This window comes from Equus asinus, chromosome X (genome assembly GCF_041296235.1).
Source record: "Equus asinus isolate D_3611 breed Donkey chromosome X, EquAss-T2T_v2, whole genome shotgun sequence".
Lineage (NCBI taxonomy): Eukaryota > Metazoa > Chordata > Mammalia > Perissodactyla > Equidae > Equus > Equus asinus.
In genome coordinates, this window is record NC_091820.1 from 64692418 (window position 1) to 64806719 (window position 114302).

A 114302-nucleotide genomic window follows, 5' to 3' on the forward strand; every position below is an offset into this window, starting at 1 on the left:
AAAAAAACTACATAGAGCTAGGTGAAAATAAAAATAAACATATCAAAACATAGAACATGCAGTTAAAGCAGTACTGAGAGGAATTCGTAGCACTGAATGCTTATAATAAACAAGAAGAGAGATCTCAAATCAATAATCTAAGCTCTTCAAGAAACTAGAAAGAGCAAGATAAACCCAAAGCATGCACAAGGAATGAAATAATAAAGATTATGCAATATGTCAATGAAATTGAAAATAGGAAATCATTAGAGAAAAATCAATGAAATAAAAAACTGATTCTTTAAAAAATCAATAAAATTGATAAACCTCTAGCAAGACTGTCAAAAATAATAATAGAAAGGACACAAATGACCAATATCAGGAATAAAATGGGATATGACTATAGATCCTTCAGCTACTGAAAGGGTAGTAAGGGAAGACTATGAACAAGTCCATCTTCATAAATTGCAAAAGTTAGAAGAAATAGACCAGTTTCTTGAAGACCACAAACTACAAAGCCTTAACCAAGATGAAACAGCCTTTTCTACCAAATATTTAAAAAATAATTAACATCAATTCTACACAATTTCTTCCAACAATTCAAAGAAGGAACACTTCCCAACTAACTTATGAGACTGATATTATGTTGCTACCCCAAACAGATAAAGATAGTACAAAACAAGAAAACTACAGACAAATATCTCATGAACTTAGATGCAAAAATCCTCAATAAAATATCAGCAAACTGAATCCAACAAGATATAAAAGGAATTACATACCATGGCGGACTGTGCTTTATTCCACGTATGCAAGGCTGGTTCAACATTTGAAAATCAAAGTGATCCACCACATCAACAGGCTAAAAAAGAAAAATCGTATGATCATATCAACATACCCAGCAGACACATTTGTCAAAATTCAGCACTTATGTATTACAAAAACTCTCAGCCAGCTAGCAGTAGAGGGAAACTACCTCAATTTGATAAGGAACATCTATAAAAGTCCTTGCACTAACATTATTTTTATTGGTAAAAGACTGAATGTTTTCCCCCTGTGATTGGGAAGGGTGCCTGATTTTACCGTTCTTTCTCAATATTTTACAGGAAGTTCTGGCCAGCACACTAAGGCAAGAAAAGGAAATGAAAGGTACACAGATTGGAAAGGAAGGAATAAAACTGCCCTATTTGTAGATGACATAATTGTCTACATAGAAAATCCACTGATGTCTACAACTAATCAGTGAGTTCAGCAAAATTGGAAGATACAAGATCAGCACACAAAAATCAATTGCGTTTCTATATACTAACAATGAACATGTGGAAACCAAAATTAAAAGCACAATACAATTAATAACTATTGTAAAGAAATGAAATATTTAGGTATATACTTAACAGAGTATGTACAGGTTTTGTATGCTTAAAATTACAATATACTGATGAAAGAAATCAAAGAAGACCTAAATAAATGGAGAGGCATAACCATGCTCATGGAATGGAAAACTCAATATAGTAAAGATGTCAATTCTCCCCAAATTGATCTATATATTTAATGCAATTCATATTAAAATTTCGAGGTTTTTGTAAACATAGACAAGCTTATTCTAAAATTGAAATGGAAATGCACAGGCCCTAGAATAGCTAAAACAAATTTGGAAAAAGAAGAATCACTCCTGCAATTTTAAGGGTTATTATATCTCCACAGTAATTAAAACTGTGATATTGGGGGCTGGCCCCGTGGCCGAGTGGTTAAGTTCTCGCAGGTGGCCCAGTGTTTCATTGGTTCGAATCCTGGGTGCGGACATGGCACCGCTCATCAAGCCATGCTGAGGCGGCGTCCCGCATGCCACAGCTAGAAGGACCCACAACAAAGAATATACAACTATGTACTGGGGGGCTTTGGCAAGAAAGAGGAAAAAAATAAAATCTTAAAAAAAAACCAATGTGATATTGGCAGAGGAGTAGGCATAAAGATCAATGGATATAGATAACTGATTGTTGACAAAGGTTCAAAAGCAAGTCAATAAAAAAAGGATAGTCTTTTCAACAAATGGTGCTGGAACAACTGACTATCCATAAGCTATAAAATGAAACTTGATCCTAACCACACACCTTGTTTAAAAACTTAGCTCACAGTGGATCATGGATTTAAATGTAAAACATAAATCTATAAAATTTTTAGGAAAAAAATTAGAAGAATATCTTCAAGATCTTGGACTAGACAAAAAGTTCTTGTATGATCCATACAAGCGTAATGCATAACCGAAAAATTTAATGAATCATGCCTCATCAAAATTACAGAATTTTGCTCTGTGAAAGATGCTGTGAAGAGGATGAAATGACATGCTACAAATGGGGAAAATATATTTGCAAATCACATATCTGATGAAGGTCGATTATATATAAATAACCCTCAAAACTTAACAAAAAAATAAAACCATGACCCATTTGACAATTAAGAACAGTTAGAAAGTGGGCAAAGACATGAACAGTCATTTCATCAGAGAATATCCAGATGGCAAATAAGCACAAGAAAAGATGTTTAATATTATTATACGTTATATACACATATAATATATACATTATATATATTAATATATATAATATTGTATAATATACAATAATAATATATAAATATATTTAATATTATTAGGCATCAGAAAAATGCAAAGTAAACTACAAGGAGACATCAATACACACCTATAAGAAAAGCTAAAATAAAAGCTAGTGACACCAGCAAATTTTGGTAAGAATGTAGAAAAACTAGATTGCTCAGGCATTCCTGGTAGGAGTGTAAAATGGTACAGTCCCTCTGGAATACAGTTTGGCCATTTCTTATAAAAGTAAATGTGCAATTAACCTAAAACTGAACAATTGCTCTCCAGGGCATTTTACCCCCCAAAGTTAAAACTTATGTTAATGCATAACCCTGCACAGGAATGCTCATAGCGGCTTTATTCATACTAGCTGAAAACTGTAAAAACTCTGGTGTCCTTCAACATATTAATAGTTAAACTGTAGAACAACATTCCAGTATTTGGTTAAATATTACTTTCTCAGGGAGACTTTCCCTGATGATCGCATTTTAAGACTAGACTCCCTATCCCGTTTCCTCGCTTTATTTATCTCCATAGCACTTATTACTTTTTAATCTTCTATTTAATTTAATTTACTTTTTGATTTGTTTATTTTCTGTTTTCCACACTAGAATGTAAGCCTCATAGAGCAAATATTTTTGTCTATTTTGCTCACCACTGTATCCCAAGTGTCTATTTCATAGCAAGTCCTCAGTAATTACTTATTCAATAAGTGAATAAACAGGGTATCTCCCCTGCATTTTGTTCAGAGATGACCTCTCAGTAGATTCATTTCCTTTTGGGCATTCTGGCTGTCAGTGTGACTGATAAAGCAGGCATGCCTGAAAAATCTGTGATCATTGATATTGTCAGTAGGCAAAGATGAAGCTAATAGTTAGGGATGCTCCAGATGATAGTTCAGTTATGGGTCTAGACCAATTGAGCTCAAGGACCAATATCAGTATGAGTAGCCCCATGTAATTCCTTACCTTAGTAAGTTCTAATGGATGATAGGTCTCTCCTAGTAGCAGATGCCCATTACATGTTCCCACTAAATCTGGCAGAAGCTTAGAGTAAGTCTGGGCACGTAGGCTATGAATGAGTTCCCCAATGCCCTGAAATCTGTCATATGTGTCTATAGGCAGGTTATTATATAGGCAGCCAAGATTGCCTTGACTTAAGGTAAAGCTAGAGGGAAAAAACTTGGCTGATTTTTGTCATTATTGGATAGTTGCAGTATTTCTTGCTGGTGGGCCTGGCCTGCATACATAAAGTGGCCAACTTTTCTGCAATAAAGTATTTCATGCTGGTGCATTTACTCCATCATGGCTGGTGCCAAACTGAACCAGGATGGCTAGGAGATGGATCTAAATGTCCAGGTAGCCTTTCAACTATACACACAGTTCCAGGTTGCCAGTCTTGGCTTTCTAAATCAGTTGTTCTCATAAAAGTGTAGAAAGCCTTTCCTAGAATGTCACGTTTAGGACAACTTCATTCCATAGCATACCCTTTCCAACAACTGGAACTCTTGCACTGTCTGCCTCCTGCTCTGGAAGTATTGGCATCTCTTCATGAGCAGGAAGTCACATACCATCCAGAGCGCTAATACTAATCCAACATAAGTATGGCATAGGGAATGACTTTTTTGAACCTGCAGAATGACCCATTTCTGTATCTTCTCCATCAGCAGGATATCTAAAATGTTCTGCCTTGCTCAGAAGTGTGAGGCCTGAGTGTCCATGGAGTTAAGTAAAGAATTTCATCACCTGGCCCAGATAAGGTTAACTATTCTCAAAAGGTATTAAATGTTTGGGCAGTTATGCAGATGTGGTGCCCTGCTATGTAGGAGTAAGACATTTGATTATAAAGCCAATAGTTCTGTAATTGTTTTCCTCCAAAAAATTAATGAAAAGACTGCAGGATTGCTGCCAGCTCATCTATGCCCATATGTGTAGTGATTCTGGAGCTATGGGTTTTATAATATGACACACTTAGGCTGTGGAGAGTCCAGTAGAAATGCTCCACACAGGGTCTTGGGTAATAGGATGAATCAAGGGTGATCTTAGCCAAAGGGAGAATTCAAATAGTAGTCAAGGTGATAAGCAAAGATTCTAGGATAATTTTGCTCTCTTGGTTACTATTTAACTCACCTGTGAAATTCTATCAGTTTTTTAATAGTTTAAAAAGGATATTTGTGATGAAAGCACAACTCAACATATGAATTAAAAAGTGACACTTTTCCTTTGCTTTAAAACATATCCCTACACAATATTCATTTCTGAAATTTGAAATGTAGATATAATTTATTGGTGTACTTTGATGTTATTGTTTGCCATTCAGATATGCCTTATGCAAACTAAACCTTGAGAGAATGTAGGGGGACCATTGAAATTAATATTTCCAGATATGAAGACAATGCAATTACCAGAAAAATGCTTAATATTGCCCATTTTTATGCATAATATTATTAGGTAAAGAGGGCCAATTCAAATTGTATTTACAATATGATCTCAACTCTTAATCTTATACCACCCTTAATAAGAATATCTTAACAGCTTTAGGACTTGTTGGTTGCTTCTAGATTGAGGAACATTTGTGATTTATTGAAGGGCATCATTCTAGATGCAATATCAATAGAAATTTCATAAAGTTCACTATCAGTATCTTAGGAAGACCATGTGGTAATGTCCAGAAGCATACAACTTGTGTGCAGAGTGTCTGAGCTGACATCTTCAACTAATCATTCTGTACCATGGGCTCCTAGTTCAGTCTACAACTTTGGTGTCTTTCACAGAGTGCCTTACACAAGGCTATGTGTAACCATCTGCTAGCCATTTGTATCTGATGAGTTATATCCAATTGCCAATGGGTGGCTATAATGTTTCCATGGTGGAGAACCTCTTGGGGTTAAATGGTCTCTGTTACCCTGTATTGTTCAGGCTTGCATGACAATGTGTCCATACAGAGATTCTGGTTACCTATTACATGCATATTTTGTACTTGAATTGCCATCAGAACAGTGCCTAATGCATCAGACGAGCTGTCCCTTCTGATTGGTCTGATTTTTCCAAAATGTAATGACTGACCCCTTGGACACGTGATGATGAGTGCCCTCAGGGTGATCTCTCTAAATGAAAAGAAGTCTTCAAGTAGCCACATGTAGAAGTTCTGGCCAATGGTTCTGGCCCTAGCCAATGGTCAGCATCAACTGCCAGATATGTGAATGAATGAGTCTTCAAATGGTCCCATTTCCCAGTCTTTGAGTATTCCCAGCTGAGGCCTTAGGAATTTTGAACAAAAACAAGACAGCCTTGTGTCCTTTACAAATTTATAACCCAAAGAATCTGTAAGCATAATAACCTGGTTCTTGTTTTGTGCTTGTAAGTTTGGGATGATTGTTACTCAGAAAGAGTTAACTGGAATAGAAGTTGGTACCTGTAAGTGGAGTGCTGCTATAACAAAACCCAAAATTTATGACATTGGCTTTAGGACCAAGCAGCAGATGAAAGATGGAAAGGCCTTGAAGAGAGTAGTGGAAAAAATGTACAGAAAATGTACAGCTGAAGGAAAGGAAGCCCTTGTTATGTAGTAGCAGAAAATCAGCAATGCTGATGGTAACATGTAAAATAGGACATATACATGATACATCTGATGATCTACATGTATATAGAGATATACAGGCAAAATATTGAAAGTGTCTCCTTCCTTCTTTTCACTGAATATGATAACATGTGGAAGGAGAGATGTGAGGTAAAGAATTAACTTTTATTATAAAAAATCCAGGACTTGTTAGATTTGGAAATAGAAATAGAAAACTGTTTCTCTTTCCCAGCCTCTCTAGTCAATGATTCTCAAATAAGAACGGGCTTTAGGCCGAAGATCAAAACCAGATTGGTGTTGTAAAATCTTTTGTTAAAACCTCAAAAAGATGTAAAGCAATTCCTCCTAGAATTTTTCAGACAAAGGCCTTCAATGGATCTTAAGGACATATCTTACAGATCCTTTTTGCTAAACAATAAGGACTCTAAGAACTTTAAGGTAATTATCCCATAGTAGTTTCACAGGGAGCCAAAGCTAGAGAAATCTCTTTTGGTTATGGCTTTTATCTAATGGAGTGGATTATAAATTAGTACACAGAAAGCCCAAATGTTGTTCAGGGACTTGTATTACCTTGGACTTAGAGGGATAGAGATAATACAAAATGGAGGCCTTCGGACTCCCAGACTACTGTAAGAGGAAGCAGACTGAGAAAACTACTCAGCTGCAAACATGAGCTATTTTTTTATGAAACAAGGAAAAATGACTCAGAGGGTGGAACCAAGTGACCAGAGGGTAGAGTGAGGAATGATAGAGAGCAACTTCCAAGCTGTAGGACAAAAACAGTAAGTGACATCATGTCCATACCTAGATTTCAGAATTGCTGTGGACCAGTGATTTCTGCATTCTTTCCATTCCCCCTCCTCTCATTTTCATCAAAGTGTCAATAGTGGTTATGCTAGGCTTGCCCCTACAATTGTATGTTGGGTATGTGAAGCAGATAACGTGTAACTTTAGTTTGCATATCTTCAAGTTAAGAGAAACTCAAGGAACTGTACCCAAAGAACCAAATCTGGCGATCTTTATTTATACCTGGATCTTATTTAGAGAATGAGATCTGGTAGTTAAACTGCTGTTACAATGGGATTAGATTTGGAGGAGGGGATCAGTACATTTTGTATGTGGGAATGATGTTAATTGTTGTAATAGTGGGAAGATTGTGACAGATTGTATTTTCCAAAGTTGACTACAACAATATCTCCCATATCACATGGTTTTCTTAAAATATGACTTTGACATTTCTTCCATCGAGGTCTGAGGTCTCTGTTCCCTCCCATTCAGTGTGAGTGGGCTTGTAACTATGGCACAAGCTATGCTGTGTGACTTCCAAGGCTAGAACATAAAAGGTGATAGAGCTTCTATTTTGTGACTCTAGGGACACTTGCTCTTGGAACCCAGCCATCATGCTATGATGAAGTCTAAGCAGCTACATGAAGAGGTCACATGTTCCAGCTGACAGTCCCAGCTGAAATCAGAGCTGACAATCAGCATGAATTGCCAAACGTGGGAGTGAGTGAGACTTCAGATGATGTTAGCCCTCAGTTTTTGAATCTTCCCAGCTGAGACCCCAGACACTATGGAGCAGAGAAAATCCATCCCTAATGTGTCCTTTCCAAATGCCTAACCCACAGAATCTGTGTGCATAATAAATCAGTTGTTGCATGCCATTTAGTTTGGGTGCTTTGTTATATAGCAATAGTAACTGGAACAGGGCCTGATAGCCAGCACTCTTCATTCCTAAACCAGGTTTTAGCCAAACAAGTAGAATGTTTTACTAGACAGGTCTGGCTGAGGAATACCATCTCCAGACTATTGAAGACGTATTTTTAAAATATTAGCCTGGAAATACTGCAACTATGGAAAACTATTTACTACTTAGACTAGAAGTTTGTCACAGAGGTATATCTGTGTAATATATTAAATGCATCAAACAGCTCAGTCTTCTTCAACCTTTCTACCTTCCTAACACACATGAGGGATGAATCCCTTTCTTATAAGAAATAGAGCCTCACTATAGCCATGACTTTTAGGTACAAGGATAAGAGGTATGTATTATAATCTACACGGGGCAGGAAGACGGAATGTAAAATTTCAAAAAGCCCCTCACCTCTGAAGATTCTTATCAGTTCTCCATTTACAATTCCAGGATTGGTACAATAATAAGCTCCTGAGACCTGGGACAGGATACTATGCAGGTTTCCATTCCTTAGTAGCCAGGGGCATTGAAAGGACAAAGGAAATCATTAGGAACTGAAATTATAAATTTTATAAGTATCCTTGGGTTGCCAGATGAAACCCTGGAGTTTCATATTTGTTTAAAAGTGGCTCTTTGGTTGGTATAAAATTTCTGGGATGCACAAAAGCAGATAGAGGCCTCACACAACTAATATATTTTAAGGAGAAGCAGAAAAACTTTCATTAAGTGTTACTGGGCTCTTTCTATCAGTGGTTCCTCTCCCCTACAATAACAGGGCTATTTCAAAAGTGCTGAGAAAGTCTAAAGTTTTATCATCAGATTTTAGTTGAATGCATTTCTTGTGTGGTCTGAGTCACATCAATTTGTTTTCTGGTGGGAGAAAACTCAGTCCAAGATAACAAGAGCAAAGATACAGAATCAGAAAGATGATTGAGTTCACCTCTCTTACCTCTAATTCTTCCTTTCCTGATGCATGCTGGCATTTTCAAACCAGGCCTACCCCTTTACCCTTACTCCCTCCAATACTGTGTAGCTATGTTGTCCCATCTTTGTTATATTTTGTCAGTCTCGGAACTGAGATTTCTTTGTCCACTTATCTTTACTTGGATTTATAATGTTATTTCATTATGAATGCCTCTCATTCCTTTTTATGTGACATTCTTTCTCCTTCCTTTTGTCCAAGGTCAATGCCTCTCTGATTTCTGGATTTCTCTATTATCTATTTCACTTGTTCAAAGCAACCAGAAAATTTGTAAGAAAGCTAAAGTCACTTGCAACACTGAAAGAAGATGCTGGAGTGGGAGAAAAGGGAGGATAGGGTGGCATGTAGGATTTCTTTCTAATATTGAAGGTGGGGGATTAAGGTTCTCAGAGAACCAGAGGCTTTATAGCAGGGAAGACTCCTAGAACCTCTGTTTCATTATAAAGTAATGCTCCCCTATTGTCTGGAATTTTGTTTATTGATTTATCCAAATTCCCACAGTAATTTCTGGCATATAAAAGGTGCTTAATATAAAATTGTGTCAAATGATTAAATGCAATTCGCCTTCTGTCTGGGAGATAGTCTGATATTGTGGAAAGATCATTCGCTCTGAATTGATCTTTATCTGACATCAAATGTTGGAGTTACCTAAGAGTTCACTTATGGACTACTTTCTCTTCTAAATTTATATTCTTTCCTTAGTTGTTACCATCCACTCCCATGGCTTCAATTACCATCTGTAGGCTGATGATGCCCACATTTATGTTTCTACCTCCAATTCCATAATTCAATTGCCTACTTGACATCTCTGCTTGAACGACCCACAGGCACCTGAAACTCATCATATTTAAAAGTGAACTCATTGTCTTTCCCCTATATCAGCCATTGAGAAGAGTTGAATCAACCCTGTTGTGGTGTGCATGGCATTCATTCAGCCTAATTTCAGCCTTTTTAAATCCCAGAATATTATTTCCAGCAGCAGACTGATGATATATCCTTAACAAAACTCTGCTTACCTGTCATATACACACTAGCTCACCAGAATTAGAAACAAATAAAATCAAAAACAACTCTCAATCTCTATTTCTTCCTCTTGGCTATCATCCTTGAAAATTCCAAGTTTAAAATCTGAGTTAACTTAATTTTGATGATTTCAGTTTAAGAGGATACTTCAGAGAAAACCAAAAGTTTCTGCCATGTCACAGTACCTAATGGAAAGGTGATGGATTACATGAACTACATAGAAGTATTCGTGGTTCTAAATGACAGCATTGCTGTGAAGAATATGGATGCTGGCTACTTAAAGTCCCAAGCCATCTGAGTATAGCCAATTTGAAAAGATCCCTAGAAAAGTACTAGTTCTGTGATAATGCTCTTCAAGAGGGACTCACACAAAAAAAATTCAGAGAAGTTTAAGCAAAGGCTCATACGTTCTTGGTCTTAGCCAGCCCAACTGCATGACCAACAAGATCCCAAATAGTCATTTCTGTATCATTACTGGCACTGACTCTTAGGATACTATATCCTGCTTTGGTCTTTACTGTCTCCAACCTCTTGCTTGTCTTGGAGAAGGGATTGAATAACACTTTCAGATTAGATGTTACGGGGCATAAATTGGTGGTAGATATGCTATGTCAGGTATTCAACCTATAGGAAATAGAAACTATCCTCACGGAGAAAATTAGGTATATTTTGAATTCCCAGAGTACCTAGTACTCTGTTTTAGCAAACACATCTGAAAATTTGTGCCTGCCTCCAGACAATATCTGTAGTAGCTGTCAGCTATGTTATCCTACATAAACCCTTACTGCCTCAATTTATGGGGTATAAGATAGATACAGAGTACCATGAACTAAGAGAAAAGGGACATCTAGGCCAAGGGAATTGGTGACTCTTCTGTAACAATGATTTTCAAATATTTTTTTAAATTTTCTTATTGAGGTTATGATAGTTTATAACATTGTAAAATTACAGTTGTACATTATTATTTGTCAGTCATCTTATAGGTATGCCCCCTCACCATTTGTGCACACTCTCCACCCCCCTTCTCCCTGGTAACCACCAATCTGTTCTCTTTGTCCGTGTGTTTATCTTCCACTTGTAAGTGGAATCATACAGAGTTTTTTTGACTACTATCCACAGAATGAAATAGATATTATGGCTCTGTCCACAAACATATATGCATACATACACACATGTGAACATATAAATGAAACAAAAGTTTCACAAAATTATTTTTCTAAATGCCATGTATGTTTATATTTCTTACTCCGTCCTATTTTACTTCATTTTCTAGAAATGCTGTTTGTGACCCACTGACTTGATTTCACTATTTAATGGGCTATGATCTGCAGTTCAAAAAATATTCTTCTAGGGTGACTAAGATTTTACTTTAAGAATTATGTAATTTGGAAATACTCAGTCAGGTATTATGCCAAGTTTTGCACTAGCCTGTGCAAGGGAAATAGAAACATCCTTTTTTTTACACATTTCATTTTTCTCAGAGGATATCAGCATATGTTTTTGAGAGCGTTAGCAATGATTGTGACTATTAAAGACCCTGGAACTAATTTAGACCTGGATTTTCTTTTGTTTTCTTTACCAAGGGTGATTGAAGACATTTAATCTATTGTGAAATTTCTGCATACTGCAAAAGATGTCCAAATTTGTCAGCCTTTCTGGAAACAATTCATAATGGCAAGCCCGTAGTGTTAATGAAGAAAGACGTCTTGTTTTTAAAACCAGATAGCAGATTCTTGGAAGCCAAATTCTTTCACCCATCATGCCCAAAATTGAAGGATTTTAATCATAATTGCTTAGATTTTATGGAAGAAATGGTTCTCTATACATAAGCTATAATGCAAAGTAGTGCAGGTGGTGGGCACACAAAAGTCCAGAACCACCCCATCATGACTCTCAGGAGATTCACAACCTAAGAGATTTGATTGGACTTTGCTGAAAACACCCAGAAATGGGGAGTGGGGGCAGAGCAAATGGTTGGAGCCAGCACATGACATTCTTAGCACTTGGCTATGAAGACTCTAAGAAAAACACCACTTTTTTTCCTTTCATTTTTGGATATTTAGCGGGAATCCTGACTGTCCACAGACCCTGTAACTTGGAGAGAGTGTTGAGAATGGAAATTCAGTAAGCCTGACTATCGTGTGGCTAGATAAAGTGAGAAACAATAGGAAATTCTTTGATGAAACATCACTGGAGCCCACAGCAGTAGTGTCAGTGCTTAAGTGTGGTGCCAGGGACTCCAAGATGGCTGATGAGTACTGTTATAGACTTTGGGCCTCCCTGTCCAGTATAAAATGAATGACAGATGAACACTTACACCCCATCTAGTGGGACTAAAGTTTGAGGTCACTACCTGTGTAAAAACAGTTGGCTGAAAATAGTGTGGATCTAATATGGGGGGGGGGGGTCTACGAATATGATTTACTGCCTACAGATGAATTAGGGAAAGATACTTTTTCTACATCTGTGAGCCCAGTGCTTGAGAACTAAGACAGGAGGATGAAGCATTTGTCCTTTGCCTAGGAAAAGTTTGTAGTTGACTGTGTCTGATATTCATGGGAAACAGAGAAGCTAGGGCAAAGAGTGAGTCAGAAGTGGTTGTCATCATAAGCAAGGGAGTCTGTATACCCATACCCATAGGCTTTCTAATGTAGCTTCCTCCAGAGAGGCCTCAGAAAGTTCCAGAAGGCATAAAGAACCTGGATGCCTACTTCTCTAGGGTAAAAGAGATCAGAGACAGAAAGGAAAATACTCATCTTGAAAAAGCAGAGGTGATTTGAAATCTGGATTATAACCTAGCTTTATTCTATCACCCTGGTTGTGCCAGGGGAGCATGTCAAAAAGTCCAGGGTTGTTTGGTATGTGAGAATATGAGGCTGTGAACAAAGCTTAGAGTGCCTAGATAAAAGATTACTTATTTTCCCATTCTTGCAATAATTGATCCTGAACGAAGATACATATTGTAGCATGTACTACAAAGTTTTTACCAGAAAGAGAAAGTTTTAGGGGGTTTCAGTATGCACCCAAGTTTTGTTCCACTTATGTTTTCCACATGTCTGTGCATACTTGGAGAATGGTAGAAAAGCAGTGCCAGGACCCTAGTTACCTGAAAGGCCAAAGAACCTCTTGGAAAGTAACTCATCCTCAAGGAAGAAAAAGTCATAGAACTCAAGATGAGTTCAAAGACAATGGGTCAGCCCCATTAGAGAGAGAGATTCCAATCACAGCACAGATATATATCACTCAGTTGGATTAGTCACTGACCCAGCTTGCTGACAAGGAATCACATTTCAGTCTTAGAGGAATACCAAACAAGAAAAAGAGTAGAAAATGTAATGAGTTATTTCACCTCATTACACAGCTATTTCACCTCAGTTGTGTCATTTTAATGACACATTAAGTGTTTAATCCTTATATTTAAGTATCAAGAGTGTTAACGTTAGCAACCTGAGATAGGAGATGACATCCTTGGTCCAGATATCCCTCCCAGCCAAGGGCAGTAGATATCAGCAATCTTAGTATAAAGATGTTCGAGAGTGCCAGCAGCAGTAAGAACCTTCAACAGCCATCAGTAATGAGCAGTGCTTTAACAGACAATGGATTCCAGAGCTTCTTTTTGCATAGGCAAGGACAGGAGGCATTACTACAGCAAGAAGAGGAAGAAAATGGGAGGCACCAAGTAGCAGCCAAGAGGACTGGTTCACATGGCATCTGAGAGATGTTCCACAAGGATTTTCAAACCTGTTTGTGATGCACTGGGGCCATCAGTAAGGTGAGGTAGAGCAGGCACTAGGTTTTTTGAAGCATGTGAGTTGATAATCATAGACATACTATCTGATGATTGTCAGAATAACTCTAATTTTACATCCATGATGATGTGGCCTGGGAAATGAAAGTCACTTACGGTTATATTACTTTTCTAATAAGAAAATAAATGCATAACAGAAAAAGAACTGAATATATTAAGAAAATGAAGCAAAATCACTTTGTCTAGTAATGTTAATGGCCTAATTTACAGGACTATAAGTGGACACACTGGGAGCATAAAGAGTAAAATCAATGATTCCTCAAACACTATCGATGAGTGATTATCAATGAGATATATCAGTGAAGAGTTGTATTAATTATCAATGAGAGATTATCAGCCAACTGGTAACATATATACTGAAAAATGCTAATATATCTCAAATCTATCTTAATTTTATTAAATATCACAATAAAACATCATAATTATATTGAGCATCCACTATGTGCCAGATGTCTTATATAAACTAGCTTTATCTTATTCAATCCTCACAAAGACTCTGCATGTTAGGTACTATTATGTAGATGAAAAAACTGAGACTCAGAGAGACTGTAACTTGGCCAAGATATACTACAAATACGTGGCGGAATTGGGATCTTGTTCTGATTGACTTCAATCCTGAAGTTTCTTCTGCTACAATATGCTGCCTTCCAAGAAGGTTGATTTTAAGAGATTGAAATGAGCATGTAAAAATATACAGCACTATCATAAGAACAGCACATTGTTATTATGACTCAGGGGAATCTGCTTTTATTTAAAATCTAATTTGTGTATTACACAGAACTTAAGTCTCATGTGGTGAACATTAAGTTATTGATAAAATGCATTTTGGAGATCTGCTTATGAGAAGATGGGATTTTATAAATGGACCAACCAATGGCAATGAAATTGCAGCTTTCATCACAGAAAAAATATTCACCTTAGGTGAGAGGTGTAATGAATGGCACTGAAGTAACACCCAAAAAGGTAACATTGATACAAATTTTCTTTTTTCACAAAGATAATTTATTTTCATTTTAAATAGAAACTTTTGAACCTTGAATTCTTATATGTCAGGTAGCAGGTCAGTTCTAGTTCTGTATAAACTTCAGGAGTTGGTGGAAATGTGAACAGAAATGTAATGGCATGATTTCCAGGCTTGACAACATAAGTTACTCAGTTTTGACTTACTTGTTAGTAGATGAGAGCCAAACAGGTTACATTTCTTTGTATATTTTTTATGTGACCTAGTTAGTCAACATAGAAATATTCAGAATTTTCTTGAGCTCAAGGTGTACACTTGAAATATTAAAACTTTTCAATGACTTCCTGTTATTCTCAGGATAAAAGACAAAATTGTCAATGGCCCTAGAAGGCCTGCATGGTCTGACATCTGCCTGTCTCTTCGCACTTCATCTCAAGTCACTGGAACCCTTGCTCACTACACTCCGGCCACAATGCTTCAGGGTCATTGTACATACTGTACTCAAATTATGATACATTACTGAAATTATTTTGTCCTCTCATTAGAAAATATTTCAAATATGACAATAAGTATATAAAATGAGAACTGATAAGTACGCTCACAAGGAACTATTTGAAGAATTCTAGATAATGCAATAAAATTTAGATTTATCAAAAGCAAATTACTTTTTATGAATCACATGTCCTGATAAAATTAAATATGTTGGGCAAAGCTAGATGTTATTTGTTTATTTAAATCCTATCTCTTTCTCCAAAGAATTTGAGAAGGCTCTAAAGCCAGTTTTAAAGAGCAACACTGCACTCTTCCGGTTCTCCTCTGTCTGCTCCTTAAATGTATACACATAATAGGGAGAAAAGCAGGGGGATGTAGAATAAAACAAACTTAAGAGACATAATCAAACGTGACGTGTGGATCTTACTGGATACTGATGAGAGAAAAAATTAAATTGTTGTAAAAAAATCTTTGAAGTAATCAGGAAAAATTTATTATAGCCTGGGTGTTGGATGGTAGTAAGAAATTACTGTTAATTTTTTTAGGTATGATAATGGCACGGTGGTTATATAGAAAAATAAGTCCTATCAGTTAGATATGCATACTGAAGTATTTGAGTGAACAGACATGCTATCTGGAATTTGCTTTAAAATATTCCCAAAAAAGCAAAGGAAAGAATAGATGCAAAGAAATTGTTGTAATGTACACTGAACACCCAGAATAAACTCCAAGTGTTGAAAGAAAATAAAGCTACAAAAGGATGAGCAGAAAACACAGGTGAATTTTTTTTACAATCGAGGGAAAGGGACGGCATTTTAAACTATGTTCAAGATCCAGATGCCAAAAAAAGATAGATAATGTCAACTACTTACAAAAAGCACTTTCACATGACAAAAAAAGTAAGCTTCATAAAAAAATTAAATGAATAATGAAAAACTGGAAAAATATTTGCATCTGACATTACAGATGAGAGCTAAACTTCCTAGTTTAGTAAGAAATCTTAGAAATTGATATGAAAAAGACAAGAAATCCAATAGAAAAAATGAAAACAAGACATGAATGCACAGTTCAGAGGAAAAGGAATGCAAATTCCCGATACATATAAAAAATGCTCAGTCTCACTCATAATAAGAGAAATATACATTAAACTAAACTGAGAGAGACTTTTCACTGATCAGCTTTGGGAAATAAGCATTCTCACATATTTTGATAGGACAATCCCTATAGAGGATGATTTGGTAATATTTATTGAAAATGCAAATTAATGTATCCTTTGACTTAGTAATCCTAAAGAGAATTTCTACAAATATATCTGCATATGTGTACAATGCCATTTATTGGTGTACTAACTGTAATAATAAAATGTTGGAAATAACCCAATTATCCATCACTAGAGAACTGGTTGAACAAATTATGGTACACCCATACAATGGAGTACTGTGGATCTGTTTAAAAAACAATGAGGAACCTCTCAATTCAAGGACTAGGATTCTGGGAAAATGGAAGCATAGGAGGACTCTGAACTCACCTCCTCCCACCAATACAACAAATCTACAAGTACCTGTGGAACAATTACCTCTAAGAGAGATCTGGAAACTGGATAAAAAGAATTCCCACAACAAGGGACAAAACCAATGGGTGAAAGAAGCATAAATGCACCTCTGCTGAGGGCAAACCCACATCTTAGCCACAGTGCTTCATGGTCAGGAGAAATTTTAAAGGTATGAAGCTTTTCCGAGAGAAGGGGATCTGAGTGGGAGATCCAAGCCACAGCAGACATCCCAGGCTTTGAATTCAGCACAACTGAGACAAATGCCCATAATACCCGGCTTTGTTGGCTTTAAAAACCAATGGGAAATACTCCCAGAAAAACTATCCAACTTCAGAAAAAGAAAAGCCTGCTCTTAAAGGGCCCATGCACAGAGTCACTCACTCCAGAAACGAGCACAAAAATATAAGAAAGAAAGTTGCGTAGTCCTTTGGTAAAAAAGGCTCACTTGCAAGGCCAGCCTGGCAGCATAGTGGTTAAGTTTGTGTTCTCCACTTCAGTGCCTGGGCTTCCTGGGTTCAGATCCAGGGTGTGGACCTACACACCACTCATCAAGCTATGCTGTGGTGGTGTCCCACATACAAAATAGAGGAAGATTGGCACAGATCTTAGCTCAGGGACAATATATCTCAACAAAAAAAAAAGAGACTCACTTGCTAAGCTTTCAGTGCACCTGAGAGAGTCAAGCAATGGCTGGGCCTACCTCCCCAAGGACTGAGACACTGGTGGCAGCTATTATTGTGATTAGTGCAGTTGTGCTAACACAGATCCTGGCAGATGCCACTGGATGTTTTCCTCTGGCCTATTAATGCAGGAGTTTCCTCTGCCCACTAGAGCACTGATTTAATGCAGCTCAGACAGGGCAGGAAGCCCACCATAGGAACTGGCCCTGCTCACCAGCAAGACCATGGGGAACTTGTAAGTCTGTGTAGGTGTGGTGTGTGGGACCTCTGTAGTAGGGTGAGTGGGTCCACCTTGATGGGGCAATGTGCTCAGGATGGGCCTCCATTGGTAGGATGTGTGGGGCCTCATGGGCAGTAGGGTGTGTCAGCCACAGCATACTTGTGCTACTGGCCATTTCAACCAGCAACACAAGAGATCTGCCCCACCTTGCAACACCTGAAATGATTCTGTGCTGTCATGCCTGAGGCCAGCCTCACTCATCTGAACTCCTGAGAGAGTTGACAACAGCCTCACAGGCCAGAGGCCGATAGCAGTTGTGAACCTCTAAGCCTAGCAACTAGCCACACTGGAGGCCTGACTTGCTAACAGAAAAAACAGCAGTAATTGTGTGCTATTAGACATCCCAGACAGCCATGTGGGGGCTTGAGGGCCCGATAAAATGACTAAAGTGACCACAGCAGCCACATGCAACTGAGCCTTACAATCAGCTGGCCAGGGGGCCAGCCTAGCCCACCCATGTATCTGCAGCAAGAGCAATGCCACCACAAAAGAAGGACACATATAGCCACACGGGGGACACTCCTGGAATACTTGGAATAGATGATAAGATGGAAATACACTGCTAGGCCCCATAAAGCATCTCTTACATAAGAAGGCACTTCCAAGGTTGGGAGATGTAGCTGATCTACCTAGTATATATATATAAGCAGAGAGAAGTAGGCAAAATGAGGAGACAAAAGAATATGCTCCAAATAAAGGAACAGGTCACATCTTTAGAAAAAGAACTAAATGAAACAGAGGTAAACACCATACCTGATAAAAAGGAAAAACTAATTGTCATAGGGATGCTCCCTGATCTTGGGAGAAAAATAGATGAACACAGTGAGAACTTGAACAAAGAATTAGAAAATATAAAAAAGAACCAATCAGAACAAAATAATACAATAATGGAAATGAAAAATTAATTAGAGGGAATTAATAGCAGAGTAGGTGACACAGAAGAATTGTTCAGTTATCTGGTTGAAAGAGTAAAGGAACACACCTAACTTGAGTAGTAAAAAGAAAAAAAATTTAAAGAGAATGAGGACCTCTGGGGAAACATCAAGCATACTAACAACCATATTATAGGTGTCCCAGAAGGAAAAGAGAGAGACAAAGGGGCAGAGAACCTATTTGAAGAAATAATAGCTGAAAAATTCCCTAACCTAGGGAAGGAAACAGACATCCAGGTACAGGAAGCACAGAGAGCACCAGACAAGATAAACCCAAAGAGGCCCACAGCAAGACACATTATAATTAAAATGTCAAGAATTAAAGACAAAGAGAGAATCCTAAAAGCTGCAAGAGAAAGGCAGCAAGTTACATACAAAGGAAACCCCATAAGGCTATCAGCTGACTTCTCAGCAGAAACCTTACAGGCTAGAAGGTAGTGGCATGATATATCCAAAGTGCTGAAAGGAAAAAATCTATGACTGAGAATACTCTACCTGGAAACATTATTATTCAGAATGGAGGGAGAGATAAAGAGTTTTCCAGATAAACAAAAACTACAGGAGTTTATCAACACTAAACAATCCTTACAAGAAATGCTAAAGGGGCTTCTTTAAGTGGAAAATAAAAGACCACAGATAGGAATAAGAAAATTATCAAGGAAAAAAATCAATGGTAAAGACAAATATACAGTAAAGGTAGCAGATCGACCACCTATAAAGCTAATATGAAGATCAAAAGAAAAAAGTACTAAAAATGTCTATCTCCATGATAAGAGGTTAAAGGATACATACACCAAAAAATAGGTTAAATATGATAACAAAAACATAAAATGTGGAGGGAGGGAAGTAAAAGTGTAGGGCTTTTAGTAAGAGGCCAAACTTAAGAGACCATCAACTTAATATAGATTGCTATTTACATAGGTTATTATATATGAATTTCATGGTAATCACAAACCAGAAACCTATGATAAATACACAAAATATTAAGAGAAAGGAAGCCAAACACAATACTAAAGAAAGCTATCATATCACAAGGGAAGAGAGCAAGAGAAGAAGAAAGGAACAGAGAAGAACTACTAAAACACCCAGAAAAAAGTAACAAAGTGGCAATAAGTACATACTTATCAATAGCTACTTTAAATGTGAATGGACTAAATGCTCCAATAAAAAGACATAGGGTGGCTGATTGGGTAAAGAAACAAGACCCATATAAATGCTGCATACAGCACACACACTTAGGCCCTAAAAACGCTCACAAACTGAAAGTGAAGGGATGGAAAAAGATACTCCATGCAAATGGCAATGGAAAGAAAGCTGGGGTAGCAATACTTACATCAGATGAAATAGACTTTAAAACAAAAACTGCAACAAAAGACAAAAAAGGGCACTACATAATGGTAAAGGGATCAATCCAACAAGAGGACATAACACTTCTTAATATCCACGTCCCCAACATAGGAGCACCTAAATATATCAAGCAATTATTAAAGACATAAAAGGTGAAAGAACAGTAGAACAATAATAGTAAGGGACTTTAACACTCCACTTACATTGATGGATAGATTGTTCAAATAAAAGATCAATAGGGAAATGTTGGCCTTAAATGACACATTAGACCAGATGGTCTTAGTAGATATGTACAGAACATTCCATCCAGAAATCATCAGAATACACATTCTTTCCAAATGCACATGGAACATTCTCCAGGATAGATCACATATTAGACCACAAAGCAAGTCTCAATAAACTTAAGAATATCAAAATAATACCAAGCAGTTTTTCTGACCACAATGCTATCAAACAAGAAATCAATTATTCGAAGAAAACTGGGAAAGCTATTAATATGTGGAGATTAAACAAATGCTACTGAAAACTATTCTGTCTATGATAAATTGAAGGAGAAATCAAAAAATACTTGGAGACAAATGAAAATGAAAATCTAACATGTCACAATTTATGGGATATGGCAAAAGCAGTACTAATAGGGAAGTTCATAGAAATACAGGCCTACCTTAGGAAACACGAAAAATCTCAAATAAACAATCTAATAGTACACCTAGAGGAATTAGACAAGAAGAAGAAACAAAACCCAAAATCAGGAGAAGGAAGAAAATAATAAAAATCAGAGTGGAAATAAATGAAATAGAGACTAAAAAAAAATTTAAAAATTCAATGTAACTAAAAAGGTGATTATTTGAAAACATACACAAAATTGAGAAACTTTTAGCTACACTCCAAGGGAAAAAAGAGAGAAGGTTCAAATAGATAAAATCAGAAATCAAAGAGGAGAAATTACAATGGACAGCATAGAAATACAAAGGATCATAAGAGAATACTATGAAATGCTATATGCCAACAAATTGGATAATCTAGAAGAAATGGATAATCTTAGAATCATAATACCTTCCACAGCTGAATTAAGGAGGGAAAGCTTCCTAGCTCATTCTATGAAGCCAACATTACCCTGATACCAAAACCAAACAAGGACAACAGACAAAAATATTACAGGCCAATATCACTGATGAACACTGATGCAAAAATCCTCACCAAAATACTAGCAAATCAAATACAAGAATACATTAAAAGGATCATACATCATCATCAAATGGGATTTATTCCAGGGATGCAGGGCTGGTTCAATTTCCATAAATCAATGAAAATGATACACCACATTAATAACATGAAGAAGAAAAATCACATGACCACCTCAGTAGATACAGAGAAAGTATTTGACAAGCTACAGCATCCATTTATGATAAAAGCTCTGAATAAAATGGGTATAGAAGTAAAGTACCTGAACATAGTAAACGCCTGATGTGACAAACCCACATTTAACATCAGATTTATTGGTGAAAATCAGAAAGGCACCCCTTTAAGAACAGGAACAAGACAAGGATGTCTGCTTTTGCCACTCTTATTTAACATAGTATTAGAAGATCTAGCCAGAGTAATCAGGCAAGAAAAAGACTTAAAGGCATCCAAATTGGAAAGGAAGAATTAAACCCATCACTATTCACAAATGACATGATTTTATATATAGAAAACCCTAAAGAATCCACAGAAAAACTATTATAAATAATAAAAGAATGTAGAAAAGTTATACAAAATCAACATACAAAAATCAGTTGTGTTTCTATACACTAACAATGGAATAGTAAAATGAGAAATTAAGAATACAATCCCATTTACAACCACAAGAAAAAAGAATAAAATACCTAGGAATAAATTTAACCAAAGAGGTGAAATATCTGTACACTGAAAACTATAAAACACTATTGAAAGAAATTGAAGATGACACAAAGAAATGGAAAGATATTCCATGTTCATAGATTGGAAGATTAACATAGTTAAAATGTCTATACTTCCTAAAGAAATCTACAGATTCAATGCAGTCCCTATCAAAGTCCCAGTGACACTTTTCGTGGAAATAGAACAAGAAATCCTAAAATTTATACGGAAGAGGAAAAGATCCTGAATAGCCAAAGGAATCCTGAGTAAAATGAATAAAGCTGGAGGTATCACACTCCCTGATTTCAAAATATACTGCAAAGCTCTAGTAAGCAAAACAGCATGGTACTGGCTGAAAAACAGGCAGACAGATTAATGGAACAGAACTGAGAGCCCAGAAATAAAACTACACATCTATGGACAGCTAATCTTCAACAAAGGAGCCAAGACTATACAATGGAGAAAGGAAAGTCTCTTCAATAAATGGTTTTGGGAAACTGGACAGCCGCGTGCAAAAGAATGAAAGTAGACAATTATCTTACACCATACACAAAAATTAACTCAAAATGGATTAAAGACTTGAATGTAAGACCCAAAACTGTAAAACTTCTAGAAGAAAACACCAGCAGTATGCTCTTTGACATCAATCTTAGCAGTATCTTCTTGAATACCATATCTCACAAGGCAAGGGAGACAAAAGAAAAAACAAACAATTGGACCACATCAAACTAAAAAGCTTCTGGACAGCAACAGAAACCATCAACAGAACAAAAAGGCAACCTAATAATTGGCAGAAGATATTTGCACATCATATATCTCATTAGGGTTTAATATCCAAAATATATAAAGAACTCATACAACTCAACACAAGCACACAACCCAATTGAAAAATGAGCAAAAGATCTGAACAGACATTTTTCCAAAGAATATATACAGATGGCCAACAGGCACATGAAAAAATGTTCAGCACTGCTAATTATTAGGGAAATGCAAATCAAAACTACAATGAGTTATCATCTCACACCCATCAGAATGGCTGTAATTAACAAGAGATGAAATAACACATATTGGAGAAAATGTGGAGAAAAGGGAGCCCTCATCCACCGCTGGCAGAAATGAAAATTGGCACAGCCACTATGGAAAACAGTATGGAGAGTCCTCAAAAAACTAAGAATAGAACTACCATATGATCTGGCTATACCACTTCTGGGTATTTATCCAAAGAACACAAAAACACAAATGTGAAAAGATATTTGCAATCCTATGTTCACTGCAGTATTATTCACAATAACCAAAACTGGGAAACAACCTAAATGCCCATCAATGGGTGAACTGATAAAGAAGATGTGGTATATATGCACAATGGAATACTACTCAGCCATGAAAAATATGAAATCTTGCCATTTGCAACAACATGGATGGACTTAGAGGGTATTATGCTAAGCAAAAGAAGTCAGATGGGGAAAGTCAAATACTGTATGATTTCACTCATAAGTGGAAGATAAAAACAACAGCAACAGAAAACAAACACTTAGATACAGAGATTAGATTGCTGGTTACCAGATGGGAAGCTGGGAGGGAGGAGGGTGAAAAGGGTGATAGTGCACATGTGTATGGTGATGGATGGTAATTAGTCTTTGGGTGGTGTACATGATGTAGTCTACACAGGATCAAAATATAATGATGTGTTCCTGAATCTTGTATAATATGATAAATCAATGTTACCTCAATTAAAAGAAAAATAAGCAATCTCTCTATATATACTGCTATGGGAAGATTTCTAGGATATATAGCTAACTGAAAAAAAAGGGAAAAAAAGGAAGAGAATCTATAGCATAATATTTTGGAATAAATAAAGTATAGAAATGATTATGTCATATATCTTCATTTTCTTGTATTTATATAGAGAAACACTGGAAGTATGCACAAGAACTAATAAAAGCAGTCACTTGTATGGGGCAGGGGAAGGTGGTGCAGGTGGGGACTAGATAGGATTGCAACTTCTCAATATAAACCTTGATTTATTGCTTTATTTTTGAATCATTTCAGTATATTACATGTTCAAAACAATATAAATAACATTTTAAAAGAAAAAAGTAACTCCTTAGCAAGCCTTCCTCATTTCATCCAAGAAGATTTAGTTTTCCCTTTACTCTGCTCCCACATCATTTTATATGAAATTTTCTGTAACACTCCTCAGTCAGTACCATAATTGTTGTTTCTTGTCAGAGCTATGAACTTTTATTTATTTATTTTTTTGGTGAGGAAGATTGGCTCTGAGCTAACATCTGTTGCTGATCTTCCTCTTTTTGCTTGAGGACGATTGTCCCTGAGCTAATGTCTGTGACAATCTTCCTCTATTTTGTGTGTGGGATGCTGCCACAGCATGGTTTGATGAGCAGTGTGTAAGTCCGTGCCAGGATCCAAATCCACAAACCCTGGGCCATGGAAGCAGAGCCCACAAACTCAACCACCATGCTATCAGAGGTTCAGCCCAGAGCTATGAACTTCTTAAGTGTAAGAGGTTTTTGGTTTTTTTTTTTTTTTGAGGAAGATTTGCCCTGAGCTAACTGCTGGCAATCCTCCTCTTTTTGCTGAGGAAGACTGGCCCTGAGTTAACATCCATGCCCATCTTCCTCTACTTTATATGTGGGACGCCTACCACAGCATGGCTTGCCAAGCGGTGCCGTGTCCACACCCAGGATCCGAACCAGTAAACCCCGGGCCCCCCAAGCGGGATGTGAGAACTTAATCACTGTGCCACTGGGCCAGCCCCAGTGTAAGAGATTTATGTTAATGCATCTCTGTCTCTTTCATGATGTGCACAATACCTGTCATGTGGTAGTTGCCCAGTAAACTGTCTTTCAAATGAATATAACCTTTTTAGGTCCACCTTGTCTTAATGAATCTCTTCCTATAAGATCTTGCTTTTGTCTCTTTTATTGTATTTATGACTATCTCATATTAGAACTATTTACTTAGACTTGTTTGTCTTTGTGAGATTGTAAACTCCTGGAGTATAGTGGGGATTCAATTAGGATGTTGAACTGAGAAAAGTTGAAAAATTAGAAATAATTTTTTCTGTAATTCCTAAGTTAACATATGATGTCAATATTATCACAATACTTAGTGATATATAGGATGATCACTTTCTAGCAAAGTAATAGAGTCTCATTAGTGGAAAATAAGAATCACATTTTAATTTTTTTATTTTAATTTTCTTTTGCTGAAGAAGACTCACCCTGAGTGAACATCTGAGCCAATCTTCTTCTATTTTCTATCTGAGTTGCCGCCTCAGCATGGCTGCCTACGAGTGGTGTAGGTGGGTGTCCAGAATGGAACTGGGCTGCCGAAGCGGAGCAGGCTGAATTTCACCACTAGGCCATGGGCCAGCCCCAAGAATCAAACTTAAAAAAAAATCTTTGTTCATTACACTGATGCACTGATCCATGGAAACCTCACACATCCTACAGTCAGTCATTTATTCAAGGTATGAACAATCTATCAAGCTGTTTTTAAAATCTTCTTTTGGTTTAGTTTCCAGAATGTCAAGGACATATTTTGAAAGACATTAATGGTATTTTGACAGACCTCTAGACTAGTAGGGGTAGAACAATATTAATAAATAGGAATCAATGTTCCAAGACTGATCAAGATATTTTCCTATAGCACATAAATTCTTTGGATGCATGAAAGTCCTTGACCCAGCTGAAATGTATTTATTTGTATATTCATTCATTCAGCAAATATTTTTTGAGCAACTACTATGCTAGGCATTCTGAAGTATTAAGATATAAATAAAATATGTTCTTTGTCCTCAGGGAGGCAGTATAGCACAGTGGTTAAGATCACATGAAATTAAATAAACCTATTTCTGAAATATTGCTTCTCTCTTTACTAGTTACATGACCTTGAACAAGTTACTGACACACTGTGCCTTAGTTTTATCTTCTGTCAAATGGGGACAATAATAGCTATTTACAGGATTATTACGAAGATTTAGATGAAATAACGTACATATAGTGCTGTAGGCAGTGCTTGGCACATAATAACCACTCCAAAAGTGTTTTTTTCCAGGCATGGGGAAACAACTTCCTAGAAGAGTAGTGAGGGTACTAGTGAATTAAATTGAGGGGTGATTATTAGTACTCTTAAGAAGAAGAATACGAGAAGTTCCATAAGACTGATGGTGAGAGAAAATCATGTTATTTATTTGAATGAAACTCTGGAATTCTAAGCTTCTAAAAGTATTAATAGGTACTTTGAAAAGGAAATAGTGATCACTAAAAGTCAGTATGGGTTCACTAAGAATATATTATGCTAGACCAATAGACCAGCGTTAACCTAAATGGCATCCCTCAGAACATTGAATGTTAAAAGGATGGTGGTGCAAAAAAAAAATCTTTTCTACGACCAAATAAATCTAGGAAACATGAGATTAATCAAAGTTAAGCATATGTCATCACATGCATTTACTGCACAACTGTTCAGAAGTGTATTCTGTGTTTCTAACAGGGTAGCATAGTATGCATCTTAACCAAACATGAGCACAGAACTATTTTGTGGGATGTGTGTGTGTGTGTGTGTGTGTGCATTACTTATCAACATTACCCCAAAATAATGTTTTATAAGATATAGTTTTGAAAATATCGTTCTCGTTTGTTTCTTCATAGAGTTACTAGAGTAGTAGAAAGGAGAATGAGCAGACATATTATATTTTAATTTTTAGAAAGCATTTGAAAAAATTCACTTTATTAGTGTAAGATAGAAAAACTTCTCCTAGATCAGTCATCTTTAAACATTTTGCTTGTGTAAGTCCTAAAAGAATTTTGAAAGCATATATATTCCTTCACATATTTTTAAGTTGAAATCAAACTTTTTTCATCATAATTTTTGTTATTTTTTAAAATTTTGCATCTCAGATGCACAGAATTGGCTTCATTATAAACATTTTCTAAGACATACTCTCTTCATTGGTCTCATACATGGACTACTTTTAGTTGTTTATTTAGTGAATTAGCTTCTATAATGTAATAAGCATTCTCGAACCCAAAACGCAAAACAAAACTTAGGCCTTGACAGTAATTTGACATACAACCATATTTTTCTTCCCGCCATTCCATTCCCTTGGGTCACCTACCCCAAATCCAGTTTACATTGTTCCCTGGCTTTCTGTTTTGTTTAGCTTTACTGCATTTAAATGCATTCCAAAGAGAAATATATATATATGTAATCTTATATATATATATAATTTCAGGTGTTTTCAGCTGGTTTTCACTTTATAAAAAAGGCTTCATGCTACATGTAATCTTCTGGAATTTAATATTTTCACTCAATGTTATGTTGCTAAGATTAATCCATATTTTTGTATTTCTCTGTAGTTTAATATTTTAAAAGTAACATTTTTTTAAGGAAGATTAGCCCTGAGTTAACATCTGCCACCAATCCTTCTCTTTTTGCTGAGGAAAATTGGCCCTGAGCTAACATCTGTGCCCATTTTCCTCTATTTTATATGTGGGATGCCTGCCACAGCATGGCTGATGAGCGTAGTAGGTCCATGCCTGGTCTGTGCCCAGGAGCCAAACCTGTGAACCTCGGGCTGCGGGAGCAGAGTGGACAAACACAACCACTATGCCACTGGGCCAGCCCCTAAAAAGTAACATTTTATTGAAGTATATTACACATAAAGCATATGTACCAAAAAAAGTGTGTAAATCATAGGTACAGCTTGATGAATTGAAATAAACACACCTGTGTAACTAGTGCCTATATCCTATATCAAGAAATAGATTGTTATTAGTTATCTGATACTTTATTTTAAATGATTTTTTTTTGTTGATGAGGAAGATTCGCCCTGAGCTAACATTCATTGGCAATCTTCCTCTTTTTTTCTTTTTTGCTTGAGGAAAATTAGCCCTGAGCTAACATCCGTGACAATCTTCCTCTATTTTGTGTGTGGCATGCCTCCACAGCATGGCTGATGAGCATAGTAGGTCCATGCCTGGGATCTGAACCAGCAAACCTGGGCCGCCGAAGCAGAGCGTGCAGAACTTTAACCATTCAGCAACAGGGCTGGCCCCTTTTAAATGATATATTTTTGAAAACCCATTTCCCAAGGGCGTTGCTAATTATCTTGGAATACCATTTTATTTATATATTGATATTGAAACCAGCTATCTTGCTAAGTAAATTCATGATTTAAAATAGTTTATAGATTTTTTGGATTTTCTATATACTTATATATGATTTATAAATAATGACATTTAAATTTTTTCCTTTCTAATCATCTTGCCTCTCTATTTCTTGTCTTATTGTATTGGCTAGAATCTTAGCACAAGATTGACTAGACGAGGAAATAGTGGGTATCTGTGTTTGATTCACACTCTCAGAGGAAAACAAACTCTAGTATTTTACCAGTAAGTATGGTATTTGCTGTAGGTTTTTGTACACATCTTTTATCAGATTAAAGAAGCTCCCTTTTATTCCTACTTTGGTATTCCTTTTAAATCATGAAGGGATGTTGAATTTATCAAATTACTTTTCTCCATCTATTTAGATCATCATATGATTTTTCTCCTTTATCCAGCTAATGAGGCGAATTACATTGATTGCTTTTCAAATACTGAGCCAATACTGAATTCTTAGAATAACCCAACTTGGTTATAAAGTATTATCCTTTTTATGTTCTTATGGATTTGGTTTGATACCATTTTGTTTAGCAACTTTTCTTCTGTTTTTCAACAGTGAGAATGGCCTATGGGTTTCTTTTCTTAAAATATACTTATCAGGCTTTGAAATGAATATGAAGCTAGCTTTGAAATGATTAGGAAATATGCCTTTTCTTCTCTTGTCTGGAGAAATATGAATAAAATTGCATTCTTTATTCTTTAATTTTTTTGGTGGAATTTGCCAGTGAAACCATTTGGACCTGTAGTTTACTTTGTGGAAAGGTTTTTAACTACATATACAATTTATATGTATTGTATATGTTTGTATGTATATATATATATTTAGTAGTTTTAGGACTATTGTTTTTAGTTTACTCAGTGTACATTTTAGTAAGTTGTGTTTTTCTAGGAATTTGACCATTTCATCTCATTTACTAGCTTAAAATTATTCATATATTTAAAATCTATTGGATATGTTGTGATGTTTCCTTTTCATTCCTGAGACAGGACATTGCAGGTTCTCTTTCACTCTCCCTCTCTCTTAATTCACTCTTTCTAAGGGTTTATTAACTTTGTTAGTTTTTATCAAAGAACCAGCTTTTGGCTTTGCTGCCTCTATTGTCTGTTTTATTTTATACTTCAGTAATTTCTGCTCTTACCTTTATTATATCCTTCCTTTTTCCTTTTATTTTCTTTGGGTTTAATTTAACATGCTTTCTTGAGTTGGGTGCTTAGTCAAAGACATTCAACTTTCTTCTTGGCTACAAATTTCCCTTTAAACATGGCTTTAGCTGCACACTACAAGTTTTAGCGTGTTGGTATTTTCATCATCATTCACTTTAAAATTTTCTAATTTCAATGATCATTTTTTCCTTTGATCCCTGGATTGTTTGGAAGTACATTGCTTAATTTCTCCAAAAATATGGAATCTTTTAGTTTTCTTTTTGTTATTGATTTCTAGTTTAATATATTCTCTATGACTTCAGTCCTTTGAAATTGATTGAGACTTAATGGTGCAACATATGTAAATTTTTGTAATATTTCGTGTGCACTTGAAAAGAACATATTCATTGGGTGCAATATTTTATTTATATCTATTAGGTCAAAGTTCTTAATTGTGTTTTTCAAGTCATGTATGCCTTGATACTGATTTTAGCCTACTTTTTCTATCAGTTACTGCAAGAAGTCTGTTAAAATATCCCACTGTAATTGTAGATTTGTCTACTTCTCCTTATAATTATGTCCTTTTTGTTTTACACATTTTAATGCTATGTGACTAGGTACATAGAAATTTAGAAAAGTTATATCTTCTCTGGTAAATTAAGTCTTTTTTCATGATGAAATTCTTTTTATACTTCTAGTAATTTTTTGCCTTAAAATCTACTTTGTCTCATGTTACTATAGCTATGCCAACTTTCTTTGTTAGTTTTTGCATTGTATATTTTTTCATGTTTATTTTCAGCCATTCTGTATATTTTGATTTAACATATGTGTCTTATAGATAGGATAAAGTTGGGTTTTATGCTTATCCAGTCTGACAGTCTTTATCTTTTAATTAGATGGGATACTCTATTTACATGCAATGTATTTCATATATATACATTTTGACATATTTAACTTATTACTACTAGATGTCTCACCTCTGTTCCTTTTTCCTCTCCAGTCTTTCCTTCTTTTAGATTAATTTTTAGTTATTCCATTTTAATACTCTATTAGCTTGTTTACATATAGATAGATATAAATAGATATAGATACATATAAATATATACTTTTACCACTGCCTAGATAATATAACAATCTTTGAACTACATTTATCCAATTTACATTATCATGTTCTCCTATCTTTTAATTGAACATATTTTAAACTCCTGAAGACACTATTATCATTGTTTTACATGGTCATTGTTCATTTCCAATTTACTCAAATAATTACCACTTTCACGACGCTTCATGCCAATTTGCATCTTTCAGCCTCCATCTGTAATCTTTTTTATTTTGCCTGAAATACATCCATTAGTATTTGAATTAGTTTGGGACTGCTGGAGAAAAACTTTGTTTTGTTTATCTGAAAATGTCTTTACGTTACATTGATTTATAAGGAATATTTATGTTGGCTTTAGACTTCTAAGTTGATAGTTGTGTTCTTTCCAGTACCTTGGAGATATCTTTCCATTGTCTTCTGTCTCACATTTTTTTTCCGAGGCGCAGTCAGCAGTGGGTCCTATTGTTCCTCCTCTGAAGATAATATGTCTTCTTATTGTGGCTGCTTTTATGATTTTCTCTTGGTCTTTGGTTTTCATTTACATATTTTATCTTTTTAAGCAGGATTGTTGTTGAGTGCTAGACAGCGTAGATGAAAAAATTTTGGTAATAATAAGGCTCTGGATGATGTTATCCTATTCCAAAGAAGAATTACTTTTGATTTGGAGCAGTCTTAGAATACCTTAATCTAATCAAAGTCATTTTGAAGTCTGGTCAAGTTCTGTTTTCCTTATTTCTGGAGTACAGCTCTTTGGAGAATTAATGCTATGTGCCTTCCGAGGTAAGGTCATAAAAGCTGATACAGTTTCTGCCTTGTTTGCTGGAGCTCTGAGATGCATTGTGAGAAGATCAACTATCTGAAGCTGCCATATCATGAGAAAGCCTAAGTCACATGTTGAGGTCGCTTGCAAACACTCTAGGTAACACTGGCATCTGAGCTTGATTTTTGAATCATGTCAACATAGGTACCAGATACGTGAATAAAGGATCTTCAGATGATTTCTGCCTCCAGCCATTATGTGACTCCTCCCATTCAAGACTTCCCAGCTGAGGCCTCCAATACTGTAGTGAAGAGACAAGTACTCACTGCTGTGCCCTGACTGATTTCCTGACTCATAGAACCTTTGTGTATGATAAAATGGCTGTTTCTTGCCACTAAGTTTTGGAGTCCTTTATTACACAGCAATGTTAAGAAGAATGAGTGTTTTGGAGGTGTCAGTGCAATAAAAAAATAAAAATAAAAAGTATAAAATTGGAAAGAAAAAAAGAATTATTTTTCTTGGATGATAAAATTGTGTAAATAGAAAATCCAAAATACATATAAATTATTAATATTAACATTTTGAGTTTAGCAATGTTTCTGGATACAAGGTTATGACACAAAAATCAATTGTATTTTTACATTGTAGTTACAAACATTCTAACTTTTTTAAAGGACTACAAATAGTCAGGATACTTGACGAAGAAGACCAGAGTAGGAGAACTTCTTGTACCAGATTTCAAGATACTAAAATTGATAGTAATTAAAATAGTGTAGCATTGGTGCAAGGGTAGACAAACAGACAAATATGGAACAGAATAGAGATACCAGAAACAGACCCAAGCACGGATGATCATTTGCTCTTTGACAAACGTGGCAATGTAAAGCAGTGGAAAAAGAAAGTGTTTTTTAATTACTAGTGCTGGAATAATTGGATATCTATTTGGAAAAAAATTAAATTTGATCCATATCTCAAATCTTACATGCACATCAATTTCGAGCAGACTGTAGCTCTAGAAGTAAAAAGTACCACAATAAAATTTTTATAAATGAATATAAGAGAACATCTTCATGTCCTTGGGGTCTGGAAAGATTTCTTAAACAACTGATGTAAACCTAACCACAAAACTAACTAACTATAAAGAAAAAGACTGATATATTTAAATAATCATTAGCATTATTGTTCATAAAACGATACTGTTAAAAGAGTAAAAAGCCCAGCATCAGGCTGGACGAATTTATCTACAACACACGTAAGAGACACAAGGCTGCTATTTGGGATAGAGACGAAGAAAGACAAATTAAAAATGGGCAAAAGTTCTGAACAGATATTCCACAAAATAAAATATCCAAAAGGCAGTAAATATATAAAAAGGTGCAAAACTTTTCAGTAATCAAGGAAATGCAGTTTAAAACATCAATGAGGTAACGATTCCCCCCGACAAGGAGGGCTAAAATAGAAACACAGGGTCCGGAACAAGGACTCCACACTACTTTACATGATGCAAGTCATACCATACTTGGAACCTGACATTCAGTTCTGGGGACCAGCCTTTGCAGAAGAGAGCAACTGACAAACTGGAACATATTTAGAGGAAAGACCTCTAGACATCACAGCATATGAAGAATGGTTAGAAAAACTGGAAATATGAACCTAGAGGAGAGAAGGCCTCCTAATATGAAGGTTTTCACAAGAATAGAGATGAGTTTATAACTGTGAATTATTAGTAGTAAAGAAACATAAAAGGAAATAGTTGTCAGCTCAACCTCAGAAACAAATTCTCTAAAGTTATGAGCTGACCAAAACCAGAATGGGGAATGCCTCAGGAATTGTGAGTTCATTATAACTGGAGGTGTTCACAAGCAATGCCTGGAGGACCACTTGATGGTGTTCATGTTGTTAGGGTATGGAGGGAGCTGAGGGGTTAGACTGATCTCTGAGGTCTTTTTCAGATTTATAGTTCTATAAATTGTGATGTATGTGTGTATGCATGCATGTATGTGTGTGTGTATGTGTATGAAAGAGATCTCAAAGCAGGCTTCTGTTTGGAAGAAATATTACCTGGGAAATCACCCTCCACCCTAGCCCCATTAACATCTTTTTCTATTGATAACTGAGTTATCTTCACAGGTTGACTCACTACTCTTCTGGAATCAGTGATACCCAATGAAAGAATAACGCGACAGTAGTTTTTACTGCAAGTGTCAGAAGGCTTCAGACATAGCTGTTTCTCTTACCTGGAGTCCTATTGTTCCCTGAGAACTTTTCTTGTTACTTCTCAGGGACAATGGATGACATGACATTCTACTCCTGTGCTGGAATTCTGTACAGAGCTGATAAAGATTTTATCTTTAAGTCTTGCTTTTCCAAGCACAGAACACTTATTTTTCATAGGTAGGTGGCACCCTCTAGCTGCTACAACTATGGACATAACGTCTTAGGTGAGATCAGAACTCTGGACTCAATACGTCCAAGACACCTTCTGGCACCAAATCCTAAAGTTGCTTCCTGCTGATGCACATTGCCATGTAGCGAGTGACTAAGACAGGCTCAAAACTCCTAAACACAGTACTCTGTTGTTTAACCAACCCTATCTCCACTGCAAATATTGCCCTTGCTGCTGACGCTTGGAGAGAACAACAATAAGTGCTCCAAAGTGCAGGATTTCATTTTTGATTTAGATATTTATGTGTTAATATGTTGTCTGTTAATAGAGGAAAAATGTTGTATTCTTAGTCTCCCATCTGCCAGAGCAGGCAGAAAGGTGGGACCAGAATATCATTGAATAACATCGTTGGTGGTTCCATCCAACAGTCAAGGCTCTTTGAAGACCCTCAAGAACCCAGGTACTTTTACTTTGGAAACACCTCTCCACAGTGTATCAAAATATGAAAATTCAAATTTACCTACCCTCTTATTTAAATATAAATATTAAATGAAAATATTAGTAAGATTTTATAACTTTGCTTTTAAATTTAAAATTATTCAGCACCAAGCAAATCATTAAATTATGCTTGACAGTGATTTCCCTCCAACTACTATATACACTTGGAAGTTCTGCTGATGTAGGAAAAAAATCTAAGTTCTAAATTGTTTTAAAATGAAAGGAAATTTTTATGAATACTAAATTTAATGTTTAAAGAAGTTGACACTAGTGTTTTGTAGATATTTTGTTAAATATTTCTTAATTGTGATTTTTTAGTCTTCTTTTTGTATTGTGGGGCAAATAATATTTTTACTTTCTCTAAAGTTTAAAAATAGAGGAAATTTCTGCTTCTGGCAATGGTGGACTAGGTGATCTGGAACAGCCTTCTTGCTAAAGGCAATTTAAAATGTTAGAAGACACTTTACAAAAATCTGCTTAAAAGTATCAAAGGTCTAGACAAGAAAGTGAGGAACTACCAGAGAAAGAAAAGGTGATGAAACTCTCCTATACTCTCTAGCTCAGCGGTTGGCCCCCAAATTCAGAACAGGGAACCAAAATGTATATTTTGGGTAGTGCTGTACTCATTCTGACATTGTTACCAGTATGAGTACTTGTGTTACCAATTGAACTCTCCCCAACTGGGAAGAGACCCGAGGAAAGATCTCTTGCTCTTCCTCTTGGGGTTCTTCCTCTGTTCCATGTCATGAATTTGAAAGGAGACCGAAGCTGATTGTTCAATAGAACAAGCTTTATTCAACAGCCAAAGAACGGAAAAGTGGGAACCTAAGTTCACAAATTAACTTCTCAGCTCTTAGGGCAATTAAGCAGCTGTTATAAGGGGTCAAGGTAATAAAGGGGAGGAATATTCATAGTTATTCAGGGAACTGGGCAGGCTTTTTGGAGGAACAAGGGTGCCACCTATTTTCTTTCCTTTTTTGGTTATATCCTGTCATTGCCATGGCAGTTGTAAACTGTCATGGCACTGGTGAGTGTATGTAGCATGGTAATGTATTACAATGAGTGTATAATGAGCTGCGGGGTCTATGTCAGGTCAAGTTAGACTGCCATTTTCCCTTCAGTTTTAATTGTACTTGACCTATGTCTCAGCCATCTCCTCTTTCCACTCTTTGTGGTTTCCTGTAAACTAAAGACAACACATTAGGCTTGTTCTGAGCAGGGTTGTGGTTAATGTCTTATGGGGCCAGGGGCCCGGGTAACACTTAGTCCATCAAAGGGGACATGGGGCAGGGAAATATTTGTAGGAACTTACCTACCACCTCAGAAAAGTGTCGAATGTTAGGGACCTACATTAGGAAAATCAATAAGGGAGGTGAGGGTAGTAAAACCTGCTAAGAACTGCCCTTAGACTACGTTCTCTACAACCATGGCCGTAGGCCTCACCTCACACCTCCAGAACCCAATTCTTGTGATTGGGATAACATCAGCTAGTTCTTCAATGAAATCAACATTCATTTCTGCTCTAAATCATGGCAAATTATAACATTGTAACAATAGGCTGGAATGCCTATACAGTTTGCCAGCAACTTCACATCTGAGAATTTATCCTGAAGAAGTTATTAGAGATATGGACAAAGATTTACTGATAAATATATGTTGCAGCATTAACTATAATATAGAATAATTGAACACAAGCAATATATTCAATAACAGAATTGTTTAAATAACTTTCGATACATCTTTAAAATAGAATCATGTAAAACTATTAAATATCATGTAGAATAATACTTTCTGACACGGGAAAATTTTAAAACATATTTCCTAAGTGAAAAGGAGCCATTTATAAAACAGTATATATCTTAGATAAATACATTTTTAAAATACATTCACTCTCTTTTCCTTCCTGCCACTTCTCTCAACCACTCACACCCACCCTCACCTATCTATCTTTTTCTAGGCCTGGAAGGGCTTACACCAATATATTCAAAGTCCTTATCTTCAGATACGGGGGTATGGGTGATTTTTTTCTTTTCAGTATTTGCTAAGTTTTCTGCACACAGCATGCACTTATTTTATAATTTTTGAAAAATAACATTTGATTAATAAATAGATTTCCTATGGCAATAGGTCACAAACACTGTTTGAAAACCTTCTAATTCATCTTTTAATTAGGTCTTAACATTTCCAGTCAAATTATATGAACACATGGTTTTGAGGACTGCTCTGTGAAGGAATAAGTGAAGTAAAAATGACTATTCTAGAATATACATTCCAGGGATGGTTGAATATAGTAAGGAGCAAGTCTAATATAACCTATAATGTTAATTTCTAGGATAAAAATACTGGTAAAGCCTGTCCCCCATGTATCTGAAGTGCTTTTAATAAGAACCAACAGACTTTGTTGATATATCAATTTATTGGGGAAATTTTCACTTAGATTAATACATCTGTATTTAAAAGAAATTAAACATCAGGAATCATCTTCCCATTCCTGAAAGTTCCAGATAAGAGCCACTGAACTCATTGCTAATCTTGCCGTTCAGTTCTATGGAGATATTAATTTTGTCATGTGAGTATGAAGAATAAATAGAAGAATTTTTCTTTTTTTCTCTTTGTTTTTTTCATCAATTCAAAAGAGACTATAAGTCCACATAGAATAAATGTTGATTATGTTGGACTATGTTAGTATATGGCAAATTATACCCACCTTGCTAAATCGAAACCTGAAGGAAGATTTTCCTGTCCTATGGGCTGGGAAGCACAAGTCACCCTGATGTTGACAATGATGAAGGTGGCTAGATCACCCTGACTTAGTTCTGCCTGATCATTTGTATAAAGATTTTGAGATTTGGACAGATGTAGAGGGCAGAAAAGGGTATGAGGATGTGAGGAAAAGGTGAAGAAACGGACAGGAAGAGCAAAAGCATAAAAATGGGGAAAAGTATGGTGATTACAGTGGGGAATCAACAATGATTATGCAGGGAAGTCAGTTTGGGGGAGCAATGGTAAGACTGTATAGATAGTGTAGGGTCAGATTATGATCGGAGCTCCTTATAAACATAATTTAGGTTCTGTTTGATAGTCGGTGGAGAGCTATCTTAAGTATTTCAGGCTATGTTGTCTTTAGTGACATACAAAAGCGATGTTCTAGGAAGAAGAACAGCTAACAATTATTGAGTACTTTCTCTGTTCCAGGCAGTGTGTTACAATGATGGTTAAGAAGGTGGCTTTTGGAGCTGGTTGCACTTGAGGTCTAGTCCTGACTCTGGAATTTATTAGCTATATGACTTTGGGAAAATTACTTTTTTTCCTGAGTCTCAGTTTCTTCTTCTATAAAACTAATGTAATAATATCCACCTCTCAAGGTTGTTGTATGCAGCACATAAATTGGAGACGGGACAAACTGTGAACAGGGAGCAGTTAGGAAGCTATTACAGTTATTGAACCTATACAAAGGTGATAAACCACTAGAATGGAGAGGGAGGACAAAATGCAAAAGAAAAGCAAAGAAGTAAGACAGGTGACTGACTCCCTCTCTGCACTTATCATCTGGCAAGTTCCTTATTTCTGTTATTTTCACATAATCTGAGAACTTGAAAAGACACTCTGAAGTATATGCTCCCTCTCTGGACATTTGTCTCTGGTCAATTGTTTGCTCATTTCCCTAGAACTACAAATAACTATTTGCTCTTTCCTTTCCCCATTTCAACATCTCCTGCAACATATGATCCAATCTCCCTTTCCTCAGTCAGTTAAAAAGCAAACAAAACAAAAATCATTCATTTTCTTACACTGTATTTTCAATTTTTTTGGTTTGCAATTTCTTCCTCCATTGTGGAATCAGCCAGTCAATCAGGCCTCCTGTGAATTCTCACAGAAGCAGGATTCCCTACCTCAACAAAAAGCAAAACTCAAAAAGAAAACTAATCCTGCCGTTTCTGGGCTTAGGGAAACCTGAAACTTTTCTTAAACCTCTGTGGCATCGTTCAGTCCTTCAGTGCCCAATTCCTGCCACCAGCTAACATGAGAACAATCACTACACAATAGGAGTCTAAAAATGCACAAAGCTTTGAGAGCATGGGCTTTCTTACTAGCGTCTGGACTCAACAGAGCTTCCTCTTTCAAGGAAGCTCTGCCTTATTTGCATACCTTTCTGAGAAGGAAGTTATGCGTACAACTTTTAGACTCCGTCGGAAAAGGTCTTTCATTCTAATCTAATTCAATTCAATGTTCCCTTTCTCTTTTTCTTTCTCCTCTCCCTCTCTCCTCGGGGAGGGAATAGTCAAAATTAAATGTTTCAACAGATCTCGCGGTGCTATTCGAGATTCCCTATTTAAAAAAATTAGAAATGATGCAAATAAGCCCGTGCCTTCCGGGGTTTGGGGCTGGGACTGCAGCGCTCTGAGCCCAGTAAAAGCAGCCGCGGGAGGAGGCGGGGCTCCAGCGAGTTCCCCTTCTACCTTCCCCCACCCTTCTCTTCCAACCTCTGTTCGGCCCCCTAGCTTGATTCCAGCCTTTGCTGCAGCTGCTCTCCAGCCGTTTCAGGACCCAAACAACCGCAGTTGCTGTTCCCAGGATGGTGATCCGTGTGTATATTGCATCTTCCTCTGGCTCCACGGCGGTAAGGAGGGTGGGGAGCTCACCTTTCTTGTTTTCCTACACCTCAGTCTGCTGCTGCCCCAGAACCGTTAAATTGCAGAAGTTCGTCTGGCAGCTTCTCCTTTGGAAGAAACACGTATCTCCCACCCCACCCCCCTTCTTCCCTTTCTTCCCTTTGTTGCATCGATTTCGTTTTCAATGGAGTTGAGCTTTGTTTGCTTTATGACGTTAGGGCCACATTTCTCCTTTGAAGGGAAAAGAAAGCTACCGAGTTTTGGTAGATGGGAGATGGCGGTATAGGGTCTTTAGGGTTAAGTAAAGAAATCAAGTAAAAGCACACACTGGTGAGTTTCAAGAATGGAACATTTGACATGTGCTCTAGGTACTGAAACAAGGGGCAGGAGTGCACATCTGTAAAGAATGTAAAACACGCTCTAACTGACGACGATTGAGTGGAGGCCTACTAAGGCATTGTGATTATTTTCAGAGAGTGAGACCCCTGTAGTCAGTTATTTTTCGAGTGTGTGGGAGAGGGTGTTTAACTTCAGCCTAAAGATTCTGTTAGAACTTGGCAAAGTGGGAGCGGAAGTTGGGAACAATGATACAAAGTTGTGGTTTTTTTAAAAACTTAATGTGACAAGGGACCTGTTTTTTTCTTCCATATTGTCCCTTATTTTGACTTTTTTTCTTTTTCAAGAGATTTTGCTTCTAACAGTTCCAAACTGCTTCAAATATAGTATTGAGACCTGGAAAGGGAACCAGCAAGTGGCTTCTTATGTAGTGGCCAACTGGAATTGCTGCTTCTTCAAATTATAGGACATTCCCCCCATTCGTGTGCTGGTTGATTTAGAATAACAATTTTTCAGCAGCTGTGGGGAGCAATAGGATAAACTGGAATGAAAGCCGAGTGTATATCCATGATAAATGAAAGTGTCTCTGTTTTTTAAAACTCAAGAGAAAAGCCAGCAGTGGCAAGAGCAGATGTGTGGGTTCAGGATGTAGGGTGTAGGAACTCCCTCCTTCTTCTGAGCTTTAGAACAGCAGCTATTCCATGCTTTTGTTGTTGTTGTTGTGTATTTTTGTTTTTCTTTTGTTTTTTTACCCCGAAGAGGATTTGGGATAGAACTGAAGTTTATGTGAAATTACAAGAACCTTGAATCTTGTTTCTTCTCACCCCCCACCATATGTGGATGTGTTTAGATAGTTTTGAAATAGAATACTTAACCTTTCATTTTTTTTAGCAAGTTTAGGTTGAAAAAAAGACTTTTTATATTGCCTTTGAACCTCACTTTATGAGTTTCTTGCCTTATTAGTTTACATATATATTCATTTTGATATTTCAAAGTAATATTTGGTTAGTCTCAAGTCCAAAACAGAAATTGGAAAATTTTTAAGACCAGTTTAATACCTTAGTTAGACCCCTAATTAGATTGAACAGATCAGGAAGTTAGTTTCACTTTGAGTGATACACATTTCAATACTGCTGTTTATTCTTTGCTTTTTCCCTCTTCTACTCCTCCCCCGAAAGCAGATTAAACAGGAAACTCCTTTCAGAATTTCTATTCAAGTAAGAACAACTGCACCTCTCTCTTTGTTAAAACTTGAGTTCCTAAGAACATTAAAAATGACTACTGTCTCCTTTTATGCCCATTATTAGACTCCATTGTTGAAGACTATGAAAATAGGAAATATTTATAGTATTTGTGATTTGTTTCAGTTTTTTTCTTATTTAAGTTTCTTAAATCTTAACTAGAGATTTGTCTATTGTTGTAGTAATTATAGTTCTTATGAGTCTGTTATCAAAATTCTACTGCAGGGGCTGGCCCAGTGGCCCAGCGGTTAAGTTCGCACATTCCGCTTCAGTGGCCCGGGGTTTGCCGGTTCGGATCCTGGGTGGGGACGTGGCACCGCTTGGCAAGCCATGCTATGGTAGGCATCCCACATATAAAGTAGAGGAAGATGGGCACAAATGTTAGCTCAGGGCCAGTCTTCCTCAGCAAAAAGAGGAGGATTGGCAGCAGATGTTAGCTCAGGGCTAATCTTCCTCAAAAAAAAAAAAAAAGAAATTCTACTGCATATTGCCAAAATAAATTCTTGTTTTATTATAAGTTTAAAGTATTTTAGATAATACTAAAACAGTATAAAGTGAGTTTAATTCAGGAAGAGCTCCTTTAGAACACAAATGGAGACTCTTCAGTTTGCAATACTAAGACTTTTCCTTTAAGCTTACTGCCATACTGTTTTTAACACACGATTTAGAAATTTTGGAGCAAACATCCTGATGTGAACCCAACAATTGTACAAAATGAGATACTCCTATAAGTGACTGAGTGTCTGAAGAATATTTTAAGAAGGTTTTGGTTTTGGACTGGTAATCCCTGACTGTTTTCATTCACTCTAATGATTGTCATAAAAATAACCAATGTTAGATGTTTTATTGGGTAGAGGAGGATCTGTGATAATTGCAAGATGATTTTAATTTATTCTGCCGCAAGTCTCCCTTTCCTCCATAGGCCGATTAAAAAGCAAAAAAAAGTTTTCAAACTTTGTGCTCAACTCTGCCCCAATTCAGAGGAGTAGCACTTGCTTCTCAAAAGTTTAGAAATGAAAGCAAGTATGTTGGTTTTTGCAAGGGATTTCTTGATAGTAGCCATAATAATGATAGTTAGTAGAAACACTTAAGTGTGTCAGGTACTATCTCATTTTTTCTTGACAATTTCTAGTCCTATGAATTAGGTACTGTGATTATCTTTATTTTTAGGATAAGGAATTACAGGTTCAGCAAGGTTAAACAGCTTTCTCAGGGTCATACAACTAGTAAGCCACAGAATCCAACACAAACTGTTTGAATCCAAATAACATGTGTTTAACTACCAAGGAATACATCCTGCCAGTGATGCATGACAGCTAGGAGGCATAAGGAGATAAATGTGAACATGAGATGTGAGAGGTACGGAAACGAGTAAGTCCCGTAAGGGGAAGAATTGCCTGGGCATATACATATAGGGGAATAGAAAAATGAGGAGCTAGTGTGGAGGAGGAATAGGATGTCTAAAGGAGAATGTCAGTAAGTAGGGTAAATGATTATTCACACAAGGCCAGGGAGATAGAGAAGACATGCATATTTGGAACTGGTCTTTTATAGGTCAAGGTGTGAAAATTCAGGTCTTAATACTGTTTCTTTTTATGGAAACCATTTAGCAGGAATGCAACTCCCAAGTTATCTGTCTGTAGGATGTGATTTCTGCCTGTTCGTGCATGTCTTGACTGGCTGTAGCACAGTAGCATACACCATGTTTTTTTCTTCTCGAGATTGTAGTGCCCTGTGAATTTACATTTAATGAAAAAGGGATAGTAAGCACAGAGCCTATATAACAATAAATTTCAATGACTTTTAACAAAAAGAAACATTGGCCTTTGATCAGAATTGCTAGAGTGATGATAACTTGAAGAATTTTAACTGGTTTGGGAGTTTTCTTCCCATACTTCTTTCCCGCAGATCCATAATAATCTCCTTTTCATGGCTTCTTTGCATTCTAGGTGTGCTTGGTGTAGAAATTTTAGATTGTGGTAGATGGTTTCTAAGGGTTTTATTTATGGAATAACTTTGGTAAAATGGTCTCTTTAATGATTGCTAAAATATAAACTAGTTGTAGCTTTAATTGTCCATATACTAAATGAAATAAACATAATTTTCCTATGTAGCAGTATTCAGTGCACAAGTTGTAAAAACAAGTGAATAAAATGGACACTTTGCCAAAATATGAGTCACTAGTTACAGTATTTTCTTCATTTTGTAATATGGATATAGAACAACCAGCCACGGTTCTTCAACTATAGGGTTCTCAAGTAATTGCATCTTAAGTGACAGAGTATTTTGCTGCTCTGTCTCTGTATTTATGAACTAAACATTGATTTGATGTATGCTGTAGTCTTTGTCATAGCTACCAAGATTTGTTTGACTGCTGCTTAGAGGTATTTATAAACTACTTAGAAGAGCAAAATCGGAAACTGTTCATCAGATGACTGGACGTGCTTTTTGGATGCCCCCAACAGTGGGAAATGGCAGCTTTCACATGGCAAATGCAGGAACTCGAGATCAGTTCCTTCAACTTGGTGCCTTGTATTTGATGACTGACTTCCTGAATTTCACAGCAACAGTGGCAAAGTCTTTGGAATAATTTGGCCCAACTTAAAGAGGCTTGGGAAACACAGTTGTCAATAATGATGATTCTTGAGCATTTAAACAGATACTTAGAAGTCAAATGGTTGTAGGGAAGAATGTATTGTGGAAGTTTAGTGAAAGATTCATAATCTGGTGGGAGAGAAGCATAAAATGGATTCATCTCTAGCTTGAAGACTAGTTACTCTATTGAGGAAAGGTTTTGATCAATAGACCTTAAAGTCAATCCTCCCCCTGGGTTGGCGTGGAAAAAAAAATAAATTGAAGCCCCAGACACAATCAGGTTGAATGTTCTAATTCTCTGTAGTTAATCTCTAAGTTGTTTTCTAAAATATATATTGTGCAGTCAAACATATATCTTGTACAGGAATTTTTTCTGCTTGAATTGAATTATCAAGGGTGAATGTTGAATTTCATTTCTTACTGATAAAATCAAACAGATTGAGAATCTGTTGGTGACTATCTGACCATCTGTTTGCTTTCACTTCTACTTTGTAGCCCACCAGGAGGCCTTTTAAACCCAGTACTTAATTATTTCCTCTAACCCAGACCAAGATTAAACAAACACACATTTAGAGAGAAGGCGTAGCTCATTTATGGTGATTGTTATTATTAATATGAGAGACAAAGCTGACTTTTTACACTTGGCCAGTAGAGAAGAATTCTAAGCAAAGGGATTATTTTCTAACCCACTCCCTCACATTTTGGCTTTATTAATTTGTTTTAAGTGTTGCAGACTGTCAGAACATCAGTGAAAAAGTAAATTTAAAAATATCACGACAAATTCAAAGATGGTATATTTAAAAGTATTCAATGTCGGTGTTACTAGAATTTTTGTTTCATTACCATGACTAATTAAGATTTGACTCTAGTAATAATAAAGGCTAACATTTATTTATGCATCGTATATGTAAGGCACTGTGCCCAGTGCTTTATGTATGTTATCACAATTAGTTTAATCCTTATAAAAATGCTGTGAGGTAAGTACTATTGTTATATCCATTTCATGTAATTGGAGGGAATATCTCTAAGATCCAGAAACATTAGGTACGTAGCTCAAGATCAAAGAGCTACAAATAGCAGAACTGAGATTAAAACTCAGGTTGTTCTGACTCTGGAACCCACTCCTAAGCACTGTTTTATTTACACATCCTTTTAGACTATAGGTATTGAACAGAAATTATGTCGATAGTACATTAAAATCTTATCATGTGAGTAAGATTGCCATTTAAGGCTGGATGATGCCTGAAAAGAAAGGAAAAGACTGGATGAGGCCTACCAGGCAAATGTGCCTTCCTTCATAATCTGCATGTGAGAGTAAACTAGGAGTGGGGGAGATAGGGAGGTTAGAAGTACCATTTCCATATACAATTTATTTCTTTTTTTGTAAAATTGCCTAACCAAGGGCATGGTTTTAAATAGCATTTGTGCCACATATTGATTTTTTATGACGTTGATTCTCTTCCCTGAAAAGGTTTTCCGTGTGGCTATAGACAAACGTAATTAAAAGATAGCTTTTTATGATTCTGTAAATCTTCTAAATTCATCAGGAAGGCAGTGCTGCTATAACTTGTAAATTCCGGTTCTGCACTCTGGTCTTTGAATTCTGTCCCTTTGGCTTAGTCCTTTCTGGAAATGAGACCCTACCACAGAGTTGGAGTGGAGCCAAACATTATTGCTTAGGGGATTTCCAACAGTGAGTCAAGACAAATAGAACTTCACCTTTTAAATACCACAGAATATTCATCTCAGTTAACAGTTACAACATGAAAAATTTGTCTGTTTCACCACCACAACTCAGCCCTTTGTTTTATCATAAGTGTAACATATTTTAACTGTATGATATCAGAAACCATTCTATCCAGTGTGATATTTAAAACTTGATTCAGAAGGAAGACGAGCATAGACAATTAGTAATTATGTTAAAAATATGATAATTCATCTCACTTTAGTTTCTTATGCAAGTTGTTTGTCAGCTTTAGTTGATAATAATAAGAGCTATCATTCGTTAAGCACTTAAAATATGCCAGGTATAGCGGTAAGGACTTTACATATATTACATTTTTAAAATTTTGTGGCAACTCAATGAAATCAGTACTCTTATATGCACATTTTTATGAAGGGGAAACAGAGTCAGAGAGCTAGCAAAGTATTCTGTAGGTTTGTCTGATTCCAGAACGCATGATGTTAGTCCCTATACTATTCTGCTTCTGATTGATATTTATTAATTACCCACTATGAATGTGGCTCTGAAACTAATTTAAAAGTCATTGCAAAATTGCTTTTCTGATGAACTTGGAAAATCATGAAAAGTACTTCTTAATTAATTGTTCTGTAGCAGTACCAATAATAATTCTAGTGGCCTGTTACATCATGTAGAGAACATAGAATTCTTCAGAGCAGAAAGTAAAGTCATAATAGCTCAGTATATACTATTAGTTAGAATGCAGAACATGTACCTTTATCCCAGTATAAGAAAATTACCTTGCGTAAGGCAGTATAACTAAAAGGTAAGACTGTTTTTGGAAGGGATTTTAAGCTTTTAATTAGAGCACATAGCTTTAGGATGAGGTATGTGTTATTGGCTGTTGCCTATGTGATTTGAGTAGGTCACTAAACCTTTCTTTGTTTTTTATCACCCTCACAAGTAGAATATAAATGACATAAAGTGAAAAGTATCATGAAAGAAAGCATATACAAGTGTTATTATTGGAAATCCGTTACTGAAAATTATCAAATCTGATCTCACACTTTCAGAAACTTAAACATAATTGGTCTTATGCGTCAACTAAATATTTTGAACTTGAAAGAGGCAGAGGTTGGGATGAACCTTTTTCAGAGAATTTCTATGTAAAATTTTAGGAATAAATGTATTAAATTTAAATTTTCTGAGCAATGTTGACAGGACAATCGGGTAGTAGTGGTGATATAGAGAGTTAGGCAGGTGACAAGACAAACACCTGGTGAGTTTTAAAGGGAATAAGAAGGAAGTGTGACAAGGTCCAGAATAGTGCCAGTTCCATGCCAGACTTGGAATTTATGTGATTTTTTAAAAAAGAGGTTGTTGAAAGGCAAGTACAAAAATATTATAAGGAAACTGTGACTAAACATTTACTTATTGTCCAGTTGCATTAGGGCTTATGATTACATTTTGAAGTTGACATTGAAGAATGATTTTTGTTTGGCATGTGTTTGTGTCCCCTTAGAAATTATATGGTTATGATCAGGCTCTGCATAGGGTACTTAAGAGAGGAGTATATATCTTACTTGGAATTTAGTCTGACTCTACCAAAAGGTTGACTTTGGAAACTAAAACTACACATTCCAGGGGAACCTTACCCTGCCCAAATGTCAAGGACTGCTTGGGAGAGGTCCCACCAGCCACACGGCATGTATGTGCTTTCAAAAGTCAGTGACTCTAGATTTCATGAAAAGTTATGTACCATATGATGCTTTAGAACACAAAGTATCTAACACAGTCTTATCTAAATAATTTATGACTAGATGCCCAAATGGATTTACTGTAAATTAATATCTAATTACTTTTGGAAAGTCACTCATTTCCAGAGATGAATTTGATTTTTTTTACTGCATAATGTGGTTGGATAGAGAAGTATTAGAACTGTACTTCTAGGTTAATGTGTAAAACTAGGGAAACATTGCATAAATATCTTATTGCTTGGAATCTATAGAGAACAGCTAAAAAGGGGCTGTTGGTACAACAATTAGATACCGTATTGTGCAACAGTTCACGTTAAAAGATTTTGGGGGGAGAAAAAAGCAAAATCTGAATCCTAGGGCTATCAAAACATGGATTGCTCCAACAAACAATTATAAGGAAAAGCAGTTAGATTATCTCCCAGTTAGTGAGATAACCTACTTCTATACCCACACTTGCAAAAAGGACCACCATTTGATGTCATAAGATTTCTTGAAATCTTTGATCTTGAAATGGCAGACATTAATGTATGTGTCTATTTTGTTTCAATAAAAATGTGGAGGAATTTTCATTTCATATGATTAATGATGAATCCTTATTCTATGTAAAAGCATATGATAAAAATACAGGTGGCATGTTGTGTATAATAGCGTTAAAACTTCTTTTTTGACATTTTCTCAAGGTATAGAGATTGTCTCTACCACAGTAATTGCTTTATGTCATGTAAGGCAGATTTCTGTACATAAAAAAACAGATTTTCAGGCTAAGCCAATGTTTTTACGGTTTATGTCCTAGCTTTCCTCCTCTCATACTGATGGACCTGTCATAATTAAAGTACTTTGTAGAGCTCTACTTTAGACTAGTACTATTTCAAAATTCAACAGTGATATCGACAACTTATTTACTTTCCACCAGACCATGAGTTTCTTACTGCCCAGAATATACTTACTTGTGATGAGTTTCTAAATAAATATTTGTTGATGGATGAATGCATGACTTGTTTAAATTCAAGTCTAAACAGGTCATCCGAATGGAGATGTGCAGTTACTAGTGGGAAATGCATGACTAGAACTTGGGAAAGATGGTGTCTGGAGAGTAGATTTGGGAGTCATTGACAAAGAGGTGCTTGAAACCATAGGAAAGAATGAGCTCACATGGAGGGAGGAATTATAGAGTCAGATGAGAAGAGGGCTGTGAACAAAGACAGGACTTTGGTGAATGTTCATGTTTAGGATGATGTGAAAGGAAGCAGCTGCAGAAGGAAACAGGAAGATTCATTAAGAGAGATCAGAGTAGTGTCCTTTCATGGAAGCAAGGGCAGGGAAAGAGTTTTCAAGAAGGGTGAGCATTGTTGCTGGTGCCATACAGAAATCATAAAAAGTGATTTTAAAAGGCTGTTCAATTCAAAATAAGGAAATTATTGGTGACCTTGGAAATAGCAGTTTCAGTGGAATGGTGAGGACAGCAGCCTGATTGCGAAGCTTTGAGAAATGTGGTGCATATGAGGAAGAGGTGAGTACGTAGACTAATATTTGAGCAGTTTGGTGAAAGGAAAGAAGGAAGATAGCTGAAAAGAATTAAAATGACATTATTCTAGAGTTATTTAAAAAGCACAAAACTAAGTGAGCTGGGATTTTGCCTTGAAAAATCCTATTTGTCAGTTTCCCCAGCCTAGATTTATTAGAACACTGTTGATTTTTTGTTTCACTGTAGAATCAAGTTTAAAGTAACTCAATGACTTGTGGTTGAAATATTATAGAGTTAATATTTTGGAAATTATGACAGAGAGAGAAGATGAATATTTGTGATTAGAGAACAATGAAACCAAATAAACATCTTTATATTATTTCTACTTGAAAATGTCCAGTGAGCACTTTTTATCAAGAAAAATCCAAATTACTTCAGAAAGCATTGTCTTTAAGTTATAAAAGCCTTTGCTAATTTGAGTTACCATATAAAATCTACGTTGACAATGTAGCAAAATATATTTATTTTTAGTGATAAATTTAAATTACCCTTGTAAGAGGATATGCAGAAAAGTTGAAGTTCTTATAGAAATTATAAAGAACAGCTGGAAATTTACATTACCCCACTTGCCAAACTTCAGTAAAGACAAGTTTGACTCTTTAGAAAATATTACTCTCTACACTTTAACTTCTTACTATGAGGTGGATTATTTCAGTCATAAGAAAGTACAATTTGTCTGTTATTTTTCAATTTAGTCTTTTACATTTAGTCCCGTGCTCCCCAATTTTAATCGAGCTTCCAGGAAACTAGAAAGAATATAAAGTTGGAAGGTCAGTAGGCCGATATCGATACCTTAACGATTTCTGGGCTGATTTGGGATTGGGTGAAGGCAATTCAAGAAAAAAAGACAAAGAAAGATAAATGGAAAGGAATTAGAAATTTGGGACTCCATATAAATGAAATTATTAAATTCTAGATCAGAGAGTTTATGGAGCTCTGGTTTAATACTTCTACATTGACCAAACTTAATAGTGTATGTCCACACACATGCCATATAAACACTTGGCAGAGATGCTCAACTGTAGAGCCTTACATGGAGTGGACAATTTTACTAAATTATGTGGATAGGCCCTGCCAATTCTGAATCTATAGGGGGTGCTGGGGATTCTCTTCTTTTCACCCCAAAATTCATTCATTCATTCATTCAGAAAATATTTATTGCCACCCACCAGGCTAGACTCTGGACTCAGGTCCTCAACGGCAAAAAAGGACCAGGAATAAAGATTCCTCAGCCTCTTCCCTGAGCCAGAATAAGGGAGGGAGTATGGGGGTGTCAATTTTGGGGACTAACTTACATGGTCTGCAAATAAAGAGGCATATATGAGAGGCTCAAACGCAGAAGTACTTTATGGACTTCTTGTGTGAAAGTTGGTACCCTGTCTCACAGGAATCAGCATTCTCCTGCCCACTAACAAATGCCTCCAAGTATTTTGTCCACCCCTTCCAGTCACCCTGACAGTGATTTCCTTGAATAACTATTCTGAAAACAGTGATAGTTTATTAGTTAAATTCAAACTTTCCTCAGTTTTCCTGCTATTTCACTAGAGAAGCGTGTGGGAAGTAGATCCTAAGCACAATTTGCACTTTTTCTTACGTTTGAACATTTTGCACAGGCGTGATTATTATATAGCTCTTATTAAAGGCAAATGTAGCAGTGATGACAAGTTCATTGCCTATTTCTATCACTTACCTTGGGATTCTGGAACAAAGGATGCGAGGCCCCTTTTTCATTATCTGAAGAATGCCTTTTACAATTCTCTATAATCCCTTCACCTTGGGATCACCCTGGCCTTGATTTTTTGTGTAAACGCTTATTCTTTACAAAAATCTGAGGTGTGTTCATTAACTCCTTTATTTATAACACTGCAAAGGTCTTATGTTTGTCTCAACCTTTCCTACTCTCCTTAGCTCTTTCCTTCTTTTCCAAAGATTAAAGGATTCCCAAAAGTACCGTTTAATGTTTTGTTCAGGGTTCTGCATATCAATGTGCTTTATTTACTTTGGGTTTAGTTCATGCCACTGCTGTAATTAAATTTAAGGATCGTCTCGTGAGCCAGACTTTCCAGTATGGGGGCTATTCAACATGTTTGACTTTGGTCAAGCATATGACAAAGAGCTTAAGTGCTGAAATATTATTTCTCTTTATGTTTCCACCAAATAATTAGATAAGTAAAGATCATTTTAGCTTCTCCTTCCTGCTTCCAACATATTTCTAACTCTCCTCCCCCCCAACATTTGAACTCCGTCAAAAATAGTTGCCTCTGGGGCCAGCCTGGTGGTGCAGCAGTTAAGTTCGCACATTCTGCTTCGGCAGCCTGAGGTTCGCCGGTTTGGATCCTGGGTGTGGACATGGCACCACTTGACGAGCCATGCTGTGGCAGGTGTCTCACATATAAAGTAGGGGAAGATGGGCATGCATGTTAGCTCAGGGCCAGCTTTCCTCAGCAAAGAGAGGAGGATTGGTGGCAGATGTTAGCTCAGGGCTAATCTTCCTCAAAACAACAACAACAAAAAAGAAGAAGATTGCCTCATTACTGAGAGTTAATAAGCGTCAAAATCCATTTGGGATCTGTTGTTCTGGTGGATAAATTTTCTCCTAGTACCAGATTGTTCTTAAAATAGCATTATGTCTTTCAGATTTTTATGATGGTGCTTTAGTGGGAGACTAAAACAACCATATCTAGATAAAAAGGGCATGGGAAAAATTAATCTTTTTGTGATTAATGTCACTTGTTATTAAGAAACCTAGAGTATAACACTGGAAGTTTCTTTTCCATTGTTAAAAAACATAATAGCTTTTGGTTTCTTCCATTTTTTTATCAGTATCAAACTTACTGAAAATAAAATATTAGAAGCATCTGGATAGAAGAGATCATCCAGTCCATCCACATAAGGACTGCCTGTGAACTGTCCCAGAAAGATTGTAATCAACTTTCTCTTAGTAAACTCTCCAAAGAAGGAAATGTACAACCTCCCTTGGTAGTATGCTGCAGTGCTAATTTCTATTCCTTGTTGTTCTAGACTCTGGGACTAAGATTGTGGAAATCTGGGTGACCAATGAAGAATATTTTTTTTTACCTCTTTTTGTGTAGCGAAGAGGGAGATCAGATTCTTGAAACCATGGAAGCAAAGAAAGTAAAGCACTATACAGTACATAGAGATCCACCAGTTATCAATTCAACATATATTCTCTAAATAACCTGCTGATAAAATATTCACCTCTGTAGGGCACGAGGTCTTTGTCTTAAGAGAGCTTACAACCTAGCTTGTTTTGGAAAGCTTAAAATAGGTCTGATGATTTTATTTTCTTCTCTTCTGTTCCTCTACTTTTTTAGGAAGCGTTCTGGGTATTGTTCATGGCTGTAGATCAATACACTTCAGATGATGCCGTAATGGAATATTCCCATATATTAGTTATTCTGTAAGACTCTTGATTTATTGAATTTAAAGTATAATCTCAAAATAAGCATTTTAAACATTTTTAAATCAATAAATCCCTCAAGCCCAAGTTTTTGGCATTTTTTATTTATGATAGTTGATCTTGTTATTAGTGAAGAAAATTGTATGGCATGTCTAATGTAAGACCTAATGCAATGCCTTTAAAAAATTCAATTTCCAGAAAAATATTGTCTTGTAAAATTATGAATTATACTGCTTGCTGTAGTAGAGAAAACACAGCTGTTTTAGAACTCTGAACTGAAGACTGTGACTCTTTAATGTTTAATAGTAATTTGTTTGCAATCCTTTCCATCATTAGTATACTAATCAACAAGGGAGCTCTGGATCTGGGAGTAAACGCCTTAGGATAATGGGTTAATGTCTGTGCTTTTTCCCCCTCTATAAAATAGAAGAAATGACCTTATCCCTACTTCCCAGGAATGTTAGATTTTTAAAAATGTGATTAATAGCAAGTATTTTGAGTTCCTTTGAATGAAAATTCTTTTCCATTAGCAGCCCAAAATAATTTGTTAAAACTGTTAAGGCAGAATACCCTTTCTATTTTCCATTATAAATTAGAATTTTGCGTTTGTTTTTAGTAGTCCAAGATTAGGTTTCAAGAACCTTAGCACATTGTTTTGTTTTGAAATCCTAATATGGCACAGAAGAGAGTTCTACCTGTTATTCCTTTTCCATTGAAAATGAACTCTTCTCTTAAGGAAAAATATTGTAGATTCTTATGTTGTTTCTCTCTCTCTACCCCTCACCCTTCCCCCATTCCTCTCTCTCTGGTTCTTTTCGATGCTGTTGTAATAATGCACAGTAATGTGCAGTTAGTTGAGCGTGAGGTTTAGTAAAAAGCTGTGTCCCAAAAAAGTTATATTTTAAGCAAGGAAAAAGGTATGAAGAAAGGTCATACAGGACTTTCAACTCGAGAAAACAGGCTAATAATATTGCTTGTGACATTCACATTTCCAAATTAGAAATTGTAGCATATAAAGACTTTTGTATATTTAATACTGTGTTCTAGAAAGAGAATCCTATGCTACTGAAAATGATCACATTCTTTTCATTAATGATCTTTCTCTTTTTGGATGATTTCCTCCTCACCCTCCATTTCTTCTGAAACTATTAGTTAGTAGCTCTTATACTTATTTGTAAAATATTAAAAATCTACTCTCTTTGGCTATTTTTCAACTATTTCAAGCAAATTTGCAGTAGGTTCCGGTCTCGAGACCATCCTATATTATAAACAAATTTTGTGAAACCCTACTGTATATCCCTCAAATATGACTTCTTCAAAGTACAGTTTATGAATCAGGAACACAAGCTGAGATACAGGTTATGTGTTTAACCCAAAACCACATAGTTAGAGGCAAGACTAACAGTGAATCATTAATAGATATTAGAAGACATTATTTCAGGTCACAATTAATCTGTGAGTTTAAGGTGGTTTGTATTTACTAACTTCATGTTTTTACAAGAAGCTTATTTTGAACCTCCCTTATAATTTGATTATATTTTCTTTAAACCTCGTGTTTTGACACAGTATAATAAAAGGACCAAAATCATCCTTTATTTAGTCTTTTTTTTTTTTGACAACAGTCTATTTCCTTCTTTTTCCTCAACTCTGGGAATGAGAATACAGACTTTTAAAAAGTTATTAGAGAAACTATGAGGGGGTTGTTATTGTAGTTTCTTTTTGGAGATTGCTAATTTGAAGCTGACTCAGCTTCAGTCTTTTCTAAAGAAGATAATGGATCTGATAATAACCTGATGAATGATATGCAGAGCTAAGTAAAGCTGACTTCCTCATAAAAGCCTTGTACAGGTAGAGACTATATTTCACTCAATACCCAGGCTTTTTTTTAAAGCCCTTCAAGCCTGAGGTAAGCTTTGCCACTCTCAATACCAATTCTATTAATTTTATATAATTAAGACTAAGGAAACACAATGATCCTAGTTGGGCTGTTAAGCAAAATTATAGGTCACTACCAATTATGCTGTAAATAAAGTCAAGGCCTCAGAAAGAGGAATGCTGTATCTTAACCTATCAGTGGGTAGTAAATTAATTTTTCTTCTGAAAAAATGAAGTTTCTTTTTAAAATTAGGCCTTTGTCAGATTTTTAGACACCTATGTTCAGCCCGGTGTTCTTTTGGATATTCTTTAGTGAAACTTACGGATTTGTAAACATTAGCTGAACTTTTGCTCCTATGAAAGGTTTTATTCCATAGTGAATGGGGTTACACTGATAATGTTAAACTTGAGTAATAGGAGGGCATGACTTAGGAATCTCAGCACCCATTTGATAATGTATATATTTCTGAGAACTACAGTCTAAATCTAAGCTGAGTTAAATTCATACTTTATCTTTTATTTGGAGAAAATTCAACCATCCTCTCAATTATCTCTCCCTCTGCAATCCATTCCACCTAGAATCGCCATATTAACCTTCCTAAATATACTTTAATTTTCTCTGGAAAATACCCTCAATGTAGGTTAAGTGTCTTTTTATAATCCAGTAACACTTTGTGCATATTTTAGTATCACTGCATATTGTATTGTTTATAGCTGTCTTCCCCACTAGACTGTGAACTCCTTCGGGTTAGGGACCTTGTTTTGTTCATCTCTGTTGTGTTCTCCAACTGTAGCACAGTACCTCGTCCCCAGAAAGTATGTAATGAACACATGCTTATGGAATTAGTGGATGAATGAATAAATGCATGCACGAATAAAGCACTTGATTTATCCCAAAAAGTAGTGTCTATGAAATCGTGGATTTGATGTGCTAATTCTGTTTTTTTCTATTGCTCATTAATATAAACATGTAAAATTAAATAAACATCTTCATTCATGTACTAAAAATCTTCTTCTGTGCCATCAGTGGTAAGTACTGCACTAGAGGCACTCTTTGGTCAAAACATCTGGGCTTACTACTTCCTGCATGTGCGAATTATTTCCTCACCTCGGTTCCTTTGTTCCCAGTGTTTCCTCCACCGAAGTTATTCTTCTTCTCCCATTCCACAGGCCCTGGTCTTACTCCTTCTTCCTCCTCACTAGTGAAGTCTTTCCTGGCTACTTAAAGTAAGGCAGTTCTCTCTACCTCTATTCCTTTAGCACTTATTGTTTATGATTCATGAGGGATGTTCATCATATTGTCAGTTGTCTTTTTGTGACCATGTTCTGATCACTCCATTAAACTCTTTGAGGATAGGGATTATATCATATATGTCTTCAATCCCTAGCCCATAAGAGATGTTCAGTAATTGCTTGTTGATCGCTTTACTTTTCTTAATAATGTTGCTGCGTTAATAAAGTGTTGCTGCATTAGTGTAAGATTTTTAATGGAAGGAATTGTATCTATTGGTGAAGTCTATTTATAGACCCATAGAATCTTCTAGGTGAACTGGACCTATAGACTAATATGTCTAACGTTTTATTCAATGCAAACTTCTCTTTTCACAGCCTTTTAAATACTGACTTTCTCCATTGATACTTATAGTAATTCTTCAAATAGACTGTTCCATTGTTAGACAACTCTGGTTAACTTCTACTACTAACTACTAACTACTACTGTTAACTACTAAGTTAGTAAATACAACTTCTAGTAATTCTTTGAATAGGTCGCTTCATTGTTAGGTAACTTTAGTTATTAAAAAGAATTTTAAATTAAGCCAAAATGTGGTTTGTTGTAACCTCTACCCAGTGGTTTGGATTTTTGTATTTGGAAGTAAATCTTCTCCTTGTTATCAGAACCCTTCACCTAAGGTAAGACCTCTGTCATGCCTCCTCGCAGTTTTCTGAAGATAATTTTTGGATGTCTGTCTCCAGACTGAGTATTGCTAGTTCTTTCAAATATTCCATATGATGCATATATTTTATGTCATTTACCATCCTGTCTACCACCTTCTAATTTGAGCCTGACTAATGATTGAAAAAATTTTTTAATCCTGAAGCCTTTAGTGTAAGTCTTCAATGAAATCTTGGAGATATATATATAGTTACATTTCTGAGAAATTCAATAAATTTTAATAAAAGTGTATTAGGATGAATGGTGTGTTTGGACTCCTTGTGACTGGTAAGACTCTGATGACAATGTCACCTGGAATAAATGTTGTGATAGAGATAAAAGCTGTACTTTTGTTTCGTAATTAAGTGGAAAAGTGATTTTCAAATCCCTAATTTTCTATTAGGACAAATTGAAGAGGGGCATTTTTATGATCATTGGACTACTACGGCTACATTCACTGAATGAATTCGCTAGGTGAATTTACACAGGTGAATACGTATGTACCATCACAGTGGGTTAATTATTAGTATTAGAGCTGGTTATGGTAGGCAGAGTAATGGCCTCCCAAAGATGTCCATATTCTAACCCCTGGAACCTGTGCCTGTGTTACCTTACATGGCAAAATGTGATTAAACAAAAGATCTTGAGAGGAGAGGCTATCTTGGATTATCCAGTAGGTACTGATGTCATCACAAGACTCATTATAAGTGGAAGATGGAGAAGAGAGTCAGTGTCGGATGGATGCCATATGAGAACAATTTGACAGTCATTTCTGGCTTGAAAATGGAAGAAAGGGCCATGAGCCAAGGAATGCGGACAGCCTGTAGAAGGTGGAAAAAGCAACAAAACAGATTCTCTCCTCCCTATAGACTCCAGAATAGAATACAACCCTGCCAACATCTTGCTTTTGGCCCACTGAGACGTGTTGGACTTCTGACCTCCAGACATTTAAGATAATAAATTTGTGTTATTTTAAGCCACTAAATTTATGGTAATTTGTTAGAGAAGCTAATATACTAGTATTCCAATTAAATAGTGTTGGTTTCCCTTGACATGTATAGAAAATTGAAAATAGGAGGTTCTAGAATGTTGCCAGTATTGAAGAGGCAGAATAAGATTCCTGTAGGTATCAATTGAGCATTTTTCCAATGATTCGTTCATTTTGCAGTTGTCTATTTGGGACTGTGATCAGAACCCTGCAATATCTAATCTGGCATCACAGGGATTGTATCTGTCTGCTTGTTTTGTTGAGAGAGACACATCACTTTGGACAGAGTCAGTATGTTATGAATTGTCAGTATAACTCAATCTCTATATGAACACTTTCTGACTATATAATATAGATAGTTATAGAGACAGTTTGGCAGAAGGAACCAAACACAGGGCTATCTTGAGATCTAATCCCAAAGTTTTTCTTCCTCAAGAGAGATTTTAAGCAAGTCTCCCTGCTTTTCTATGCCTAAGATCTTTATGAATAAGCAAATAAGCCATCTCTCATATTAAAGGCAATTAACATGCTATATAATAATTGGCTTATTCTCAAAACTTCATGAAGATAATAAGCAATGAGATATTTAATTTATATGAAAGTTGTTAAGCGTCAGTTAATGGCAGAAAACAAGGATGTGATGATATTAAATGACTAGTTCTGGCATTCTTAAAGAAGTAGTAGCAGAGTGATGATTAGAATTTTGCTGGTTTAAATGAGTATTTTTAGATTGTGCTGTATTTCACTATAATAAGATCTAGGTAGCAATTTATGTCATTCATAGTAATAACCTTTAATCTGAAAGGAACTTTAAATTTAATTATTTCTAAACTCATTTCACACATAAAACTGAGTTTCAGAAGGCCGAAGGGACTTGATCAGGATCACACAGCTCACTAGTAACATCGCTCGCTGGGAGAACAGACACAGTTTTACATAAATTGCTGGTGTCAAAACTAATCTTTGTAATTCATATGGAATTTCCAGAATTAATTTATGCAAGTAAAGATATTTTTAGTGTGGGATGGGGTGAGGTAGGGATAAGGAATTATCTGATTTACCTAGATTTTTTTAATTTGCAATACTTGAACTTACTAGATAATTGCCAACCATCCTTTTCACTTTTTGGTATAAAGGTCTGGCTTTTACTCTACATCTTGGTCTACTGATAAATGGCCATCTTCAAGCTAGGACTTAACAAAATTTAATTTTTTTAGTATGAAAATGTTTTGCCTTCTTGCAAATTGACACGAGTACTTCTTTATATTTTCATTATTATTGTATGTTTTTTGAAAGAACACTTTTATTTTAAGTCACAACATCAATAATCTGTCTTAACAATGTGTGAGTGACAGACAGACAGAGAGACAGACAATGAGTTATTTCTTTTGAGTAAATCCCAGATTCACACAGAAAACCAATAACAACCCACAGCAGCCGTATGGCTATGGGTCAGTCACCCTTGTCTTAGTGGCTGAATCATGAATGTGTTTACATTTGGTTTTATTCCTGAGGTAGGCTGAATAATAGCTCCCAAAGATATCTAGGTCCTAATCTGTAGAACCTGTCAATGTTACCTTATTGGCAAAAGAGACTTTGCCGGTATGATTAACTTAAGGATCTTGAGAAGGAGAGGTTATCCTGGATTATTTAGGTGGGCCTTAAATGTAATTACAAAGGTCATATAAGAGGGAGGCAGAGGAAAATTTCATGACAGAAGGGGAAGTAAGAGATATGATGGTGGAAATAAGAGGTTGGAGTGATGCAAGGAAGGGCTCACAAACCAAGAACTGCAAGTGGTCTCTAGAAACTAGAAGAGGCGAGGAAAACGGAATCCCCCCTAGAGCCCTCAGAAGAAACCAGTCCGGCTACCATGTTGATTTTAGCCCATGAGACTAATTTCAAACTCTGACCCCCAGACCTGTCAGTGAATAAATCTCTGTTGTTTTAAGCTAGTACATTTCTGGTAATTTGTTATTATGACAATAGGAAATTAATGAAATCCCCCACTCTTCTATTTATATGTTTTGTATTCTTGGCCAATTCATTTAACTCTGTCCTGCTTTTGTTCCTCTTAGGTAAACCTGGGCTTAACCTTGCCTGTATTACAGACCTTTTAAGCCTGTCCTGAGGAGATTTGTGAAGTTGTACCCAAAATAAATGCTTTGGGCTTCTCACAACAATGGTATCATTGTGAAAAATAGAATACCAGAGGCCAAATGTTGGTTAATTGGTTGTTAGATCCCACACCACTGAGAAACATGGTACAAATTTTTCAGTTACTTCATGAATTTAAAACTGCTGCATTTTATTTTGATCAGAAGATCACCAGCAATCAAATAATGTCTCGTTTGTGAATTCCATTTTATTTTTCTACTTAAAAATAACCGAAATTTTCTCTTCTGTACATTTCTCACCACCATATGCACTTACTCTGGTGGGTCTATTTCAGAACAGAGAGCCTGTCTCATTGCTTGCGAAACCCTTGGGGCTTGAGTCTATGTGAAGAATGCACAAAAATTCTTGAACAAACTATCAGATGGGACTGTTGACAGCTCCCTAGCCTATAGAAAACTAGTTGTCTTGTGTTTTTACTTTTGCTTTAGAAGTGAATTATTTTTTACTTGCTGTCTTGATAAGTATCTAAAAGGCACAATGATTTCATTTGCTTTTTAAGCTTTAAGTAATAATAGCCTTTTACCTGTAATTAGTCTTTAAATCATGGAATTTAAAAAAAATTTGTTTTTTTTTTTTTAGTTCTTATAAGCTCAATATGTTGTCAAATAGCCTAAGGCAAAAAGGGGCTGAGTAAAATGAATGGTGAACTAATGCCTGGAGTATTAACCCACATGATAACATACTTCACTCATTTCTTGGATTTCTGCACTCTCTAGCAATTTACAGAAGTTATTACAAAATAAACTGTGATAATGTAGCTTCATGTTCTCTCATATATTTCACTAAGCAGAGAGTTTTAGATACTAGGGCTTTAGAAAATAATGATTACAGAGATTGCACATAAGTATGTATAGACCTTTCCTAGTGGTAGTTAATATTAATGTGTTTACAATAACAGTCCATTTTAAACCATAGTGTATAGTCAATCCACTTTACTTTATTCATATGTTTTGAGTATATAACTTCTTTTGTTCAACTGAATGACATTAATTGTGAGCTTATAAGTTACATATATATACATATAGTTACATATAGCACTTAGAGGTTTTAAGACTAACTATTACTTAAGTTTGGGAATCCTGAGTGTCCTGGATGCAATGTCAGTTCTCTTTTGAAAAGAACACAGATAATTGGGTAACTCTTTTTTAGGGAAGTCTGTGATGCATATTCATCTCTGCTGCCTAGAATTCATTTCCAGAGGCTATGGAGGAAGTGTCAATGATTAAATGACATGGAGTTACTAGTAATTAGGGAGTTTCTACACATGTGGTGTAGTGGAAAGTACACTGGATTTGGAGTAGGAAGTTCAGAGGTTGAGTTTTAGTTCCACCATTCATAGCTATGTTATAGGTCCCCTCATTTCTGTGAACATCAGTGACCTCAACTAGAAAATGAGTATACTGGTATTTGTTCTACCTATTCCGAGGTTGTTTTAGTGAATAGGTACCTATATATTCATTCGTCAAGTATATTTTGAGCATTTTCTCTGTGCTTGGTTCCATGCTAGACCCTGGGAATTCAGCAGTGAACATAGCCCCTACTTTCATTAAGCTTACATTCTGATTGAAAATGCAAATATTAAAGAAGTAAACACATAAATAAATATATAATTACAACTTGTGATAAGTGCTGTGAAAGAAGAGGATAGGGTTTAGTGTGAGAGCATAAGAGACTTAGTTTAGATAGTGTGGTCAAGAAATGTCCCACTGTGGTGGTGATAATTAAGCTTAGTCCTGAAGGAAAGAAAGAAAACCAGGTAGATGACATGCAAGAAAAAGAATATTTCAGGCAGAGGAACAGCAGCTGCAAAGATCTAGAGGAAGAAATGAGCTCGACATATTTGAGGAATACAGGCGATCCCTGATGTGGCTGGAGCAAAATGAATAACTTGAGATAAAATTGGAGTAGAAGTCAGAAGACAGATCAAATAGAGCCTTGAGAGCACAATGGCAAACTTTATAAACCCTAAAATCCTCTACAAGTTTAAAGTGTGTATTATTTGCACTACTATTATGAACATAATATCCCTGACTTCCTTCATCTCTGTAATGTGTGGCCTTGACTCTTGACACACGAAGATAAGCTTCTGTATATCTGTATTTGTACTTTGAACCAAATGGAATGAAAACTGGGTTTCCCTCACTTGCCTTAACATTAAAAGTATTCTAGGGGTCTTCTGTAGTTACTTTCCCCAAAATGAGATTATTGGTCCCTTGGAGTTCCTAATTAGGTCACAGTAGGTTGAAGAGTTTTAGTTGTTTGTACTTGTAACATCAAAAATTTCATTAGTGTAAACTAAGTAGAGAACTCTTTTTACTGAGAAAGTCGTCACTAGAAGGTGTACTTCTTTACAGAACACTCTTCAGGTAAAGCAAGGGCTTACTTTTCCAACTAGTTTCTAGAGGAGCTAGAGATTCAGGGAGAATTGCACACCGGTTGTCCTGTCTGGTTTATCTGGCTGTTAAAGTGGAAGACTTCATGGAAAACAGCATGCCAGAGTAAGAAGTGTCCTTAGAAATGAGCTATTTCAAATCCCTCATGATATATATAAAGAGCTGTAGCTCAGGGACTAGATTCCAGGTCACCTGACTCCCAGGTCAGTGTTCTTTAGAACAGTGTGTTGATACGTTGAAGTAAGGCAAATATTTTCACTAGTTGGTGGTCTGTGGCTCTTCAGGGAGAGAAGCCAGAAAAAACATGTTGGATTGCCCTTGAAAAATGTCCATGCAGAAGTAGGTTTAAATATTATTTTAGTAAAGGATTGTGAACACAAACATTGTTCACTCACTCTTTCAGGAAAATAGTTTTCTGCCAACAAGAATGAAACATTTTACCAGACATGTATCCAAAAAGATGCACTTGCAGATGAAGTTCCATTTGTGAATTTGAAGTCAAGCAATACTCATCACTCCTCTTTTTATTATTTAAATCAGCTGTGAAGCACATTGTCATTAGGCTTCTTTTTTAAATGAACAGAGTTCAATTTATTTTGTATATATTGTAAGCCTTTGAAGGTATCAGTGTCTGTCGTTTGTCATTTTTAGAATAGAGGAATTTAGGTTATAGCTTTGGACACTTTTTTTTTAATCATTTCCATCTGAAACTGAGGTCTAAACAAAGTGGTGAACTGTATTTTAGGACTTTGTCCTCTGCTGGAAGGCAGTTGACTTGTTGCTGCAGATGGCTTGAAGGGGGCATTCCTAACTCTTACCAACTGCTAGCAGTTGTTAATTTAACTGAATTGATATCTGTTAAATGGTGATTGTGTCATCAATTTTGTGATGAAGTAGTCAAAATTTGCTGAAAATTTAAATATAGTTAAGTTCAAAACAGAATATCCAATTTGTGCAAAATTAATGTGTGCTAATAGTTTTCAAAATGACTTATTTAAATTTTAAAATACCATTATGGAATATTAAAAAAAATACATATTTGGTCTTTGTCTCTGGTTCCTGGCACAGAATTCCTAACACCATTGGAGTTTCCTGAGTGATAGGAGTGCCTTTTGTTGTTCATACTGAACCCCTTTCAACCACACCTGAGTTCATGCTAATGAAGTGGCTCTTGGCAGAGTGGGACCTCTAGATAGCTTCAGGATGAAAGTTGCTCTCCAGAAGAACCAACCAAATGATTAGAGGGTTGGAACTTTCAGCCCCACCCTCTAACCTCTGGGGAAGAGAAGGGCTGGAGATTGAGTTCTGTCATCAATGATCAATGATTTAATCAGTCATGCTTACATAATGAAACCTCCATAAAAACCCCTAAATGACAGGGTTAGGGAGCTTCCAAGTTGACGAATATATCCATGTTCCAAGAGAGTGGTGCACCCTGACTGTACAAGGACAGAGGCTCCTGTGCTTGGGACCCTTCCAAACCTTGCCCTATGTGTCTATTCATCTGGCTGCTCATTTGTATCTTTTATAATAAACTGTAATAGTAAGTGAATGATTGATCCTGAGGGAGGATTGTGGGAACCCTTAAACTAGTAGTTGGCCATGTAGAAGTGTGGGTCACCTGGGAACCCCACTTGTGTCTGGCATCTGAATTGAGGGCAGTCTTGTAGGACTGAGCCCTCTAATTTATGGGATCCCATCTAACTCCAGGTAGTGTCAGAATTGTATTGTGTTGTCAGACACCAGTTGATGTCAGAGATCTGGAGAATTGGTTATTGGTGTAGAAAAATAACACATAAGTGTTTTCAGAAAAACCACACAACCGTGCTGGTCAGTTTATTTTGAAATTAAAATGTGAATATTTTCCAATTAAATTCCAAGAATCTTTGGCTCTGGTTTTGTAACCTTTAGAAGCTTCCATAGGTTATAGCAATAATGTCCCTAGGAGAGTCTTTCAGAGCCTTATAGTTTATGGAACTCAGATAAAGACTAATGCCAAGCTGTTGGAAGACCCAAGTTGTAAAAGTGGCAGCTTTGGGTACAGGGCTGCAGCAGCAATATTCTCTGTGCACTAGCAAATGAAATTAAATGAGATAATGTGTGTGGTACTTTGCATAATACCTGGCATGTAGTAGATGCTAAATATCTATGTATGTTCACATATTATATGTGTGTGTGTGTATATATATATATAAATAATTAAAAATGTTTAAAGAAAACAATTGAGGTGATACAAACAAACCTTATTTAACACTTCATGAAGCAGAGAGTCTCCATTTGGAGAACTGCAAAATGGGGCTGAAGGAAAGAAGTTTTTATGGGCTAAAGAACAAGGTAGAGAAAAATAGAAAATACCTAATCAGTTTGGGCCACATAGTCAGCCTTGTTTGGGGTGAGAAGGCCCCAAGTTGGCTTGATGTTTCTTGAATGGCTGACTGGATATACTGTGTATCTTGGGCCTAGAAATGTATTTATATATATATAGTATTATCTAGACACACACACATACCTCTCTAAGCCTCAGTAAAAAAACAGAGATGATAATACCTACTTTACTTGGCTGTTATAAAGTATAAATGAGATAATATGCTTAGCACAGTGCTTAAAACAGTAACTTTTCAATGTTATTTGATATTATTGTTGTTTTTGTTATTATTACAGGTATACCTAGATTACTTCATACTGTACCTAAAATCCTTTACTAGGTACAGCACTGTATACAAGTCATTTAATTCCCTCCAAAACTCAGTTAATGCAATTGGGGTAATAGGAGTCCATATACATCACAGAGTCATTGTGATGACTAAACAAGATGAAGCTCTCATTGTAGTGCTTGGCACACAGTAAGTATTCAATAGATAGTAGTGATGATGATAATGACGATAAAGAAGATGATGTCTCCTGCCCTCTGGAAAATAAATGTACACTTGCTGTCAGCCATTTTGAACAGCTAGACTTTTACTGCTTAATTGATCCTCTCCCAGAACTGTCCTTCTTATTACTTAATTCAGACTTTAGTTGTGCATACCCATCTCTCTCTCTTCTTAAGCCTTCTCTTTCTTTCTTGGGCTTGCTCTAGTTTTTGCATGCCAAAGGCAACTTTTTCTTTATGAAAGCACTCATGGCATGGATTAGTTTACTCTTTCAGAGATCCAGCTGAACATTTTAATGAACACTTCTCATATTGTGAAATAGTGACCAAGTCTTTCCTTCTTCTTTAGACAAACAGGGTCAAAACCTCAATATGTTTGTGAACCAGGATCTGCCCTGCATTTGTCTGACTCACTTCACTCACCTCACCATAATCGTGGCCCTGTTGAATCGTCTTCATTTAAAATTTTGATATTTTGTTCAGCATATATTTTTTGCATTAAGATTTTTATTAAAAAAATTTAGTATTATTTATCTTGATTACTGAGCTTTTCGGTGCCCCTTAAATTTTCACTCGAGGTCAGTGCCTCACTTCCATCACCCCAGTCCAGGCCTGCTTGAAACAACTGGAGAACATCGTACAACTATAGAACCACTTGTGCTAGTGGGATCTAGCTTTTCAAAGTGTACATATGGAAATCTACCATAATAGTAGTTGAAGTTTTACTATCTATTGATTAAGAAAATAACAAAGAGCTACCATGAATTTGATAACACTTTGAAATGAATTTGTATTTTAATTTACACAACATTATTTATACATGTTGGAAAACCGAGTTGTATGTTTTAGTGCAGGACTTACTCTTTCAGTCTCTAGCAAATGCTTTGTGTACTTAGTGCTTTGTAGGCCCTTTACAATAACTCTGTTTCTTCCTCCTCACTACCCCTCTCCACAGTGATGTCTGGACCACAGATCAGAAGCTACTGCTATAGGAATGCGGCTATGAGGAAAATCAGTGTGCCTAGAATATATTCTGGGGAAGGCAGGACTTTGACTTAAGTTTGAAGAATAAGTAGGAAAAAAGGAGGAAATGGGTGTGGAAAGACTTTCTATTATTGAGTGCTTTTGGAATGCCAGGTTCAAAGCCAGGCACTTTACATTCCTCCTCTCATTTAGTCCTTACATCTCTATGAAGTAGGTATATTATGCCCATTTTATATATAAGGAAACTGAGTCTCAAAGTATTTGAATAATTCAACTGAGGTCTTATAGCCAGTAAATTTGCACAGCCAGGATCTATACCCAGGATTTTACATTATCCTTATTCTTATAAGAAAGGCAGAAGTTAGCTAATGTTAATGCTGGTAAAATAAGTGTGAATTTGAATTGGTAAGGCTGGAGTACACGGAAATTCTAGCAGTTGTTTGCTTTTGTACTTCCTCATTTGGCAGGCCCATCTTAATTACCTCAATGTTTTTGAAGATCCTTTTGAGAAAGCTTGTGTTGTTTCTAGACCATGGTTCAACAGATTATTCTGTCTTTGGTTGACTTTACTATTAATATTTAACTCTACTGCCTAGGCTCTTTCCATGGTCCAGAATAATTTATTTTTCACAGGTCATCTGAAGCAAGTCACAAAAACATACGTGGTCCCTTGGTTAGCCCTTTCTAAATTCCTCGAATTACATGTAAAGAAGTAGGTTCCCACTTCAAGGAGGTTGCACTAAAGCAGAAATACCTTAACTTACTCACTTGCTAAAAATAACAAAGCAAACATTATAAAATCAGTTGTGCATTGTGCATGAGGAAATGATTTTCCTCACTTTCTTTTTAGTCATCTTTGATGAATTTTACAAAGTGGCATTTATGAATAGTTCAGTGCAACTTTTCCTCTTTAAAATTTTAATGATTCTTTTCTTCCAATGTTGTTCTGATTATTTTGCATCTAAATATAGCCAGTAGATGTGATTGTTGATTATGTTGTTTTATGATTTATGTTACAGCAAAATGTTCTCCATTGAATTTTTATCTTATAACATGGAAAAACTTTCTTCTGTTGTGACAGGATATATGATATTTAACATAGCAATAGATCTTACAGAAATTCCAAAGTTCTTAGATGAGACTCAACTGGAATTATTATTTTTTTTCCAACTCTGTCTCCTTCTAAAATCATTAAACCTCTCTGGATCTTGAGTCACATAAATACTTGATCATGACTTTATAAGCTTGGTAATAGAGGGTTACCAGACATATTCTAATATCATAATGGTTTATAATTCTGGACTCTAGACTATGTCCTTTTTCCCTGCCTTTAAAATTTTTGTGGCATTGTCTTTGACTCATGCTGGTAGTTGTTCCAGATATTTATGAGCTGATAAGTAGTTATGAAACATCTGGGTTTCCACAGGATGTAGAACTGAGCAATTAAGAGTACAGACTTTGGATTTAGGTTGCATGAGTTCAAATCCCATGTAGTGGTTTAAACCACCATTTATTGGTAGTTGTCTTGAGTAGATTACTTAAATTTTCCCTCTCAGAGACTCTGTTTCTTTATCTGTCAAATAAAGATAATGTCAACCTTACAGATTTCTTCTAAAGATTAAGAAAGAATGTGATCAAGAAAGAATGCGTCACACTGCCTAGCACATAGTGCACACTTGATAAAATATAAGGCTATCATTATGATGATGATGATGTTTAACTTTAGCAAAGAAAATGTGTTTATGAGTTTAATGGTTTAGGATCAAGTATGCTTGGCAGAGACCACTACCAAGCTATCTCAGAAAGGTAGTTGCCCTTATCTTTTGGGAAGTTTAAAGGAGTCTCTTATTGTAAGATCCCAGAGCTTGGAAGGATGGGGAAAAGAGGAAAGTGGTCAGGGAGTTTGGGGCTTGCTAGGTAGTTGGGTATCTCTGAAAGGCTGACATGGAAATAGGAAGAGGGAGAGAAATAGTGCCTTACGCAAGCAGTGAGAAGCAATAGTTCATTGTTTCTCACCTATGATTTACAGACTGCCCACCTGCACCTAGAGGGTGCTTTTTAATGCAGATTCCTGGGCCAAGGTTTAGACCTCCTGAATTATATTCCAAGTCACACTAAGGTTTGAAAATCCACTAGTATAGCAAAACCAGGTTGATCTGGGTTCAAATCCCTATTTTGCCACTTATTAACTGTATCCATGGCTTCTATCCTCAGGTGTCACTGCCAACTCTACTCTTAGCTTCTTCTCTCCCTTCTTTTCTCCTTGTTATTATATAACCACCAACTGCACAAACTCACTTAAGTAGTTGTGTAACCAGCCATCTCTTTCCCTGAGACCATTGGGGTGTTATCACTTGACTGCTCCTCACTGAATTTCTACAGTTTTCTAGCTGACAACTACTTTTTACTTGTTTGCTTCTCATTCTCAACCATTCGTCCTGACATGGCTGCCAGTCAACTCAATGTTAAGTCTTCTATAAACATTTCATTGTTTCTCACGGTGTGGTATGGGAACCACTTGCTTCAGAAATCTCACAGGATGCTTGCTCAGAATTTCATTCATGGATGCTGTAAACTTATTGAATTAGGATCTATGGGAATGTGACTCAAGAATCTGCATTTTGAATAATAGCTGCAGCATCAAAAAGCATTGAATAGATATATGTAACTAGGGCTATGGAGCTGAGGACCTGGGATGACCAAACCAGATCTTTCTAAAAGGGCTGAAAACTACATAATTTGGAGAATGAATATTGACTTTCTAGAAGAAGTGGCAATGTTTGGAATTAGTATTAGTCCAGGGGCTCAAATGAGATAGAATACATAGGATTCTAGGGGAAAGGGAAAGAAACTGACCTGAAGCCTAGTTTGTTTTGTGGTGTATGTGTGTATGTGTGTGTGTAAGAGAGACAGAGAAAATACAATAATAGTGCAAAGAAGTCCTGATATGACTTTGAAGTATAAGGGAACCCCAAGTAAGAATGCAGACACAGCTTGGAGGCTTGGGACTATGGGGATTAGAAAGAATCAAGTGAGGAGTATGGTAATGAGAGAAAAGTCAAGTGATTTCATTGAATTTAATTCTTATTTGTGGGGCCGCCCAGGAGCTGAGTGGTTATGTTCATGCACCCTGCTTCGGCGGCCCAGGGTTTTGCCAGTTGGGATCCTGGGCACAGACATAGCACCACTCATCAAGCCATTGCTGTGGCAGCATCCCACATAGAAGAACTAGAATGACTTACAACTAGGATATACAACTATGTGCTGGGGGGCTTTGGGGAGAAGAAGAAGAAGAAGAAAAAAAGAAGATTGGCAACAGATGTTATCTCAGGTGCCAATCTTTAAAAAAATAAATAAATTCTTATTTCTTTTACATTTCCAAAGTTCTTTCACATATATTCTCATATATTCACATTAATACTCGTAATAACCTGTGAGCATAAGTACTCATGTCCCTGTTTTGGACATTAGGAAACTGAGGCCCAGAAAATTTAAGTGACTTGCTTACCATCACATACTCATTAGGTAGAATTGACAAATTTTGAAGCAAGTTTTCTGACTCAAAGTCCAGTGTTATTGCCAATACACCAATACTGCCTCCTTCACCTATGGAAGTAATAATAACATCAGTAATAACAGCAACTAACATTAACTGAATGCGTACTATGTGCCAGACATTGTTTTAAGCACTTTATATGTATTAATTCATTTGGTCCCGTTTTTTTTTTTAAGATTTTTTTTATTTTTCCCTTTATCTCCCCAAAGCCCCCCAGTACATAGTTGTATATTCTTTGTTGTGGGTCCTTCTAGTTGTGGCATGTGGGACGCTGCCTCAGCATGGCTTGATGAGCAGTGCCATGTCCGCGCCCAGGATTCGAACCAAGGCAACACTGGGCCGCCTGCAGCAGAGCGCGCGAGCTTAACCACTCGGCCACGGGGCCAGCCCCCATTTGGTCCTGTTTTTATTGAGTCCTTTTTGTCTGCCAAAGATTGGTTTCCCATCCTGACTTCTAAAATCCTTGTATCTAACATGCCTTTTCTATTTTCTAACATGGCTTTTCTATGCAGATCCTCACAACTCTTTATGAAACACAAATCAAAAAAAAGTGGGAAAAGAAGCCAAGAAAAAGGAGTGGTGGAAGAATACTTGTAAATTATAGGACTGGACAAGTCATGTTTATTTGGGACTATGTTCATGTAGTCATCTCTGCCTATCAGTTGTAAGGTGGTAGTTAAATAGTGTGACACTACCTAATTTTAAAATATTGATCAAGAGTGCACATTTCCATGAAAACGTTAACTGAGCCTCATCTGTTATGAACCTTGGGATCTTATGCCCATATGCAGCATATAATTTCATGCTTGTTGCCGCAAGGTGTATTTTTCATCTTTGAATTGTTTACCTTCTCAAACTAGGCAGGCAGAGAGCAAAAAACAATTGTGTATGTGTGTGATACACACACACTCTCTCTCTATATATATGTACACACACTATATATATAGTCATCTTTGAACTTTAACCAATTCTAAATAGATCTTCTAGTGGCTTATGCATCAAAATTTGCTTAACAGCTTTAAGAAAGATTCTTTACTGTTCACAAACAGAAGACATCTTAGGACTTGGAGAGAGGAGGATAAAAACCTGAGAGGAGTCAGAGTTGCCAGCAAAGCGTTTTCACCTACTTCACCCGTTTGCCTGCCTCTTTTCTGGCTTAGTTCTTAGGCCCCCATATACTCTGCTTTTCTTGAATTACTTCTCTTATTTAGAATTGGACTGAAACAGGCTTTGAATGAAAGATGAAAATACTGCTACTAACTCATTTTACAGTGGTTACAGTGCCAATAGAATAAATCCAACTAGTATTCTCATGAGAGGAGAAGCATTCAAGTGATGCATTGTGGTTTAAATAAGCTCTTCTCTCTTGAAAGGATCTTTGCTTAAAAATATTTATTGAGTATCTACAATGTATAAGGCAATCCATTTGGTATTCTGGAGACACAAACATAAATCAGGTGTGAGATCTGCCTTTGAGGAGATTGTAATCTAGTAGGGATAACAAGACTTGTATGTAAATGTGTGTATATATTTTTTCAGAGTTTTTTTTCCACACAGGGGCTAGTAGGATTAGCAAGCTTGCTTTTATGTGATAAGAGCTCTATAAAGGCAGAAACACTTATATCAACTATATTAATTGTGGAAGTAGAAAGCAAAAGAGAAGCACAGTGCGCTAATTTCCCAATTGTTCCTTACTTAACTGTAAATAGCCATTATATGTTTATTTTAAACTAAAACCTCTTTATTTGTAAAGATAGCATTTACTGAATATACCATCTTGTTTTGCTGTGACAAGGTAGTTTTTTTTGTTCAGATAGTACCTTCTCCTATCATACCCATAGGTTGATTTCTCCCTAAAATAGAGGACTTCTAGCTCAATTTATTTAAAACTTAAGTTATTATCTTTACTCCTTGCCCTTTCTCTAACCATCCTTCCCTTCTTAGATATACCCCCCCACACATGGACAACACACATACATATAGAAGATCTACCTTCACAGTGTCCTGTTTTTGCCAGTGGTCCCGTGTCGTTGGCAGTATCATCTTTTCATTAAATGACATGAGTTATTTTAAAAGTCTAGTCCATTAATTAGCACATATTTAATTCCCTTGCACTTGTCCACTTTGTGTCTTGGAAGTCATCTTTCATATATACTGATACTTTGATAACTAATAACACTTATCAGTTAATCACTATCTGAAATTATTTTGTCTATTAATTTGTTTTCCTATTTATTGTCTGCTTCCCTTCATTAGATTATAAACTCTGTAAGGACAGGGACCTTCCTTGTCTGTCTTGTTTATCACTCTTTCTCTGACATCTGGAACAAGTGCCAGGAACCTAATAGACTCAGCTCGATAAATACTTGTTAAATGAATGATTGATTAAATAAATCCTAATCCTTAATCTTTCCCAACCAATCCATCAGCGAATCCTATCAATTTCTCTTTTAGTAATGTCTTTTAGATTCTCTGTTTCCTCTGTGCTTTTATAGCTTACACCTTCTAATTGACCCTTGTCCCTTTAGACCTAAACAGTAGTTTCTTACCTATAGTCTGTTTTCAACCCATCCTATGTACTACTTACTGCTCTACTGATTTTCCTTAAACTTTGTTTCCCTCGTCTCATTTCATTACCTGAGCACCTTCTCCAAATGCTTCTTGGTTCAAATGAAAGAAGTGGATGCGAAAACTTAAAGTCCTATGTGAAGGTTAAGTGTTTCTGTTGTTTATTGTATTACAAGATTTACCAGCAATTATTTCCACCCTACCTCTCCATTCTTAATTTCCTTTCTAAAACACCTATAAACCTTTCACTCTAGTCAGCCTGATAATCTGATGAAAGCTCTTGAGCTTTTTCCCAAAGACATGCAAATACACATTTTAGGGGACTCATAAATCCTAAGTTAAGAATCCCTTTCATAATGTGAAGCTCACCGTTAAACATTCCATTATATAAAGTCTCATATTACTAAGTTTCATATGCCTATGATCTTCCTTTCCTATGTAGTATTTTTATATTCTTTTGTAGTCCCCACAGCATTTAGTGCAATGTTGGGTGCAGAACACGCACTTTATAAGTGCTTGCTGACCTGTCATACACACCCTTATCCATTTGTGTGAAAAAGCTGAATTCTTATATTCAGCAAAAGGGTTGAAAGAAACCAGCAAGTAGCTATGCAATAGTTGTTAAGAAGAATATTTGTGAACTGAAATTTTAATTATAAAATTTAATGCTACAAAAGGATAGCTCAAGAGTAAGGGAACTGTTCTGATTGTGTTGGTAGTTACGTGACTCTGTGCATTTGTCAAAACTTATAGAAATGTACACCAAAAGAGTGAATTTCACGGTGTATAATTAAAAATAAATTTAAAATATTTTTAATATAGTGGAGGTTTTAACTTTTTTTTAACTCAATCTTCTGAGTGGCATTCAGGCCTCCATATTTTAGAATTACAGATTTGTGATTATTTCCCTTCTTAATCTAAGGCATAATACCTTCTATAACTCGTTTAGTGTTGTACTTCCTCCTCCTCCTCTCTTTCTTTCTCCTCCTTCTTTAAGATAAATTATTTAGTATGGTTGGTGAATGTATGCATGCATTGGTATGCAGTAGCCTAATTTATATAAAGTCTACCAACTTCAAATACTTTTTTCTCCTTTAAAGAACAAATTTTTAGGGCCAAATTGTAGCTCTTCATAAGGAGAACCATATGTACGTTAAAAATGCATAATTTAGACCTTAGTATAAGCTTTTATTTCCTCACTAAATGGTGTTCACAAACAAGCATGAGGCATGCTTTTTTCCAATTGTATTCTGATAAATTTATTGGAATTAGGCATGTGTTGAATGTATCGAAATGTGTCCCTTCCCTATGCTTGATGGAGGAGCTTGATAGTTCATTCTGTCTTGCTGCCCCATTGAATAAACAGAAACCATGCACATTTTCTTTTCAGACCAGACCATTCTATGGAAACAAATTCTCAGCCATGAGGGAGGATTTGGTGAGGTCCCTACTCTGTGCTAAGCTAGAACAAAAAATTACTCCAATATACCAGACATCTTGATAGAAAAGGGCAGAATAATTGCAGCTGCCTTTTCAGTGGAAAATTTTAACATTACAAATAAATTCCATCTGTGTCTGCACATGTAGTAGTTACAAGAAATATTCCAGCCTTAACTTTTGTTTAAACTGGCCATATAGCGGTGGGATAAGAAAGACCAGAATTTCCAGATCTTCACTAATCATACCTTCATGTAGATGAAGCCCACAGATCATACTGACCAGAAGTTGTGATGAGAATTGTTCTCTGAGCTGTTCAGCAGCTGTGTGTTTATTTAGGAAATGAATGTGTTCAGCACAGCCTCAAGGAGAATATATTCGATAACATGCCATCTGGTAGAGAGTAGGAAAAAAAATACAGTTTTAAGTTATACCATAGATGCTAATCTAAATATCTGGTATTTAAAAAAAAAAAGCCTACTGGTTTTAAATGAATACTGTATAATTAAAGAAATTTCCTAAGACTTTCTCAAAGCAAAGAACAGCTAGCTCTCGCCTAAGTATTATAAGCTAAGTTGGGCAACCTAATAAACTGTATGATTATTGCTTGCTTTTTAATGGATACTATGAAATAGCATTTTGAATCCATTTTTAATTTCAGTTCTAGACTTGAAAAGAAATGAATGCTAGGAAAATGTATTAGGTAAAACCATGTATTAAAATGTAAATAACTGCTTAAAGTATGTTTCTTTTGTCTTAAAGTAATTTTATATTTTAATTCTATAGTTTTCCTTTGATTAGTTTAAAGCCATTGATGTTTCCATTGGCTTGACTAGTTGGCTTCCCCCTTTTAAATCCTTAGAATGAAAAATTTCCTAGTTATTTAAAAAATTACTAGTATTATTTCCTTATTTATAGCTTACTTAATTACTTAACTTCCATTTGTATAATGTGGTGAAGATCATGAACTCAAGCAGCTGGAGTCAAGCTGCTTACTTTGAATCTCTGTTCTACGATTTTCTAGCTGTGTCTTCTTGGGCAAGGTTAACTGTTGTAAGAACTGTTTTCTCATCTATTAAAGTGAAATAATGCGTGTAAAGTGCTTGGTGTAATATTTAGCACATAACATAAGTATTTAAAAATGTATAACTATCACAAGTATTCTTCTAAAGTGTGACAAATTGAATTTAGTATCCTACTAAATTTTAAACATTTTTAAAACAGTGTTTTCTCCCTTTATGCTCCCAGAAGAGCTAGGCTGTGGAACAAGAACTAATCTACAGGATTTGAGGACGGGCGCGGGGGAAGATTTCATTGCCAGGATATTTTATATAAACATGAACTGAAGAAAAAGATGTTAATTTTTTAAAAGGTTTTTTTTTAAATTAAGTAGAGTATAGCAGCAAATCTCTTTAAACTATTTTTCAACAGTTCTACTTGTCTTTACACCAAGAAAAATGGAATTCCACACATTCTGGAAGGCTGGGATTATTTAGTGATTTTTCCCTGTTCCCCTGCAAAACTAGTCACTGAAGTGTTTGTGTGTCTCAGACCTAATGTTAAAAAGTTGCAGGATTCTATGAAGAAGAATCATTAAGAAATACTGGGGCCAGCCCAGTGGCACAGTGGTTAAGTTCACCCACTCCACTTTGGCAGCCTGGGGTTGCCAGTTCAGATCCTGGGCATGGACTTATGCACAGCTTATCAAGCGATGCTGTGACAGGTGTTCCACATATAAAGTAGAGGAAGGTGGGCACAGATGTTAGCTCAGGGACAATTTTCCTCAGCAAAAAGAGGAGGATTGGCAGAGGATGTTAGCTCAGTGCTAATCTTCCTCAAAAGAAAAAAAAAGAAATATTTATCATGTAGAGCTTTTAAAAGATTCATAAATGTATAAAGAAACTGCATATCTACCAATCAAGAAACAGACTTTATGAAATATTATTGCTTTGATAGATTGCACAGAGTTAATCAGTAACATTCAAATTTTAAAAAGGCCATGTTAGGCATGGATTCAGCACCTGTTTGCTGTTAATTATACCTATGATTATTTGCTATAGTCTGAGTGAATCTGATGCTCAGGGCAATCAGATATATTTCAATAAATTATCTACTGTCAGATCACTAGGTGATGCCTTAAAACAATTCATTCCCCTTGAGCATATGAATCTTAACAAAGAGACTATATTTTATTGGCTCACCATGGAAACTGGCTTATAATTGAGCCTCAGCTTTCAGTATATGAACTTTCCTTGGATCCTACACAGGTATTGGCCACATTTGCAATAAGCAGTGCAACACTTTTAAAAATCATAAGGTAAAATGAGTATTTTAATTTCTGCAATTTTATTCGATATGACATGCTTACTTCTAATATTGATTAAAGTCAAAACAAAATTAAAAAGCAATTTTGCTTACATAACATTTTGGTAGTAACACCAGACATTAAAGTCCTTTCATATACTTTACTTTCAATAAGGATTCTGTAGTGATAACTGCCAGGTTTATTTTTTAAATTTAACTAGTATTAGATTTATTTTTAACAAATCATTTCCTGAATCAGGATCATAATCCTTAAGGCAAAAGCATATTTATAGAGAGAATAAATGCTTTGCAGCCTGTCTAGACTTTAAAATGAGGTCATGATTGACTTTTTGTCTTTTGGCACACATATGGATATTTAGTTTTAGAGTGAAAGAAGTTAAAGATGTAAGGTTGATCACAACAATTGATTTTACAAATAAGCAACCCACCTTATAAGGGACTGCTGAATGAATGTGTTATCTCTGGAGCTAGAACAGTTCAGTCTGGCTTGATGGATTCTTGAAGAATCTATGATTTCTGTTTTCAGTTGAATTGCTGTGTAAGTTAACTCCCACAAATTTTTGTTCTACCAGGTGGTGAAGTTACAGGCTTTCATCGCCTAAAACTACAATTGATTTTCAGATTTGCTTCCCCTTCAGACACCTGTAAGACAAGAACTGAGAACTCTATAAGAGCCAAATAAGTTGTAAATGGTCGATATTGGCAGACAATTCTCTGTTGGTCTCTTGCGTTTGTGCATGCCTTGTGAGCAGAGGCACTGACTACCTTTGTTTTGTGTTATTTTTTCAAAGATACAGCCAACCTTAAAAGAGGAGATAGTGTCTCTCTCTGAAGGAAAGGGAAGATTTGCTTATTGCTTAGTATAAAAGATCCAAGTTCCCTAACCTGGCCTCCTCTGTCACCCTATAGGAATTGAGGATCAGGCAACAGGTACAAGAAAATGTTGATACTCTGGCTACTGCTGTTCCTGTGACCCAGAAGTCTCATGTTTTCTGCCACCATCCTTAGAACTGTGGCAGGTTTACTTGTTAGCTTGCAAGTAGGGTAGAAATATCAGATCTTTCACCATTCTTGAGAGTAGTTCTTATTGCTGGACATGTTGTTCTTGACGGTCGTAGTCCAAATTAGCATTGGTGGTAATTAAATTACACAGAAACTCACTGATGAGCCCACAGAACTACATGATCCAGGCCTCTTTTGTTTTAGCAACCTTAGTTTACTAGTTGGTTAACTTCTTGGACCATTTGATCCTGGTTTTATTTAACTAATTAGCTAATACATGGCAGTTCTCATCTGGACAGTTTGGAACATGCTTTATTGGCTTGAGTCTGGGAGTACATTCATATTGTTCTCTGGAATGTTCATCTGGGGCCCACTGCTCAGCTAAGGCTTCAAACTAGTTCTTTTTCCTCTGGCAGGTGAATTTGTTTTGGCCAGGATACAGAATTCTCTAAGTTGCCATGCTCCCTTGAAAGAGTTTAATTTCCTTTGCAATGAAATATTATCACCTCACCAACTATAGAGGAAAAATATCAGTTCCACAGCTAAGGTAGTCTGAAAAAGTAGTATTTGTTTTTTTGTTTTTATTTTTATTTTCTGAAGTCATGGGCAGCCCTTTAGGTATAAAGATTATGCTTATGGACCTGCCATCAGCTGGATGTGATTAGCAGTTATTTTCCCAGAAGTGTCTAGAGAGAGTGACTAGGGACATGCAGTTTTTTTTGTGTGTGAAGGTAACTGGACCAAGAATTATCTACCGTCTAAGCCTATACAAGATTGAAGAAGCATTCATGTAAACAACTTTTAGTAATATACATTTCCTTGTGGAGATTCTTGCAAATCCTTAAAAAAGCAAAAAATTGCAATCATCACATGTGTAAGACCACTTAAAATCTTTTACCTTGAATAGGCTGTACTAAGGATTAGCTTTAAATTGGGTGACTGTGTTTGTTTTCAGTGTTTAAAAAAAAATAAAGCCATGCCTATTTGTCTCATTATATGACATTAATAAAGCATGCTATTTAGTTAGACAAAGTTTCATTGTGTGGAAAGATGACCCATGATCTAAAAATCTGACAGAATTATTTGTGAAAATTACCTAGTTAGATAATGTGTACAAAGATTTGATATCTCCTGTTATTATGCATTTGCTAGAATAGTAATTTTAAAGAGTAAACAAATTGAATTTAAGTGAGTTGAATTGGGGCATTTTGTGCCATTTCTATGAATTTGATCAAAAAGTAAAAGAATAATGTTTCTTTCCTGCATTTGATGGTTTGCCTCATGGTGGGTGTTAGGTTGTGATTCTCTCCCTGCTTGAGTGATGCCGTTAGCAATAGGTCAAACCTCCCTGAATCATTCTTTATGTTTTGTTCCCCTTCTTTCTTTTGCCACCATACCACTCTTGAATTTGAAAAACCATTGCCTTAAAATATTTTTGTTGTACTGAGAGAGAATTTCGTCCTAGCAAAGAGATATTTTATTGGGATGAAAATGCAGTAGGACATTTGCAAAATAGCTTCTTTTCCCTTTGAAAAATAAAAGGAAGTGGAGAAGTAATTTTCTTTCAACCTAGAGTCATTAGGAACTACACTTCTGAGAATGTGGATGTGTCTTTGTATGTGTGAGCATTATTGATCTTCCTCATAGAATGATTTGGGGAACTTTCAGAGATTAAGTCAGTGACTTATTTAATCATTGTTTCACGCCACTTTTGGGTTCCCCTTTTTCACAGAAACAAACGTTGGTGGATTTTTTTCAGTGAAAACTAGCTGGTTGTTGTGAGTATAGTGATTGTGGTTCAAATTGACTTAACTTTGGAATTGTTTCTACTGCTTCTGATTTATGTATCAGTTGGTGTTGGTAATTCTTTTGCATTTGGAGCAGTTTAGTAGATAAAGTAGCCAATCTAGGAAAAAGAGCAATTTTACAATATGGCAGGAAATTGACTCTAGGGCTTAAGAAATATATTGCTTAACAATATTTAACTGCCAGTCAACTTTCTATTGGACTCTCTTACATCAAAAGCACCTTTTTATGGGCTGTTATCAGAATAAAATTTCTTACTTTGCTCGACACTTTTTCTGAGCACACTTCTGGAATTTTGCTGCAATGCAATAAATAATTGCATCTTTCTAAGGTTTCTCAGAGAGAAATTTACAGTCTCTGACTGGTCCGTCAAACATTTGCTGGGTGTGTTAAACAGCCTATCTTGTTTCCCAGAGCCCCATGAAGTGAGTGAAGAAAGTCACTAGACTTTATGAATGCTCAGGCATCAGCCCAGCATTTAACAAACCACTTGCCTTACATTGACTACCTAGCGACTACACTGCTTTTTAAAGATCTCTTTATCATCCTCATGTATAGCTTCTGTTGATACTGATAGCAGCTTTTCAAAAGGTTACATTGAATTGTGCAATTTTGATACAATTTTCTTATGTTTGATTACAGAGTCTGGCTAATCTGCATACCCTCACTATCATACGCTCCAGAAAAACTGCCCTGTATTGTAATTGATGCACTATGGTGTAATTCATTGTTTTTAATACCTTGAGTGCAAAAGTTCCCTCTCAATTATGTATAAATACAGTTCCTTCTGTATATTTAAAATAGTAGCTACTATTCCTTATTTTCGTTTTTTGTTCATTTGTTAGCTATTTATAGAACACCTGCTATGGGTCAGATATGATAATAAGCACTGGATAAAATGATGAACAAGATAGACAAGGGTCCAGCTATGAGAGATCTTATACTTTACAGTCTAGCTTACTTTGTGGCAGGCAGTGTGAAAGGCACATTGCTTCTGTTAGCTATAATTTTCTGTGCAACAATTCTTGGAGGTGAATGTTATTACTCTCAAGTAATAAATGAGGAATATGAAGCTCAGAGAGGTTAATCAACCTGGTTAGCCACACAGATAGTAAGTGGAGGATCTGAGATTCAAGTTCGAGTCATTTAGGTTCTGTATTAGTTTTCTATGCTGTCTTAATAAATTACTATAAATTTAGTGGCTTAAAACAATACACATTTATTATATCACAGTGTCTGTGGGGCAGGAGTCCTGGCATAGCTTAGCTGAGTCCTCTACAAGGCTGTAATCAAGGTGTCAGTCAGGACTGGCTCCACTGTGGAAGAATCCATTTCAAGCTCATGTGGTTGTTGATAGAATTCATTTACCAACTCATGTAGTACTTATGGCAGCTTGCTTCTTCATAGCCAACAAAGGAGAGAGAGAAACTCAAGCATGAGTCAGCTAGAATGATAAAGGCTTAGACAACATAAAATCATCACTACAGTGACATTCCATCATCTTTTTAATATTCTGTTGATTGGAAGCAAGTAACAGGTCCTGTCCACACTCCAGGGGTGGGGATTATACAAGGCATAGGGGGCCACATGAGAGTGTGTGTCAGCCACAGTTTCCATAGTCTATGATCTTTCCACTATACTGTGCTGCGTCTACTAAGAGCTCAATATATGTGAATTGACTGAAATATTTTTAAAAATTATGTAAGGCCATATAACACAACTGGAAAAATTTAGCAGGGTTGATTCCCATAATCTCGTGATCCCAAGACAACTTAGTTTCCCAAGCAAGGTGCTAAGTACTGACTCCTGCTATCTATCTCTAAGCAGTCGTAATAATTGTGTTTGAATTTCTGTCTAGTCTTGTGTGCTCATAGCAGTCTTTTGAATGATCACACCACTGTTACCTAACCAAGTCCGAATGGTTGGATATGCAGGCAATTTTCAATCCCCCACCACTAAAAAACGAATAAATTAATGATAACAACAATAAAAAAAAACACACCAAAATATTGCATAATCTCTTCAAGGAACATGATTTATACTCTCTTTTGTATTATTTACTTAAACTGGGAATCCAGAAGTGAATATTTCCTTGGCTCTTGATGCACACTCTCAGAATGCTTCTGATTTTATTTGACTTTGACTGAATTAATAGCTTTCAAAATTACCAAGGCATGGGGCTGGCCCCATGCATAGTGGTTAAGTTCAGCTTGCTCCACTTCAGCAGCCCAAGTTTGCTGATTCAGATCCTGGGCGTGGACCTACACCACTCCTAAGTCATGCCATGGCAGCGACTCACATATAAAGTGGAGGAAGACTGGCACAGATGTTAGCTCAGGGTTAATCTTCCTCAAACAAAACAAAAGAGGAAGTTTGGTAACAGTTGTTAGCTCAGGGCTAATCTTCCTTAGCAAAAAATAAAAATAAAAATAAATTAAAAAAACAAGGCATGTGATAATGCTAATTGGAACTCTGATCACTGGAAAGAAAGAAAGACAGTATTTTACCTGTTCGTAATCATGGGGTTTTGGTAGTGAGAAGTAAGGGAAATTATCTTCTCTTTATGGCCATGAACCAGATCCCAGGGTGTTGTTCTATTCTAGAGTTCAAGTGAGGACAAGGATGCCCTCAGGACTTATCCTTAGTAACAAATGGTGTCACTTACATGGATATTTTTCTTGGTAATAGTGTAGGATAGTACCTTCCTTACCTTGGGGCAGAAGCTATTCACATGAGGCACTTGAGAAATATGTATTTCCTTCTGTACAGGGGCACCTTTGACTAATTTATTTATTCCAATCCACCACTCTGTTGTTCAATGTGTCCACTTTAGCAGCACATTTCACAGTGACCTTTCCTGCAGTAGAAAAGGAAAAGAAGAAAAAGGCAGAGCTAATGTAATACACAGTAGATTGGCTCATATTTGTCATCCAGTTAACACTAATAAGAACCAATTAATTGCTTATTACTTTTCTTGTGATTCAAGAACTGATAGCTTGGAGTTGTTGGTTACAGCCTTTTTTGAAAAAAAAAATCTGTTGTGAGCTGGAGAATTTAGCTACCATATTTGGTTCTCATATGCCTGCCCTGTGATCTTACGTCAGCCTGTTGGAGGATTTGTGTGTTTTTGCTTATCCTTATATGGGAAGGCTGCCTGGAGAATCTGTCTAACCGGAATTAGAAGCCCTGTAGCATTTTGCAGGAAGTGTGGCTTTAGGAGAAACCCGTGGTTTGTGTAATTAAGTTTCCTTACTGCCAGAATTTGATTCGTAGAGATGGTGAGTTGGAGAACATCTTTGCTGATTCTAAAATCACCAGCATTTTATACCTCTTAATTTTATACCTCTTCATATACCAATCAAATTTCCTTCATTCTATTATGAAAGATTTCTCCTAAAGAGGATTGAAATCTGTATAGAAACTCACTGTACTGAGTTGATAATGATAGTGATTAGGGCAGGGACCTGGAGGCTGGAATGAAATGGTTTGTTTACTTTTAAATTCTTGATGCAAACTTTAGTCTGAAATGTTTTGGAACATAAAATCCATATATGTTAGACTAGCACTTGTCACAAGTTTTCAGCTTTGATATTTGATTATAACAGTATGATTTGTCTCAAGGAAGGCGTTTGCTTTAATGGCACTCCCAAAGCTGCCAGAACAGCATAAAGCACCTGTTACCCTGTTTTCCCCTTAGCACTCATTTCTTGGAAACACCTATGTCAAGTCACTGACGCTTTTGTGGAAGCACTTTAGAATGTTCTTAACCTCACGCTTTAATTGTCCAAATACATGACGGTTTTAAATGGAGATGCACCTCTTTTTTTTTTGCAAAGGCAATAGAGTTTGTATGAATCATTGCTTCTTCACTATAACTTTTTCTTACCAGGTGTTAAAGTTCCAGGAGGCTTTTATTGCTTGTGACATGTTTTTCTGTTTCGTTATCACAGAACTTCAACGTGGGAAAGGGTAGAAGGGCTCTCATCTAGGAAAATTTGCCCTCGTATAAACCCTTAACATAATCAACAGGTTTTCTTGCTCTTACTTTAGGGAAAGCTTTGAAATTAAGAATTATATGAAAGAATTATGAGCCATATCTGCACTCAACGAGCCGTCATTAAGTTGACAGACAGCCTAATTAGCATGAGATAACAAGCTGGTGGCGCATTATTTGTTATTCATTATACTTATTGTTTAAGTGGTGCTTTTTACACTGACAGGTCTTGAGCAAGTGTGTGCTTTGGAGAAAGTTTCTAATCTATTTGAGTATTAGTTTCTTCATCTGTAAATCTGGAATGAAAATAATAGCAGTTGCTGTGTAAGATTATTGTGAGAATTAAATAAGATAAACATGTAAAGGGCTTAGTATAGTTCCTGGCCCATAGGAAGCACATAATAAATAATAATTATTATATTATACTTTAGAGTGAGATTACATTTGGTGCAATGCGGAGAGGGACCTGATACATATAAAATTCTACAGCTCATTGTTAGCACACCTTAAAGTGGGGTCTGTGTCCCTTTGTTTCCCGTCTTAGCCCAGCCCTAATCCACTCACTTTCCAGTAGCAGAAAGAGGCCAGACTTTAATTAAGAGCGGGTTACATTCCATCACTTATTTCATCTTTTAGTATGGAATTTATAATTCTATAATTATAATTTATAAATTTCTTGAGACCATAAAAATATCTCTATTTTATTTTTACTTTTATCAGAGTAAAAATGTTGGCCTTGAAGCCCAGCATGTACTTAGAAACTGCATTCTTGATTGAATGTTAGCCCCTAATATTACTTAGGCAGAGGTCCAACAGTAATTCTTTCATCGCAGTAGAGGATCCTAGGGTTGGAATTGGGTATTCCAGTCACTTTTTGTTTATAATGATGTAGAGTTTGATTAAATTGTGTACAGACACATTTGGATGATAATGGAAGCAAAATCATAATCTGGTAAGTAGAATTTACAATTAAATTAAATAGTAAGAACACATGAAAAGTGGTATCACAATTTGTAATAGGTTGTTGATGTTATATAAAAATCTCTTAAGAAAAAATCCATAAAAAATATCATGAAGCTGGACAGAGAAATGTAGTGGAACAAACTTAAGCTTTGGAGTTAGGGACATCCAAGTTTGAATGCCGGCCCTGTCATCCACTACTTTGTGACTTGGGGTAAATTTACTTAACTTCTTTGAGCCTTAGTATTCTAATCTGTAAAACAGAGGTAATAGTATCCACCTTACAGGGCTATTATGAATATTAAATTAAATAACATATGTAAAACGCCTACTTTAGCTGCTATCACTTAATTGGTTTTCTATAAATGTTAATTGTAATTGGTATGAATAATAAGAAGACAATATCTGTCTCCCAGTCTTGTCTGAACACTGCCACAACTTGAAATTCCTATGAATTTGGGAATAATACTGAGCACCTTCTGATACCGCAAAGTGTCTCTGTCTGTTGGATGAACCCATAGCTCCTGTAAGCCCAGAAACTTTAAATCTTGTGAAACCTTTGAGCTTCAATCCTTCTCTGCTTTGCTTAGAGCAGCTGCTATCTCCCTACCATGGAATGTGCTAGCAGTGAGGTGCTCTGTTTGGCTCTGGAGATTTCTGAGGCTGTACCTTCTAATCAACTTTGTTCTAGGATTTCCAAGGAGTATTTTGGAGAATAAAGACTTACTTTGCTAGTTGGGGACGGCAAGAATCTGTGTGCAAACACTAATCATCAACAGTATCTTTCTGCACTCAAATCCTAGGTAAATGGAATGTATATAGGCATATTGTATGTTCTGCACTCATCAGTACTTGAAGGGTGGCAGAAATATCGGATATTGAAAAAGGTGGCTAAAACATAAATAAAACACACTAATAGATGGAGTTTTCTCCAATTCATTTTGGGGCACCCATCAGTATAATTTGATGGATGAGATATTTAATTCAGGAAATTTCTTTTGAAGGCATATTTACAGATAATAGTTAATCTATGAGAAATTCAGCCCAGTCAGCCTCAAAGACTATGAGTTACAAAGACTTTGACTAAGACTGATATATATTACTTTTGAATAAGCTCTTAGAGGTTACTGATTATAGCCATCTTACTTTTCTCAAACTTCCTTAAGTTTTTTCAAACTTTTCTGGAACGTATTGTAGATTCCCAGCGTGCCTTAAGAATTTTAAAAAGAGCACTTAGCTTGCTTTATAGCACTGGACTTATTTTTTTTCCAGCTTTATTCAAGTTTAATTGACTTATTGACTTGCTTCCAAAACATAGAGTGTGGAAATCTAATCATCAGAAAAACATCAGGGGCTGGCCCATGGCCGAGTGGTGAAGTTCTCACACTCCACTTTGGGGGCCCAGGGTTCAGATCCTGGGTGCGGACCTAACACTGCTCATCAAGCCATGCTGAGGTGGTGTCTCACATAGCAGAACTAGAGGGACCTACAACTAGAGTATACAACTAAGTACTGAGGGGCTTAGGGGAGAAGAAGAAGAAGAAGAAGAAGAAGAAAGATTGGCAAGAGATGTTAGCTCAAGCCCAATCTTTAAAAAAAAAAAAAAATGAAAAACTTCAGACAAGCCTGAATTGAGGGACATTCTACAAAATACCTGGACAGTACTCCTCCAAATTTTCATTATCATGGGAAACAAGAAAAGTCTGAGAAATTGTTACAGATGAGAGGAGACTAAGGAGACATAACTAAATGTAATGCAGTATCCTGGAAGGGATCTCGAGACAAAAAAAGGACATTAGTGGAAAAACCCGTGAAATCTAAGTAGTCTGGAGTTTGGTTAATAGTACTGCCCCAATGTTGATTTCTTAGTTGTGACAAATGAACCACTGTGAGGTAAGATGTTAACAATAGGGGAATCAGAGTGAGAGCTATATGGGAACTCTCTGTATGATATCTGCAATTTTTTTGTAAATCTAAAATTATTCCAAAATTAAAGTTTATTAAAGTAAAATATTTTAAAAAAGCATTTTGGTGGTGTTGAATTTAAAACGAAATTGTGATATCAATCAGTATGGAGTATCTACTTTGTGTCTAGCCTAGAGGTGAGCACTCTGTGGGGAAACATAAGCAAAAAGCATGGCCTCTCCCTTCAGTTGGCTGGTCAACTAATCGAGAGATGAGACTTTGACATGTAGAAAGATTAGCAAACATTGGTACTATTTGATTAACCTCCAGACTGCGTGACGCAGACAGTAGGAGGCCAGAGGCAGAGGACTGGAGTGACCATCAAGGGCTTCACAGAGGGAGTGAACCTGCATGAATAGATTAGAATTGCATCAGTGGAGAGAGGGAGGACTTGCAGCTGAAGGGAACTAAAAGCACTAAGATCTTGGGCACAACAAGCTCAGGGAAAATAAAGGCAGCCTGATCTGATCTGGGGTGGGGAGGGGAATGCATATTTTTAGAGAGGTCAATAGACCAGGGCCTCATTATGCAGAACCTTGAAAGTTAATCAGTAGGAGATGGGTTTGGAATTGGCCAGTAGGAACCAGTGTAGTGGCAGAATTACAGTATATGGTTCAGTTCTGTGGCTTTTTAGCCTTCGGCCAAATCTATACCTATCATTTATTAATCTGCTAACACCTCTCTTGGCATGTACATTTGATAAGACTATGGGGGAATGAAGTTCACCTGAAGAGGTGAAAGTACAGTCATGCCCATTTTCTGGATTAAAAAGGCTTTTCTTGACTAAATTAAATATCAGTTCTGAATAATCTCGCCTATAAACCCTTTCATATCTGGAAGTTTCCTCTGTCTATACTCTTTTTCAGCGTCATAAGGAACTTTAATCCCTCTGTCTGCTACCCGCTCAGTTAAAGCTTGTTTTTACTTTCAAGTGAGCAGTGTGTTGTATTCAGATCATTTTGCTCTTTGCAAATGTTGTTGGACTTTGTTTTCTTAATTGATGGGTATGTTGCTTATTTAAAAAAAAGAAAGAAAGACAGGGATAGTAAGGCTTGGAAATTTCCTCTTGGGATTATCTGGGAAAGTGATTTCTGCTGCTGTTTCCTGTGATCCTCTGTTAGAGTTTATGTAGGGACAACACTGGGCAAAATTCTAAAACAGACAAAGAAGCTTCACTGTCTTCCTTATCTGTGTCTCCCCAGGCAGTCCCTCCCTGTATTCCAAACATGCACACGACCTGCTCTTTCTGTGAAAACCAAAGTGGAATCAGTCGCAGTAGGGATTCAGGCATCAGAAGAATAGAATTTTAGGGTAGGTTGGTACTCCCAGTGCTCCTTGTTTCACAGCCTCCTGGGTCCACACATAAAGCCATCTCTGAAGGAATGGGAGAGAGACTAAAGCTCCTTCTGACTGGAAAAAAAACATAGACAGATAAAAGTGTCAGATAAGAAAGGGCTCGATAGATGAGATTATTCAGAACTGATATTTTATTTGGTCAAGAAAAGTCTTTTTAACCCAGAAAAAGGACAAGACTATACTTTTTTTACTATGATCACCTTGAGACATGGCTATTTTTGAGAAACTACCTTTAAATATCTCCTTTCTCCTCTTTTCACACTAGGCTCTACCTTTGAAATTACTTGGGCCTCAGCATCTCGTTAGACATGATGTGATAGAAGTGCAACTAAAAAAGAAAATAATAACAGCTTTCTTTTTCTTTTGGCAGCAGTAAAATCGCAAACCTTAGCTTGTGCTCTTATGCTGCCACATCCTGGAATATCTGTCAGGAGAACTCCAGGGAACTAGGAGTGGAGGTGGGAGATCAACAAGAAAATTCTTAATAGTCATCTTAACCCAGATTTGTTGCAGACTTGTTGGTAAAGAGATATGAATTATGTTTGTTATTTTTTTTAAGATTGGCACCTGAGCTAACATCTGTTGCCAATCTTCTTCTTTATTTCTTTTTCTTCTTCCTCTTCTTCTCCCCATAGCCCACCCCCCCCCCCCCCGAGTACGTAGTTGTATATTCTAGTTGTGAGTGCCTCTGGTTGTGCTATGTGGGACGCCGCCTCAGCGTGGCCTGATGAGGGGTTCTATGTCTGCACCCAGGATCTGAACTGGCGAAACCCTGGGCCACCGAAGTGGAGTGCACGAACAACTGCTCAGCCATGGGGCCGGCCCCTGAATTATAAGTTTTACATGGCTGATTGTGAACGAAGCATTTTTGAAGACATTGCAAAACAACAAGTGGAAAACAAGTGTCTCTTGCTGTGGTTGTACCCTTAGATTAAGAAATAGGAAGCCAGTGGCTTAAGGGCTCATGACAGTATTCATTTAAAAATGCATACAGATCTCTCTGGTTACCAAACGACTACACAGTGGCAACACTGTAGTGATCCAGTGCCAGAAGACTAACTGGGGATTCAGATTTGATTTTCCTTTTAGGTTTATTTTGTAAGTAGATTAGTAAAAGGCTGAAAAGGCAGCTTTAAATGCTATTTTTCACTCTTCCTACACCTCATTGTTAAATCCTTAGGCCCAGGCTAGGCAAAGACAGGCTTATTATATTCCTACAAAGTAGAATGACCCTTCCTAGGACAGCATTTGAAATAAACAGAACTAATTGGAGGGAATCTATATATCTGAATTTCTCTTTGCAGAAGTTTAGTGGACCACAAATTATAACCTGTTTAAAAAGGACAAAATACACAGCTGTTTATTCATTTATAGACTTCAATTATGTGTAAGAGTTTAGTCATAGAAGTTGTGAGCATCCATTTTTGAAAGTTTCCATGTTCATTTTGTAATATTCTACTTTCATTGTTTTAGTGTAATATGTTACAACATTTGTGAGCTCAGTTTTCACAGCTGGCCAGTTATATAGAACTTTACTAAGTACATTATCCTTTCAATAAAACTATAGATTGCCTGTAATATAGATGGATGTAGTATTTAGTATTCATGCTATCATTGTTAAGCTTAGCCTAAGTGGCATTGATAATAGCAATAAGCACTTGATTTCTCCTCTAAGTTCCTTGTACTCATTGGCTTTGTCATTCACTTGGCACCTCTCACCTCACCACCTTGTATAATTGTCTTAGCTTCATATTTAAGTATCATGTTGTAATTGAATTTTTTTCTTGAGAAAGATTAGCCTTGAGCTAACTTCCACTGCCAATCCTCCTCTTTTTGCTGAGAAAGATTAGCCTTGAGCTAACTTCCACTGCCAATCCTCCTCTTTTTGCTGAGGAAGACTGGCCCTGAGCTAACATCTGTGCCCATCTTCCTCTACTTTATATGTGGGACACCTGCCACTGCATGGCTTGGTAAGCAGTGTGTAGGTCCGTGCCCAGGATCCAAACTGGTGAACCCCAGGCCACTGAAGCAGAGCGTGTGAACCCAACTACTGCACCACAGGGCCGGCCCCTGAATTTTTTAATATATCTATCCCTGATCCCTCCCACTAGATTGTAATCTTGGGAGGGAATCTCTGCTATTTTTCTTTAGACATTTTAGAGAACCTTATAAAGTTCTTATGCACTGAAAAGGCACCCAAGAAATATTGTTGAATACTACTAAATAGAGTTTCAGACGATCATTTTACATTTTAGTGCATCATAGTTGGAACCTCTGTCAATGTTCATCAAAGCATCAGCTGAGAAAATGTGACAGAGATTGATTATAAAACAAGACAGAAACCCTACCCTGATTAAATGTTTTATGGTAGGTTGGCACTTTCATGAAAAAGACTCAATTTTTCCCATTTGAAGCATGATTACTGAAGTTTTGTTCTTCCTTTGGGTTTGAACATTCACACTGGCACCTTCTAAAGCAGAAACTGTCAGTTTCCTTCCTTTAAAAGAAACTTGACCCTTGGCATGACAGACAAGAAGCTGACTGAGGCTAGCTGGAGAGCAGTTGTTTCCTCCAGGCAGCAGTTGTTCAGGAGCCCTGCTCTGTGACTTTGGAGGGAAAGATACCTTGAATCTCAGACCTTGACATGTGGGCAGAAATAACTTGGCATTGTTTGGGTGGAGGTGAAGAGCGTGGTTTGCTCTTTGAAAAAGATTGATTTAAATTCCTGGACAGTGCCATTGTCCACTTGCAAATGCATTTGTGTACTGAAAAAGATATTAATAACTTTTTAACTCCAAAGGTTTTTTTTTTTTTTTTTGGTGAGGAAGATTAGCCCTGAGCTAACATCTGTTGCCAATCTTCCTCTTTTTTTTGCCTGAGGAAGATATATGCTATATTTAGGAGTGAAAGTTTGATTTTATAAGCTAATATGGAAATAGAATTCCCATTAGAAAAATTATCTTGTTGCAAATTTTGCTGTATTGTAGCTGATCTTTAAAGAAGGGCATTCTACTCAGATCTAAATAGCCTATAGAAATTTCAGTTCCTGTTGGGAGAAATTCAGAATTTTTTTCCTGGTGTTATGTGATAAGAAAGAAAATTACTTACCCACAATCATAAGCAAGTTAGAAGGACAAAAATATAATCTCTGTATATGTATGCATATGTGTGTGGTGGGGGTGTGTGTGTAAATCCATAGGGGACTTGACTGTGTGGAAGTTTCTTATTTTGAATTTTAATTTCCATTAGGAGGACTGCTTCTTTTGATTTTATATTTCTGATGCTTCTGCTCCATCTGTGTCTTTTTGTGTGACTCCATGAAGAGACTTTTATTGATTGTGCTCTGCAGCTCAGAAATGTTAAGTAATAGTTTTAAATTTGGGTAAATTACCATAGATGTGTGAATTAGGGTTCTAAAAGAAATACATATCAGAGGAGAAGCCTGACTAAAAAGTATGAATTTTATATATTAAAGCTCTCTCCTAGGTATGATTAGGAGACAAAATAAGTGTATTTTCTCTACCTGTTAGTCTAGCTGAAAAAGTAGCACAGATACATGAAAGATCCTTTAGCAGCATGTGTTAACAGCTAAGGAGTAGTACAGGTATACTCCAAACTTAATATACAGGCAGGCTTAGCTCTTATATCTTCTTATTTGGTTTCTATTCTAAACAGTGAAAACTGAGACGTAGAGTGACTCAGAGGCTTGTAACGTTCTCCAGGAAGGATTAATTTCTGTTCACTATATGATGCTTGTTAAGACGAGAAGTAGACTCTGGTCGTTTGGAAAGACTTTCAACAAGGGCTGAAACTAGAGAGGCTTCTCACTACTCCTACTTTTGAGTTAACTGCACTTGAGGTTATTGATATGCATCAACCAGCCTTGCTTCTGCATCATTCGATGTGGGAATTTTCAATGGAAAAAAGAAAAATTCAGATTGATAAAAGGATCTGTGGCTGAAAACTCATCAATACACTTGTGAGACATTGTTAAAAACAAAATAATAAAGAGACAAAACCATATATCTTCTGTGAAACCACAAATTCTTGATCCATGTCTAAATTCATTTCTGCTAGTTCAGAAACACTGACTTCTTTTGAATTTGAAAAATAAAAACGATAAAAGCTGTTTGTTCAGCAATATAGTTTTTTATCCTTTTGGGCCCTAGATTAAGAAGAAACAGCAAGATGTACTGGGTTTCTTAGAAGCTAACAAAATAGGATTTGAAGAAAAAGATATTGCAGCCAATGAAGAAAATCGGAAGTGGATGAGAGAAAATGTGCCTGAAAACAGTCGGCCAGCCACGGGATATCCCCTGCCACCTCAGATTTTCAATGAAAGCCAGTACCGTGGGGTAAGGAACAAATTTAAATTCTTGTTTTTTCAAATAGATTGCTTCAAATCCTTCCCATCCTTTTCACCCCCATCCCCACATCTGCATACAGTCATTTCTCTCATTCATCCTCTCATTCCATCTGAGGCAGTGGGGTATTTTGCCTTCTACTAGGAGTCATCCACCAAAAAATTACCTGTAAATGTATAAATATAGACCTTAGACATATAGTTGGAAGTGAGAAGGTCACTTTTTGGTGGGAATCTTTTCATGTTCCAATTCAGAGCAAGTAGGGGAGAGGTATGGCAAAACTGAAAAGTTTATCAGCACAAAATATTTTCTCTGTTAATTGAATTTGTCAGTTCTGAAGTAGGCCTGAAGATTTCACCTGTTGCTGCAAACAGGGCCAACGTGTAAAGACATACTCTACAGATAAAGAAAAGGCAATTAGGCTATTCATTTAGATAGTGAAACTCAATGCCTCTATATATGAAATTTCTGCAAACTGTTGAATCTCAGGGCCCTGAAGAGGCCTGAGAGGTAATGCAGTCTAATCTAAACCAGCATATATTGTCTTGACTGCTCCTTTTTGAAGCAGAAATTTCAATTTATTTGACTTTTGAAAACAAATACATTTTGGATTATAAGGATAATGTTTGAGAAAGCACATTTATATGTTTTATTTCTCACTCAGAATCCACACTGCAAAGGAATGGAATATGTTATGGAAATAAGGCACGTATCACTGAGAAATGGGAAGGTGGAAAGGAAGGGGCAGGAAGTGAGACTCAACAAACAAATATTTGTTAATGGAAAAGGAATCCAACTTCTACTGAGTGCCTGTTACGTGCCAAGCACTGAATTAGGAGTTTAATAATGATAAGAATTAAGATGCGACTCTATACAGACTCTTAGGGAGAAGAGTACATAGCAATCATTCATAGAAAACATATGTCAGCTATTGTGCTACATGCTTTTTGTGTATTATATTAGTCAGTTTTCATACTAATTCCATGAAGTAAGTATTGTTATTCCTATTTTTTAGGTGAAGAAAGTGAGGCCTAGAAGAGGTTAACTGACTTCTTAAATCACTTGCCTAGTAAGTGAGGCAGCTAGGATTTAAACCTAGATCTGTTTTACTCTGAAGCTCTTACTCTTTCTATTAAACCACTGGGTCATTCATTTTCCTGTTTACTCAAAGATCCCATCGTCATTCTTTTCTTGCTCCATTCTGTATTGTCAGGGGCTGACCTTAGCAAATTACATTTTCCAGTCTCCATTGCCAACTGGTTACCTGTTGGGTTTGGCCAATAACAGGAGGCACCAGTTGGAAAAGTAGAGGACAGGAGGAGAGGAAAAGCCAAGGTATCCCTCTCCTTCCTGTCTCTGGAGGTGTCCATGACAGTGACTGCATCTCCTTTGTAGTACCAGCTCTCCCAGGGTGTCCTGCTCCTGGATTCTGTAATACCACCTTCTCCACTTTTCCCTTCAGCCCTAGCTGTGTTAACAGCTTCCTGCTGTTGCTAATCTCTGGGTTGCCTCACCATCTCCTGTTTGTCTTTCAGCTCTTTAATCCTTTCTAAGTAGTTCTTCATATTAAATTTCCTTGTTTAAACTGTCTCAAGTTTTCTCAGCCTTGGCACTACTGACATTTGGGTTGGATAATTCTTTGTTGTGAGAGGCTGCCTTGTGCATTGTAGGATGTTGAACAGCATCCCTGGCTTCTGTCCATGAGTGCCAGTAGCATCCTTCCAGTTGTGAAAAACCAAAAATGTCTCTAGACTTTGCCAGATGTCCATGGGGGCAAAATTACCTCCTGTTGAGAACCACTTAACTATGGCTTGAGTTCTCATTTCCAGACTGGAATGTGACTGAAACAAGTACCCCACCTACACAGATGAGGCTGTGCTATAGAAGATACAAAATTTATAAGGATAATCTTTGTTCTGAAAGAGCTTATGCTGTGTATATGAAGAACTAAAACACATTTCCATGCAATGATAATTAATATGATACCAATATATGGTAGAATACATTCTAGATTAATGTTATTAGAATCCCAGAGATTTAATAAAGTATCTTTATTTTTCCACAAGAGAATTCCTATATATGTCACAGTCTGTTTTCTTTACTCTTATATTCTTAGCACCAAGAACAGTGATTGGAACATAGTGGGTGCTCAGTACATATTTGTGGAACAAATTAATTAATCTGGTTTCACTGAGAAACTGATGCTCTTTTCTCTTAGTTACAAACCTGTTTATGATTGCTAGGACCAAGGCCAACAAATGATAATATATTTTGATCCCAAAACACTTGAAACAGAGATAACTAGAGTCCCCTACATAGCATTTTATGGTCAGATTTTAATATAGTTGAAGAACTATTTTCTTTCACATGAATTTAAAGACTGACACGAGTTGTTTTTGCTGCTTTGATGATAGTCAGTAAAAATACCTTTTGTATGACTGTTAATTCTTTTCACTAGCATTTTGAGATTACTTCCAAGTGGTTGAGTATAGATATGATGTATATTGTTTGTTTACCTTGAGTAGCCTATAGGTTGTGTATCTCAGTATGGAATTGGTATCAAGATCCAGTTAGTTTCACTTTTGAATATTGAACTCAAAGTCTGCGAGGCTGCTCATATGTGCCTGTTATTTGGGATTTATTCCTTTGTCAACCTCTAGGGTACACAAAAAGATGCTTTGAGTCAATCCTTGGGGATATCCCAGTGGCAATAAACAATTCTAACTGTGTTAAAAGAACCCCTACGTAAGAGAGAAATTCTGATGTTTCTTAGCGTGGGGTTCAAATTTAGGGTCATCAATGGCTTGAGAGGCTCTAAATTTTATACCTCCAGATCCTCCAAGTGCCAGGAATTATACATGCTGGAAAAGAACCCTGTAATTAGCAATCTTTTAGTGAGGCGATCTCTACAGAAGCCAGTAAATACTGAGTGCTTTTCACCTCTAATAAATCAGCCAAAATGCCAAGCATATCGCTGTGTGTTTTAAATCAAACAAACTAAGGCCAAGTGTTTTCTAAGTAGGTTTGCTATTGATTATATGTCATAGTCGAATTTAGGCAATTCTATTTGTTACTTTTGGAGCATGCTTGGTGGGTTAGAGGATGACAGTAGGAAACCCAGCCATATTCAGTCATGTGATGCTTTTCTTGGATCCCCGGATTGAAACCTTTTAGTGGTTTGTTTGTTCTTTTGGTCATGTTTCATGAAAATCTCATTCCCTTCCTCCAAACAGAGCGCAAATTTACTTTTCTTATGGCCTTGGGCATAACTAGCTAATATTTGGTTTACTGTAGATTCGGAGGACATCTCTACCTTAATAAATAATGGAAGAGAAATAATGGGGGGTTGGAGCAACAGCCTCATACCAGAAATAAGTAACCTCTTACTGGCAAATTGTTGGCTGCTTTGGGCTGTGGAGAAAGCTGCTTGCCCTGAGGCAGATCTAAATTCTATGTGATGTGGGATAAGGCATTTTACGATTTCTGCCCCTTAGAGCAGCATATCTTTTAACCCACATTAAATGGAATCCAGTAAGCCTTGACTCTTTACTACTCTTTCCAGAATTCTAGCATTATGGAAGTTAGCTAGCCTGCCTGCCTCCAATGAGGTTGATCAGTCAGGTCATTTTGAATAAATTTCCTCTTTTCTTTGCTTTCTTGGTTGCATATTGCTAATTCTTGCCTTCTTTTCACCAAGGACTATGATGCCTTCTTTGAAGCCAGAGAAAATAATGCAGTGTATGCCTTTTTAGGCTTGACAGCCCCACCTGGTTCAAAGGTATGATTCCTTTTTTCCTGCTTTATAGGCCATTTCATTGCTGCTGGGTTTTTTAATCAGCAAGATTTCTACCTTTATTAAGTGCTTAAATTAAGCCAGAGGGAGTGCAACATAGCTGAAAGGAAATGTCCCTACTCTGCATGCACTTAATCTCTAGTAGGGGAGACAGATGTGCATAATCAAATACACATGAAGTACGTGAGTAGGAGGTAAGTTGAATGACTTCCCCATCAAGCTGCCCAAGGCAGCAAATTTCTCATTGACCTGTTCACAAATAAGTGGTTAGCAATTTTAAAGACTCGTATTATTCCAGCCATCATGCATGGTTCTCTATCGACAGAAAGCATCTTAGTTCATAGTAATCTTCTTGGCAGCATCTATTGTCTTTGTGTGAGAGCAAATGCTAGAATCATCCATTCAAATTAACTAAGAGTATTTGAGTTCAAAACTAGTCACTAAATTGCTGGCTAAATTTGGGGCTTTTTCCCTGCCAATAGCAAATTAATTTTTGAAGTGGCAGTATTCCCAGGGGAGACCATAGAAAGAAAAGAATCAAAAATTAAATTGCCTGTTTAATGAAATGTCTCAAAGCTATGGACTTTAAATATACCTTTGCCTTTTACCACAGACCTCCATACGGGCTGACTTAATCAGAATGTATGTCCCTTGCTCTATCATTTTACATTTGTCTCTTAGCAACTGATTTTATGTTAAACAGATTCTTCTAACTCCAGCTCCTTCTCCAATTTTGAGAGTCTGTGTCATTGTCTGATTTTTCACTAGAAACCATTTACTAGCATTGTGTCTGAGTCACTGTGAAATTCTGTTTCCTTGCCAAACTTTCTTTTTCCATGAATAAAATGTCTTACTTTAGGCTTTGTGTAATTTAAGTTGAAAGAAATGTTAGGCAAGGCATTTTTGTTTAAACAAGTTGATAAAACCCAAGTTAAGTCATTGATTTCAATGCAGATTAGAGAAAGTATGAAAGGAAGGATAGTCTTTTTTTCTGTTACTGATGACTCCTTCTCCTTCAATTAAAAGTAGGAGTCGTTCCTTCATTTATTCATTCAACAAGTCTTTATTGAGTGTCAAGCACTGGCTTGACATTGATGGTGAGGCAAATACAGAGAATACTGAATAATCCCTGCATTTAAAGTGTTTTTAACTTAGAGATGGACATGTATACAAATAATTATACCACAAATATGTCTACAAATAATTACGATTCAAGACATACTATGGTAACTTCTATAAGATTGGTGTGAATAAAGTGCTGTAGGCGTCCAGAGGAAATAATCATAAATTACTACTAAGGAGTTTAGGCAGCTTCACAGAGGAAGTGGCATTTGAGCTGTTAGGGATTCCAAAATACTGAAGTGACACTATGATGTCTTTCACAAAGGCAACAACAGGAACCACTGTAGCTGCACATGATGGTGTGTTCAGAGAGCAGAGTGCAGTGCAGCATGGCTACAGAATAAGACATATTAAATAGAGGAGGATGCATTAGGAGGCGAGAATGACTAGGTAGGCTGGGGCCAGATTATGAATGCTGTGCTAGGTACTCTCAGTTTTATCCTTTAAGCATCTAAAGCCATGATGGCAAATGGGGAAAGGCAATGATATGATTATCTATGTATTTTAAGATATGATTTCATCTAAATCTTAAGAAAATAAATTTGGAAGCTGTATGGATTGTGAAACATTGGAGAAATGAGATATCAGAGATAGGCTGACCCATTAGAGGGTACTTTAAAAGTCCAAAAAAGTGATGGAGAGGGCCTAAAATGGGACAGCAGCCATGGAAAGGAGGAGATGGATTTAGGAGATACAGAAAAATTACATGTGACAGGATTTAGCAAGTTACGAGGTGCTTGTGTAAGTAAAGAACTCAGAGGAATTGAAGCTATCTCTGGGGTCTCTAACCTGGGTGATTGTGAAATGAAGCAAAGGTCATGGAGGAAACAGAAAAGTGAGTGATCCATGGGAGGAGTTGGTCTTGGAAAGGAGAGGACATGCAGTTTTTTTATGAGATTGGAGAGAATGAGGAGAGAGGGATAAAAATTGTATCCTTCTTTGAAAGTGTCTTTCTTTTTTTTTTATGAGGAAGATTAGCCCTGAGCTAACTACTGCCAATCCTCCTCTTTTTTCTGAGGAAGGCTGGCCTGAGCTAACATCCATGCCCATCTTCCTGTACTTTATATGTGGGACACCTACCACAGCATGGCATGCCGTGTGGTGCCATGTCTGCACCCGGGATCCAAACTTGGGAACCCCAGGCTGCCGAAGTGGAACGTGCGAACTTAACCGCTGCACCACCTGGCCGGCCCCAAAAGTGTCTTATCTTTAGTGTGAGGCAGGAAGAAAAGTCATCTTCTGGGAGTGATGGAAAATTTGGAACATTAGAGCTTTGAGGAGAATTGAAAGGATTCACTCATTGAAAATAGGCTAAGGAGTAGGCTAAGATCATGAATGGAAGAACTGAGCGATATGGAGAGTGCAGCTGATGTTACCATTGATGAACCCATCGTGGAGCCAGTCAGCTTGGTTATAGTGTTTTTTTCCATCCTTGTTTAAGCCTAAGAGTAGGGATAGAGAAAATAACAGTGGATGTTATCAAAGGTGGAACAAGAGGAAGCTGTGATAGATGGGATAACAAGAAGTCTGGAATTGACAATGGAGTTGAAGGGTGGATTGGTGAGAGGGAGATTATGAATGTTGGTATTTAATAGGTTTTTTCCATGACTAAAAGTGATAAATTTGATATAAGAGTGGTGATTTCTCTATCCCTCAGCTCAGGTTTCAGAGTTTTTCACCTTTAATTTAACAGGACAATAAGCTTTCCAAAAAGAAAGATACAAAACAGAAGGCTGAACAGAAAGTATACAAATTAAGAAATACAGCTAGTTTTCTCACATTGGAAAAATGCACTCTTAATAAAAGAAATGTGATAAACTGAGATACAATTTCAACTCTGAAATTAGCAATGATAAAACAAAGTGATAATACTGAATACTTAAAAGGGTGCATTTAAACAGATGCTCTCATATATTACTGGTGATAGTATAACTTGGTACTCCCTTTTGAAAACCAGAATGGCAAATATGTATCAAAGACCTCAAAGACCTTTTAGTTCTTCACCCAGTAATTTCACATTGGGTATTATAGCCCAATGAAATAATTCTATACATGGAAAAAGCTTTATGGATAAAAACATAAACCAAAATGTTATTTATAATCCTAATACTTTGGAAGCAAGTTAAATGTCTAACAGTAGGGTCATCCAAATTAATTCAACACTGAATGAATTTTATGTATGTAAGTATGTGTCAAAGTGTTATATATAATCCTGAAACTTCGAAAACAAGTTAAACGTCCAAAAATTGGATCAACAAAAATAGTTTATCCACTGAATGAACTTGTGCTCTCATTAAAAAATGACAGTTTCTGAAAAGATACATTATAATGAGCTACAGAATTGTTTTTACCCTATAATCAATATTCTAATTACATTTAAAATCTATGCTTAGGACAAAAAGAGACTGAAAGGAACCATAGCTAATATATGTGGGTTTTTTTCTCCCTTTCTTTATTTTCCAAATAATTACCCTACATTGTCTTTAAATTTAAAACTTACTGAAAACCAATGAACTAAGGAGCCTGATATTTAACAGTGCCTTATGGCAAATATTTCCATAAAGCAAGGAATCTTTCTGTAGAAGACAAATAATTTTTGCTTTCTTTTGTGTATTGGATGTGTTTAAAACAAAGTATATTAATACTTACTACTTACTCTATTTTATCAATACAAAAGGTCATTTCTTAGCACTAGCATTTCTTGCTTTGCAGTAGAAGTGATGGTTTTGAGATATGAAGTAAAATAACTGATATAATTTTACTAAAAAATAAAAACTTGGTGATCTTTGTGTTGAGAGGAAAACCATTCCCCCAGAAAAGCCATGTTCCCTAATATGTCGAGGGAATAGATGATGCTGGTTAGAGAAAGGTTGTCATTAGCTTTGATTGAATGCCCTGCTCTAGGGAGGGGCCATGGAATCTGTCTCTGCTGTGAGATTTGAAGTATTCCTATTTCTACTAAGCCCATCTTATTTTACTGCATCTCCAAGAGAAACTCTGTGTTAATATCACTTAGCTGTGGTCTTGGTCTTATTTACTAGTCAAAAAGTTGGGAGGAGAAAAGCATGATGCCTGCAATGGGCCAAACACTGAACTAGACACTTCGCATACATCTCATTTTATCGTTACACCATCCTTATGAGCTAGGTGTCCTCAGTGCCATTTTACAGAGGAGGAAACTGGTGCTCATATAATTTAAATAATTTGTCCAAGACTACATAATAACTGAGTAGCATAGCTAGAATTTGAACCCAGGATTATCTGACTGAAAACCAATGCATTTATGGAATGATGTTTATATTGGGAGTAGAGGGGAGAACATCTCGTATGCCTGCTTCTAGAGCTCTCTGGTTGATTAGATAGCTAATGAGTCTATAAATACTAACTACTTACTTTTAGGTAACAAGAAGGCTTTTAGCACAATTTACATATTTGATGAATAAAATGTAATTATATAAGTAATAATTTACTTTAAATATGATGTATTCTAAAAACAAATTACAAAGAATTTTAAATTGCCTTTTGTTTTGGATGTCTGTGTTAGTAATTTCTTCCATTAAAAAGGATACGTGAGAGCTAAGGAATTTGTGAATTACAGCAAAGATTGATAGGATGTGACTTTAGGGAACTAGGATGTTTCCAAAATACTAGTTACTCAGAGGCATTATATGCTCATAAGAAAAAGGACTTCACTTTGGGACATATTCACATTTTTATACAACTGCTTCCCCAACTATATATGCTAGGCCTTTGAAAGATCTTAGTATAAAATTCATTGTGTTGTGTGAGGAAATTCTTGGAAGCTTGTTCTATAAAATGAAACCAAAGGGATAATGTAGGTCTAAGATATATTCATTTTGACAGCCAAACTCTACCTTAGAAGTTTCAAAAGAGCTTTGGAACTCTTTTTTTTTTTGACTAAGGGTTTTGGAAGGTGAGTCAATAGCGTATTACATCTGTTTTGTTAAGGATTTATTAAGAATAAATTACAATGTTTTCTCTGGTTTCCTTCTTTCTTTAATTTTTACCTCTTTTTTTGTAAAAACCTAGCATCATTTTTGGCTTTTTCCTCTTTTTAGGGGGCTAGTATCAAAGACTCGTTTTGGAATATTCAGCTGCTCCCACTCTTCCTGAGACTTAATTATTTAAGTGTTCAATTAGTGACAGGTGTTTAGAGTGATATTGTCTAGCGTACATGATTTCTACAACTTAAGTCTGAAGTTTCTTTCACCACAGTCACTCTTGCCACCCATCTTTAGTTCCATAAACTCTCCTTGAAGTGTATTTTCTGTCATGTACTATGTTAGGTGCCAGAGCATACGTATAGGTCGGAGTTCCTATGCTAGAGGTACTCACTGTCGAGAAGAGAAGAAAGATAACCTGTCCTCTTTTTGTGCCGACTATCGTGGAACTTGAAAGCAACAACATTTTAACAAGTAGCACGTTTTCTAAGTAATTTAAACCTTAGTTAAACAAAACTCAACTAACTGTAAACTTGAGGTGACAATGTTTTTGAACACTCAGTTTTTAAAAAAAATCACGCAAAAAGTAAATCAGCTACTTTTAAATGAAGAATCAAATATAATTATAAAGCACTTGCTTCTATAGAATTATTTCCATTAGTGATTATTATGCAGCCCTCTGTTACATCTGTTTCTAGAAAGAAGTTTCTATTTTATAGTTTTTCTATTAAGAATTTTTGAGCAGTTCTTGTTGAAGGCCATTTTTCTGCTTGTGAATATTCTTAGTAATTTGAGGTCATATAGTCTAACAAAAATACACGTGAATGTCTGCTTTGTGATATTTAAATCTGTTTTGTTTGTTTTTTCATTTCAGGAAGCAGAAGCTCAGGCAAAGCAGCAAGCATGAATCTTAAACATTCCACCTTAAGCATCCTGAAAAAGGAGTCTCCTTGCTTTTATAAAATAACAAAATTATCTTGGCTTCAAAAGAAATAGGCTTCATGTTGAAATAATAGATTAGTTGCTGTTTTTGCATGCAAGCAATCAAAATGAAAACATAATTAAAATGTGAACTTTATGATGAGGAGAATGGGAGATGAACATAGCATTTTAAGTAGATGTCATAGAATAGTAGTATCTGCCAAGGCATTTTATATACTTCAATGATTTTAAAAAGCAAACACCTTTCCCCTTTTTTGATATTATTATTGCAGCTTAAGTATGTCTGTAGCTCTACATTGAGGAAGTTAAAATAAGAGAGAGAAAGAAAGAGTCTGTCTCTTATTCACAAATTGCCTCATTAATTTTAGTGAAATATGTACCATTTGATGTGACGTTATTGTGAGTAAAAAGTAGTTTCAAGTAGTGGTTATATGTCAGACATTATAATTTCCTATGGTAATTATAACATTCCCATTCTTTTGTAGTTGAAACTTCTATGAACTGAACCACAGGTTTTCAAGGCTTCTAAATGTAGCCTTTTATTGCATATTTCAGCAATCAGAACAGATGACCTCCCACAAAAAAAAATAGATGCATTCAGTTGATAAGTTCCTTGCTTAACTACACAGCTATGATGCAATCATGTTTCTAAGTCGCTTGCCCCAGTGAAATATGCACATGTATGTTATGGAACCGGGATGGCAAGTAAGTTTAAAATGGCATCCTTTTGCATAGAGCTCAGACTTTTAATTAACTCTTATAAAATAGATCAGCATTCATTGTCCAAGGCTGGTTTTCCTTGGGTCTTTGCTGAAAAAATCTTAGTAGTTTCCCCCTTTTAAAACAACTGTGATCATGAATGCCACTATCTCTCAGATATTTGAACTTTTTGTGTTAGCTTAGGCACATATTGTGTGAATACATTAATCTAAGAAGAGAGAATCTTCTCTATGCCTCTATTCCAGTGAATAGCACAAGTATCAGATAAAAGGGTCAATTTTTAAAATGTTAAATTCTGAAAACTCCTAAGAAGACAGGAAACATTATGGCCTAAATCACTTACCCAGAAGATGTACATATTGTACTTTAGTTTCACACCACTTTATTACTAAAAGCAAACACCTTTTACTTTAAATTACTTTATCATATCATTTGACGTATGCAAGTCTGTGCTCTTTGCCAAAGTCAACGTATAATGAAGATATGGCTTTGTTTACTGAGATTCAAACTTGATGTGATGCTTTAAAATAAACTCAGTACTTTTAGAAACATAATTTATGTGTTCCTGGAATTTCTAAATAATATAATAGTAATTTTAGATGAGTAATGTATTTTTTAGAGGGTGGCAAAAGAGAAAATAACAGAAAACATTTGAATGCGATTTTTAAATTTCCTTTTTAGGGTTCTGAATTTTGCAGTGCACACAGGAGTCAACCAAAGAACTAGTCTGTTGTTTAAAAGCATGCTATGGAGAGGGTCTGGCCCAGTGGCATAGTGGTTAAGTTCGTGCACTCCACTTTGGCTGTCCAGGGTTCGTGGGTTCAGATCCCGGTGCAGACCTGTGCACCACTCTTCCAGCCATGCTGTGGCGGCATCCCACATGCAAAATAGAGGAAGATTGCTACAGATGTTAGCTCAGGGACAATCTTCCCTAAGCAAAAAGAGGGGGATTGGCAACGGATGTTAGCTCAGGGTGAAAGTACCTCACCAAAAGAAAAAAAAAATGCTATGGAGAAGACTAGAGAAAACAGGGTGCTTTGTTGTAGCTGGAAAATGCTAGAAAAAATTTGGTCTATATTTTCTCCTAAGCTTTATTAAATGTGGGTGATGCTATTTGCAGTATTCTATGTGACCATTTTTACTTTTATCTTAATATCAAATAAGTTAACACTCAAAAACAGACATTCTCCAAAAATAGGTGACATTTTTGAGATGTTTATATCTGCTACAGTATATCTTACAATTAAAATATGCATATTTAAAGTAAAACATTGGATTGAGCCTTCCTTAATTGAGGTCTGTCCTTCTGTCAGCTGAGCACTATATGTCTGGTAGATACAAGAAAAGCAAGTGAAATTCTGAATATTAAGGTAAGCTTTACAAAGAATTTTCACAAAATTGCCTGGAAAATATAATCCTTGCTACTTGTTATATTTCTTTGACGTCTTTCTGTTTGTAAATCAGACCTGCTAATTTGTTATTTTACATTTTGGAGCTAATTTTCCCTTAAGAATATGTGACCTTCAGGAAGATTTCCATTTTCACCAAACAATGCAAATTGGTTGTTGATTGTATTGTTAAATGTCAACACTTCTCTGGAAATCTGAGTGTAGGGGGAAACAGATTTTTGAAACAGAGATTGCTTGGGAGAGTCTAAATAGAGAGAATTTTTGTGGAGTCAGGTTTCACTGCACATATTCCATTCATTCAGCAAAAGGGAAAAAGAAGATTCACATGATTTTTATTACCCAGTTATGGATGTTTGAGATCCAAACATTTACATTGATAGCATTTTATTCTATGTAAAATAAAAGATATTCCTTTTCTTTTGAAGAATTCCAATAAAAGTGATTAAGAGACATTCACATTTGATTAATTTGAACCTTCTGGTTTTCTGCTCCCCACCTCCCCAACCCTGTCCCTGAATGTTATCGGTTATCTCTTTTTTATTAGGCAAAGAAAATTTTGAATTTCTATCTAAATAGTAAACATACTGTTAACATGATTATTTTAACATGATTGCATTTTTAACATATTCATTGTATGTAATTCATATACCACAAAATTAATCCATTCAAAGTGTACAACTCAATAGTTTTTTTTAGTATATTCTCAGAGTTGTGCAACCATCACCACAATTTAAGTGTAGAACATTTTATCACCCAACAAATAAACCCAGTATCCATTAGCAGTAACTGCCCATTTTCCCCTCCCTCAGCCCTGTGCATCCACTAATCTACTTTCTGTGTCTATGGATTTACTTTTTCTGAACATTTCATATAAATGCTATCGTACAATATGTGGTCTTTTGTGATGAGCTTCTTCTAGGTAGCATGTTTTTTAAATTAATCCATGTTGTAGTACGCATCAGTACTTCATTCTGTTTATTGCTGAATAACATTCCGTTGTACAGGTATAACAACATTTTGTTAACCATTAATCCGTTGATAGAGAGTTGGATTATTTCCACTTTTTGGCTATTAGGTGTAATGCTGCTATGAATATTTGCGTACAAATTTTTTTGTTTGAACACTTGTTTTCAGTTCTTTGGGGTATATATATAGGAGTGGGTTATATGGTAGTTCTACATTTAAAAATTTGAGGATCTGCCAAACTTTTCCAAAGTGGCTGCACTATTTTACATTCCCACCAGCAATATATGAGGGTTCCAATTTCTCCATTTCCTGGAAACACTTGTTATTATCTGTCTTTTTGATTATAGTCATGCTAGTGGCTGTAAAGTGGTATCTCATTGTAGTTGTGATTTGCATTTCTCTGACTAAATATGTTGAACATCTTTTTATGTGATTACGATCGTTTGTATATCTTCTTTATAAATATGTCCTTTCAAATATTTTGTCCATTTTTTTTGTATGCTTTTTTTTGGTGAGGAAAATTGGCCCTGAGCTAACATCTGTTGCCAATCTTCCTTTTTATTTTTCTTTTCTCCCCAAAGCCCCAGTACATAGTTGTATATCCTGGTTGTAAGTCATTCTAGTTCTTCTATGTAGGATGCCGCCAGAGCATGGCTTGATGAGCAGTGCATATAGGTCTGTGCCCAGGATCCGAAACAGTGAACCCTGGGCCACTAGAGCAGAATGCGTGAACTTAACCACTCAGCCACAGGGCTGGCCCCTTTGTCCATTTTTTAATTGGGTTTTTTGTCATTTTATTGTTGAATTGTAAAAGTTCTTTATATATTTTGAATACAAGTCTTATCAGATATGTGATTTCTAAATATGTTCTCCAATTCCATATATTGTCTTTCTATTTTCTCGAGGGCATTTTTACTTCATACACTTAGGCCTATGATCTATTTTGAGTTAGGTTTTTTATATGATATGGAGTAGGGATTCAACTTCGTGTTTTTGTTTTTGTTTTTGCATGTGGGTATCTACTTGTCCAAGCAACATTTGCTTAAAAGATCATTCTTTCTGCATTGAATTGTCCTGGCATCCTTGTCAAAAACCAAATAACCAAGAATGTGAGGGTGTATTCTTGGACATTCAAGTATATTCCATCAATCTATATTTCTATACTTATGCCAGTACCACACAGTTTTGATTACTGTAGCTTTGTAGTATGTTTTGAAATCAGGAAGTGTGAGTCTTCCAACTTTGTTCTTCCTTTTCAAGATTTTTTGACTCTTCGAGGTCCCTTGTATTTCCATATGAATCTTGGGATCAGCTTGTCAAAGTCAGCTGGGATTTTGATTGGGATTCCATTGAAACTTTAGTTCAATTTGGGGAGCATTGCTATCTTAACAATATTAAGTCTTCTGATTGATAAACGTGGAGTGCTTTTCCATTTATTTAGGTCTTCTTTAATTGCTCTCAGCAATGGTTTTTAGTTTTCAGAGTATACATATTATACTTTTTTTGCTAAATTTATTCCTAAATATTTTGTTACTTTTGATGCTATTGTAAATAGAAATGTTTTCTAAATTTTATTTTCAGATTGTTCATTTCTAGTATATAGAAACACAATTGATCCTGATTGATTTTTATATTTTGATTTTGTATTCTGCAACATTGCTGAGTTTGTTTATTACTTCTCATAGGTTTTCTTAGTGGATTCCTTAAAATTTCTTTACATACAAAATCCTGCCAACTCCAAAGAGAAAAAATTTTACTTCTTCCTTTCTGATCTGGATGTATTTTGTTTCTTTTTCTTGACTAATTGTCCTGGAAAGGACCTCCAGTACAATGTTGAATAGGATTGTTGAGAGCAGAAATCTTTGTCTAGATCCTGATTTAGGAGGAGCATTCAGTCTTTTGCTGTTAAATATGATATTAATTTTGGGTTCATCAAAGAACTCCTTTATCAGGTTCAGGAAGTTCCCTTCTATTTATAGTTTGTAGGGTCTTTATTATGAAACAGTGTTGAATTTTAAATTTTGTCAAATGCTTTTTCTGCATTTATTGAGATCATCATATGTTTTTCCCTTTATTCTATTAGTATGCTATAGTACATTAATTGATTTTCATATGTCAAACCAACCTTGCATTCATTAAATAAGTTCCACTTGATCATGGTGCCTAGTCTCTTTTATTCATTTATTTATTTTTTGAGGAAGATTAGCACTGAGCTAACTACTTCCAGTCCTCCTCTTTTTGTTGAGGAAGATTGGCCCTGAGCTAACATCCATGCCCATCTTCCTCTACTTTATATGTGGGACGCCTACCACAGCATGGCTTTGTGTTTGGATAACATACTTTATATGATTCCAATCCTTTTAAATTTATTGAGCCTTGTTTTGCTGCCTAACATATGATCTATCCTGGAGAATGTTTTATGTGCACTTGAATGCATATTCTAGCATTTTTCTCTGAGGTGTTCTAAAGATGACTACATGGACTCATTGGTTTATAGTTCATTCAAGTCTTCTATTTCTTTGTGGCTTTTCTGCCTAATTATTCTATCCATTATTGGAAGTAGGGTATTTACATCTCCAACTGTTACTGTTCAGTTGGCTACTTCTCACTTCAATTCTGTTAGATTTTGCTTCATTTATTGTGGGGATCTTTTGTTAGGTGTATATTGTTTTATAATTGTTTTATCTTCTTCATGAAATGACTGTTTAATCGTTATAAAATGTCCCTCCTTTTGTCTAATCACATTTCTGTTGTTTTAAGTCTATTTTGTGTGAGATTAGTATTGTCACTTTCCTCTCTGATGGTTGTTTTTTTCATACTGTATCTATTCCATCCTTTCCTTTTCAACCAGTTATTATCTTTGAATCTAAAGTGTGTCTCCCTTAGGCAGTATAACATTAGATCTTGCTTTTTTATCCAATCTGATATTGTGTGTCTTTAGTTTGGTTTGTTTAATCTGTTCACATTTAATGTTATTATTGATATAATTTGATTGACATCTGTCATTTTGCTTTTTGTTTTCTGTCTCCTTTTTTGTTCCTATCTTCCCCTTTTATTGCCTTCTTTTAAGTCAATTGGATATTTCATAGTGTAATTTTTTAATTTCTTTGATCATTTTTAGATTATATATATATTTTTTGAGGTAACATTGGTTTATGACATTATATAAATTTCAGGTGTACATCATTGTATTTTGACTTTTGTATAGACCACACTGTGATCACCATCAAAAGTCCAGTTCCCATATGTCATTGTGCAAATGTGCTCCCTTACCACTGTCACCCTCCCTCCACTCCCTTCCCGCCTGATAACCACCAATCTGTTCTGTGTATCTACTTGTTTGTTTGTTTATCTTCTACATATAAGTGAAATCATACGATATTTGGCTTTCTCCATCTGACTTATTTCACTTCGCCTAACACCCTCAAGGTCCATCCATGTTGTTTCAAATGCCAAGATTTCATCTTTTTATGGCTGAGTAGTATTCCATTGTATATTTATATAGCACAAATTCTTTATGCATTCATTCAAAAATGGGCAGTTAGCTTGTTACCAAGCCTTGGTTATTGCGAATAATGCTGAAATAAACATAAGAGCTCATATATCTTTTTGAATTAGTGTTTTTGTGTTCTTTGGATAAATACCGAGAAGTAGAATCACTGGATCATATGGTAGATTTATTTTTAATTTTTTTGAGAAATCTCCATACTGTATTCCATAGTGGCTGCACCAATTTACATTCCAACCAGCAGAGTATGAAGGTTCCCTTTGCTCCATATCCTCTTCAACGTTTGTTATTTCTTTTTTTTTTTATTGCAGTAACATTGGATTATAACATTATATAGCTTTCAGGTGTACATCGTAATATATTTCTAATTCTGTGTAGATTACATCATGTTCACCTCCCAAAAACTAATTATAGTTCATTTCCACACGTGTGAGCATAATCCTCCCTTTTGCCCTCCCCCCTCCCCCCTTCCCCTATGGTAACCACCAATCCAATCTCTGTTGCTATGTGTCTGTTTGTGGTTGTTTTTATCTTCTGAGTGAGATCATATGGTATTTGACTTTCTCCCTCTGACTTATTTCACTTAGCATAATAGCCTCAAGGTCCATACATGTTGTGAAAAATGGTTGGATTTCATCATTTCTTATGGCTGAGTAGTATTCCGTTATGTATATATACCACATCTTCTCTATCCATTCGTCCTTTCATGGGCACCTAGGTTGCTTCCAAGTCTTGGCTATTGTGAATAATGCTGCAATGAACATAGGGGTGCATGTATCTTTAGGTTTTTGTGTTTTCAAGTTCTTTGGATAAATCCCCAGCAGTGGAATAGCTGGATTGCATGGTAGATCTATTCTTAATTTTCTGAGGATACTCCATACTGCTTTCCATAGTGGCTGCACCAGGTTGCACTGCCACCAGCAGTGAACAAGGGTTCCCTTCTCTCCACACCCTCTCTAACATTTGTTGTTTCCTGTCTTGTTAATTATAGCCATTCTGACCGGAGTGAGGTGATACTTCATTGTAGTTTTGATTTGCATTTCCCTGATAGCTAATGATGTTGAGCATCTTTTCATATGCCTGTTGGCCATCTGTATATCTTCTTTGGAGAAATCTCTGTTCAGATCTTTTGTCCATATTTTAATTGGGTTGTTGTTTTTTTTGTTGTTGAGATGTATGAGTTCTTTGTATATTTTGGATATTAACCCCTTATCTGATCTATGCTTTGCAAATATCTTCTCCCAATTGTTAGGGTGTCTTTTTGTTTTGTTGATGATTTTCTTTGCTGTGCAGAAACTTTTTAGTTTGATCTAGTCCCATTTGTTCATTTTCTCTATTGGTTTCCTTGCCCGGTCAAACAGGGTATTTGAAAATATGCTGGTAAGACCAATGTCAAAGAGCATACTGCCTATGTTTTCTTCTAGAAGTTTCATGGTTTCTGGTCTTACATTCAAGTCTTGAATCCATTTTGAGTTGATTTTTGTGCATGGTGTAAGGGAATGGTCTACTTTCATTCTTTAGCATGTGGCTGTGCAGTTTTCCAAACACCATTTATTGAAGAGACTCTCCTTTCTCCATTGTATGCTCCTGGCTCCCTTGTCGAATATTAGCTGTCCATAAATGTGTAGGTTTGTTTCTGGACTCTTGATTCTCTTCATTGATCTGTGTGTCTGTTTTTGTGCCAGTAACATGCTATTTTGGTTACTATGGCTTTGTAGTATATTTTGAAATCTGGGAGATGAGTTGAGAGTCTGCCTATGCCGCCATCTTGGCAAGATCTCTCAACATTTGTTATTTCTTGTCTTTTTAATAATAGCCATCGTGATGGGTGTGATGTGGTACCTCATTGTGGTTTTTGGTTTGCATTTCCCTATTAATTAGTAATGGTCAACATCTTTTCATGTGCATGTTGGCCATCCATATGTCTTCTTTGGAAAAATGTCTATTCAGATTTTCTGCCCATTTTTTTACTAGAGTTGTTTGGTTTTTGTTCTTGAGTTGTATGTGTTCTTTATGTAGTTTTAAATTACATTTTTAACTATTTTCTTAATCTTTGTCTACAGCACACAACATGCATTTTAATGATCAAAATCACCCTCAGATTCATACTGACTTAATTCCAGTAAGATATAGAAACTTTACTCCTATATAGCTCTATTCTCTTTTCTCCCTTTTGTGCTAGTATTGTTATACATATAACATCGATATATATTATAGATCCAACAATACGTTGTTTCAATCATTACTTTATATAATCTTATGTCTTTTAAAGAAGCTATGAGAAAAGAGGATAACACCAATATAGAGGTGTTTTTATATGCATATTAACCATATTTACCATTTTGGTTTTCTTTCTGTGGAATTAGTTTACCATCTAATGTCATGTCTTAATCCAATTTAGCTGTATGCCCTTAGGACAACTTACAGAAACTTTCAATTACTTTTAAAATAATTTTTTTCAGTTAAATTGCTGTTTTGTTGGGGCGAGCTCTGCCATGCTCCTCAGTCTACCATTGCAAAAGCACAGCATGATTGTCTTTCATAATAAAATATATCTGATTTCTTCAACAAATTCAAAAGTTTTAACATATTATTTTTTTTGGCCCTAACCTGCTTGGAATGTACATGGAAATACAGTATGCCTTCAAGTCCTCTAACCTATCATGCCATGGGATTTATTGGAAAAATAGATTTCCCTGAAGTTTCATCAAAATCACACAGCCTTAAAAGTAGGTGATCTTCCTAGGTTTGTTATTAAAACATCCATACTATGGGGTGGTTAACCTAATGACCCACATTAAAAATGAAAGGACAAAGAAAAGCCTTCAATTTCAGAAATTGGTCAAATCATTTAACAGACTGAGATTCTTGAAGACATTGAGTTGTTAATTTTCATTACTACTGGAGTAATTACTTAGCATTACTAATGGATTAATGTAGGGGAAGAGGCAGAGAGGCAGTAATAGGCACCTGTTTCAGCAATTTTATTTCCATTCCCCCACATTTAAGTAAAGCAAAAATGGCTCCAGAAAATATAGACCACCTTTTTTACTTTACCTTTTTCTTCACTCAAATCCCAAGTATTAGATTGTGACTGGGCATGGTGAAGGCTATGCGCCTACACTGAGTTCTCTACTAGGTCCTCTGCCTACATAATTTCACTTAATCTTTACAACAGCCATGAAAAGTAGGTATAATGGTTAAATTTATGTGTCAACTTGGCTAGGCTATAATGCCCAGATATTTGGTCAAACCCCAGTCTTGATATTGCTGTGAAGGTATTCTTTAGATGTGTTTAAGATTTAAGTCATTGGACTTTGAGTAAAGCAGATCACTCTCCACAATGTGGGCAGACTTCATCCAATCAGTTGAAGGCTTTAATATAAAAAGATCTAGGCCCCCTGCGGAAGAACGATTTCTGCTTCCAGACTGCCTTTGGACTCAAGACTGCAACATCAACTCTTGATGGAATTTTCAGCTTACAAGCCTTCAAATTTCAGACTTGCTCGCCCCCACAATCATGTGAAGCAATTCCTTAAAATGTATATGTGTGTTTGTGTGTGTATGTGTACACACACACACACATACATATAGCCCCTGTCGGTACTGTTTCTCTGGAGAACCCTAACTAAATGCAATAAGTATTATTCTCGCCATATTTTTGGTGGAGAAACTGAAGTTATGTAACTTGCCCAAGGTCACATAGTTGGGAAATGGCAGTTACCTAAGTCCCAGTAACTTCAAAATCTGTGGTTTTCCCTCTCATTTCATCAACTCTAAATGTTGGCATGAAAGAAACCACCCTTTTCTTCCCTTTTCTACTCCTAGGCCCCATATATAAAATAAATACATTTCTGAAAAATTGACTATAAAGTCAAATGAGGCTCAGACACTTATTTACTTAGAATTTAGATACTGGTCTTATTGAATGTTGCTGTTGCTATGGCCACAGAAAGTCTGCACTGAAATGGAATTTTGAGAAAAATATATGCAAGTGATTTAGAAAAACAGAGAAGGAAAAGTACAGATTTTACCTCAATTATTTAGCTTGTTTAATTTTAATCTGGCTTTTTGCTCACAAACATTTTTATTCTTGTGCTGACTTTATCAACCTAGTCAGGGGAAGAAATCAAATGAAGTTTTGGATTGACAGCTTCTGGCCTGGCTTGAATTGGTTATCAGTCAAAACAATCAAAATGGTTTGTTCATGTAGATGGAGTTTGGGAGAAATTATGGATAATTCCATTTCTTTTCACTTTGCTTCATGATATATAGAGGAAGTATATGCAGACCAAATATGATTTTAACTACTTCTAAGGAGTAAAATATTAAGTGAAAACATTGGGGAAGACTGTATATTAAATTAATAATAACTAGCTTGGAGTGGAGATCAGAAAAAAACACAATTAAGCACCTGGTACAGTGACTGACACCTCAGCAAGTGGTACATTGTCTATATAGCTAATGACTAACGAATAGCCCTTCCATCTTCATTTTACACTTTTTGTTCCCTACAATTTATTTGATATGCTCTGAGGAGATCAAAAAAGGAAAACGTGTTCTAGGTCATCAAGGAACTCTGTCTTAAAAATCTTATTCTCTACATTTTTGTAATGTCTAAATTTTAAAGTGGTACTGTGAGTAGTAATTATAATTAATCATTCATTTTACCCATATTTTTAATCACATACTATATAGCTGGCACATTTTTTTAAAAGGATGTTTTTATTTTATTCCCTCTTTTCTAATTTTTCTTTTAATTTTTTTATTGAGATATAGTTGACATGTAATGTTGTATACGTTTAAGGTGTACACATGTTGATTTGATACACCTATACACTGCAATATGATTACCACCATAGCATTAGCCAACACTTCTATCAGGTCACATAATTATTTAATTTAAAAATATGGAACACTTCACGAATTTGCGTGTCTTCCTTGTGCAAGGACCATGCCAATCTTTGTATTGTTTCAATTTTAATATATGTGCTGCCAAAGTGAGCACTAGCAGGTACTTTTTTAGGGGTGAGAATACTACCATGAACAAGACATTATCTCTACTTTCAAGAAAGTAATAATTTAGTGTGGATGGTGGACAAATTACTAGGCATTTCTATTAGAGAAAGGTAAGTAAATGGTGCTAAGAGAGGATTTAGGATAGATACCTCATTATGTGTTAGTGGATATAGGAGGTGATCAGGCATAATTTCCTAGAGGAAGTGATATACAGTAGTTCCCCCTTATCCGTGGTTTCACTTTCCGTGGTTTCAGTTACCTGCAGTCAACCACAGACCGAAAATATTAAATGGAAAATTCCAGAAATAAACTATTCATAAGTTTTAAATTACCCACTGTTCTGAGTAGCATGATGACATCTCATGCCGTCACATTCCATCCCAGCAGGGACACGAATCATCCCTTTGTCCAGCGTATCCATGCCACATACCCTACCCACACGTTAGTCACTTAGCAGCTTTCTCGGTTATCAGATTGTCGACTGTCGTGGTATCACAGTGCTTGTGTTCAAGTAACCCTTATTTTACTTAATACTAGCCCCAAAGCACAATGTAGCGATGCTGGAAATTCAGATATGCCAAAGACAAGCTGGAAAGTTCTTCTTTTAAGCGAAAAAGTGAAAGTTATTGATTTAAGGAAAGAAAAAAATCATATGCTAAGGTGGCTGAGATCTATGGTAACTTTTATTAGAGTATATTGTTATAATTGTTCTATTTTATTATTGGTTATTCTTGTTAATCTCTTACTGTGTCTAATTTATAAATTAAACTTTATCGTAGGTATGTGTGTATAGAAAAAAATGTAGTATATATAGAGTTTGGTACTATCTGTGGTTTCACGCATCCACTGGGGGTCGTGGAACATATCCTCTGCAGGTAAGGGGGATTGCTGTATAAACTAAGACAAAAATGCTAAGGAAGAGTTAGCCGGGTAAAGAAAGGGAGTGAAGCAGCATGTTCCTGGGCTTGGATGCAAGAGATATCATGGAACATTGAAGAAACTACCAGTACTTCAGCATGGGTAAAGTACAGAGTGTGTGTGGTCAGCACATATATTACTAATGTGGGAGTGCCTGTGATCAGATAAGAAGCTGAAGTAGACAAGTCTTTAATATATTTTTATTCTTCTTTAAAACTTTCCCTACTACCATTATTTTGCAGTTTGCTTTTGTGGTGAGCGGTCCACGTCATTTTTTTCCACTTTTTAAATTTAAATTAATTAATAGACTACTTTTTAGATCAGTTTAAGGTTAAAGAAAAATTAGGCAGAAAGTACAGTTCCCATATACTACTTTCCCTCCCCTAACTTCCCCTATTATTAACATCTTGCATTAGTGTAGTAGTACATTTGTTATGATTAATGAAATGATATTGATAAATTATTAAAGTCCATAGTTTACATTAGGCTTCACTCTTTGTGTTTTACAGTTCTATGGGTTTGACAAATGCATAATGTTATGTATCCACCATTACAATATTATACATAATAGTTTCACTGCCCTAAAAATCCCGTGTGTTCCACCTATTCATCCCTCCCTCCCTGCCCCATTCACATCCCTTGATTGTCAGTCTCTGCTCAGCAATGTATTGCATTTTGTCATTTAGTCATGTACTTTACATATTACTTGACGTGCTCTTGTTTTTTTTTGTTTGTTTGTTTTAAAGCATGTTACGTTGCTTTAGAAAGGCACTAACAATCATCAGATTTGGCACAAGAGTTAAAACTTATTTGCTACTTTAATCTAGTCTAAACCAACCTCATTTCACCAAACAGGAAACCGAAAGCCAAAAAAATTAAATGTTTACCCTAGAACACAAAGCTGATAACTTGAAAAGCAAGAATAAGTTGAGTCTGTGACTTCTTATTCAATCTAGTGATGTTTCTACTCTGCCTCTTTTAAGGTCACCTTGAAAGAGAAGTTTATGAAGTGACAAAAATCATTATAAAGTGCTCACTTGAAGATTTTTTTCAAAAACATACATTTCTGTTTTCAATACTAACCACTTCTGGTTATGAAGCAATCACTAGTTAGTCTTTTTAAAATGTGATTGGTGCAACTTTTTCTTCAAAGAAAATATGATGCAGGGACCCAGTATGGAAGATGCGTAAGTGGAGTTTTTCTGTCTGAAATAGGTATGTGTACTTATGTGTATCTGGGGGAGTGTAAGTTTGGCTCTATTCTCTCTCCCACTCCCTACTGAACATCAAATAACTCTGGGGATCCCCTAAGGCTCTACCAAGAATAATTTGAAAGCCATTGAACTTGAGGAACAAATGTTTCTGCTTAAGGAACTATTAATTTTATATATTCATACTTCTTTAAAATATATTTTCACATCTTAGATACCATATATCTTTTCTGAACACAAAGGCTAATAGACTGATATGTCAGTTATCCCTCAAAATTATGCCTATAAACTGGATATATAGAACAAATTATTATTGCTTCTTGATCTTTCGGCTAAGATCAAGTGTAAAACAAATTATTAGTGACTCATCTTTATAATGTACTTGATTTAATAAGCTGACTTCATATTGAATAATTAAATCAGGCAAATGCTACTAAGAAGACTGTCTCTGTATAAGTATGGTAAGATTTTTGAAATACATCTTGGTTATTCATACTTTGGACTGTTACCTTTATTGACCCTTATTCTGTGTTGGATATGTTATATACAGTGCCTCTATTTTTCAAAACTAACAAATCAGTTTCTAATTTCAATATTACACCCCTGTCGTCAAAGGAAGGGAATCAGAACAATTCAAATGTTCTTTAGCCAGTCACACATCCACCCAAACATACCAACACCCACACACACATAGTCTGAAAGAACGAATATATAAAAAAAAGAATGTAAAAGAGCCTTAACTTTAGGTTTGGGTCATCTGTTTCAACTCATTAGAATAATGGCTTTCAAACTTTTTTGGTTATGATCTCTAGTGAAAAATGCCTCTTAAATCATGATAATAAATAAATATATATCTATAGGTATATATATATCTCTATCTACATTTATCTCTCTCTACATTTATATACATGTAATCTATCTCTCAATATATATTTATAATTGGAAAAGAAACATCACAAAACAGTATTTTTTTCCCTTCCCCACTTTCTCTAATGCAGTCAGGAGGAGCTTGCCAGTCTCATTATATTCATGATTTTGACAAAAATGTTCTAAGGCATCAAATACATGCTCACCCAAACCTTGTCTTTTACACGTATTTGATTAGGAGTATCCAATGGTGATATTTTATATTTCTCTATTGACACACAATG

General features: G+C 36.0%; 1 protein-coding gene and 1 non-coding gene across 3 annotated transcripts; one reads left to right on the plus strand and one right to left on the minus strand.

Moving 5' to 3' along the window:
• The first annotated feature begins 38023 nt into the window (after positions 1 to 38023).
• On the plus strand, positions 38024 to 100674 carry SH3BGRL (SH3 domain binding glutamate rich protein like). Of its 2 annotated transcripts, none has more exons than XM_014852382.3 (4): positions 38024 to 38477; positions 89387 to 89572; positions 93279 to 93359; positions 99333 to 100674. In XM_014852382.3, exons 1-4 carry the CDS (start codon positions 38433 to 38435, stop codon positions 99363 to 99365), a joined length of 345 nt encoding a protein of 114 aa, XP_014707868.1. In that variant the 5' UTR covers positions 38024 to 38432; the 3' UTR covers positions 99366 to 100674. The 2 variants fall into 2 exon arrangements, with proteins under 2 accessions (XP_014707868.1, XP_014707869.1); XM_014852383.3 differs by lacking the exon at positions 38024 to 38477 and adding an exon at positions 80064 to 80220.
• A 10233-nt stretch (positions 100675 to 110907) lies between these two features.
• On the minus strand, positions 110908 to 111011 carry LOC123282754 (U6 spliceosomal RNA). The gene has a single exon (XR_006522995.1). It is a non-coding gene; the product is annotated as a U6 spliceosomal RNA (small nuclear RNA).
• Positions 111012 to 114302: the final 3291 nt, after the last annotated feature.

What these genes read in the sequence shown, in the direction of transcription:
- SH3BGRL (XM_014852382.3), top strand. Translation starts at nt 38,433, where the DNA reads ATGGTGATCCGTGTGTATATTGCATCTTCCTCTGGCTCCACGGCG. An exon ending in ATGAAAGCCAGTACCGTGGG is followed by an intron (nt 89,573 to 93,278) that starts GTAAGGAACAAA and finishes CTTTTCACCAAG; the next exon opens with GACTATGATGCCTTCTTTGA. An exon ending in CAGCCCCACCTGGTTCAAAG is followed by an intron (nt 93,360 to 99,332) that starts GTATGATTCCTT and finishes TTTTCATTTCAG; the next exon opens with GAAGCAGAAGCTCAGGCAAA.